Raw genomic sequence first — 144,179 nt, forward strand, 5'->3', positions numbered from 1 at the left:
TATTCCACTCAAAATTCTTTGTTTGAACTCAGTATAATGATTTTATCTTTGTGGCAGTTTTTTCACTTGGAGTTAATAAATCACTCCTGAATATTTTAGGGATATACATACTAACTTCAGCATATTTAATGAAGCAAAGGATTCACCCTATTATCCAAAGTCCAGACAGGCAGAAAACAGTGAAAACTAATGATCCTGAAGTAAGAAGGAGCCAACACACAGAGTTAAATTGTTTTTTAAATCGTAAAAATCATGTTAGCTGGATAGAAACTGGTATCCTATAGTGTGAATGTGGGCATAAAAGTTGTATATTTATTTGCTAAAAATAGCTAAGTTCTATATTTTGTGCCATAGATAACAAATTTTCAGAAGAGTGGTGATAGGTATGTTTCCTCCAGGTCTGTCAAAATATTGGTCAGCTGGATGGATGATGGTTCAGTGCAGGGTAAGATCTTGAAAAATATCTTTTGACAAAGCAAGATCCAATTGTGAAAGAATTCAAGTCTACTGTTGCTTTCTAACCAGCACTGATCTTGACTTAAAAGCAGATACTGAAATAATTACTTCAGTTAGAGAATTTTCTTGTAAGTAAATTTTAAGGAGTACATTAGAAATCAGAAGGTTTCCCTGCAAATAGGATTAGATCTGAAACAATACTTACGACTTACTAAATCTGCAGGGTTTTTTTAATCTGGTACACTCAAATACTCTGGTTTTTCTACCCATCCGGTAAAAGGAAGACTGTCTAGGCTCCAGTGGTCTAAGAAAATCAAAAGGAAAAGCAGAGAATACCAGGAATTAGTTTTTAAAAAAATCGAAAATATAAATAAATATACAAAAATATAAGGGTCTAGGAGCATCTTATCTGGCAATTTCTTGGACATAGAGACTGCAAGGAAAGATAATGTAACACTGACTTCAACCCCATTTATAACAATCATTATAATAAACTATTGAAATTATTAGATTTTCCCCATGTCTTTCTTTTTTGTAAGATTTTTTTTCAGAAAGAAAGAAAGAAAGAAAGAAAAGAGACTCAATTTAAGCAAGGGGACTAAAATATTCAATTATGAAGAAAAAAACCCCACTTTTTCAAAAATGAAAGCCTTCAACAAACTTTTACATAGAGATGTCTACCTGTATCTGCAAGAGGAAGGGAAAGGGAAGGGGAAGGGGAGGTGGAAGGGCAAGGGCAGAAAGGATGTCTCTCTGATAGGCTGTCTCTTAAAGGAGAAATGAGCCAATGCTGTAAGGTAAAACAAATTACAGTCTTAACCCAGGCCCCAAGGAAGATAAAAATCTCCAGAGGGAACAGACACTACAACTAAGGTCTTGCATAACACAACTGAGAAAAAGGGCAACAAGCCTGGAAGAAAATTAATCAACATAATGAAAAGGGATTATTAAACAAACAAAATGATCGCTACTAACAAATTAGTTTTAACACATCCTAGACAGATGTGTCAGTATCTCAAACTTTTAAATCCTGTGATGACTACAAAAAGGAAAAGAGGACTGTTGAAGTTTAACTGCAGCTGGCAACTGAGAGTCACACATACAAATGCTCATTAGTAAGACAGTGGTTCTGGGGGTACCCAGCCCTCTGAGCTGCAAGATAGAGATGGGGAGCAGAATTAAGTCCATATAATCCAAGTGGAAATGGTCAGTGACCTGCTACCAGTTAGACATACTCAAGTCTGTGGGACCTGATAGAACCAGGTAGTGAAAGAGACAGCAGAAGTGCTCTGTGAGGACCTTTTCATCATTTACTATCTGGAGCTACCCAGGGAAGCCCCAGTTGACTGAAGGCTGGCAAATGTGATGCTCATCTACAAGAGGGCTGGAAGGAGAATATGGGGAACTACAGGCCTGTCAGCCTGACCTCAGTGCTGGATAAGGTTACAGAGCTGATCATCCTGAGTGTCATCACAGGACAACCAGGGGATCAGGTCCAGCGAGCAGATTTTTAGAAAAGGCAGGTCCTGATTTATGACAAGGTGACCTGCCTATTGAAAAAGGCCAAGATTGTGGATGTTTCTACCTGGAGTTTAGATTCTTTTTTAGAGTTTAGATTTTGACACTTTCCCACAGCATTCTCCTGGACAGACTGGCTGCTCATGGCTGGGATAGCTGTACTCTTCCCTGATTAAAATACAGCCTCTGGATGGCTGATCCCAGAGAATAGTGGTGAATGCAGTGACATCCAGTTGTGGCATCACTAGTGATGCTCCCCATGACTCGGTGAGTGGACCAGACCTGTTTAATATCTTTATCAGGAACCTGGATGACAGGATTGCATGCACCCTCAGTAAAATAACGGATGCCATCAAGGGTGGGAGTCTTGATCTGCTGGAGGGCACAAAGGGTCTCCAGAGGGATCTGGATTGGTGGGCTGAGGTCAGTCATATGAGGCTCAATTAAGATGAAGTGCAGGACCTGCCTTTGGGTCACAAGCTAAATTTTGGATTTGTGACTGTTCTGGGTTGAGCTGCCTCCTATCCCATATATCCATCCCATATCTTGGATATGTTGTTATGTCTCGCAGCTGAACCCCGCCCTCTTGGGCGGGAGCCTGCAGTTCTCTCTCTCTTTTTTTCTTGCTTGGCTGTTTCAGCTCTTGCTTCAGCTAGCTCGGCTGCTTTTGCCTTCTTCGCTTCGCTTTGCTTCGCTCTGCTCTCCGGCTGCCCCTGCCGCCGTTTTTCTCCCCCCCTCCCCGCTTCTGTTTGGTTTTTTTTTTCCCTCCTTCCTTCCCCCCGCCCCAAGGTTTGAACCGGCTCCAGACCTGACCTGACCTGAGAAATTGGAGAAGTCCCGGGGCTTGCAACAGACGCGTCAGAACCCTCCTCATCACAGTAACCCGTCTTTTCCCACTATTCGGTGTTGGGGAGTGTATTTTTGTCAATAAACCGGTTTTTCCACTTTCCTCCGAGGTATTTTCCTTCCCGAACCCAGGGCTGGGGGGAGGAAGGGGTGGTGGAGGTTTGGTTTAGAGGACTCCTTCTGAAGGTTCTTCCCTAATTTACTCCAAACCAGGACAGTGACCAAACCAGTCTCACTAGCACAACACTGAGCTACAGCTGAACAGTGAGCATACAGGGTCAAGGCCTTTTCTGCTCTTACATCTGACTTTCAGAACTGCTTCTGTACCTTTTAGCCATAATGATTTATTTTTATGGCAACAACAAATGCTCAAGCTCAGAGACGACTGCAAAAAGGTAGTCCAGACATTCTGGAGTATTCTCAGACTGTATGATCTAACTTGGGCAGATGTCCAACAATTGCTTGAATTAATGCTTGCTCTGGATGAGTGTATATGAATCCAGGAGGATAATCAAAGTTGGTCTGCAGATGGGCTATGCTATTCGGGAGCATAGCCAAAGATGGCCATCCCAAAATAAGATCTTAGTACAGAAGCAGAGAGGAACACCTTGAGACAATGTAGAGAGGATGTTTTAAAATTTCTGGAGTGAGCAGAATGAAAAATAATGAGTTGGAGTACAGTTGGGGAATTCAGTAAGGGTTGACAAAGCACCTTTTTGATTTTGATTTCTAAGTTGTTTAGCTAAACAAGTGAGAATGTATGGAGCCTTGAAAATCAATTGCTACAACTGATTTAGAATAATTCACAGAGACCACAGACAGAAAGAGTAAGGAGCAAATTCCCATTGAGTCACAATGGATCCTCTTCCTCATGATGAATCCTCCTGCTTTTTAAACTCCTTATGAAGCCTTGGTACAGCTAGGTGCAATCAGTCTCAGACTTGGACAATGATTTATGCCTGATGAAATTATCCATACAACGTTTATTATAGTTTTGAGCAGCTAAATGGATTAGTAATTTTTCATAGCAATTAGCCAGCATGCTATCAGTCACTTATTGAGGATTTGTCACAAGTAAAGGCTCTATCTGCCTTGGATAAGGAACAGTCTCTTCATCCTAGATAAAGTGTTTCTAAACTCAAGAGGCCTCCCGACTCAAGGGAAGAGTGGAGTGGGCATTCAGTCCAGGTGCAGTCTGGGGACAACTGAAATTTGGCTTGTCCTGCTGGTGATATTTAGAATTAAGTATTTGGCTGCTAATCAGCAGTACAGACAAGAGAGATTTAATTTTACTACTGTTACCTTGTCCTGTACTTTGGTTATCTTGCACTTTCGGGTTTCAAAACCACTTTTCAAATTATTTTTCAAGGCATCTTTACTCCTGTGAATGTGAGATGGGGTTTTCCAGTTCACAGATACACCATGAGGATGTGAGATTTGTTGCTCTATTGATCCTGAGGTGAAGTATAACAAGAAATAAAGTGCAGCTATTCCCTCACTTTCTCCATCTCCTCTGCCAAGAGTGATATCATCAAGCACCAGCATGACCAGGTTCTATTCAGTACCTGATCAATGTTTCATCCACCACATAAACACCAGCATGAGCCAGGCTCCCATGTATGCACTGTGAGGAAATGTGCCACGTGTAATATTACAAGCAACTGCACAACTGAGGTCCCCGCACCTTCCCTATCAGCTACTGAGCCACACATGATGTTCTAAGCATATTGAAGACCAGAATCTATTCAATGTCCTGTCAGCATTCCCACCACCAGTGACATAACGATCAACATAAAGAACAAATGTGGTTCCCCTGCCTGCCCTATCAGGCACTCAACCACAACCCATAGCAGCTCTAGGCAATGCTCCAGTTCTGGAGAAACGTGTCAGGAAGACTACCCAGTGGAAAAGGGACTTGGGGGTGCTGGTCAACAGCCAGCAGAACATGAGTCAGCATGTGCCCAGGTGGCCAGAAAGGCATCCAGGCCTGTATTAGAGATAGGTGTGAACAGCAGAACTGGGAAGTGACTGTCCCCCTGTACAGAGCACTTGGTAAGGATTCAGCTCAAATCCTGGGTTGTTTTGGGCCCCTCACAAGAGGAAAAACATTGTCCTTGTAAGGATTATGCTCTCTACCACCTAAATCCCTGCTGTGAGCATTCCTTCCCAGTGCAGCTAAATACTCAAGGAAAGCTACCTGCATAGTATCATTCCTCCTCTCCATGAAGCTGCTCTATTCCTGCATGAGGGACCAGCAGCAGAGCCGAGGAAAGATCAGGATCCCAGTCTCGCTGGCCCCCTTAGTACCAGCCTTTACCTTGTCATGGAGAATACCACCCGCTGGTTCCAGTTATTGTAAAATTTGGCTTGGCAGATTTTGAATCTATTGAGACCCTGCCATCTAACTGGACTGCCCTCCAGGTGATCCCATGATCCAGCAACCTCTGGTTGACAACCACTTCAACCTCCCTGATGAAGGTAAGGCCTGAGTTGCAGCAAGGTGACTCAAGCACCTTCCTGAGCCTCGAGAATGCAGAAGCCAATGCTTCCAGCAACACTCACCCTGGGACCTGATGCCACTGAAGAGGCCATTTGCCAGAAGCTCGGAAGAGAGAGTCCCCCACTCTGCTAGGATGTGCAAGAGAATTGATTTAATTGTTGAAGCTGGGCACCAATTTAATGCGTGTCATAAATCAAAGAGCCCTCGCAAACTGGGCGGCACGGAGAAGCCGTGCAAACAGCGCGCCTGGAGCCGTCCTCATCCCAAGCCCGATGCCGGTATTGGAGGCCGCGCTGAGGATGCACAGCCACCCGGTGCCGCTGTGAGACAAGGAACGGCGGCTCAGCTTCGCTCAGCCCCTGCCCGGGCTCCACAGGGCCCACCATCCCAGTGAAAACCCAGAGTATAAGGAAATAACTGGAAATTTAAAGATGGAATTAGTGGCTTACCTGTTTTACATTTTTTCCTCCCACTTTTAGCAGTTGAAGATCATTTTGGATGCTTAAGAGAACAGTTTTTTAGGTAGAGCTAATTATTAGACTAAAAAATACCGAAAAGAAGAAAAATATATGGACATGCAATCTCTTCCTTCTCAGTTACTTATGGTAGTGATTCATTTTTTCCCTCTGAACATATCAGTCACCATAAATGGAGGTGTTTATGAAATGACTGGATGTGGCACTTAGTGCTATGGTTTAACTGACATCGTGGTGTTTGGTCAAGACTGAACTTTATGATCTTGGTAGTCTTTTCCAACTTGAATGATTTATGATTCTTTGATTCTAAATGACGAATTTCCAAACATCAGAAAAGAGTTTTCTCATGGAAGGGAGCATTTTTTCAGGAGGAATCATTGTGAGATAGCAAAATAAATTTGAAATCTTAGTATTTGCAATAGCTTTACAGTCTCCTGGGAGTACATCCCAGTGATGCTTGGCATGGGGAGGTACTGCAGGCATTGGCCAATCCTGGAGTGGCCTGTCAGGGAAGTGAAGGAGGATAACCATGAAGATAAGACTATAAAGAAAGAGCACATCATTTCTGCAATTCATAGTATGAAAAATTGTTTTAGGTTTTTTTCACATGCAAGCCAACATGGGATACATATAAAAACATGAAGGCCAAACAAATATGTTAAATAATCATTCAGGAAAAGCTCTTTGGGTTTCATCCCAAGCCCCCTGCACTGGCACATTTTTTTCATTTCCAAGAATTAGGAGTGGGTTTTGGCATGCAGACAGCTGTAGCGATGTATCAGGTGCAGCTCTGAACTGCAGAATTAGTGTCCAGTTAAGCTCACAAATAAACCTGGTTTTATATGTGAAATTATTTATTCAACTGTGCATTTTTCTTGGCCACTAAATTTCAGTATTTAGTGGGACTAGGGGCAACACTCCATCATATTATGTGGATCAGGTGCAGGTGAGGGCTACTGAAGCTGCAGCTATGGTGAAAACTGCACATCATATACTAAAGAAAGAAGGAGCTAACTTTAAAAAGAAAGTGCACCACAGAAGACTCAAAATAAAGCAAGGTTCTGTTCTTGCTCATAGATTATCTTGGTTAAATAACTGCATATTATAAATAATGGTTATGTCTAATCGGAATGAATTCTTCGTCATATTTTTTTCATTTTGTTAAATTCAGCGTCCTCAACCTAATTATGAGTGTTGATATGTAATGACCATGAAATGAGCAATAAGAGAGAAATGAGAGGTTTAACAGGTGTTCTGAGAGGACGGTAAGGGAGGACAGTGTCAGAGTGTCTGACAAGGTGTCAGAAGTTTATGGAGCATGACACAGCAGTACAGCCAGCATCTTCTTGCCAGAACACACCATGACTCTCCTTCAGGCAAATGAGAGCTTTCCCAGGGTTGTTTTATTATACTTTTAGAAGAATGACTCCTCTGTAGTCTGGCTTCTAGAACAATGCTACTTGTTAAAGTAGGATTTAAAAATAGTTGGAGTTCAAACTATTTTATTCCTTCTGCAAATAAAAAAATATTAAATGTAATAGACATGTCTATGATTTTTTAATTATAATTTGTGGATAAAACAACCCATGTAACACATAGCAAGGCGTAAGAATATATTCCAAAGGGGTTTTTTAATATCCAGCACTCTTTTTTTTCTTTTTTTTTTTTTTTCCTCCTAGTACTTGCACCATAAAATCACCTGAGGCAAAGTGATAAGATAAATTCCCTGGCACAGAGCATATCTTCCTTTGAACACGCCCATTTCTTCCAAATGAGTGTTGTACTGTGGCCAGCATTGCTTCAATTTATACCATTTGTCACAAAGAAATGTTATTTCCAATAGCCAATGGTTTTCTTCAGCTCTGGGACATTTTGACTCCCTAAATTTAAGAAACCACTTTTAACTCCTGTAATCAAAATTAAATCAAACGGCAGTGTTTAACGAAGGATTCAGTATTTTATGGTACACTGAATTTCCGGACGAAATAAGAATCACTGAACTAAGTATACAAGGGCTGTTTCCACTGAAGTAAGCCAGTGATTTCTCATGCAGAGAATTACTTGCAGGTGGCAGAGTTTGGTGTGACTGTCCTAATTGCTCATTTAGCTCTTGCTGCTCAACTCCTGTCTCAGATGTGCTGCCTCAGACATGTTTTCCCCTCTGGGCACTAAAGCTGGCTGGTAGTAAGAGATCTACCCAGATTTCTTCACTCTAACAAAGCCATAGCACCAAGGGTCAGATCATTTTATAGGCAATGAGATGTAGTCAGGGTAGAGCACAGAAACAGACCTGCCAGCAGAAAGCAACCACCCAGAACTGACTGGATATCTCACATACCAGTGCGTAGACAGAAATTCCATGTTTTCTACCTGAGATTTGCCTTATGTATCAGTTTCACCAAAGAGATGGAAAATTACTGTCATTCCTATTTCAGAACTGAACAGAACTAATATTTTTATCTAAATAATTGACCACTGACTGAATGAAACACTTGGACTTGAAGCCTTCCTGGATAAAAACAAAAACCAAACCTTCTGACTATTTTAGTTTCTGATCAATATTTTAATCTTGGTTTTAAAACCCATTTTAATTCTTCTCAAATTTTGTATTTTTACAGACAAATTCATTACAGATGATCCTTCTGTGTTCAGTGTGCTTGCAAGCAGCTTTGGTCAGAGTCAAGAAGAGGTGGAAGAACACTCCAGTGTTAATCTAGCCTGGCTCTCACTAATATCACCACAGGCATCAAAGTTAATGAGGCTGCTCAGTGCTTTGTTCAGTTTGAAATATTGTTGAGGATGAAGTCGCTATGGCACCCCTAATCTTACCTGGCTGTCTCTCATCCACTCTAATGTGGTGGAAACTGTAATGATATTTCCGTCTTTCAGATCCCCTGCTCATTCTCCTCCATCAAAAGCCTGCAAATTAGAGGTATGGATGAGGCATTAAAAATTCTGTTTTAAAATTAAAATGTGTGATAGGTAGTACAGTAATTGTAACTCCCCTCACAGCTGTACTTCCTTTGACTCCATTTCTTTGTTAACAAAAAAAAGCCCATTTTTCCACATTGATTTTTTTAAAAATCATGTTCTTGTCTCTTAGTAAGGAAGGAAGTTAATTGATGAATAGGTTTTGTATAAAGGTACCTGTTGTGTGTTGTTTAGTTTACAGTAAAATTAAATGAAACATGAAAAAATTGTTTGGGGTTTTCTGGCCAGAAAGTTAGAATTTTGTTAGAGTAATACTTTGTTTTGAAAATAGGACCTCATTAGGCATATAAACCTCAAAATTTTCACCTTTTCTGTATTTTTGGTATAAGTTGACTTATACTTATTGAAAAGGAAATAAAAGTTTCCAATATATGAAGAAGATACTGCATTAAATCTACATATGCAATTATATTCTGAAATACAAAATTATGTTTTAAAAATACTGCATTCTATTAGGTATGCAAACTTTTGTGATTATTAAGTTTGCAACAAGACAACAGTATATATGTTCCAGTGAATAGTAATTCCTACAGTGCCCATGTAAAAAGCAATCCCTAATATTTCTTACCTTCAATTATAGAAATAGTCAACCTAAGATACTTTTTCATTATGCCAAATCTTTCTGTTTTCTGGATTTGGAAGATCATTTACCTTCTAAATACAATATTTATGGGCAGTCACAACTCTCACTGATAAAGTATTTTGTTGGTAAGCACCAGAGCAGCTTGGTCACTCTGCCTAAAAGGATGGACAAGAGAGTCAGAAGGCCAAAAGTACAAAAACTTGTGGCATGAGGTAATTAATAATTGGGGGGAAAAAAAGCAAAAAGGGAGGAAAAAGACAAAAAGGAGGAAAAAAATCCGCAATGAAACCAAACGCAAGAAGTGATGCAAAAAAACCCCAATTGCACACCACTAACTGACTGATGCCCAGCTGCTCCTCAAGTTTTAGAGTTTTCACAAAATCTCCATCTGCAAATCAGTTTTTTAAAAATAGTTTTCCAGGCAGAACAAAAATAATTTACTTAGATTTCATTTATAATGGTAAATATTCTATTACAGAATATTTTGTTTTCTTATTCTTATCTTACAAACTATTTAAATAAAGATTAATGAAAAACTCATGTTCTTCTGCTAAATGACAAAATTACAGTGAAAAATTAAATTAAAATGAAAAATGGGCACTAATCTGTGAAGAGGTAACTACATACCAGAATTAGAGACGATCTGTAATATGATAAAAGCTGTATGAGTCATTAAACAGAAATAGGCTCTGCCAGCATCTTATTCTAAAATTATGTAGTTGGACAGGAGCACTCTTTGCTGGGCTAGGAACTGGCTGGATGGCCAGGCCCAGAGAGTGGTGGGGAATGGTGCTGCAGCCAGTCACCAGTGGTGTTCTGCATGGGCCCATACTTAATATCTTAATAGATGATCCAGATGAGGGGATTGAGTCCTTCATCAGTAAATTTACAGATGACACCAAGCTGGGAGCATGCATCAATCTGTTGCATGGTAAAAGGACTCTACAAAGTGATCTGGAGGGGCTGGATGGATGGGCTGAGTCCAATAGGATGAAGTTTAATGAGTCCAACTGCTGAGTCCTGCACTTTGGCCACAAAAACCCCCTGCAGCCTTGCAAGCTGGGAATGGTGTGGCTGGGAAATGCCCAGGCAGAAAGGGACCTGGGGGTTCTGGTGACAGCAGCTGAACAGGAGCCAGCAGCGTGCCCAGGTGGCCAAGAGGGCCAAAGGCATCCTGGCCTGGATCAGGAATGGTGTGGCCAGCAGGAGCAGGGAGGTCATTCTTCCCCTGTACTGGGCCCTGGTGAGGCCACACCTCGAGTGCTGTGTCCAGCTCTGGCCCCTCAATTTGGGAAGGACGTTGAGACACTTGAGCACATCCAGAGGAGGCAACGAGGCTGGTGAGGGGCTGGAACACAGACCCTGTGAAGAATGGCTGAGGGAGCTGGGGGTGTTTAGCCTGGAGAAAAGGAGACTCAGGGGTCACCTTATCATTCTCTACAACCACCTGGAAGGCAGGGATCAGTCTCTTGTCCCAGGCAGCAACTGACAGAATGAGAGGACACAGTCTTCAGCTGCACCAAGGGAAGTTTAAGTTAGACATTAGAAAAGAATTCTTCACTGAAAGAATTCTGCCCAGGGAGATGGTGAAGTGACCGTCTCTGGATGCATTAAAAGAAGACTGGACATGGCACTCAGTGCCATGGTTTAGTTGATGAAGAGGTGCTAGGTCGTAAGTAGGACTAGATGATCTTAAAGGCCTTTTCCAACCTAGGTTATTCTGTGATTCTGTCACTTGTCCCAGCCCCATTTGCTGCCATGAGAGCAGAACTGGTTGCTTATAAAGTGGGTGCTTAGAGTGCCCTGAGTCTTGGGGTTGGAGGGGTCCCTCAGTTGCATGCATGACAGGGAGCTGCCCCCCTTGTTATTATTCTTTGTCATGCAAAGCTGTGGTGGACAGAAGTGGGTAAACAGAGCAAACAGGTAGCATGCAAGTCTCTTCTATCTGGAGCCTCTGAGATTTTTGACTTCTGAATTTAAGAGGCACAAAGGCAGTCCCTTTTGGTGCCTTTGTGGATATCCATGTGAAGCAATGCTGCTGAATCTGTATGTGGCACAGCAGCAGAGGAAAAAGCTTCTCAGTTCCTCGGGTGCATTGATCCTCAGTATTGTCTGTTTATAAGGGAGAGAAAAACTAGTTTAAAAGTGATGGGAGGGGGAAAGATGCTTCTGAACTTTCTTCTTTCCCTCTGTCTATTACAGGTAGATATCTGTGGCTCGCAGATTTGCCCAGGGAAACTCTCAGATGTTGTCACAGGCCACAGATATTTCTTGGAGATACCATACCACAGCAAGAGCAGGTTTCTTGCTTGGTGTGTGCAGCAGGTTTCTTGCTTGGCCTTCCCCATTTTTTTTCATGAATCATGAATTTTGGAGGCATAAAGCTTGAGTGTCCCCATGACAAGTGTAGAGGCTAGGAAGACATTAATCTTATATGTGTTTGCATGACACTTGAATAGTGTTTGTATTGTCAACACCCTAGACACATCCTCTGCACGGGGAGGTGTCCTTGTCCTGTCTGTGTCCTGTGCATGGCAGGGGGGGTCCATGAAGCAGCCATGTGGATTCACCTATGGGTGTATCTGCCCATTCTCTGAACTTTGACCACCTTTCCTAGAGCCTCCCAAGTCAGACCTTCTCAGAAAAAGGTTCCCTCTCCAGCACTGGACTCCTGGTGCCTTTGGAAAAACAGGTTCCCTTTGGCTTGTGGGAATCTGCATCATCAGATCCCTCATCAGACACTGCTTTTAAATCTCTGTCCCATCCATGATGGATATGTTCTGGAAGGCAGCACGTTTTTAAATTATTTGCTGGACTCTAAACTCCAGCCCATAGAAGGTGAGTAAATTTCTGAGCTAACTAATTCTCATTGAGTCACAACTTCCATTTTTACAGTGGACATTTGCAAGGACCAAAAGAGGGAGGCACTGTTGGCAGAAAGTGCAGTTTTGTATGGAATTCTCTGGGTTTTAATTCTAGATGTCAAAGTGCTACTGAAAAGAACAAACTGAGGCCAGTGTCGCAGGTGAGTGGAGAAGGCAGCAGGTCAAGCATGTGAGTTCAGCCCCTGGACAGAGGTAGTCCTGTTTGTGTGTCTGGAAGCAGGGGAATTTTCAAGGTAGGTGAGTCTTTGAGACAGTGTGGGGCTACCAAACAGCACAAAAGATTTTTGTAACACAGTACAGCTCTCAATTTCTTCTCCCTACTAATTGTGTACATAAGATGTACTTGGGCTATGAATAGGTTTTCTTTCTATAGTAAAAGAATATAAGAGGCCTTTCAATGCATAAGTTCATCCATTTCTCTTCCGGCTTTTATGATAGCAGTGATAGTCTTCAATTTTGTACTCCCACTAAAACCATGCACTGCTTCCCCTTCCCCCTCCAAATGGAGGCATGAGCATCTGGATATTTCTGCACATTGTGGAAGGCAAATCCCTGAGGACTCAGAAACACCTGTGGGTCACTGCTGTTTGAATGCAGCTCCTCAGACAAGTCCCTGCATCCTGTGTCCTCTTCAGGAGCTGCTGGCTGTCCTGCACCAGCGAGGACCCACAAACAGAAGCCACCTTCCAGAGAGCCGATGGTTGCTACGTAGCAATCTGCAGGACAGTACAACCCCATCTGCTGTACACATCACATCAGCACCCTGAAAAGATGCGACACCCTAATGAAAACTAAATAAGGTTATCATTCTAGAAGCTTGTATTTCTAGAGTTCCATTTCTACGGATATTTAGGTAATCTATTGGTATTTGTAGAAGTATATGCTGCTTTTTCACCTCTTTCCTCTGCTGCCTCTGTCCGCTGTGGTCATGCTGGGGTGCGGGCGGCAGCCAGGCCGGGCTGAGCAGCACTTGGAGCCCCAGGTCCCGGACCTGACGGGAGCGGCGGGAAGTGCCGGCGGCACCAGGCACCGTCTCCCTCAAGGCACCGGGAAGCCGCTGAAGGGCTGGTAGGGCCGAGGCACCAAGGCTGCCACAGGGGACAGCGCCTGTGAAGGAATCCCGCTGTTGTGGGTGGTGATGGTGGCCCTGAGAAGATGGCGAGGCTGTGGGAGCTGAGAAGAAGCAGCGAAACTGAGGGGTCTGGGGGCGCTGAGGAGACAGAGAAAAGGCATGGGCTGAGAGGGGTGGTGGGGCTCAGGGCACTGGGGACACTGAGGGGGATGGCAACTCTGGGGGGGTGATGGGCTTGGAGGGTCTGAAGGGATTGCGGGAGCTGCAGGTGTGCTAAGACTTCGTCAAGGCTAAGGACATGGTGGAGGTGACAGGAGTATTTCCTTTGCTTCCTAAATCTCTGCTCTGTTTCCAGAAGGACTGCTCTGTGCAGGGGGACGCAGCTGTGGGGAATCAAGGGGAAATGTGGCAGCTGGGTTCCGTCTACATCTTGTTCTCTCCACATCTGTATTCAGTTATGTTTCTGTCTATACCTAGCTATGTTTCTATATGTCAAGAGTTGTCTGCCAAATTATAGTCTGTTATACTTATTTTAGTTACAGGTATACAGAGATTTAGATAGGTACTTTAGTATTTGCATATTTATGTGTAGGTTCACCATGTATATTATTGTATTTACACAATTTACACACATGTCAATTTATTTATATACCATAGATTGTTATCTTTATATATGGTTTATATATGTATGGAGTTCTATGTAAAGCTGTGTAGAGTTGTACAGTTATTGCTTTGTGGATATTTAGATAGTTCAATTGATGTTTATCTCTTTGCGTACATATATACACATACATACATACATACATACATACATATATACATATATATAGGCACTTTGTAACACACAATAAATTTGATTGCGTGAACTGCAAGTGATATTTGTATGTATGGTCAGTGTAGTTGTACCAATCTGTAGTAAGCTTTTAAATTAAACTGGTAATTGTATATAAGCAGCATGGTCACAAGCACTGTATAATCAATGACAATTTTAAACTGAAAGGAGTATTGAATTGTGGTATTTGAAGCAATTAGCAGATGATCCAGGAGGTTTTTGGCAACGGGTGATGACAGGGGCTGGGGGAAGATAGGCAGGCATGCCAAACACATCCCCCAGTTCCATAAAAGCAGGGAAAGAAACTGTAGGGTTTGGACAGGCAGTGGAGCCACACATTCAGGGATAACTCAGTGCAAAGGCCTGCTAAGGAAAGCTACAATTCCAAGTGTAACTTTGAGAGAGGGAAAGAAACTCCCAATCCAAGAGGATATCTTATTTCTTTCAGGACACTGTTATTTTCCCACACAACTAACAGACAAACATAAATCAACCCCACATACAGTGTATCCACTCTTCAGGTATACTTACACCTGTTATTACTTTGGAGTCCAAGAGATCCATTGTATAGTTTAGCATGTATTTGTAGATCTGTGTACTTTCAGAGAAATTAATTTCAAAATGCAGCCCTTAGCACTTTTCAGACAGTTTCAGACATGTAAGATAGAGAGTTGCCTCATCTTCTAAAACCCCTCACAAGCTATCCATTCCCCCTACTCCTAGGAAATTTTTACTGCATTATCTGGGTGTTTGAATGCTTTAAAAATCTTTAGTGATATTAGAGATGATGAGAAAAATTTCTTGCTAAAGGTAAAAGCACTCAGTTTTAGTTCTGATTTACATAAGCCAGTATGATATAGGATAACATAATCTGGTTCCATAAATCAATGGCTATGCTTGTAGAATGAATCAGCATTATAATTAAGGGAACATAATTACCTATATCACCCTGTCAGTTATCTTATTTTCTTTGTACTTTTTGCTCCAGTAAAAAAAGTCCATAGCAGTATGACAATATTAGATCCTAAGAGAAAAGAAATATGTTGTATGACTTCTACTGAAGAATCTTCTTATCTAAGCTATTTATAGAGTTAAGCAGTAAAAACAGAATCGCAAACATCTAAGGCTCTAGCACTTTGTATACTATGTAGATCAGCATGAGAAGATTCTGCCTCCGCTCAGATCTGGCCACAGTTCAGCCAGAACCCAAACAAAGCCTGTGTCCAGGGGTGTTGCTGTGGCATGGATGTTGTGAAGAAAAACCCCTTTGAGATGGAAGATGGACAGGAAGTGTCCAGCACTTCCATGCACTAATACAGCTACTTGACTTCTGGAATAGAGAGAGAACAGACAGGGTGAGCCCCTATGAGCCTCCAAAAGAAGCATGTACATGTACCCTTGCTGTGACAACATCCAAAGTCAAATACACCTTCAAAGAATGTAAGTAGCTGTCACTACATCATGAAAATTAAATTTGAGCAATATAAAATTAAAATGAGGTTGGTGTTGTCTCTTAATACTGGTGAACAACAGAAATATTTCTCTAAGAGAATTGAAGAAAAAGGAAACCATAGGTGACAGTTCTCAGAGTCTCAGCTAGATTAATGAATACTATGTGACCTACAGTAGAAGCCAAAGGTCTTCTTTCTAGGTTGTAGCAATTTACACTCAATGGCTGTTGAAGCTCAGATTTTTGCTCAGGTTTGGGGTTTTTGGTTGGTTGGTTGGGGTTTTTTTTCAGACATGGTTGATAAACAGTTTCTTTCTTGGATTTTTATTTTCCAGAAACTTTCTAATAAAGAGAAATCCAAAGGAATCAGTTTGTCTGTCTTGTATTTGTGGTTTTCTTATTTATGTACAGTATTTCATATATGGACCATGCTTTTCCTGAAGAACCATATCACAGAATCACCAAGGTTGGTTCCTCGGTGCAACTTAAGCACATTTCCAATTGTCCTTTCATCTGGGACATGCAGGAGACCATGACCCACCTGGCCACAACCTCCTCTCAGGGAGTTGTAAGGAGCAAGAAAGTCCCTACTCATCCTTTTTTCCAGCCTGAACACCCTCAGCTCCCTCAGCCGCTTCTCAGAGGACTTGTGCCTCAGACCCTTCCCCAGGATCTGCTTCTCTCCTCTGGACTCCCTCCAGCACCTCAAAGTCTTTCTGGATATGAGGAGCCCAAAACTAAACAAAGGATTTGAAGTGTGACCCCACCAGTTATGCGTACAGGGGGACGGTCCTGCTGGCCACACTCCAGCTGACCCAAGCCAGGATGCCACTGGCCCTGCTGGGTCCATGCTGGCTCATGTTCAGCTCTGCCAGCCAGACGCCCAGGCCCTTTTCCCCGGCAGCTTCCAGGCACTGTCCCGGCCAGCAGCACTGCAGGCATGGCTGTGACACAATGGCAGGACCCAGCACCTGGCCTTGCTGAACCACGACCCATCGGCCTCAGCCAGCCTAGTCCTAGCAAGATGAAATATGTCTGCTAGAAAGGAGGAATAGATTGGAAAAACAAGCAGCCTGAAAGCAGCATTTTTACTTACATCTGAGATGTGTTTTAAGTTCCTCCTGACAGCTTCTTAATGTCATATTCAAAGGAAAGATCACCTTTAGATGCTCAGAAAATACCCTGACATGATGGAAACTACCTTCTCCTGCAAGTTCTTTTCCTATTCTCGCCCCGGTGAGGTCCCCTGCTCTGTCCCGGTGTTTTGTCACCGGTGCTCTGTCCCACCGATGTCCCCTGCCCTGCTCCCGGCACTCCACCATTTGCCCTATCCGGCCGTGTCCCCTCTCTGCGCCGGAGGTCTGGCCCGTCCCATCGCTGAGATATCCCCTTGCCCTGTCCTGGCGGTGCCTCCTTTCTTGTCCCAGGGGTGTTCCTGACCTGTCCCGGCGGGGCCCCCTCTCCTCTCCCGGCGGCTTCGCCCACCCTATCCCGGGGTGTTTCCTTCGCTATCCCGGCGCTGCTCCCTGCTCTGCGCCGCCGACGCCCCCTGGCGGCCTGGCGGCCCCTCCGCCTCAGGGCGCGGCTCGCTCTGCGGTCGCGCTCCGCCCATAGTGCCGCGGCGGGGTCCGCGGGGGGCGGGTGGTTGCCGCCAGGGGGCGTCGGGGGCCGGGGCCGGCTGTGACGGACAGCTCAGATAGCCAATAGAAAGCCTCATGTCGGGAGGGGTGGGGCGGATGCAGCGCGGGCGCAGGCCCCGCTCCATCGGGGGTCAGTCCCTTTGTGCGTGTCGCGTCACATCCCGCTGCCGAGCCTGCCGGGCCGCTGGAGCAGGAGGAGGCGCGGGGAGCACCGAGGAGCGGGAGAAGGAAGCGGAGGAGGAAGTACCGTGGAGAACGTCGCCCGCCCGCGCCGCCGCCTCATGCCGCGGCGCCGTCCTGCTGCGAGCCCGGGGACCTGCATGGCCAGGCATGGGGAGCGCTGCGCCTTCCCGCGCCCCCAGGGCTGAGCCGCCGCCCGGCGCCCTCCGGCTGCTGCTCGCCGCGCTGGGGCTGCTGCTGCTGGGCGCAGGTACCGAGAGTGGGGCGGGGAGGGACGGGAGCGCAGCCGGGCCCCCGCGGACGCGAGGAGCTGGCGGGTCCTTTTCCTTCAGGTAGAGCCTGTCGTGAGGAGGGATTCGCCAGCTGGGCCTGTGTAGTCCAGAGAGGAGAAGGCTGGAAATCGTTAATCTCGTATAAATATCTCCATACGAGAGGATGATGCCAGACTCATTCCTTGGTGTCCAGCGACAGGAAGAGGAACAATGGCTATAAACTGAAACACAAAAAGTTTCGCCTCAACATGAGGAAGAACTTCGTATTAAGGGTGGAAGACCACTGAAATAGGCTGCCAGGGAGGTCATGGAGTTTCCCTCTCGAGACATTCAGACCCCATCTGGACAGCTTCCTGTGTCATGTGCTCCAAGTGGTCATGCCTTGACAGAGGGGTTGGACCAGATAATACCCATTCCATCTCTAAAAATTCTGTGATTTTGTAATTTATTCACATGTTTGATGGCTTGACGGACTTGCTCAGCTGGCCTGATCTATTTGTGATTAAAATAATATTGCGACTACAATTGAAGGGAAATAAAAAGTTTTGATGCTTTTAAAGTCTGGGTCTAAACCCGGCATTATTTTGCTTTGCATGGGTCTTTTTTGTGTATCTGAAAACACAGAAGTTGCTGTTAAGATTTTTTTTTCTGTATTTTGCAGGGGTACATATGGCTTGCACAAAGAAATTTGCTGCTTACTTACACGAGTCATGGTCATGCTTAACTGTAGGTTAATGTAGTTCCTCATTCTACTTTGTGTTATATTGGGATTTTGATAGGAGATTCATGTTAGCTACACGTCACTGGCAAAACATATTGTCTTTATAAATTCGTGGTTTGGATATTCAGAGTAAGTCATGTGAGTACTGACTCAGGAGGACCGGCTAAGGGACGGGCAAAGAAATTGCTGATATCATCTCATCACTGGGCACATTGCAGAAAACAACTCTTTAATAATATTATTATTCAGCTTATTTTCCACTTCTCAGCACTCAGGAGTTTCTCATAGATATAGTATGTTTTCCCTTTTATTTTTTAATTCTTCCATGTGTCTTTGTAGGCATTTTTGTGGCATGTAAAACCCACTTTATGACAATAAGAAATTACAGATAAATGTTCCCCCAGATGAATTTTTAGATAATTTTGCAGGCTTGGACAGCTGTTGCATGAAGTCGTGACATATTCTTTATGAAGGTCATTTTCTCTTTGGGTGGCAGGAAACGTGATCTCTCCTAGACTGTGGTCTTCCTGGTTTTAACCTGTGTGAAGAGTGTGGCTTTGTTTCCCTTAGTGTGTCTTGTTAATTTAATTTTTGTTCCCTGTAAGTTCTTTGGTAAAAGTTACCTTCAGAAAGCCAATGTTAACTGCCATGATAATCTGGAAGGATTTCGGGTCATACCTGTGAGAACTGTGGAGGAGACAACTGTAAAACTCCAGTTTACTTGCAAGGATGTTAACTATGCTTTTTTATGGAAATCAGGTCATCACATAAAGTGACAGGTTTACTCACGTAAACTGAACTGTGTAGCAGTAGTGGCTTTGGAGAGGGAGTGTTTCTCTCCCTCTTGTCTTGTTACTGAATTATGTTCTGAGAGGTACAGCTACTGCAATGTACTGCATGAGCTGAAAACTTACACTTCAGACAGCTGGGTTTTTTCACACAGTAGTCCCAAAATAATGAGAAGTAAAGCTTTAGTTATGGCAGTGCCAGGAAAATAAAGCAAACTGCTTGTGTGCTTGCCTACCATCCTCCCCCGCCCTGGTTTCTAGAAGAGAACGTGAGTTTTGCTTTATTCAGTCCAGTTTTTGTCTAAACGTTTTCGGACATTTAGGCATGTGTAACATCTAAACAATGTCTAAACAGCATTACTTTGTTGCCTTTACCACATTCTTCTGAGGGGCAGAATTCTATATAAAAATTCAGTAACTTGTGTAAAGCAGTGAAAGACTAAATGGAGACTTCCTTATTGACCAAGTGATTAATTTAAACACAAAATTACATCATCCGCTTGGTATCTAGAAAGAAATGTTTGGCTTATATTTGACAGGACCTTGTACTCATTTCATCTAGACAATATGAAGTAATGGATTAAGACATTGTGAGTCCTGTCAGTTGCTGAGGTAGTCTCCATTGCTGTCTTTCTGTCTTTCAGCCTCTTTTTTCCTAAAATGCAATGTTTCCCTAACGGATGAGCACTTTAAGTCCCTTTCAGGTTGTTTTTTACGGTACTTGTTGGAGTGGAAAGGGTTGCCACCTAAGAGGTTTGCTTTATGTCTTTCTCTGTCTATTTTGTGCTTAGGTGACTGTCAGCTGCACACATCTTGTGGAATCCAGAAATGCACCACTGATTTTGTGTCCCTCACTTCACATCTGAATGCGGCTCTTGAGGACTTTGATTTGGAGTTCTGCAAGGCCCTGCGGGCTTACTCTGTGTGTACCTATCGCAATTCCAAAGTATGCCGTGGAAACCTGGTCTACCATTCTGCAGTGCTTGGGATCGGTGATCTCATGACCCAGAGAAATTGTACCAAAGATGGACCCACATCCTCCGCCAGCCCTGAAATGGCTCATGATCCTTGCAATTACAGCGGCTACACAGAAGTGAGAGAACATCGTGGGGGAGGGAAGACTCCTCTTCCTACTTACCTGTTTTGTGGCTTGTTTGGGGATCCTCATCTGAGGACTTTTAAGGATCACTTCCAGACATGCAAAGTGGAAGGTGCTTGGCCCCTCATAGACAATAACTACTTATCAGTGCAAGTGACCAATGTGCCTGTGGTCCCAGGATCCAGCGCTACTGCTACAAAAAAGGTACAGATTTCTTTTGTGCGCTGTCAATGCATGGAGAAGTAAAAGGGCAGGACAGTTAAGTAAGTAATTTAGCCCTTAACAGTGAAGAAGCATAGCAGCTTGAGAATCTTCTGTGCAATAGTATGAAAAAGTCAAACTCCAGCATCTTCTTAAATGTGTATCAGACAAAACAGGATATATTCTTCCCTCTGCTCCTGACAAGAAAACCTGTGCTTATCACCACACAAGCCTTAAGGGTACTGATGTAATGCTTTAAAACAGTTACTGATTATTTTACATGTGTGACTGCCTCTGCACTAATTAGAAATTCAAAAAATCATATGATGCTTTGGGTTGGAAGGAAGCTTAAAGAGAGAATATGTCTCTGCTTCTTATTAATTTTCTAAACTTCACAGCTGCAACAGGAGCAAACAAATAATACTGAGAATGGCACAAAAAAAAACTAGTTACCAAAACACTGATGGTTCAGAGCAAAAGCAAGAGGATGAACTACAGACAGGTGAGAAGAGGTAGCGAGCTAAATGCTTATGGCAAGGACTTAGTGCCTTGGCTTTACTAAACCAGCAGTAGCCTTAAAGTTGTAGCAAGAATATTAAACCCTTGTTGAGACAGGCTGGACTTAAGATTGCACTCTGTCAGATACTTGAGAAGTCTAGGGTAGGAATACATCCACTAGTATTCGATAGCTGATGTCATTTCTTTAACTATAGAAAAGTCCTTTTCTCTGCTTGCTGAATGCGAGTGGCAAGTGTGTCCATCAATTACTTAAGCATTCATTTGAAGCTAATATTGTCACATACCTCTTTTGGTGTGAAAGGGCTTTTTTTAAAATTGTGGTAGTGTAGCTCTTGTATGGTCAAGCTACATCAGGCTATATGTACACAGCTTCAAGACATAGAATCTTGCAGAAGAATTTTCACTGTTGTTGAGCCTGGAAGTAGGTTTTTTTTGATTACTGGAGTCAGAAGGAGAAGTTGTCTGTCGCGGTGGGGTAGAGCCTACACATCTTCTGTAGAGTTGGCTGGGCAGTAGTATTAATATAGGAAAATCAATTTTACTATTAAGTTTGTGCTGGATTTGTAAGCACTGACTAATGGCAATGTTTGTGTGAGTGAAAAGAGATTGGACTGAAGCTCTGAATTACATTTTGTTAACTTGTGCCAGTTTCAAGAGCAGTCTTCACTGTGCATAAACTCTGAAGGTGTATAAAAATAAGGGAATGAGGCTAACATGAGTAAGCTTTGCAAAAGAGACTTAACATCCCCCTCAGTCTCCTCCAGTGGCCTTTCTAAAAACTCCTAAATAAATGGAAGAAGAAGTTGCATTTTGTGATCTGCAGTGAGCTTTTATCTTCAGTTTTGCTAAACTCTAGCAGAATTTTCTTTATTTCCTTGTCCCTGATAGTAGTAGAGGAAAAAATTGAGATTCTTTGTGTACAAATTGTGTGGATGGGCTAGGGTGTGGTTGTAGTAGATAGGTAATCTAAGTTTAGCCACATTCTGAAAATTATTGACTGTGGTAGCACATTATGCTAGTATATGTCTTTTCAAAGAGATAAAGAGGAGAACACCAATAATAAATGTATGTATATATTGAGGGAAAGTATGGTTTTAAAAGGTGTGCCTTCTGTCTTTGTTCTCAAGAGGGGTTTTTTTGTCTTTGATTTGGGTAAAATGTTTTTTTCTTCTCTTCTAGTAGTCCCTCTCATTGCCCAAGTACAGCTAAGTGTGCAGAAGCAATTAAATAAAATGCATGGTTATGATACTAGAAATATTTCTAAAGCTGATATATATTATGTGTTGCACAATCCTTGACTTTTTTTAGCAGATAACAGAATTGAGTATACCTGTTGTAGGCAAAGGAAGGTAGTTTAAAGGTACAAGTGACTTAGAAGATAAGTTTTAGTATCTCCAATGCATGCCTTTGACTCTGTTATTTCTAGTAGGAGCAGGTTGCTATGAATGAAATAGAAAAGGTGTGTTAAGCTACACTACCACAGCTAATTTAATTCCTGTACCATTTTCCTCTTTAAGTATTCCAGTTTGACTGTGGTTGACTATCTGCTGCTGGATGTACTTAACTGATTTTGGTCACAAGGTAGCTTAAAGGAATTTTAAAGAGCTGTATTTCAGTGACATTTATCTGTAAGCCCTAGCTGAGAGTGTGCCAATAGGTCTTCTACCTTCATCATAAAAAAGGTTTTCAGATTGTTTCTTTTTGTAAGTCTGGCTGTTTTTTCATTGCATGTACTTGAAATTGGTGTTTGATGGGAAATAAAAACAAAGGTGTATGCTGAACTTAAATTGTACAGGAGCCAGAGCAAATACTAACCTAATTAGTCCTCTCTAAAGTAGGCCTAGTGAAAGGAAGGACAATAAGAGTAGAAGATTTAGTTTCTTCTGAATGCATTTTCAGGGAAAGTGGTTCAAGAAGACATAGAAACAGAATGGTTAATCTTCAGCCCATTGTCCTTTTGAAACCTGAAAACCATCACTTGCCCTTGTGCGGAGTTAGCATTTTTCACTTTTATCCTTGCTTTGCCTGTCCTTGAGGGAGTTGGTAATGAAGGCAACCTTATGTGTGAAGTTCTCTTCTCTCTTAAAAACCTATGAGACTACAGGAACCCCAGCAGTCTGAGGAATATCCAGTAAGTTCTGAAGGACAGGAGACTGCCAGGAGGACACTTCAAGTAAGAATGTGAGGAATAAACACATGTTGTTTCTCCCCTCCTCCTTACTGTGGGGGAATGAAATGTCTGGCATGAAAAATATGAAAAGCAGGAAAAAATTCCCTTGAATTCTTTAATTGGAAGAGCATATCTTGTGAGAGTTGTGTACTTATTCACAAAAATGCCCTTGAATTTCTTTGTAGGTGTTTTGCACATTTGTATTACTGTTTTTCACTGTGAACAAAGCTGTTTTATTTTCTGAGGTCTACCTGAAACTTTGAAACTCCAGTTTTTTGAGCATGCCTGATGTGCTTGTGCCTCTTGGCAGAGGATCCTAGGGCCTTTCAGATGGAAAAGGAAGATTAGCAGCAAGTAACTGGGAAACAGTTTAAGCTCATCTCTTTTTTTCTTTTTGACAGACTTTCTTTTTCTCATATGGGTTTTGAGTAGGTCACTGGCATTATTTACGTTTGATTTCTGCAGCTCTAGATAAAGAGCTTCCTTGTCTTTGAAGTGGTTTTACAATTCCCTGAGAATAAGTGTCTGTTAGGGGGAGCAGGTAGGAAGGGTGTTGTATAGTGCATTAAGTAGAACCTTGGGTGTTTTTAGATTTTATTTATTGTTTTCTTTATTGGGAGGGATACCAAGTCTTTATAGCCTTTTGCTGCTGTGACAGGTGTTCTGGATATCACTAGAGTAACTGTTCCTCAATAGTAAATAAGGCAGAGATGCTTGGGCTTGGCCAATGGAAAGCTTTCCTTCTTGTTTGGAGGGGTCTTCTTGTTTGCATTAATTGGAAATGCAGGTTTTTCTGTCTGGGTGTAGATAGCTTGAGGGTGAGAGTGAATTTGAGAACACAGAGAAGGAAAAAAATACAGAGCATTTTACTGTAGTGATTTATTTAGTATAAACCTTGGAACCTGGGAATTCGTGCTCTCAGCAGGGTAAAGGAATCAGGGGGATAAATGTTCTTTTACTCAGAGTCAAAATATTTTAAATGTCTCTTTTGTAGCGTGGATTCAATTTTTGCTGGAAATCATTGCAGAGTGAGCACAGTGTAATGGAAAAATAACTAAAATGTAATTGGAAGATAAATGTTCTAAATGTTTTAAGAAGTAGAAGGATCAGGTAACTTGTCACGTATCATTATTCTTTTCATCTTTATGGATGTCTTGGATAAGGTAGAGATAAATTTGTTTTACTACACAGAAGTAGCAGTTTCATTGCAAGTTGCAATAGAATAATTTAGGTTGGAAAAGACCTTTAAAATCATGGAGTCGGGTGGCAAACTGTCAGTTCCACCACTAAACATGATCCATAAGTGCCATGTCTGCATGCCTTTTAAACATTTCTGGGGTGATGCCTCAAGAGGCTGGGAAACCTGCTCCAGTGCTTATCTCCGTCAGTGAAGAAATTTTCTGTTAATCTGAATCTTCACAGCCTAGCTTAATGCCATTTCTTCTCATCCTATCACTTGTTTGAGAGGAGAGACTGACTCCCGCCTGGCTCCTTTCAGAGTGTGGTGAGGTCTCCCTTGAGCTTCCTTTTCTGCAGGCTTCCTGCAGGCTGCTTTCTGCAGGCTCCCTCAGCCTTTCTTTGTCTGGCTTGTGCTTCAGACACTTCCCAGCTCTGTTTCTGCCCTCTGGACTCACTCCAGCCCCTGAGTGTCTTTCTGGTTGTGAGAGCCCAATACTGAACACAGGATTTGAGGTGTCATCTCAGCAGTGCCCTGTTCTATCTGCCTACATTTTGCCTGGCCCATGCCAGGATGTGCTTGGTGTTCTTCTTGGTCCCCTAGACAGCCAGCATCCCTAGGTCCTTTTCCACTGGGCACTTTTTCACTCACTTCTCCCCAAGCTTGACTGTATTGCAATAATGATTGAGGTTAATGAAGTTAGAAGTCGTCTTCTGCCCAAACAATTCTAGAATTCTGTGAAATGCATAGTAAAATAACATGTTATGATGAAGGTATGACTGATACTTTCGTCATTCTAATTGCATTGTGGCACTAGGGAAGACAAGTATGAGAACTCAAGAGTTAAAAGTGTTTAAGGCACACAGGACAGGCATCTTGTACAAATAAATTAGGGTCTTCCCTAGAAAAGGCAGTTTTACAACTCAGTAACACTATCTTTGAAAGGTTTTGCATGTGCAGTGGAATTTGAGAAAGCTTTGTGATTAGTGATAGGAGTGGGAGGATAAAATGCAAAATGAAATATGCAAATTGTATGTGTGAGGTTTGTTTTGGTTTAGAAATCATGCTACAGCAGATGTTTGTTTATTGTATCCTCAGATAAGCCTCTAGAAACGTTTATTTTTGTCTTTCAGGGCGCCTCACTATGGAAGAGCTCTGTATGGGCCCAAAGAGCAAGGTTGATACACTGATAGTTTCAAAAATCTTTCTTTATTGTGAAGATTTTGGCATTTAGATTTTTCCGTCCTAAGTTTAGACAGGGCAGCTAATCTCTGGTCTCTAAACAGTACTGCATAATCAGCTTTGTGAAGGTGTTCATGGCACCTAGACAGAGTGAGAAGTAATGTAGGTGTATAAACATCTACAACATGTGCTGAGTTTGTTAGAAATAATAAACTCATTTTCACTTTTTAATGCACTCTTGAACATTAAAAAATCATTATAAATTCTCTACTTCAAGAATTTAAAGGGAGAAAGCTATGCAATGAAATTTTGCTTCATCTCCCTTTGCAACAGATTCTGGAGTATCTGCCAGTACCAGGGCAGGATATTGGGACAGGAGTGTGTGATAAGGCAAAGCCCATGCTGCACTCTAGGTTTACTGATCTGGGCTGTGGATTAGATGGATGTTACGCAACAGACAACAGAGTATTCAAAATCAGTGTGTTGAGCTGCAGTGGTTAAATACCAGTATGCCCTTGGAAAATCTTAATGGTCTGTGTTGATTCTCTTCTTAGAGTGTTCTTGCAGCATACATGGAGGCCTTTATTCATCTAATAGTCTTTCAGCTCTCATTCCGCATCCAGTATTATTGCCGATCTTAAATTGGGGTGAAGGCTTCTTGTTCTTTCTCTGTGTTCTGGAGCTGTGTGCATTTCATTCTTGTAAATGAGGGAGTTCTGGAGAGAGCAATTTGGTAGCTGCTTCCTGATAAATTTTGCCAGGTGCCTTGCTTAAACGTTTTATTGAGCGTCCAGTTCAGCGCCTCATTAAAACAATGAGACTTCTTTTTGGCTCCAGGTTTGTTCAAGTGCTAAGGAGACTTAGAGCTTTAATTCTGTAGGTGTCGATGCCTTGCGAAGGCTGACGCCCTGGAACAGAGACTGGACAGAGCTAGGAGAATAAAGTAGGTATTTATTAAAAGGCCTTAAAAGGGTACACCTTGGAGAGTACAAGAGCACAGCCAGGGCTCCGCCCAAGATGGACCCAAAATGGTCACAAAATGGCTGACTGGTCACAAGGTTTCACACTTTTATTAGCTTTGGTCCATTTGCACCCTGGGTTTAATTGTCCAGTTACAGCTTCAGGTTATGAAGTTCCATCCTCCTTGTTTTCTGCCCTCAGCCCTCCATTGTTTATGCTTTTTTGGGCCTGAAACTTGTAACAGTTGTCCTTGATCACCATCTGGAAAAGGATTGTTTTGTTTACCTACTCTGTGAAGAGAGCTGACTGACACTTGATATGAGACTCAGAGCTATGCACCTAGGTAGCACAGAATCTGAAAAACATGAAGGCTAAAACTTAAGGCATCAGTGTGTAAATAGTTTTCTCCTCACAGGATGGCACAAATATGCTCAATGGTACAGCAGTGCTTCTTTGTCTGAGCAGGCTGAGATAGAAGATTGTTTCATCCAAATTGTGTTACAGAAAATAAAAGGCCTTTTGCTGCATTGTGGCCTGGGTTATATGCAGATATACTGATCACTTGACAGACCTCAAATTTCTCTTCTGTAGGCTGCTGAGCTTACTTTAGTAAACACAAAGCTGTGAGGTGATCTTTACAGCAGCAGGGGCACTTGTGCATTTTCTGGATTTTGGGCATAAGCATTCCAGCTCAGCTGTGGTTCACAGACATCACTTTACCAAATTACTTGACTACAAATGGTCTCAAGATGTATAGCTGATAGATCTCATGCTGTATAACTGATTAATGCAAGGAAAAACCATTGGAAAAATCTAGTGCAGCCTGCAGCACTAGTGAGAACATATGAAGTCAAAATAGTAAGTATTGTCTATGTTGTGAGACAAGCACTGACAAAGCATCAACCACCTAGGATGAACCAAATATTGAAAATAAATGTAATATTTTTTAGGGTATAACTGCATACTCTGAAGAAGAAATTTTTGCAGTGGGAGGAAAGAGATTGGGAGGACTTGAGGGAGGACTTGAGTCTTACCCAAGGGGTATAGACACGTGAGGGTAATGAAAGTAGAAGTTTTATTCAAATTGTTAATAATTGGCTCTTGGTTTATCCTCTTTAAAGGTCTTACTTTAAAGCAGAGAGGCAGAAAGCTGTTGTGCCAAAGTGAAAATGAAATGTGAAGTTGCTGTGGAACAGATTTTAAATTTAACCTTAGTTTAAAAATGCCTTCTGATACATTTTGAAGTCATGTGAGTCTCTTAGCAGACTGCTCAAATTGTAGACTGTACCTAATTTGATATAAACAATCACTAATGAAAATGGTTATTAAAATACCTATTCTTGATGAAAAATGTCTTCTTTTCAAGAAGCCATTCCCCTCTAGTCATTCTTCTTCTAAAGGAAGTAGCATATCTGTTTGTAATATTTAGATGTGAATTGGTCTGTCATATAGCCTAGTTACTCCCTTCAAGTAAAACCAAAGGGCCTGCTTTTTCTTTTGTTGTTACTTACTCCAGTAAGTAGAAAGGTTTAAAAGGCTAGTTCTAATCTTAAAAAAAAAATATTAATTGCTTCATGCTAATGATTTTGGTGTTGAAAGTCACTCATTCTTCAAAGGCACATCTTTGACTATCTTTCAGTCTTGCCTTTTTTCTCTGTGGGCACATTTTCTAGCACAGTAGACTCGGAAGTGTCAAATCTCCCAGTTCCTAGGACTAATGTATCCAGGATCCCAAAACTACTACATAACTAGTTGTTCTTCTTAGTCCTGATTACACCTTTCCCTGATTTTGCATGGTCTTAATTTGGTTTTGCCATAGTTACCAGCATTGTGAGAATTACTCAGTACTTATGCTTTGGTGTCATTGCAGGACGCATTCCAAAGTGTTAAGAAACTGCAGGCAGGAGGTAGTTGTGATGCCAATTAAAATACAAAGCGTTTTCCTTTCCTTACCTCGAGGCTGTTGCCACGTGCTAGTAGTCTTACTTCCAGACCAACATAAGAACAAATTTAATGTTTTGCTGTCTGGTAAAATATTGCTTTAAGCACGTGTATAGGCTGTTTTTCTTAGGCATGAGTTGTGGACAACTGTCAGGTTTTAAGGTAGTGGGCAGTAGTTCCAGATATACTCAATTACAAAATTGAAAAGGGGTTGAGATGATTATTTCTTTCCACTAGCTTTGCTTTTTTTTCCCCCCTCTCTCACAGATAACTATTATCTTCAAATCATACCAAGACTGTACAGATCAGAAAGTATATCAAGCAATGACTGATGACTTGCCTGCAGCTTTTGTTGATGGTACAACAAGTGGAGGAGATGGGAACACCAGGAGCTTGCACATTGTGGAGAAAGTCAGTGGCAAATACATTGAGATGCACGCCAGGTACATCGGGACCACAGTGTATATCCGGCAGCTTGGGCACTATCTGACCCTGGCCATCCGCATGCCCCAGGAGCTGGTCATGGCCTACGAGGAGAGCCAGGATCTGCAGCTCTGCGTGAACGGCTGCCCCTCCAGTGAGCGCATTGATCAGAGTGGCCACTTGCCCTTGCCTGTGATGGGAAAGCTGCTGCCTTGGGGAGCTGCAGCTCATCCCCTGTCAGGGTACACACTGGAAACAGCCACCACCAAATGCCATGAGAAGATGCTTGTGAAGGACATCTATTTTTACTCGTGTGTGTTTGATCTACTCACCACTGGTGATGCCAACTTCACAGCTGCTGCTCACAGTGCCATGCAGGATGTAGAGGCACTGCACCCCAGCAAGGAGCACTGGCATATCTTTCCCAGGAGTGGAGGTGGTGGTGTGGGCAGGGATGGAAGGTTCTTTGTCAGTCTTGGATTTCTGTGCTTGATCTTTGTTGCATATTTGTAGGATTTTTTTTTTTAGACTGTAACAAATTTTTGAAATATATATTGTTGTAATATATTGAGTAAAAATGGATATATATGTATATACCGTGTATATGAAGGAATGTTTTGTCTTGGGGCATCCACCAGATTGGGTGTTAACTGTTTTCATGTATGTTTGATTCAGTATTCTATGTACCTATTTGTTTTACAGTTGTTGGAAAGTTTTATAATGTCCCTGCATTGGGACCTGATAAAAAGCACTTTATTTTTTACATATCAAATATATGTGTGTATCTGAGTAACTGTGTATTACACATGAAATACTCAGTGCTCTCTCTAAGTACTACTTAGTTTAACACTTTTTTGTAAACTGAATTAACTTGTGGATTTTCCCAAGAGACCTATAGTTAATGTCAAACATGTATATCTTGAAGCTAGTGAATGGTCTCTGGAGAGAGCAGAAAGAGCTTAAACTTAGAGAGAACACCCCTTCTTTTTTTTTTTTCTTTTTTTCTTTTCTTTTTTCCTTTTCTTTTCTTTTTCCCCTCTCCACAGGCCCTCCGTTTTTCTGTGTTACAGAAGGCTACAGTTTTATATTTTTTTTCATATTTGGAAATCTCACAATGTATCAGTCTTTGCAAAATGTTTTAGATGTGGTTCATCAGTATGCCAGTAAGTATTCATGTGTATGTAAAAGAGTGGATGTGGGGTGTCTAAATATTTTAAATTATTATAATAGAAGAATAGTTGCCCCCCTTCCCTGCTGAGGAACTTCAGGAAGGTGGCATAAGTGACCCCTGGTGGGGTGCACAGAAACTGGGGATGCAGACAACATACTGGGCAGGTAATCTATAAATAAATACTCAGTTTGTCTCCTAGCTAAATAGGATGGATAGGATATTTGATAGGAATGTGCTGAATATAGTTGTTATACTTCTTGCAGATGCTAGTTTCCCTCTGCTAAATAAGATGTGTAAATTTATGACCAGCAGCTGCAAACCAGGCAAGTTTATTGAAAAGACAGCGTGTGGGAAACTAAGATGAGGAACCATTCCCTCAGGATCCCAGTTGTACAGTTCTTTTGTATTGTTTGCAGAGATACTTACAAGAACTTTAACACAGGTAACTGTATTACTGCTGCATCCCTCCTGAGAAATGTTACAAAAATCCTCTGTTCAAGTTATTGGAGAACTCTCAGACCAGAAGAACCCTGGAACAGAAAATTATTTTCTGTAAAACTAAAGAAGAGGTGGTGAAATTTGAATAAATGAGACAAAAGAGTCCACAGGATTACAGACCTTAGTGTAACAAGATGATCTACTAAGTATATGTGGAGTATTTCAGCTGCAAGGCTAATCAGACAGTGTGAAGGTAAATTGAAAGTGCCAAAACTTAAAAGAAGTTATGTCAGTGACATACAAAGAAATACAGACCTAATAAACATAATCACAACTTTGAATGTTGCTTCACTAAGCTTGTATTATTACTGCTAGAAGCTGAGGTGTGTAAGAAATAATCTTTTCTGGAAGATGTATCAGTGAAATGAGTTGTGGAAATTGCTGTAGAAGTAAAAGGAGCTTTAAATATGTAAATGTTTACTGTACACAGAAGGCAGCTGTCGTACCTGTAGGAGCTCACTCACAGGTGCTGATCTAACACCAGAGGCTCTGCAGAAGGCTGTGTAATGTGATCATCCCTATTTTTACACAGCCACCAGTCAGCCATTACTGATACTGTCTGGTTGCTGGCCTTTGTCTTAAGCTACCCTTGGATATTAGTGGCTTACTCAAAAGGTTGTTGTAAGTATCTTCTAGAACACTCCTGACCATATGGTAGCAGAGCTTCCAACAACAGATGATGATAGTTCTCTGTAATTGTGGAGTCTGACAACTTCCTTAGTAAGCATGTTGTAGGACTGACAGAGACTGTATGCCTAATCCTTTATTTTGTACATACAGAAGGCTCCTAAAGGATATTATAAAAAGAAATAGTAGGCTCATTTGCCTTTCAAATCAAAAATTCTAGTTTTCTTCCTGAAAAACTTACCTGGAAGAAAAATCTCCATATAGCATCTGTTAAGTGGGACACAATCAGAGAGTACAACCTTTTGTTCTTATGGTCAAGTTACAGGCCTTCAATATTGCATTTCCTTTCAAACTGCTGCTGTACTGCCAGTAACTAGATCACCAATTATTTATATTCTTCTACTTTAACATTATGACTACCATACATTTGTGTTATGAATTTTGAGGCTGTGCAAGTGTCTGTTTACTTATGTACACTCCAAAACGAAGCAAGCAATTCTGCAAGCTTTGTACTGCCTAATGAAAGTTTCATTAGTGGACATGGTTTGAAAAAAAAGCCTAAGAGCATTATGGCTTTCTTCTCAGAAGAGAAGAGACACACAGCACAGTTTAAAATCATTTTCTTCATGTAAGTACAGCTATGGTCTTTTACACTGAAATTTTTATGCTTTGGTTATTTATTGCCCATCTGTGTCTTGAATGATATAAATTCTTTCCTGTCTTTCCCCGTTCCAGCTATTGAAGACTGCTATCTTTACAGTGTCCAAACAGGACTAGTAATGGTTCCTTTTTTTTTAGCAGGTGTTCTGTGTTTTTTACACTATAAGCTTTCTCTGTATTGTGCTGCTACTTCTCTTCAAATGTATTCAAAACAAACAGGAATTGTGGGGATCAGTGTTGACCATTAGATTTTATAGTTCTCGTTAATTACCTTGTTATGGAAAATAACATAGTCAAGAACAAGTATACTGGTAAATTTGTGATGCTGATGTAAAACAATTGCATCTGATCTGATTGGGAACTCTTTGTTTGTAACTAAACTTTGTTGAAATTAAAAGCTGCTATTAGTAAATTAATTGTGAACAGTAAGATTGATTGCAGTCCTTGTGCAGGGGTATAGATCGGAATTCATTACCTAGATATAAAAAGTATGTCATATGGGATGTGTCAATAACTTATTTATAGGAATTATTTTACATTAGTTTTAAAGCTTCTCTCTACACTGTAACAATAGAAGAATACTCCTTTATATATGAAAATATGTACATGTCAATGATTTAGCACGTGCTGAGGGCTGGATCTACAAAAGTTTTGTATGTCTAGTTTATGTGTGAAGTATCTAAATCCAAAACTCAGACACACAGTAAAGCCTTTTCAGCTTGAACCCAGGTGTTTCTCTAGGATCTCTAATTCTCTTCTTAGTCCAGTAAGCCCCCTTAAAGTATCTGTATTTTGCTGTTGAGCAGAGAAAGTGAAAGCAGTCTTGAGGGTTGTACCTGCACCCCAGCCAGAGTCACATGTTGGTCATCTGCCTCATTTACTTGCAGGAACATTTGGGCAGGTACTTGACTTGCTCGCTCATGTTTGGCAGGTGATGGTAAAGTTACTTAGAGTATGGTGGTGGTGAGCATTTTGTTGGAGTTTTGGAGAGGCAAGTTGAAATTCCTCTTCTGTGTTGGTCTTTCACATCTTGTGACAGTAACAGCTGGGAGCTATGACCAAATAAACACCTTTTTGTGGTGTTACAGGGGGATAGCTTTATCCAGACTTAGGTCCAGAGGTCTTAAGTGCCTCGAAAGAGCCTGGAGGCATACTTCAGTGCTTGAGAGGTATTTCACCTAAATTCAGCAAACTAAACCTGTAAGCTGCGTGTGTAGTTGTTGGAGTGAATGGCAACAATTGGATTGAACTATCTTCTGGAAATGCCTATTGCTATGGAGAGGAGGAAACAACAGGTTTAAATAGCTGAAGTCAGGTGAAACTAGTCCAGCTCTGATGGGTACATTTTAAAGTCCAGGCTAGGTTCATGGCCAGGGACAACACATGTTCTCTAGAGACAAGCCATGACATGATCCAGCACTTCCTGCACTGCTCTATGTCTCCCAGTCCTGGCTGATGGAGACACCTGGCCTGGGAGAGTTTCACACCAGACCTAGGTAGGTAGTCTGAAATTAGTAGTCTGAAACCTTCAATGTTTGATTCTCTAGAAAGTAGAAAGAAGGCAACAAAGCCACCCAGTCCTTGCTGTACTGGCCTCTTCTCCCAGAGAACTGTGTGGGTCAGGGGAAGGGCAGAAAAGAGATCCTGAAGTCACAGGGTAAAGAGGAGAGAGATCAAGTGGGTACACTCTTAGTGGTAGTTGCTTCTAATCTTAATTTTGGTCTTTAAATGCCAGACTGTTTACATTTTCCAGTGAATGATGCAACGTATATAGTCTGCAGTGGAATGGACAGCATTTTCTAGTTAGAGTATTTTATCTTTCAGGCTCTTCTTGGGTGTTTCTTTGCTGCCATTACTATACAAGTGTTTTACAGAAAGCAGGACAGTTTCAACAGCTGAGGTTGGCAAAACTCTTTCATACCCTGCAGGCATATTATTATCGTATTTGTCTAGAAAGTAAGAGGTGTTTGAATCCCTACTCCAAGCTGTATGAAAGAGATGTGTAAACAAAGGTTTCTTGCCTACTTGGGTGACTGCAACAGTTATCCTACTGGGCTGACTATTTTTACCTGGCAGTGATAAAAGACCAAGTTGCTGCCCTTTGTCAGGAAAAGTGCTCTGCTTGGCAGTGTATGAGACCTGCCTGCAAAGAGTGTATTGGAATTGAAATTGCTCCCACTTTCTATAGGTGGGGTATGTCAGAGGAATAACTTTCTGTAACATTGTAGAGACATCTCACTGGTGACAAACCCTTGTGAGCAGGTCAAGTTACAAAGTCACGTACAGCAGCATCTGTGATGCTGTCTTAATCCCTTTCTTCTGACGTTTGTAGTGCCAGAGGTTTGGCATGACCTGCCTTCCGTTCATCTAGTTCTTGCTCCTTCAGGTGCTGCCAGTCATCAGTCCCTAGCTTTCTTAAAACACCACGAACTAATTCTCTGTAAAAAGTAAGTTGATACTCAGCCATGAGAGAGAATTTTTACCAGAACAGGCTTTTTTTTTTTTTTTTTTTTTTTTTTTTTGGGGGGGGGTGGGAATTACAATGCTTCAGTAATTATAAATCCTGTAAAAAAGTGCTGATCATGAAATTGTGCTTTGCACAGTAGTGTTTGGGATTCTTTGGAATGCTACCATTTCAGAATGATTTTTTTTTTAATGTGCATATTAAAAAGTCGAAGTCTCACCTTCTGGCAATTGAGATAAGCTTTATGTATGATAAAGAGATAATAAATAGTCCCATTCGGAAAGCACAGATATTCCTCTATAATAAGAATAATTGGTGAAAAATCCTTTCAGATGTGCCTGTGTCTATGGCAATCGCAGTCTCCTGTCCTTTCTCAGCAGCTGGTTAAGGTTTCTTGGCCAAAAAGTACGAAATCCTGCTGAGATTACCCTCTGTGTTTGAGTCCTTGAGAGCTTTCCACAAGCAGACCTGTCTGTTCATAGACCGAAGTGCTAGGAGTTTCTTCCTGTCTCAGCAGCCTATCAGCTAACTCTTTTAAGAGAATGGATTATTTTTTTACTTTCTCTGGATGCATTGTTTTGTACTGTTTTACTCTGATCATAAACTGTGACAATCCTGATGTTGCTCTTTCGTGGACAGAAAGAGAAGACCCTTAAAAGTGGAAACACTTTCTGCTTCAGGGTTTAGACTCACATAAAAATCCAAATTTCACAATCATTAAAACAAAGCCAAATAGAGCTGTTCTCAAAAATGTGTTGGCATGTTGCCCCTGCATTGTCTGCTGAGAACTAAGTGTGTAGGGAAATCTCTAGTTCTGCACATTTGAGAGGATTTTGCTCTGAGGTTTTCTACACTAGCTTGAACAGAGCAAACAGCTGTCAGTAGCTGGAGTGCATTACATGGTCTTCTGAACATTTTGTCTCATTTAATTCTACCAGAAGGATTCGTTTCATCCAGTCAGAGATGTGAACCAAAAGCAGGGTAAGAGGGAGGATGAAATAAGGAATTTCACTTCAAAAGTGAAAATCTTACCAGCTATTTCAATATTAAGAAAAGGTCACTTGTCTGGTAATTATATTGCAAACCTTTAAAATCAGTATTCTATATAGTATCTCTGTGGGTAAAAAATAACAACCAGAACCCTGCAATCTAAAAGCAGTTCACTGTCCAACGACAAAAACCCCCTCCCAGTTTCAACTTTGCTCAGAGGATATTTTTACTGGCTAGTTAAAATGCTAGTGGTTAAATGGCAATATATTGGCCTCTGGTGGAGGCCTTAAACCAAGGGCTGCTAACTGCAGTATAATTGTGGACAGCAGGATTAGATTGTATCATGTTCTGTTCTGTTTTATTGACAGTCATTATTGAAGCTTTCCAATGTAACAATGCAAGCAGTTTTTTTACCACTCATTTCTCCTCAGTGGGGTTCTTTATCACATATGTATATGGAGCACTGTGTACATACAGAGTCTCCTTGAGTTCTGATTTTCAGATGTAATTTTCTTATGTGCCAGAGTATTCAATGGTTTAGACACTAAGACTGTTAGGAATTTCTCCATGTTGCCTTTTCACCTCTGTTGCTTATGCATAGAGTCAGCATTCAGTATCCCACTCCTAAAGGGGGAACACGATTCTTCCATTCTGCATTTATTTCACTCTTACACATGATTTGAATATAGGGATTGTTGTGTATCACCTTTGGCAGAAACACTGCATTCTTGAATCTCAGGCAAGCTCTTTCTCCAAAGCTTTGTTTCAAACTCAGCATTCACCGTTAGCTGCCTTTTTCTACAAAGGGACAAAGCTATGCTTGTTACTTCCTTACACTGATTGTCTTCTGCTACTGAGGGTAGCAGAGGTGAAGTTACCATTTCATCTCTAGGTATCCAGCAGTGCCTTCCCAGTCTGCACCTACAAATGTAATTTTAGCAAGCAAATAGGCCTCCTGCAAGAAAATCTGTGCCAGTATTTGTATTTGAAAAGCTGTGGCAAATCAGGTGAAATCTGTAGTGACTACATGCTCCGTGTGTGTAGAGAGGCACCCAGTTAGGATGATCTTGTGTAGAAGGTGTGATACCTTCCACCATAATGCACAAAGTCCTCTTGGCACATCCTCCTTCTGTGGGCTGGGTCCTCTTCTGCCCTGTTTTACTGGCACAAGGTTTCTCCTGTCCACGTCAGCCTGAGGTCACAACTTCGTCTCTTGATGCTTGTGAGAAATAACTCCCTTGCTGATAAAGTTGAAAGAGGACAAAGTCATTGAAGCAACACTTATTTATTGACATAAACAAGTCACCTGAGTCAGGTGCATCTCACTGGGGAGGCACATCTCTCTTAAATGCACAAACCTTTATACCCTTCCTTAGCCATTGGCATCCCTGTCCCTTTTTCCCATTGGCTGGGTACTCAGGAACCCAGGTTCTTTCTGACTGCCCAGGGTGCTCGAACTGATACCTCCCTTCCCCTCCCCTTCTATCCTTCTAAGTAACAAGCCCTGGTTAACTCCCCTTTTCCTCCCCACCCTCACACTCAAGCAGCCTAGGCTGCTGCTAGCTACATCTTTGCCTAAATGGCATGAGTATGCACTCTTATGGCTGAAGCAAAACATTATTTTATTTCTCATGGTGGATCATCATCTCCCCACTTGCTGTTTCTGGTTCACAACTCTTACCACCACCTTGCCCAGACAAGACATGAGAAGCTGTTTTGTCATACTGAGTCATATTGAACCACTGAACCACCCATCCCTGGTCTTCGAAATGGCCCTTTGGTCCTAAACACTGAAGCTTTAATCAAGACCAGCTACAACCTGTACTATCTATCCACTCCTCAAGCTCCTCCTTTCACTGGCAAGTAGCACCGCTGCGCCCTGGCACTCCTGGTCCTCACTTCCAGAGCCACACACTCATTCATTCTTGCTCTGCTCCAGGTCTCCTCTGGTGCAGGGAATGGGTAAAATAAGGAAGGTTCCTCCATTGCCTCTTAGAAAATTCAGGTTTGAAAGCTGAGGTGTTGAACTGCCTCTAACAAAAACTTCAGAAACCGCTTTATTTTAGAAATTGAGGCATCCTATTTTAAGTCATTAAAAGAGCTTGTAGCTGATACATCAGCAGAGCAAGTAAACTTTGAAATCAAGTGAACTTCTGGACACTGATGAACCAGCCAATTTCAAGGGAACAAATTAAGTTGTGATGGATTTGGCCAACCTGCCCCCATGTCCAAGAACTCAACAAAATGCTGGAGTCTTTGCTGTCTTGCACTGTACCAGCTGCTCCTATAAAACTGTTTGTCCCTCCCTACCCCGCTGGTCTGGCTGCCTGGCTCTGCTCCCTTGCTGGATTGCTGGCCGGCTCTCAGAGGAGCTTCTCCAGGGAAAGACCAAGCATGCCTGACAGAGATCTTCCCCATGCACTCTATCAGCCAGTGCTGGACCCTTGGTAACCCTTTTCCTGTGGTTTCTGTAGTTACTTTTTCCTTTCTCTTCTTCTTTCTTCATGAAAAAACCAAGTGAGTTATCACTTTGGATCCAAACATCTAACCTTGTTTGTGTTTTAATCTCACTTTCAGATATGTCTAGAATCTAATTCCTTTGCTCAGTTGTGGATCACAGCAAAACTCGCCTCTCCTGACTTTAATGAACTTGAACATCTGACCGTATGGCTGGTTCTCAAATTGGCCAAGAACTAGAGAAGTCTTATCAGCCTGCCCAAAGTACCCCTGTGGAGCAGCACATCTCCTTTATCCTGACCCAGGCCAGGTAGGGTGGTAGGAGGGGACCTCTGCCCCTCCACAGGGAGTCCCACTGTCACTTGCCACCTCCCCCAGCTGCTCTTGGGGGGACTTAGACTGCCAGATGGGGGGACGTCCCAGCCCCTCATGTGCTGTTGGGGTACTAAATCTCTTTTGTAGGTACAGATCTGCAGGTGGGGTAGAATACCCTCCAGTCTTTGCCCCTTCATTTCCCACAGCTCTCTGCATGCAGATACTCTGCCTGTGCCCTCAAGTGCAGCAGTGGTTCAGGCTGACACAGACACGCTGGTGCATCCTTGCTGCTGTCAGGAGAAATGATTAGACAAGGTCAGGTACAGGTTAACAAGGCTCACAAGACCGCTCTGGCTTTAATTAAGATTGCTGGAAACTGCTGGAAATACTCTCCATTGCTTTGTCTGCTTTGCCCTTGTTCATTCCCCCTAAGAGTTCAGCAATATCATGGTGTTAGCCAAACACATGATGAAAGCTTCACTTTCTTTTATCTACTAGTTGCAACTTCGGTTCTAAGGGTCTTTTCTTAGATTGTGTGATGCTTTGTTCTTCTGTTCTTGTACCTCTTTCTGATAGTGTAAACTTTATCTGAAATATTAATTTCAGTCAATAAAAATGAGAAAATATGCCATGATTATACCTTTATATTTGTGCTTTATACATGAGCTTGTGCTTTATACATTAGAAATAAGTTTCTCATGTGCTTTATGATGAGAAATAGCCATGATTATACCTTTATATTTGTGCTGTAGTCATTATTTTAGAATCTGATTGTTCTTTTGGTGGGAAAACAAAACAGGGCTCACTTCAGAGTCTAGAAAGACCTGAAGCTAATTGTACCAGCCATCTAGTTCTCTAAGTTTAATTTTGGGATTCATTGCAGGAAGCAGTCTGGAGGTCAGAATTCAGCTAACATACATATTTTACATTTGAATTAACACAGACTGTAGGAAGCATAAAAATTTTACTATTCACAAAGCTGAAAATTAATATAAATTATGGTTAATTATTATATATTTAACAATAAATAACTGAACATTAACAGTGCTCTGGGAAGTCAACCATATAAAAATATTTCAGGGTGCTGTGTTCTTTGACATTAGAGACAACTGCTAGCAATCTTATAGAAATCAGGGGTTTCTTACATAATACTGGTCATGCAGACATTTGTAAGTACATTTCTTTTAACCATAGAGGCATTAAGCTTTCACAGTCATATGGGCTTAAAGATGAAAGTGTGGAAAAATTCACAGTGCCAGAGGTTTATATCCAAGAAGGAGACATAGGAGTCCTGTAACTTTATTCAAATAAAAGGAGAGACCATGGGACATTTCCCCTGGAGTCTCTAGAACAGTTGAGGAAAGCAGCCCCCTTATTATCCTCAGTTCCCAGCTATATCACCCTCTTCCTTTCCCCATTGGCTGTGGTACTTGGAAGGTACAGATGCCCCGAATCACCTACTCTATGCCCTTCCTCTAATATGCACCCCTGTTGTTTTTTTTTCTTTTATAACAAAACACTATTTATAATTCTATTACATCTCTGTTCTTTTTCTCTAAGTTCAGGGATTTAACACAGCCTTGGCTAAGCAGCAGTCCATCTCAATTAGTAACATTTTCTAGAACTGGTAGTTTTTTTTCTTCTGTTAATTCCCCATCTGCAAGTTCCTGGCCCTATCTAAAAAGCAAGTTCTGTTTGTAAGGACATATTCATCTTGTTCAATTCCTCCTCTTTTTATTTTCTCAATAATTGTCTTTGCAAACCCTAATGATCATTGATTGAATATTTTCTTCCTGAGTCTTCTTTCTTTTTGCAATTGTTCATGGTGACAAAATTTTCTGACCGTTAGCCATTTCTGGATCAGTATGCATGGCTACCCTTGATCACATGCTGGATGAGCTGCACTAAGGAGGGCATCATGCATGGTAAAAAGATTAGAGTTGCTGTAGCACATAAAGGGAAAAACAGCATTTGTTAAACCTAGTCCACCATGTAACCAGGAAAACATATCCCATTGCCATCCTTTCCATGTTTGGGCTGGTACATGAGCTAATTGTCTTATTTCCTTTACTATTTGTTTTACCACTTTTCTGTTGTCATCCATTTGCAACCAGCAGTTTGAGTAATTTATCTTTCCAGAAACTCCCCCTTCTTCTGCTAATAGATAATCTAACACCATCCTATGTTTAAATACTGCGTTCTTCATCTGAGTGGATTGGTCAGCAAGAAGGTCAAGAGCTGTAACTGGTTGGTTATTATTTCAAAGACAGCTTGTAACCTAATTATCTAATTCCAGTTACAAATGGGTTCTCTGGCACATGATATTAACTAGTTAGGATTCCAGGTGGCTGGTCCGTAGTGCTGTATGATCTGTTCTGGTGGTCATTCATCTTTTCCCTGCTTTTGAGCACTCTCTCCAGCCAGGGATGTGTCAATTGACTACTTTTCTCTAGTTAAATCATCATATGCTTTGATTCCCAGCTGATTGCACTGAACTTGTGGTAGCAAAAAAAAACCCCAACAGTCTAATATAGGATATATAACAAATTCCTGACCAGTCTGAGGGTAACTTGGGATAATCATGTTGGCTACAAATCCAATAATGGGTCTTTTCAAGGCCCACATTCCATTGGCGAAGAGGCCTTCCCACCTTTTGTCAGCTTGTTTCCTGGACCTAGCAGTTCTCCAACAATAGTTTCCCCACCATAAGAGCCACAATATTTGCATTTTCAAGCTCCTAAATGGGGTTTTCCCAAGCTGTTTTGTTGGATTTGGACCAGAACTCACTAAAAAGGGTTTGAGTTCTGTTCTGATGTTGCCACTTCCACTAAAAATCATGGACAACATGCATTTTACTTGTAAAATTTTCTTGGGGGCAGCTTAAAAATAGGTTGTCAGAAAACCTACTCCTCCCTACTGCTTTACAGCCTTCAAAATCTCTGCAGTAAGTGTGATAAATTCACTTTACACCCAGCTAGTGAGCTTAATATGCATTTGTGAGCATTACTGAGCTTAATATGCATTTGATTCCATCTGCTTTAATAAGTAGAACAACCATAAGGAAAGCAACTGGACGTCCAACAGTCATCCCAATGATATCCATTAATCCCAAAAATGAAGTCCATTTCTTACAATGTATTAATTTAATTAAAACAAAATGAGGAAGGCTGCACTTTAAAAGGTAACACATAAGATGGAAGCTGTATTTTAAAAACTTATCCAGAACATGCTGGAAGGTGATCTGTTGTGGGAGCTCACCTCTCTTCAGTCACTAGCAGAGGCATTTGGAAGAAAGAATACAGATTTAAAACACCAAAGTAGAGAGTGTTGTGTTTTGTGTGCTTTATCTTTTTCATTAAAGCTCATGGGTTGTATCTTCTGTGGATGTTTCCCTCCAGCATTATGGTTAATGAATAAGTCCAGATATGTTTAACTCTTCAGATACATTTATTTGGAATTTGACATGACTTATTGAACACTTAGAATCCTGGGAAGTAGTTCTCCAGCCCTGTTTACTTTCATGACGAGAAAGATCTGAGTTAGACCTTAGCCTTCCAAATTTTATTGATAGAGTTTGGTGAGGTAGAATTACAATTTTGTATTCTAGATATTTGAAAACTGACCTCCTGCTTATTGTATTCTGGATAGAGAATTCACCTGCAGATTTCATTACAGGAAGAATATCACCAATTCTCCCACGTGAAATTTAGTTTAAATTAGAAAGCTGTCTTTCATATTAACAACTTCTTTGTAAGCAATACCAAAAAGAGATGGAACAGTAAGTTCCAGACAAAAGGACTAAAGGGCATTTAAGACTGTGCACCTGTAACAGCTTTATTATGGATACTTGGTGCCATGGTAGTTTTATGTGTTGCCCAGTCACTGACTACATTTCAAGTTCCAAGACTGGAAAAGAATGATGATCTAATATGCTTACACAAATCAGAGCTTTGAAGTTTGCTATGCTCCTCTGTGATCAAAAAGAATGTCCAAGTGTCATTTGGTCTATAAATACAGGTGGCCAGTTATCAGTGCTAGAATTCAGGAAACCCAAATCCAGTAGCTAGTTTGTAAGTTTAAGTGACATTACTTTCCAAATGCTTCGGTTACTTCAGTAAATACTAGCTCTGTCGCAAATAAAGCACAGGAGGTTTAAGAGTACTGCAGTAATAAAAGTTTTCTGATTATTTTCTCTCATGTGATCAGTGTCACATGATTTTCTGCCATGATTTCTGGGTGTTCATTTTCAAAGAGACCAGCCTGATGAAAAATCAGTGCCAAATAAATAACACGTAATGTCCAAGTGCATTATTCAGGCTTCAGCCCTAGTGCTTGAACTCAATATAGATCTAAAGTTTATATGTCAAAAGGTCTCAGAAGTATTGCAGCAGCAATTTCCAAAGTCTTCCAGAAACAGAGGGTGAAGTTGTGGGGTGGGAATTTGGGGTGTAAAACCAGGTGCACTCAGTAACAGGCTGGGTTTGGACACCTCAGATTTGAAAAGCAGGTATCAGAGGGATGTGCAGCACCCTGGGGCACCATTTCCTTCACAGTCACCAGTCTGGCATCCAAGAAAGTCACTCGCCTATCTCACAGGCACCCTACACACAGCTGAGACTGTCAGCCTTCCAGCAATGCCCTTCTTTTTGCTAGTGCAAACATTGGATCAACCACAGCAATGCCTCAATCTCAAGAGTAGTTTTTGAATAGGCTTATCAAGATGCTACAAATAATTTTGAAAGCAGAATTATTTTGTTATGCAAGGTTCAGAAATATTTTCAGCAGGACAACAGCAGTTCTTAAATCTTCGTGCAAATTAACAATCATCACTAAATTTCATCTTTTATCCCAAAGCAATTTTTCACTTGTTAAAAGCTTCAAAAATACAGAAAATGAAATAATTGGTAGGGCCATGGGTCTGGAAAATACATGCTGGAAATAATGGTTTTGTGTTGGCCATATCCAAATACACCATGGAAGTTTAAGGACAGGCGGACCAGAAGGCTTAACATTACTCAGGTATTCATTCTCAACTTATATCTTAAGATAGGTAATTGGAATACCTATCCTATAGAGGAAAATAAAAAGCTTAAGAAACAAAAAAATAATTCCATGAACCTTCTCCTCATTCTGCTCTTATCAGCACACAACTGTATTCTTTAGCTACTGCTTCCAGACTGTTTCACAAATAAAAGATTCAGCACAAAATTTTAAGAACAAAACTGAAATTTCAGGTGCGGCCACAGTTTGTTTTCAGAATGAAGACATAAAATGACAGCACTATATACCTGTCCCAGCACAGTTCAGTAAAATAAACCTTGTTTGGTACAAAGGGGTAACTCATACCAGGTATTACTAATTTTAACCTTAGTTATTTCTCTCTAACAGAAACAAGAAATTGTCTATATTGATTTCTGTGCAATTCCTAAGTAATAGTAAGGTAATTCTCTACCAAAGAGAGCTGTTTCACTGAACACAACACTGGGCATAACACTGGAGATGGAAACAGCTCCTTAAAAATGCTTTCCTACCAGAGCACTTCGCTGGGATTGTAAATAGAGCCCTGCAACTACACACTTAGGGCTATGAAACTGACAAGATGCGTTTGTGGATGACAGACTATCACACAAGGACAAAACAAGCTAATCAAGCTTCAAAAGGGCATCAGAGGTATTTATCCTAGGGAGTCAGTGTCTCAAAGGGAGGTGAGGGCACACTCCTTTACGTAGGAGTGTCATGTTACCAACCGCAGGAACTGCCATTCTTCAGTGCTTGGTGCCCGAGTCGTTTACAAGTTCTGTTGATTGTGGTGAAAGACTTAGAAACCAGCAACGGTCTGAATGCTGCTCACACACCAGGACATCTGCATAGAGGATCAAAATGAGGGAAAACACAGAGCAATTGCCAACAGGTAAATGATGACTACATCATCACCCTTGACAACTAACAGCAACCAGAACACGCATTTCTCTGTCCTTAAAACTGTAAGAGCAGTAATACGTTTTTAACCTGCTTTTTCATACTTAACAACAGTCTACTCTTTTTGGGTAGTACTGGAAATGGTAGAGTAGAAATACATAACAGGATTAAGATGGAAGTCTTAGACTTCCATGCATGGCAGACAGAATGCTAAGCTTTTATCAACAGGCATGTGAGGACTTCTCTTGCAGTCCTCAGATTTCTTACTTCCAAAGATCTCTGACAGACAAGCAATGTTAGTATCTGATGTATGCTTCAGAACTGGACACACTCCTTGAAGACTTTTCATTTCAAATGAGCAAAAGAAGGATCAAATCTACATTTAGACTGAATGATAAATGGCTCACTTGTAGAGGATATGGGATTGAAAAGTAATGTACATTGTAACAGGCCTTACCACCAATGAAGGTAATTTCCATCATCAAACTTCAAATACTTACAAACATTAAGGAAACCAGAGGGGAAAAAACTAAACTAGGGCAAATGTGATTTGTGTATCTGTAAATACGACTGAGTAAAAGTTACAGTTAAAAAGCATAATTAGACTGATTCCCAAAGATCTACATCACCAAAGCCACCAAGTATTTTAGAGACCTGAGGTACCTTCGGTGAAAATGTACAGACCAATTTGTGAGGCCACAGCCACACTGATGGAGAACCAGGCCCCGTGGGAATGTCCTGCCTATGCTCTAGGGATCCATCTGTGTGCTTCCCAACCAGGAAGAATTTGTCTGTGCCTGGAGATGCTCTGACTTATGGGCTTCCACCCTTGGAAGTAGAATATAAAGGGTACACATGACCTTATCACACTCTGCTGCCTGTTGAACAATCAAGCTTGAAAGCAGAACCACTCAGACCCCTCAGTTCCTGTCGATGAAAAGAAATGAAGCAGCATCAATTAACCAAGTCCCAGTCTACACTAAATGAGCTTAATAGTTAATGTGCAGCAACTATGCCTATAAGAAGATCCTTACTTACTACAGGCACAGTTACTATAGGAACTGAGATACCCTGTAGACAGATTGTGGTACTACAGTAATGCTTTCATATAAACCTGCTTAGTTGGAAAAAATACTCCACATTGCAGGAGCAGAGAAAAACTGGAGCAGCAGATGCAGCTCCTGCCACATGATGCCAGGCTAGATACCTTCTCTAGTTATCAGCAGGAATAAAATTCAGTACTTTTAATATTTTTTTATGTAAACCTGGGGAAAAGTAACACTCTATAGAGAAACACAGCAGAAAACTACAAGACCCACATGTCCTTTTAGTTTAAATTTAATTTGTCAGATAGAAGTTATCTATGTACAATCAAGTGTGCATTGTAACAATTCTGTCAATAAAGTCATAACTCAAATATTCTAAAATATTAACTACCTGCATAGCACATTTGACATTATTGCCCATGTTGAAGAGGGAACATATGAATTTACAATTAATTTTGATTGATTTGGATACTGAAGTGTTCAGGCATTTGACACACTTCCTTTAAAACCAATGCACCTGAAAAGTTTTCCAGAGCATAGTTTAGCTAGATACTTGTTATCATTTCATTACAATCACAACACCAACAGTTTAATATAGAAAAAAGATCCCCTCCAATAAACTCCATCCAAAATATCACAAACAAACAACAAACAAAACCAAAACAAAACCCCCAAAAGAAACAACCCCCCCCAAACCCACCAAACAACCAAAAAAAACCCCAACCCACACACAAACCCCACCAACTCAACAACAAAAACCACAAACCAAAACATGTATCTAAAGTATCCAAAAAAGGGAGCACTAAATGGAATAAAGTTTCCTATCCCCATTTTTACATTCTGAGCAGTGACTCCATCAAAATCTTTTATTGAAACATTTAAGTACACTGACTTAGTTTCATAATTGTGACAAGAAGTCCTGAGTTGGTGGGGAAAGGAACAGTCAAAAAAAGCCTGAGGGGGAAAAAAGCTCATTTAATAAATTTACAACCATTTACAGCCATTGTTTGTGTTTCGCTTTTTTTATTATTATTTGTTTGTTTTGTAAAAAGGCATTGTAACTGATCACAAACAGGAGAAATCCTGGCTATTTTACAGTTATAAGTACAGAATTTAAATATTCAAGCTTGTGATGAAAAGCGGCAAGGTGGTCGCAGTGTACAATGTAAACAAGTAGCTTTGGAAAGTGAACAAAGTCCTTGAGAGTTCTTTACTAAGAAAAAAAATATTTTCCCCATTCCCTCCTGAAATATGAGCACAGGTCAGTGTTTAAAAGTTCGTTTACAAACATAACTTAAAACATTATCAGCCTCAAACCACTTTAACATGAAGAGTTTTATAGTAAGATCCAGTCTGAAATGGGCAGTGTTGAGGTCCCTGTAAAAGTAAACATCTTCCATTTCTTAAAAAAAGTGCCACAGCATTTGCAGCACAGTGCAGCATAAACTTTAAATACAAAAATATTTTTCTTCTGTTGGGATAATAGACCTTGCATCCTGGAAAGAAGTAACAATACTGCTACTGATAGAATATCCCGTCTGTATCTTTCAAGTCATGTAAGGCAATTACTGTGTTAATTTACTGTATATGGCTAAAAGAAGGTCCAGAAAATATCAGTCTTTGTTATGTTTTCCGGCTACTCCATGTATGTTCAGGTGTACTTTTGTGATCTGATGAATGTTCAAATGGAGATCGGTGACCTAGGGGAGATCTTGAACCATAAGGAGACCTCTGATCCAGTGGTGACCTTGGGCCACTACCTGAAGCTCTGTGGTCCATTTGCCAGTCTGAGTGGTACCTATAATCTCTGGGAGATTTATGATGGCTGTACTCAGAAGAGGAACGGTGATCTGAATGTATCCTGTGGTCTGAATGGGAACGGTGATCCGTATGAACCCGGCTGTCTTTTAGACTCCCTTCCAGGCTTGACCTGTGGTCTCTGCTCCTGTAGTCATCTAACTTCCTGTGTTTACTATCACTGTAGTATCTAAAAAATAAGAACTTATTTGTATTAGAGTTACTGGTAACACATCAAGAGCCACAATTGTGCAAAATTGACAGAACAGCATTAGAGAAAGATCACTATTGCAATTTTGTGTTACTCAGAAAAGATTGGTGCTTCCTACAACCTTAAGTACAAAATCACAAAGGGAATTCCGTCCAGATTTCAAAATTGCTCAAGAAACTCACCTGTTGTCTTGTTTGTAGTGATCCCAGTCTCTGTGATCTTTTCCATTGCTGAAGGCTGAATAGGGCCTTTTCCTGGAGTCACTTTTCTTGTAAGCATCTCCCTGATGCCTGTCCTTATGATGATCGTGGTATTGTGACAGATGTCTATCAGAGGAGTAGCTGTCCCTGCTACTGTCATCATGGTTTGTATTCTCCTTCAGTCTTTCCACATCTGTTTAATAAAGCAGAGGTTAAAAGGAAGTATCATAACGTCTTTACTTCACCTAATTAAAACAGCACTTCCACCCATCAGCTGTAAACCACTATGAAAGGGACATAATTTAAAGGAAACAAGATCTAAATAGCTGAAAATCAAAAGCACTAATTCCAGTGAACAGAAAACTCTAGAATTAAGAGGAAAGCAAGCCAGAATGTAGACTCAGTAGTCCTACTGGGCGTAGGACTCAGAAACTGAACTTCTCAACCTCTCCATTCAGTCTGTGAAGCTAAGTGTCCAAATGAGCAGTGAGTAGAGGGTACTGACAGTAGAGCAATTTTATACAGCATGGCAGCAACTTCTTCTCTAAGAAGAGATGGACTTAGTATGAGTAACAGTTTGAAGATACACCTTGTTACCAAAAGAATTTCAGTGCTATTCCTAAAATACATGATTTTAAGTTCATGACAATATACTTGAAGGTTCAGTAGCACATGATAATAAAAAAGTACTACATAAAAAAAGGCAGGTGTGGCAACATGGGGAAAATAATCAGTTACTGTCAAAAATAGAAGACAGCCCCCATACCTAACAACAGACTGTGACTGACCAATAAATTGCTTTCCTACACCATTGTGATACTGCAACAGCTGCAAACAGTCACAGAATTTTCAGGACGTTTACAGGTTTTAACTAGACCTCTTGCCCTCTACAAAATCTAACACAAAATTTGTTTCCTTAATTTTTTAAAGGACACTCAAACAACCTGATAAGTACCAGCTTCACTCTTGCACTCTGCTGGATCTCACCAGCAAGTTAGTGAAGCTTTTCAAGTTAGCCTCTCTCTGTGGTACTTAGCAGTGTGGAAAACAGACCCAGGCGACATGTGAAATGAAATACACATGAATACTTAAAGTATTTAACACAATAATACACTTTAAAAATTCTTACCTGGATTTCTAATTACATGTGTATTCACATTGCTGCTAATGTTCTGATCGTTGTGTTGCTAAAAAACACAAGAAACATCAGTAAACGTATTTATTGGTAAATCCTGAAATTCATTTGAATACACTGGAAAAATACCCTAACAAAAGAGACTACTATATTGCAAATACAAATACAAACTTGAAGTGTATTTTGGTGTTCTTTATAATCCACTATATCTAATAAAAGGTTTAATTAAAAATATATATTTTTGCGTTTTGAAAGGATGTGAAAATATTACCTGAGACTCTTGACGTTTTTTGATTGCATGTTTATACAGTTTATGCAGCTTTCTGGCATCAAATTCTGTAAACTTAGAGACAAAAATCCACAAATTTCTGGGGAAGAAGAAAAGAGAAGTTGTAATTCTTCTTTCAATTTCTTTCCCCTGTATTATGTAGCAGAACATGGATTTGACTGAAATTATTTGTACACTACTTCATTAAACCTGAAATGCTACATAATCTCTACAGTATTGCCTAATTGAGCAATAAATGTTATGTAGTTGTAAATAAAACATTTGAAAGACTGATTCCTGTAACAATTTTTCACTTTTTTGTATTTATTGTAAGTACTTCAGATTGTGAAGTGCATGGAGAATAGTACTAATAAGAATTCTGTTAAATTTAGGTTAAATGCTTATTAAAAACACAACTATCAGTTTATATACATCTTCTAAAAAATTGTTTGAATCCTGAGTATTTACCAGTCTGTAAATAAAAAACTTAAGTATGTAAAGGAAGTAAAAATCCTTTCAAATTTGAAATCTCTTACAGCGTAAGACACTTGACCAAGACACCTTATTATATTAAACCATCAGCAAAAGAAATTTTCCACAGATTTTGAAAGTCTAGTCAAAAGCTTTTGAAATCAAGTAAGAACTGTGAAAGAGGATGGAAGTCATAGGGTAATAAATCTGTGCCTAATCTGTGATGAAGGAATCAAAGAAGAACAAATTAAGTCTTTTGCTGTCAAGATGCCAAAATTCTGAAGAAAACTTTACCAGTGATCATGGAAGAAAATGTTTTTTTTAGCAGATACTGATATTTTTTAGTGAAATTTGCAGGTGAGATGCTTAGAAGAGTCTACAGAATATCAGAGTGTTCAAAATATTTCAAGTGTGGAGGTTCAGGAAGCAACAGTATGCTTCTTCACTGTGATTATTTAAACATGATCATTTCTGTCCAGAAGTTTGCATAAGTAGGCAACCAGCAAATGGTGTGTCTAATGAGACCATTCTAATTTAATAATATAAACTACACAATATAAACTACACTACTTCTTATCAAATATAGCTGAAATACATATTTCATTTATCTACACATAGCGTCACTGCATTATGATTAACAGCTCTATTACAAGTTTCTGTATAAAAAATTTACCAAAATATAAGACCTGGATCTTGTTTTCATATCTCAGATCACCTTACTATTTTCAAGTAAAGGAGATAAAATCAGCAGAAGTATATTACACTAATAGAATTCTTCAAGAAAATGCAATACTTAAGAATTTGATGTATGTAATCACAGGATGTGTTTCCACACATAAAGACTTTAAGTGAACATTCTGACAAAAGTAAGTCAAATTGCATTAAGAACTTATCAATGAAATACAAGATCAGTATTTTTTCTTAGTTGTTTTTATATGTTTTTTGTCACCATGTATGTCACCTGTCAACTCTTCCCTCACTTCTGACGTGCATCTGAGTACATTATGAGACATACTTTAACTAAGTCGTAGCTAATACATAATACGTAATTTAATTTTAGAGTACATTAAAAAAATTAAACAATTCTACAAGTTGGCATCGTACATTCAACACAATTTTAGAACGGTGTATTTTCAATAGGCATTACTAAAACACTGAAACAACCTGAAGTTGAAAAACCAGATCCTTACAGGTAAGAATGGTTTTGACTAAACACAGCGGTAGTGACAAGTCCCCCAGCATGTGCTGTCAGTGTTAAGCAGAGGGATGTCTCCACCCTCTGGACAAAATACAGGGCTCTGTACCAATGCTTAAAGCCAATCCATTACAGGTCATGACAATGTATAATCACATCTTAACAGACTCCTATTTAAAACAGCAGAAAGATCAAGAAAGAGTGAGCAATAAGCAGGAGAAATAACTAAAATTTATTCTTTTCAGTGGAACCAACTGTAGATTTCCCCTTTTCAAACAAAACCCAAGAAAGTAACTTACTTTCTCCACTGTTTAATTTGTTCAGGATTTGTGTACTCTTTTAGACATTCAGTAATATGATCCCCAATTTTGATAAGACACTGTCTAGTATGTTCCAGCTGTTCTCTTTCAGAAAGGCCCTTCTCTGGTCGATCCAGCTGTTTCAATGCTGCCTTGACAGGTCTCATTCTTTCTTTGCACTGTAAAATGGAAAAAAATGAATGTATCAATTCAAAAGAAATAATTTATTATAAAGCATGACCCACCTTTTACTGCTATATATAACCACAGATAAAGAATATTGTTACAAGTCAAATGAAATACAAGACTTCCTCGCAGATCCTAGAAACGTTTTATGTATTTCCTTTGGAAAAATATCAATCCAATTGGAAATTCACTTCTCTTTGAAAGCATTAGATTCAATAAAATACAGATATCAAGGCGTGGAAGGTGCTAGTGTGTATTTCTCAAACACCAGCAGCTGGATAGCTGTGAGGCCACTTTTTTTTCCGTTCAAAACCTACTGCTGTGGGCTTATAATGGCAGGTCCAGGGACTAACATGCTGACCCAATATCAAGTGTGTAATTTAGTAATAAAAGCTTTTGCAGACCCTCTCAATTTTATCGTTCCTTTCCCTCACAAGCATCCAAGAATCTAAGGTGATGCTTTCCCCTTAAGAGTGGGACACCACACTAGGATCTGAGAAAGCACTAATTTAATATACAGGATTTCTAAAAGGAAAGGACTAATTACAACTGTTTTATACAATTAAAACTGAGCACAGTCATGTAGGACAAGACTTACCCTTTTTAGCATCTATAAAGCTATACAAACTCAATGTCCAAATTAAATATGTAAGTGTTCAGTACATTTCAAACAAATGCTTTCTGCAACCATTACATTTGGCATTCAACAAATGATCAAAATTGCTTCTCTGAGCATTTTTCAAACCTCACTCCTATGCAGACACTAGCAGAAGTTATGCTACCTACAAAAAAGCTAGTTTGGGAATAACACCATAAGGGTTAGAAACAACCTCTAAGATCATCAAACCCAACCTCTGACTGAACACCACTATCCCCATTAAACATATCAAGTCCCATATCCAGTTGTTCTTTTGAACATTTCCAGGCATAGCGACTCTATCTCCTCCCTGAGCAGGCTGTTCACTGCTTAACCACTCTTTCACTGAAAAAAATCTTTCCTTACATCCAACACTATCCTCCCCTGAAACAACCTGCAGCTGCTTCTCCTTATCCAGTCACTGGTTCCCTGGGGAAAGACCTGACCCCCACCTGGCTAGAATCTGCTATGAGGTAAGTTGCAGAGAGTGGTAAAGTCTCCCCTGATCCTCCTTTGGGCTCAAAAACACCAGCTGCCTCAGCCTCTCCTCACTGTGCTCCAGACCTTTCCCCAGCTCCATTCCCTTCTCTCACTCTAGCACCAAAACCTCCTTTTTTAATTGAGGCGCCCAGAACTGAACACAGCACTCAAGATGTGGCCACAGTGATTGCCTAGACTAGCCACAAATAAAGGTCATACAGCCTTCAATTTTCCTATTTTGAATCCAGTGTTTTAATAGTAAATACAGATAAATCCAGTTGGCATGGATTAAATTGCAGACACTTGCTTAGTCACACATCATACTCCAACAGCACGACACACATATCCTCCCTGTCATCAAGGGCACAATCAGTTAAGCCTGAACAACACTTCCATTTCAAAGTGTAGCTGAGTATGTTTAATTAGACAGCACCTGACCGTGGTATAATGATAAACTCCAACTACCTCCTTCCCCCATTCTTCCCCGCTACACCACCAAACCAAGAAAAACCAAACAAATACCTGGAATGGAATGAAATGGAGTATCACCATTACCACACAAGCATCTAGGGACAACTCAGAAAAACTGGGGAAGCTGTTCCATTGCCATCTTATGCCACTAAGTAATTAAGCATCTGGTTTACATATTGCACTTGCCACAGATTAAAGTAGCTTTTAAAAAGATAGCTTATAGAGTGCAATTCTTATATGGAAGAAGTGATCAGAAATATATAATTGCACATGGAAATCAAATTATTTTCTGCTGTTAGCCACACAGGCATATCCACTTGAATCACTCAAGGCCCATGCTGAAGACCACACCTGAGTTACTTGGATTGTTTAGAATAAGCTCATGGACAGTAACTGTCATACTCAGGAGAATCCTAGTGGCATTGTCACAGCCAGCACCCACAAGAGACCCAACACACCTGTCTGGCAAAAACACAGTTGTTGAAATCTGAACGACAAAACAACCACAGCTGTTCAAAGTAACTCACTGATATTTTTTCCACAGGCCTCAGCTGACCTATGAAATTTCATATAAATTCTGCATATGCATTTTTCTCAAATGTTAATTCTATTCTTGTAAGCACTAATGGTTAAACAGAATTTTTTTTGTGTCAGAGACATTATCTCAGCAAGATAATTTTAAGTGATTTAGCACTGTTTCTTCCTGTGCTCACTAGGAAGTGAACATTGTTCATTGTGTTCACTAGGAAGTCTGCAATACTTCAGAAGTAAGTGCTGAAACCCAGTTTTTCTTGCTATCTTACAAAGAAGAATAGCATGTATGATATGGTGAAGCCAAAGACTCCATCAATTCCAATTACGTTCATTCACATCTGCTCCTTAAGAAGCACAAGTGATTAGTGATTCTTGATTCGTGAGGATAAATCTTTAATGTTTATATTCTCAACCAATTAATCCTACAAACTATTGGATAAGTTCTTCTGCAATCCTGCATAAATACAGCAAAAAGCCAAAATAAAACTGCTAGAACAGAATCAAAAATTACTTTGGTATACTGTCAATAACATTCATTGATCTGAGACTCAGCAAAAGATCACCTGTGTTACTGTGCCAAGTAACCGTATCAAGAATATCAGCAATTGTCCTCATTTAGACTATTAAGTATACACAATAATTTATCAAAAGGGGACTTACCACACTAAAAGTTTTCTGATCTAGCTCTTCAGATTCTTCTGATATAGGAACTGGTTCACTAGATGCAGTAATATGAACTGGAGTATCCAGCAATGGAATTTTTTTAGCTTTTTCCTTATTTTCTGATTTGATTTCATTTACCTAAGAACAAGATACAAAAATATTTAAATATATTTTATTTTAGTTCTGCAATTACAACATATGACAATCCCCATAACTACTGCCTTCTCCTTAATATATAAGAATAAAATCTATGCTGACATTCAACAACAGTACATTTTACTTTCTCTGTGAAAGGGAAAAGGAAAATGGAAAAAACGAATTTTTTGCACACATTCAGTCCAATTAAGAGATATATCACTGAAGATGTACCTCCCCATTTCAAATGCCTGTCCTTGTGGTTTCAGGTACTAAAAATAAAGCTGCAACCAACATAAAAGATTTTAATGGAATGACAACTGATCAAATCTAAAGCACTTTCTCATCTCAAAATCATTCACATAGACCTGGTGGCCTTCTCTAGCACTATGTAAGATAAGTAAACCTAGTTACCTTCTCTTCCTTTACTTCTTTTTCTTTCTGTGTGGATTCTTTTACTTTGTTTTCTCTCTTTTCTTTAATATCCTTTTCTTTCAATTCTTTCTTATCCTCTTTTTCTTTTTTCTCCCTTTTCAAATCCCTCTTACTTTCCTTTTCTTTTGTCTCTCTTTTTTCTTCAGCTTCCTTCTTTATACCAGTATCTGGCTCAGGCTTTTCTTCATTTTCTTTTTCTGCTTTAAATTTTTTATGTGGATGTTTCACTGAAACAATCTCATCCTGCAATATGCAAGCATATATGTCATGTCAAACTGGGTTCCTATCTATACAAGTTTTGAAACTATCAGATTCAAACACTTCTTATCTGAGCATGTTTTATTTCTGGATGTAGATTTATCAAATCACCTCTCAGGTAGCATTGAATGCAATTGGTAAAGAAATATGAGAGCTATGCACTCACTTCCTTGATGTGACACAGCAAGTACTGATTTGGCAGAGGCCGTGGGTACGAGAAATCCATTTTAACTCAAAATAAAGTTTGAATTTGGTCCCCTTAAAGGCTGTTAGTCTGAAGAACTAAAATCTAAAAGGAAGTATGGTCTTGCAAAACTGACCTAATTGGTCAGGTCAGTCAAGTGATAGGATATGTCAGAAGACCTCTGATCTAACTTAGCTTTGTCCCAATCCCCTATTAAACGCTCACAGGAGAAGGTAAGAGAATCCCAACTTTCTCTATTCCAGAACTGTTCATTTTACTACACTTCAAAAAAATCTTTAGTTACAGAATCTCTGTTAGGTGTCTATTCAACTCTTTGGAGATGAATGGAGTATTACTCATTGTCCTTTATAATATTCACTGAGAAGGTCTGAGATGGAAACTAGTATCTTTCAGACACAGAAAAATACTATAAATAAATTATTATTATAACACAGGTGGAAGAATCATTATCATGTTTGAATTTATTTGAACATACCACAAAGGCATATACAGAAACTGCTTATAAGTTGCATAAAAACAGATGGAAGACCAACTAGTAGTTGAATTGAACAAGTTACTTAGAAGAGGTATGAAGTCAACAGCCTAACCAGGGCTGTGTTTTAGTGTTTAGGTATCATGGAAACTTTCTAGGAAATCCAATGATTAATCATTTTAAATCCAATCATTTAAAAACTTTCCTGATAATTCTAGCAGTAATATAGATAAGTTTTAAATAATGAACACAGTATGGAAACTAAGTAGCTAGAGCCAGTTGTCTAGGAAGGTTGTAGTTTACAACCTTGTAGTATACAAGTTTCCAGAAATGCAATTGTTATTTGGTGTCCAAAAGTACTGAAGTGATGACTACCTGATGTTAAAAGAGAGGACAGCATTCTAGGCAGTTTCCCAAAACATAGTTAAGTCAATCACCTGATGGCAGTGTCTTCTCCTCCAAGTGGAGGATGAAGACTAACACTCATTTTTAAAGCAGCCTGAATTAATTTGCTTAGTCTGGGACTTCAGTTGTCCCCGTTAATTTACTGGGAACTGTGGCAACACTTAAAAGTCTTAGTCTTCTAGGTAATTATTCCAATTCCAGGTAATTATTGTAGCTATAAACACAAGGCAGTCTACATTGATTTTTTTATTGCTGGCTTCACATTATAGTCTTCATAGTACAATTTAAATACGTACACTGAAAGAGTGCTTAAAACCTGCTATTTTTTCATAGATCACAGTTTTTCTAATGCTAATTTTAACTACGTATTTCTGCAAGTATTTTTTTTAGAACAAGTTGACAATTACAATGGTTTGTAATGGTTTGATTTAAACCAAGTAGAGAGTGTTTTATTGATATATATAGAATTCAGTGACTTATTTCAACTGCTTTCAAATTAGCTGTGACATGGCTCTAAATTTCATCCAAATTTTTAAGTCTAGTGATTTTCTATATGATAAAAAAAAAATATTTAAAAGACAAAACAAAGGCATAATACTAAGATTAATAACCAGAAGTAAAAAACCCAACAAGGTTAAACAGTCTTTCTGAAAAATAAGAGCCATGATGTATACATGAGCTTTCATATGCAAGCCCTGAAATATAATTTTTATGCTGCCCATTCTAATTGAGCTTGATGACATTTTTCTCAGCCTCAATAAAAAGCCCTTTACCTTAAGAATCACTATTAGTAGTAGTAACACATGAGCAAAACCCAGTAGTCTTACAACTGTGATTTCCACTTCTAGCAAATATAATGCAGCAAATATAGCACTTATAGCAAATATAATGCCTTTAAAGAATGTTGAAACTGAGCAATATCACTAATAATTAGATGGTAATATTTTTATAGCAATTTGGAAAATTCCTAATTCCTCATTTATTTATCATTATATTGAAATAGATACAGTCAGAAGACTATATGTATTTGTATTAATGCATCATTTACAGTAGCCACAGGAAAAAAGATAACATTCAGGTGTTTTAATTTTATTAAGCCAAGCAGAAGATAAAATACAAATTGATACTAACACGAAGAAATTAATAGAAATCTTTATTATGTGAAAGAAACTCACCTTGTTATTCTCATCATCATCTTCATCAGATTTTTCTGAGGGTTGTGGTGAAGAATCACTTTTTATTTCTTCTTTTAATTTTGCAGCCTTTAGCACTTTATTCTTCTTAGTTCTTGTTTTCCTCCTCTTTGAATTGCCCTGAATGCAAATTGATCTGCTTAATCATGTCAACTGACAATCTTTCCACTATATTTGCAAAATAAGATTTGGTTTTACATCAAAGAGAGGGTTCCCTTTATTTTATTTACTGCCACTAACGACCACCACTTTACTCAGGACTGGAGACAGAGCTTAGTGCAGCAGTAGAGAATGTACACAAATAGTAAGAGAATAATAATACAACATGAAACTTGCAATCAATATCCTGAGTTCATCTTATGTACTATGATTAGCAACAGAGTAATACAACACAAATAAAAAGTGCAGCTGACACAAATGCCACATTTTACTTACTGCTCCAGCAAGCCTTTGTGCTTCCTTCCTCGCAAGGTCTTTATTCAGTAATTTAATGAGGTAGTCTGCACGGGTCTGCAACTGCTTTGCCTGGGGTTTCTTATCTGGATCATCAGGCAAAATCTGTGGAGAAAATGGTAGCATCACAGCTGTGAATACAGATTATCAACTTTTAGATGTTAGGCTAGAGCACACAGAACAGAAAAAGCTGCATAAAAGGACATGATAAAGAATCCACTCCACCTATACCTAGTAAATGTGTCAGAATGTTTAAAGCAAAGGAAAATTTCTTTAAAATTTTCATTTCTCTCCAATGAAACCAATGCAAGCAACCAATGCAGAATCTTGGAAATTGCCTCAGAATTTAACATCAACTCCAGAAACCAGCCTCAGATTTCTGTCTCCACTTTGATATTTAATCTAAGAAATTCCAGGCATCTGTACCAGTCAGTCACAGAACCCCTGGCTCTGACTCACTCATCTTCTAAATGCAGCTGCCAAGAATACAAATATGTGGCTTCAAATGCTGGACAAATTAATGAAAGGCAGGAGTAGGAATCGTTATTAAACAAATTTGGACACAAACCTGGCTCCTCAAATCCCAAAGCTACAGGTTGTTGGCACTGTCACAAAGTTTACATCACCCCAGGCTTTTCCTCAGTATCTGCTGCTCACTATTGCTAAGAAGCTATTGCACTATTCCTAGTACAGCTACTCTCAATGTTGGGAGTGGAAGACAGCTTCAACTGAAGAACCTGGGGATTAAGCGGGGATGGAGAAACTAAATTACATCTCTAGAAAAACCTCTCTTCTCAAAAGACTGAGAACACAAAATTAAAAAAACCCAGAACATCTGAAATGAAGAACAAAAAGACTGAAAAAAAATCAAATGACACAGGGTAAACCATGTGACAATATGGAAACACAACTGACTGCAAGGAAGCATGCTTCAAAATACTCAAGACTCCAAAATCTAGTAATATACCATGAGAAGGAAATGAAGTATGTATTAAGTCCAACTGACGTCTAATGTTTCTGCAATTTCATTTATCATAAAATAAGCTCTTTCAGTAACACTACTTAGCAGCATCTATACCTAAGCAAATAGTCCTTGATAAACCATTGTAGATGACATACCTTATGTGTCAAACTGAGATCTGGATCCATTTTTATCATTTCCCAGCTGCCGTAACCATATTCATAGATGCCTATTAACAAATTGGAATCATCTTCCTTACCCCAATCTATATCAAAATGGGCAGCCTTAGTGTGGCATGGGATGACGTATCTAGAAGAAATATATTAGAAAGACAAATAAATTATTTGTACATCTGAAACTTAGCCTAGGGGGAAGGGAACATACTAAAGGTAATGTAACTAGATTTATTTTCTCTGCTAAGATGTTGGTAAATTTAAGAAACTAATCCAAATATTTATCATAATATTTTCCTAGAATTTTTATAAAACAGTTATTGAAACCAGCACTGGAATGTGTTTTAAAGCTGATTAAGAATAAAATATGAGGAATCCGTCTGTAGCCATGAGGTGTGACAGAACTGGCTAGCCACAAAAAAAAAGCAAAAATCATCCTCCAAATGTTCTAAGTCGATAGTTTAAGAACTGCAATACACAAGGTGGAAGGAAAATTTAGAGGGTAGGAACAACTACTGCTGCACTTTGATACCTCTCTCAAGCACAGTTGACACATTAAGCTCCTCAGCAGGCCTGAATTCTATTCCCAATTATTTTTAGTAACTGAACATAGTTCATAGTGAATACCATTGACAAGTTAAAGCTGTTACTGGCCTCTGTGGCAAAGGAAGAAAAAACGAAGTAGAGCTGTGGAGCAGGTTACCGCTGCCAGTTCTTAAAGGAAAATGCTTTTAATAGAGTGTTTAAGCCAAAGCTGCAAAAAACAAAAGCTAATAAGACCTGATAAGTTTTAAGCATTACTGCTCCCTTAAAAATATGCACAAATCAGTACCTTTTTCTTTCTTCTGGATCTGAAGGAATGGATTTGTGCAATGGCGCCAATTCTTCCTCGTGAGAGATAACTAACTTTGCATTTACTTGCACTCCTGAGATTCGGAACGTTGGACCTTTAACCTTCCCAAGTCTACCTCCTTGAAATAAAAGACAAAGCTACTAAAATATTTACCATTACAAATAGCATCAGAAAAATTTAAAGAAAACAATTATATCATATTACCTTTTCTTGACAAATGCTTGAATTAAATGCTTGAGAATTTAATTCAGAAAATTTAATTCAGAAAAGCCCCTCCATAACAGGAGCATTTCTAAATTTCACAGCATATCAAAAACCTACTTCATTTTTCAGTGGTAAGTCACACACAGAAAGGCAAAAAATCAGCTTACTATAACCCTGGGATTTTTAAATCATCCAGTACACATCCCATTTTTTTCATATTTCCCAACAAAATTCTTTTCTTTTATGATCACAGTGCAAGAGTAACTCATTCTTCTTGACATTTTTCACTGTCCCCTCAAGACTCTTGAATACTGTACCTGCTCTTTCTTGTCCAGATGAATTGTCCTTTAAGGCTTTAATGCATCCATTATGTACAAGTTCTCCCAGACGTCTGAGATCTGTCTCTGACTTATCAACTAGCTCAGCATCTCTAGCTACAGCATCTAACCTGTAATAAAAAGAATACCTATTTTTTGTAACTCTGAAAATTTGGCTATTGTGAATGACCCCTTCAGACTTTAAAACTAAAGAAATGATCACGGAAGCTATCAGTGAAATCATTTCTATTTGGTGTTCAATTTTGATCCAAGAAAAAAAACAAAAACAACTAAATGATTTAGGTATGAGGACAACAAAACAAGAATTGTAAAGAACCCTAACCCTAGTGTTAAATTATTGCACATTTCTTTAGAAAAGAAAAAGAATCATTAAATCATGCATACATAAATGCATCATATGATGATATGCACTATAAATATTTCTAAGGATTAATATTTTTAAGGACCTTTTAAGGGAAGTTTTTTTTAAAAGAGGAATAATGAAAAACGTAAAAACAACTGACAATATGTAAAATGCATAACTAACTTTGACAGTCAGAGTGGATAAACTGACAGGCTTTCAACAGGCTTATTAAACACAGCAAGTGCATTATTATAACTGAAAAAGATAAAACAAGTCAGCAGATAATCTTAAAGGAAGCATTACTCCAAATTGCAAGGTCTGCTGTGTGGCTGTCTGCACACGTCATACATGAAGAAACTAAAGTCTCACTATATTCAAGATGATGTATTTCCCCTGCTGAGTCAAGTTTCACGGTACATTCTAATTTTTATAAAAGAGAGATTCCAAGTTGCCATGTAAGTAATAATCAAACACCTTTACCTCTCGAGAGGGCCACCAAATTTCTTGTAACTCTTGATAAACCTAATAACAGAAAATAATTTTGCCATTTAAGTATATGTTTAACAAACTACATTCGTTTTTTAAAGTTGTATTGTTTCAATTGTTAATCTTATAATAATGCTATGTGGACAATGGGGGAAAAAAAGTAGAGAGTTCAGATTAATAAAATAAGTTTTATGGGTTTGAGAACTGATATAAATAAAACAATAGAAGATGAATTTTATTTCTGAGATTACTTTATTAATTTCACAAGACTGAGGATTCTGCAGCTGTATGTATCTAAAAATGAAAACTGAACATGGATTTACAGTATATGAAGATTTCAGACATCATGCTACGTGTAATTATACAGTTCTTAGAAAGAGCAGTCTCCAACAGGTAATTGGAAGATTTTGGAAAATGACATGAAAGATACTATCTGTTGAAATGTCTAAGCAATGGAAAGAAACTGGAGATACTTGGAGGAGAAAGGAAATGAAATAAAAATAAAATTAAAATAAATTAATTAATAAAAAGAAGAAAGAAAACTTCCTCAACAACGAAACTGCTTGTGCAAGCAAAAGAACAGCCTTGAAAAAAGTACCAATTTACCTCACTGTTAGATGAGATAGATAGCTAAAAAGGATCTTTAAAGTACATCTCTAAAATAATACTCTGAAAACTTTACAGCATTTTAGAGAAAGATGCATACTTAAATTTCAGAAGCAAAGTACCATTTCACAAACCCAAAAATGCTTGCCAAAAGAATTTCTCCTCCTCCTACCAAAACAATACCTCAGCAAATATTTAGCATGTACAGAAGAGACCAATAATAGTACAGGTTTCAAATATGATTTTGTATTTTCTTAGTTTTAAAAAGGCAGGATATAACAATTCAATTATAGTACCAAGAAGTTTAAAAAGAAAACAGAATCCAATCGATTTTTTTCATTTGTGTCACCAAATGTATGCAACATATTGTTACAGCACTATGGGGTTTAGATAAATTGGTGGAAACCAGATTATTTTGCTGGTTTCTTTTTAAAGGAAAGTTCACACCTTGTAAAATCACTGTCAGTAATCATCCAGTGAAATAACTGTCTTCATAGGCTGCAGGAACTAATGAATTTAAACCAATCATGAATATTTTTCAAACCTGATTTTATACCTCACTAAATTGGGTTCAAATTCTGGCTGTAACAGTTCATTATGTCAGCACCACAATGTAAAAACATTAAATGCCTAGAATAAAAAGATTTCAAACAACTTCAGGAAAAGCAGATTATGACCTGTAGTTTTAAGACAAATAAAAGAATATCATTAATAAAAATAACTGTAATTTCTAGCCCCTTTAAATATGCACACCCTCCCATATCTTACCGCCTGATCTCTGCATCACTAAATCCTTTAATATTTTCTCGAGGAATAGTTCGTGGTCTTCCACGTTTTTTTGGCCTTTTCCTTTCTGAGATGGAGTCACTATCAGATCCAGAGTATCTTCTACTCCTACTGCGCCTCCCTTCGCTGCCGTTGAAACTAATCTGGAATTCCAGAGCAAGCAAGCTATGTAAGTAACTAATACAAGCAAGTTTTACCTGCTCTGTCAAAAAAAGGTGTTCAGAAAAGGAAAAAAAAAAACGAAACCCAAACCCAAACCCCAAAAGCAACAAATAACACCAAAAGCAACACAGAACTACACTTCAGTCAGAACCAAGAGACACCTGTTTTGCACAGTTTCTCATCCTTGGAAGCATGTATATTTCTTCAAGTTCTTTTTGTCTTTCCTCCTCTTCTATTCTTCGCCTCTGGACCTCTGGAATGATTTCTTCCCAATTTCTTGAATTTCTTTCTGGTTCCAACTCAATATCATCTTCGTCCATATTGGAGAAGTTGGCCACCTTGTACATCAAAATGTATGTATTTTCATCAAGTCAATACATGACGCAATTTGAAAAAGACTACTCAATTACTGTTTTAGGAAAATGAAGTCCCAGATCCCATATTTTGTGCATTTATACATGTATTACTTACATATTTTATCTCTCTCAATATATGCTATTGTTTTGTAAGATATATATAAAACTTACAAATTACAAATTCATGGAATCATCTCTAGAGAAAGTACTTTTATTCGTTCAGTAAAGACAAGACTCCTTTCAGCATGGGCTGAGATACAAGGAGAATCACGCCCCTCACACCTGTACAATTGTTGTTTAACTTCCTATAAAGTAGGACTAACAACATTTAAATGCCTGATTTAATGCGAAACTATAATAATATAAAAGTAACAAAACAACACTACGCAGATATCAAAATATGTTGCAAATGAGTGATTAGCAGGAGAGCCATTTAATAATCTCCTAAACTAAACAAACATATCATGCTCTGCATTATTTTTCCCTACACATAATATGTTTAACTGATAACACTTAAAAATACCTGGCATTCCAAGTTCACTTTGGGGCTAAAAGCAACTTGGAGAAATGATCAGCTAAGAAACACAAAGAATATATTGCATTTAATGATACACATAGCTGCTTAATAACAAAGGCAGCAAATAAAACACAAAATTAAAATCCTAATCATTAACACATTCATAAATACATCTTATTTTATTATCAAAATACATCATGTATTTTTAGTTGTTTATACTGATGGTGAAGTACCATGTATAGGCAAACAACCATTTCACTGGGAAGTGATACAGAGCTGACTTACTGAGGCATCTATTCCAGACGAATGGAGAGATAGGTACATAGAAGAGAAATAGCACTGTTTAAAAAGGGAAATACAACTATGGCAGGAAGGAGGGAGCAGAGTCATACCTTGAACTGTGAAAGCAACTCATCTCCTACAGTTAATGGACCTGGCTCATTTTCCCGAGTTTCAGCTCTCTTCAGTATTTCATCTATATCCATTTCCTGAGGATAAAAAAGAAGTTTCTCTTTACAATTAAATAATGTATATATATTTTCAGATGTTTTTTCTACCTAGTCCAGAAGTGATACTTACCTGAGGCTCCTGTTCTTCCCCTTCAGGTTCTTTAAAAAGTTCCTCAGCACCAAACTTCAAAATTGCTGACAACTCTTCCTTATTAAAAGGTGTTGAGCTAAAATAAATGATGTTTCAGGAAAAACATTTTAACTTATTAATTAGAAAAGTTCTCTATAATCATGAGTCAATGAATCTTTCTTTTCACTGTTAAATATAACACTTCATATATTTGAGATACATATTTAATATCCAAATAAAAATCTACAAATACTTTAAATCATAAAGACTTGCATCATATTTTGCCTCTCATTTACAAGTGAAATATTCTTAAGGATAAGTTGGTATAGAAACAAACACAAAGGTACCTTGAAGGAGTAGAGCCTGTATGTAACACAGTTTTCCCTGTAGTGTCCATTCTCTGAATTACTAAATGATCTAACACCATCTTTTTCTTGGCCCGTTCAAGAATATCTTCTTCTACTGATCCTTTTGTGACTAGTCGATAAATATTAACCTATGTGTATTTAAAAAATAAAAATATTTTAAAGCGGAAATCTCAGTATTTGTTACATAACCTCAGATTTTTTATTCCATGTTTCAAATACAAAATACTAGTTTAATCATATTACCACAGTCTTCACAGAAATGATTTAAAAAACCTGAATAAATAGACCTTAGACCTTTCTTTACAAACTTCAGTGACTTGGCACAAGTATTGCCAAAGGCAGTAATATCATATTGGCAATTGTTACTGTATGTCTTCTGTAAGAAGGAAACAATCCGGTTGAGAACTAGAATATTTAAGCATTGGGGTTGTGACTGATGTAGCAATTATTTTGTAGAATGACATCATACCAATGAATGTAAGACAGACAAGTCCATAACTCTTCTCCCTCTCCCACCCAATTACCACAGCTGTCATATTATGTCTTCATGTATGGAGAGTTAGGAAAAAAGAAACGATCATTACTAACATTTCTGGACATATGCAGAAAGTATTAGTTATTCTCAAAAATACATGAGAACTGACTGGTGCAGACAGAGAGTGGACAGCTGATGTACAGAACTGTCCTTCAAGTCTGGAACTTAAACTGAGTGTGTTTACCTGTTTCTTCTGTCCAATTCTATGTGCTCTAGCCTGTGCTTGCAGATCATTCTGTGGATTCCAGTCAGAATCAAATATAACCACAGTATCAGCAGATGCCAAGTTGATACCTAATCCTCCAGCTCTGGTAGACAGTAAAAAGCAGAAGTCCTGGAATTATAAAGTAGGAAATAGTTTTATATACAATACTTGAATATTTCTAAAGGAATCAACTTTATGCAGTATGTAGTGCAGACTACTAAATCATATACTACCAAATCTGCAATTGATCCATGCTTAAAGCTTTTTTAAATATAAAGCAAATGCTGATTAGCAATTTATTTCATAAAGTTACTGACTTCTCAACAGTTTAAAGGAAGCAGTATCCTAGATAAGGATCACTGAGCAAGACATCCCAAAAAAACAAGACTGGCCAAAAAAATACCGAATCTTACTGTCAAAGCCTTTAATGTTACAAAAGCACTCTCCCATCCTTCCTGCCCCAAGCCCTGCAAGACTAAACAGTCATGTCAGAGCAGGGAAAGCACTTGAGCCTATGCATAACTCTTTAAGAGACAGAAGCAAAAATCTTCCAAGTTCAATGCTGTCCAGCATATTGATGAAAAATATGAAAATGGGTAAACAGCAAGGAGAAAAAACCCTGTAGGCATCATAAAATTATTGAATCAGTCTTTCATAACTATGAAAGACTGCAGAAGGATACTGAGACATGCAAAAAACCAAAATATTAAATCCAACCTAAAGTAAAGCAGGCTAAAAAACCCCAAGCAAACCAAATTTTCAGTACAGTCACATGAAACAGCAACCGTTACAATAAGGAAAATAGTCCTGATAATTGTGATAAAGATTTCCAGATAGCCCTTAGCTCAGTAATATAAAAACTCTGCAAAATCTCCTCCAAAATATTAGGAAATAAAAAATATAACTGAGAGCATTCTTTTTCCTGCTGTATAAATGCAGAGTCTGCCTCAATTTTAGAAACGCGTGGCTTAAATTCTTCTTTATCTCAGAAAATGTATCGTGTAACTGCTAAGATTTCAGAAATGTCTAACATTTCTGATGTCTGATTTCACAATGTCTATTGAAGAAATCTGAAAGAGTTAGCTTTTGTACCTTCTCCCTCCACAAAGTAGACAAGCTCAGCAGCAACTAACAAATGCTATCTTCAAACAAACAAACAAAACAAACCCAAACAAACAAAACAAAACAAAAAAACCCAAACCAAACAAACTAAACCCCAAAATCAATGACCAACCAACCTCCCCTACCCCAAATCTGAGAGTGTAGGACGAACTATTTAAACCGATTCAAAGACACAGAATGACTTGCATAATAAGAGTGCTAAATAAGAAACAAATATTCCAGTTCAGAATCTAAGGAATAGTAACAGATGGCTACATACTCGCAGGTTGCTCACAAAGAATTATTAGAAGTCAATACTTTACTATTTCTTCCATGACATGTAACAGGTGGCAACAAATGAAGATAACAAGAATTGTACTTGAAACAAGTAAAAATATGGTTGTTCGTGCAAGGATATATGAATTTAGTTCTGCCCATTGCCAAAGGATTTTTGAATGCTAACTGCTTAAGTTCAGCACTCTTGTAAACATTATTAAATTCTAGAGGAACAAAGCCAGGGTTAAAATTCTGCAGCATTTATAGAGCAATCAGCTACCATTTTCCTAACTTGTGTTTTCTACTTAACCTCTTCTTAAAAAAAAAGATTATACAAAACTTCTACTTTAGACAGTAGCAATGAATTTCCAAACTTATTGATATACTCCTCACTTTTTTAAGTCCTCCTTTTTTGTGCAATGTCTTTTCCTACTTCTTGGGAAAAATAAAACTCTATTCTCAGAAAAAAAACCCCATACCTCTGATCCTTCTGCATTAAAATGATCCAGTGCTTGTTTCCTCAATTCCCCTTTTATTGATCCATCAAGTCTCTAAAAAGATTGAGAACTACAGTTAAAAAGTATTTTATACTATACTGAGTATCAGAGCAACTTCAACTGTCAGCTGCCAAAACTATTATGTGAAGGGAAAAAACCAAAATAAACAGCTCACATTAATTATTAATTCATCTATTTCACTTCAAAATAACATTCGTCATAGAGCCAGTCACTTTCTAGAAATAGAAGAAGACATTTTCTTCCACATTCTTTTAATCAAAGGGGTAAAGGTCACATAATCACATATCTGAAAGGGACTGCTGAGGGTCATCTTGTCTAAATCCTTCACTCAGACAGGGACAGCTAAAGCATGCTGCCCAAGGTCATGTCCAAGTAGCTTTCGGACCTCAGCAAGAGACAGAAATTTCATAACCTCTACATAACGTGTTCCAGTGCTCTGACACCCTCATAGTAAAGAAAAAAAAAATCATATTCAAGATCAAAGCTTCTTAGCTGCTATTACCACCAAGTTTTTTTACCTGAAATGGGAATTGACGGTATTTCAGATACTCTGCCAGGATGTCCAGCATCCTTACCATCTGTGAGAATATCAGGACTCTGTTGCCACGTTCTCGCAGACGAATCAGTAGCTTGTCAAGAAGGATTAGTTTCCCGCTGCTACGTATTAAATGCTACAAAACCCAAGAAACATACATTGCAAAATAAATTAATCTCAACACTACCACACACTGGGGTATGTTGGACATCCACCTGAGGTTAGCTTTTCTTTCTATTACTGTGGGCAGAAGAATAAAAGGCCAACTCTGCCTTAAAAGTCCTGAAGAATTTTAGAGTTTAAAACATCCATACAATAATATGTAATTAAAACTGTGCATATTTATTTACTCAGTTCTGTGTCAATTATTCAGTTCCAATTATGAATCAAAAAATACTTCACCATAAAAACACAAGATGTACACTTTGTGGAAAACCTTTATTCCCTTAATACACTTCAATAAGAAATAATAAATTGCCAAGGCACTACAAAATTCTGTGAAAACTACAGACCTAAAACCTCTTTTCTTTTTTTTTAATTAAAAAGTGACATTACCTGTAAGGCCTCCTGTTTATTATAGAATTCATTATCATCTGGTGGTTTAATGAGGTAGCAATGGTTGCAACACTTCTTGAGTTCCATCATGATGTTCAAAAAGCCTGAGGTACTGCCTTTTGAACCTTTGCTAAGGGCTTTATAATTCCTGGTTAAAATCCACCTATGAAATAAGATGTACAATATTAGTAACTTCTAATCATATGTGGGAGTAACACAGATGTAAGCCGTCAAAATAGGAACAAGCTAAAGAAAAAAAGCATTTCCCAGAAGATGCTTCTCTCAAGCTAAAGAAAAAGCATCTCTCAATAACCCAAACAAAAGAAACAACATGACTAGACATTAGAGATATGGAATTCCTGAGCCCTTGCTTCACAGAATTTTACTGCTGTGAAACCTTATACTGTAGGGTACATGAAGAAGCCTCAACTTCCATACAGTACACAAATCACTGTAATTCAGTAAAATGTGCATAGATACATCACTGAAACAGCAGAATATAGAAAGAGTTGGTACATACTTGTAGTATTGCTTCTGCAATGCACTCATTTCCATCCTCAGAATTTGCTCAACTTTAGCAGGTAAAGACTTTTCTACATCTTTTTTCACTCTTCTCAGCAGAAATGGTTCAAGTTCTTTGTGAAGACTCGCATAACCATACTCTCTCCCTTTGCCATGCTCCTCTTCAAAATCTTCCCATGAGGAAAACCTTCAACATAAAAAAGTGTAAGCCCAAAAGAATGACAAGCTGTGAACGACCTGATGAAGCAAAATTCAGGAAGAAAGGCAACACAGACACAGAACACAGATACATATACCACAAAGACACATATATATTCAGATTTCTTCCCCACTCCCTTCTCTTCTGTCCAATTTCTGAAATTTCACCTCCCAAGAAATTCCAGATATTGTGCTTGTTTGTAAATAGAAGAATGGAATTTTCCAGAAACGTCTACAGAATTAAAACTTCTGACTCCACGATGGAAATGCAACGTTTTTCTTTTTCTGCAAGGACACTTGTCTAAATGGTTGAAGAAAACTCCATTACTATATTTTATCAAGACATCATAAAAGCCAGCTTCATGTCTAGAAGGTGTGCAAGAGAACGAGAATATACTTAAAATGTGTCTAGCAGCTGGTATGGTTTAGGTGATGTGTAGCTTGTCTGACTTGGAGACTGGAGAATAGACGTGGAGAATGGAGTTTATGATTAAACAAATGCGCAGTGGCTACCCAACCTCAGTGGATTTGCTTGTAATGTTCTGAGAAAGTCAGTATAATCAATCCATAGCTCAAATTAAAAAGAGCTATGGTGCTTGGCATTTACAAGATGTCTGACAGCAACATGTTTTCACATGAGCTCTAGTTCACCTTATATTTACACAAGTTACTACAAAATCAGGTTAATGCAATAAGCTTACCATATGCAAAACATATGGGAAAACCAGTTATCTGATTGAACTACTGGGTATTTGGCATCTTCGATGCAAATTTGTTTTTATTAGTAGTACTAACACAAGAAAGATTCCATTGTTTTTTCCCCAAAGCAAAACTATATGATTTTTCTCTTAGGCTAAGATGAAACCTTTTTGGTTCAGGGTCAGGTTCTGACCCATACATCAATCCATCACTGCTAAAATGGGAAAAGGGGACATCTGCTACCAACATTACTTACCTAAAGCCAAATGAAAAAATACATGCATGTCCTTTATGTAGGATATTTAAGCTACCTTTCGGTACAATTCCCTACTTCTTCTGATTCTCACTTTACTACACTACTTTTCCATAATAAACCTAATAAAAAACTCTTTCTTACTTTTCTGGCATGATGAAGTGCAGCAAAGACCAAAGCTCTTTGAGAGAGTTTTGCAGAGGCGTTCCAGTAATAAGAAGACGATGGTTAGACTTAAAGTCTATTAAAGTTTTGTACAGAAGAGAGTCATCATTTTTCAAACGATGAGCTTCATCAACTCCAATGAATGCCCAATTCAGACCACCAAGGAATGACTTGGAAAAAAAGAGGAGAAGGGGGGAAACATTACTCAAATTAACACATTACATGATTTCTCACATTATATAATCAATCTATAAACGAAATCACTTCTTGGTTTATTTTAATAAAATAACAGCAGTATGTTTTTAGTACTGATTATGGCTTTTACATTTGCCAGGTTCAATGAAAAGCTGTGTAGTCATCCTAAGAAAGCATAAATTAAATTTATTATTTTTTAAAATTCCCAGAAGTCTGACCCACATTTTTCAACATGGCAGGAAAAAAATATAATTATTGACTTCTTCCCATACAAACAAATGAAGTACAGCCAAGTGCTTCTTCAATTTCCACATACTGATAAGATGACACACAGTAACTCTGTGTGTTATCACTACAGAGCCAGAACACATACTACTGTATGCACAATATAACAGAAAAACTATATGTGATTTCCTAGTTTCCATATTTCTAATATTATTTTGTATCATATTTGGGACTAAGGATTGGGTCCTCCTTCAGTTCCTTGATGGTGGTCTGCAAAGAAGTAGAGCATGAAGCTGGGAGGAGATCATCACAGTAATGAAAATCTCAAGTAAACTGAAGGAAATTAAATGTTATCCATGTTATCCACCTCACTAAATGGGAAAAGGCTGAAAGCCTCACCGTACATATGTAAAATCCAGAAGCGCTTAAAATAAGAAAAGGCCCCCTCAGAAACACAAACCAAAACCCCATACTACACACTGTCATACTTTTAAAAACAAAAACTATCAGACTATCCATAAATTTAATGGGCCACAAATCAAATACACGCAAGTCTAAAGAGAATTATATATTGGGGAAATTATTTTTATCTCCCCATAGAAAGGCAAATTACCTTATCCTTCAGCAAAATTTCATATGTTGTTAAGAGTATGTTAAATTTCAATCGTTTGGTCTGTGGATGCATCCATTCATGAGTTCTTATCTACAAAAAGAAAAAAGTTAACTATAAGCTGAAGAAAAAAGGTCTTGCTGACTGGAATAAATTTAAATACTGCAACAATGTAGATAATTAACAGCATAAACCAATACGATAACAAAACAGAAGGACAACACACACACATAAATATATATATATAAACATATATTAGCATTCTATATTTTTATATCTATATAAACATTTTTTACATAAATATATACACATACATATCCATACAAGAACTTTTTACTTAAATGGGTAAGATTATTAACATTAACAAACCAACAACCTTTCAGGAAATAAGATAATGACTGGTTTTCTTACATAGTAATTTTCACTACAGCCACCTAAATAATCCCACGGCAGAAGATAGCTTGTTTTCAAATGCAAGACAGAATTTTTAATTCTGTTGACTATTAAGCAGAAAGGGTATCTCTCACACACAATGACATGAGATCAAAATCCAAGCTTTTGAATCACATTTTAAAGACACAGGGCTAAAGGAAATATTTGCCCAGTCCCAATCAAAATATTTGAGATACAGAGATTATAAGAATATGAAGTAGGTCTTGTTTATGTACAAGACTTGCCAATGACAAGGAGAAATACTCACCATATTTCTACTAGTTATGTCTCCTAAGTAAACTACAGCATTCATCTGAGGAGCCCAGGTTTGAATCTCTCTTTGCCAAGACGTCAAGGTAGAAAGTGGCACAACCAACAAGAAAGGCCCATACAATTGGTGCTCGTGAAACAGATAGTTCAGAAAAGAAATTGTTTGTATTGTTTTACCCAGACCCATTTCATCTGCGAGAATACAGCTATTCCCCCTAAAAAAAAAAAAAAAAAAAAAAAAGAAACAAAGCTATTTAGGGGAGGTGTGGAGATAAGGAAGGCTTGGATAAATAGAAATTACTATCTTTTGAGCATAAAACTCACTCATAGAAGTTTTCAAGTTTTTTGCTGCTATACATTTTGAAGAAATTAATTTACATTGTTTTTCCATAAAAAGATTTTCAACTCCTCTTACTTCCTTAAATTAACAAAAATGTTGCAAGTAGTCCTCCTGAGACTAATTTTAAAAGTTTAATACTAATGTTGATATTCCAGAAATGTTTGTTTGAGTTTTCTCATTTTAATGTTTTAGGTTTGCTGGTGGTTTTAAAACTATGACTTATTCCATTGAAACAAAAAGCAATGTAATAATGTATCTTAGCTGTTGTTTGTTGAGAATGGACATAGAATAGTAATTTTGGTACTACTTAGAGCAAAACCAGTCCCTTCAGACCTCTACTTAGAGCTTACACTTATGAAAATGTCCAACTTAAATAAAAACCTACCTAACAGAAAAAAATTCAAAACTTTACAAATGCCTGCAATTTACAAACAAACAAATTTCAGACTACTTACTTGCACCATGAGTGAGCAAGCCAATTCAACCCATTTAACTGATAATCTCTTAACTCTAAACTTTCGTGTCCTCCAATATAAGATGGTTGCTTCTTTAGTGCAACAAACCGCGGCCTTTGCTTTAGAACCTGTGAAATGTAAATTGATCACCTGTCAATGATTAAACTGTAACTGACTGAAATTACCAAAAACCTTCCTATAAAAAAGTAACAGCAGATATTTATCATGTCATCACCTCTACTTTTTATCCATCAATGTAAGAAAGGGCATATAAGAACACCAAGTAATTTGCAAGTTGAAACTGGTTTGATTGCTAATCTAATTGTCACAACATGATTGACATTAACTCACTCTAAGTTTTCTTTTAAAACAAACCCATTTCTGAATGCTAGCAAAAATGCAGGAGACTGGTATCTACAAAACCTACTCTCAGTAGCACTACTGTCCATCCATCCTACTATACATCTTTACTGGTATTCTGAAAAAGGTTCCAAAAATTTTCATAATATGTATTTGATATGCAGATTAAAAACAAAAACAGAAACTAAAAAAACCACCACATTTCTACCATTGCAATTGATGTGGGAGCTTGAACTTGGGCAGAAGCCAAGCTGCCACCCAACTGCTTACTCACTTCCCACCCCAGAGAGATGAGAGAGAAATGAAAAGGCAAAAGTGAGAAAAAAATTGTGGGTCAAAATAAAGAGTCTACTGGGTGAAGGGAAAGCACCCACCCAATCAAAACAAAAAACTCCCATAGAATAAAAACCACACAAATGACAGAATATGAAGCCACACATCAATTCACCAGCAGACTGATGACCAACAAATCTCCAGGCAACAGGCAGGCCCTGCTCAGCCTACTCAATTTATTATTGAGTAAGACATTAAATTGCACCAAGCACCTCTTTGGTTATCTGGGGTTCAGCTGTTACTGGTGTGCTCCCTCCCAGTCTACTCATGGTGGGGATGAAACAACAGGACACAGAGAAGGCACTGTACATGTGCTGTTCAGCAACAGGCAATATCTGTTACCAAAACCATTTAGGTCACAAATATAAACCACAGACTGCAGAGGCTGCTATGAAGAAAATTAACCCTATCCCAGTTCAGACCCAACACAACTGATTATCAATCCACTGCAAACTACCTACTCACCTTGCAGTCTTTAAAGGGAGTGGTCTTGGATTGATTTCTGCTGAAGTACTCATCAATGCGCGCCTGAAACTTTTTGGCAATGAGAGCTCCATCTTCCCAGCTACATTCAGAGTAAGGCAGACCCTGCCACTTACAATAGTAGTCTGGATAACCAGCAGCTGATTTCTGATTTGAATGAGCTGCAAAATTGCACCAGAGAACCGATCAGCATTTTACTTCTGTACTGTAGGAAAACATTCATATAGGTAATAATACAACAGGAGCTAGACCCATACAGACAGCCTGACAGCTCCTCTCTTTACCTGAATTTTTGATTTGGATTAAGAAGTTTGGATATCAATATTTCACATTTCTTAACTACCAATACAAGAGCATTGAGAACATACACAATCCCTGACATCGGTTTCTGTCCACAAGTTTGACACATACCAATTATTCTTTCCACTATCTGGTACTGTTTATGTAGATCATCTGTAAGCTCCTGCTGGCAGTTGTAATATTCCACATCTTCTGGAGAAGCATTTTTCAGCCTGGAGTGGGAGTTAATTTACAACACTTATTACACCATATACTTCTAAAACTAAGAAAATTCTACAGCTCTGAATGTAATCACCCCATGAATCTTGCCTGGAAAGCTTTTTTAAAGGAACAGCTTTAAAATCCCTACTTCAAAATGGCTGTGTCTGGCCTAAGTGCCTTACCATTAATGACTTTAACTATTTAGTGCTGAAAATAAGTATTTTCCATTAGTTGCTTGACTAGTACAACTGGTAGCTGTAGCAGCTGGGTCTCTGGATAAGCAGTACACTTCACAGGTTATTTTCATGGAATAGTAGCCAGGGTGGCTCACTCTGTAAGAGTCCATGATTAGTTGCTAAAAATCCCACCAGCATTCACTGATTATATTAAACACACTAATAAAACTGGACACCAAAGAAGTCACTATAAAATGTGTCTGTTTCTTCATGTTTTTATTAAGCTTCAACCTCAGGTTTCAGCAAAGAAAACTGAATTCTTCAAAGTAACCTGAAATGGGTACTACACCAGGAAAACACCAATCCCTGCAGCTACTCCTGAAGACTTAAATCAAAGTATAATGGAAAAAATTGCTAAAAGCTACAATTTATTATTCATTTTTAAACACTACCCACCTTGTTAAAACTCCTGTTATACCACACAAACACAGACACAAACGCATACACACACACACACACCAGATTCAGAAAATTATGTTACTGGAACATGTTAAAAGGGCTTTGGCTTTCAAAGTTTCTATCCTCCCATTGCACAGACACTCAAACTTAACCAGGTAACAGGTCTCAGAAACACAACAGAACACCTACAGTGTTCCAAAATAAGTATCATAAAAATAAAAAGATTCACCATCGTTTTGTTTCCTGATCCTTTTTCTTGTAATTATCAAGTTTCTTCATTCCTTTAACATTTTGTTGCTTCAGTGTTTCCTCAGTTTCCCAAGTGTTATGGATGTGTGACCAACCTTTCCATTTAATGAGATACTGTACTTCTGCCGGCTCCTTTGATTTTTCAAACCCAGCATTTGGGTCACCATCTGCCTCAACTGCATATATTGTGGTTGCAGCACCTGTGGCTGAGAAAGAAACCACATAATATGCCTTGAGTAAGTGTGCATTGTCATAAGTTAACCAGTCAGAAATGTAGTAAAGTAATTGGTGGTAATTTTAGACGAGCATATACTTCACTAATGTCTACTACACTCATGTCATTACTGTCTGAAAGACTATGATGCAGATATATTAACACATGCACAAGTAGTCAAGAGAATCAAAAAAGCAATCAAAACTTCTACACCTAACCTGCAGTATCTTATCCGTCCTCATAAGAATTTCATTTGTATTCCTGGTTTTTAAAGCAGTCAGCTCCACACTAACACTGCTTGTCATCTTTCTGCTACATTATTCCTATCTCTGAGCATAAAGAAGACATCTGATGTTATGTCTCATCAGCCTCAAGGTAAGAAAAACCTATTAACAGGGACACTATAAATCTTCTGCTTCCTAAACAAGTTAGTTGCTTGTCCTGCCTCTGTTATCTTACAAGGTAAAATTTATAAAGTACAAATTAAGTACAGACTGTACTGCAGCTGCAGCACACCAGCAATGAGGAAACAGGCTAATTTTGGTGAGGAGAGATTACAGAATCAAAGAATACTCTGAGCTGGGAGGGACCCACAAGGACCATGGAGTCTAACTATTAAGCCTGTATGGGGATCAAACCCATAACCATGACAATATCAGACCCAGCTCTAACAAGTGAGCTAATCTCAGTGGTATTGATAAGGAAATGAGACCAGCAAGCCGCTTGAGCAGGTGAAGTCACAGAGAGGCAACTCCAAAAAGCAGCAACATTATCCAGGCAGGAAGAATGAAAGAAGTTTAGTTCCTAAGGCTTTGACCATAGCAGTAACACTGTATACTGGAGCAGGATATGGGATAGCACAGGAGAGGGAATTTGAGAGAAAACAGAGTACAAGTTCTGAGAGGGGTCAATAACTTTAGACCATAGGTGTAATTAATGGAGGAAGGTAGTCCTGAAGTGCAAGGGGCTCCGCATTTCAGTAGGGTAATTTCATGTGTTTGTTTTTATAATTAAGAATCGCAGTATGGGAGAACTGGTTACTTGGGACAAGGAGCAGGCTGAGGTAATCAATAACTGTTTTGCCTCAGTCTTCACCAGCAAGTGAAGAGCACACCAGAGAGAAAAAGACAGGGAGGGAATGGGAGAAGGAAGAATCATCCACTCCAGGAAAAGATCACATTTGAGACAAATTAAGGAAACAGAAAGTGCACAAGTCCATGGAACTTGTTAAGATACAGGTCTCCTGAGGGAACTGGTGGAGGAAAAGAGCCACTACCATAATTTCTGAGGTCATGGTGGTCAGGGGAAGTTCACACTGACTGGAAAAAGAGAAATATGAACCCAATTTTTGAAAAATGGAAAAAAATGAAGACCCCAGGCTCTGGGGCCCCCACCATAAGAAGGATGTGGACTTGCTGGAGTACATCCAGAGCAGGCCACCAAAATGTTAAGAGAGCTGGAACACACCTATGGTATGAAAACAGGCTGAGAGTCAGGGGCATTATGCCAGGAGAATAAAAGGCTCTGGGGAGGCATTACACCTCCTTCTAGTACCTAAAGGAGGCTGCAAGAAGGCTGGAGAGGGACTTTAGACAAGGGCACGCAGTAACAGACAAGGGGTAAGGACTTTAAACTGAAGGAGAGTTGGTTTAGATTAGGTATTAGAAAGAATTCTTTGCTATGACCGGGGCGACCAGGGTGAGACATCGTAACTGGTTGCCCAGTTACAGAAACTGTTAATTTGCCATGCCTGGAAGTTAAGTGTTCAAGGTCAGGTTGGATGCATACCTGCCAATGGCAAAGGAGTTGGAATTGGCTGATCTTTGAGGTCCCTCCCAACCAAAACCATTCTATGAGTTTATGATTTTAACCTGCAGACTCAAATAGAAAGCAGAATTCTAGATATCACTGCAATTTTAGATGCACTTTTGTAGCCATTCCATACATTGTTATGTATGTGTACTGCAGTAACTGAAATCACGATGTCAGTGGTTCAGCCTTGCCAACACTGTCATTCAATGTTCATACTAGTCAGCTCTCCCATCCAGTCTACTTTCTCCACTGCACTGCACATAATTTGTACTGATCAAGTAACACTGAACTGTAAGGTGTCATAAAAATACGGCGTGCATTTATGAAATACAGAGCTATTTTCCACCTGATTTTTATTTTCTACTTAGGTATGCAATTTTTCTATATTTTATTCCACAACACTTAGATGGGAATAGAAGCATTCTTATGAATATGAAAGGTGAAACAGTATGACTTCTTTGTAACTTTAAAACTACTGCTCTTTAACCGAAAGCTGAGAATATGCATTGAAGTTGAACCAGGATCTTAAAAAGAATCCTAAAAACACTTTATAAAAGTACCTCCTTTGCGGCCAACTCGACTATCCATAAATTTCTCTATAGTTTCAAATTCATCTTCTTCAGGTTGTGGAACATCTTCTCCACAAACTTCTAGCAAATCATCAGAATCTGTCTTGGTTTCTTCAGCTTCTTTGTAACTAATGTTGACTGTTGCCTGGCGACGAGATCCCCTCTTATCATAATCATCATCCTCCTCCTCATCATCATCCTCCGATGAATCAAGCTGCCTCTTTTTTGGTCCTGCACTCTTTTTCCCACTTTTTGGCTTAATTCTTGAAGACAACAATGTATGATACAACAATGATGTTTTAACAGGGACAACAATAAATCTTCTCCATTATTTTCTGAATACATGTATTTAATGACTGTTCAATTACTCTGCTTTCATTTAAACCAGACAGGAAAAGGTATTCACTAGAACACATTATCATATTATCATACTATGTATATTAAAAAAAAAGATTGTTTCTTTTTCTTAGTAAGTGTTAGTGTTTTCAGTTGCATGTACAGTAGTAGTACATACCCAACTGCTTTTCAGAAATAGTTCCAGAGCATTCAAATGCCCAGCTTCTTACCTGGTTGGAGGCTTCCGGCTTTTAACCTTGTTTTTTGGCTCATAGTCAGATTCACTTTCTTCACAGCTGCTTTTCTCCCTGTCTTCCTCCGATTCAGAATCTGAACCAGTTCCCGATACTGACCCTGATCCTGACATTTGCCAGTCTTCACTGTACATGATGAAAGACAAAACAGTAATTTCATGCTGTTGCATTTTCTAGAACACTTATCCATCCATGAGAGATGTGCTGTAATTTCAAGACTCTTCACAGAAATAAAAATCTTGTAACAGTTATTTTAGTTGATGAGACAGAAAATTGCCCTCAGTGAGTATTAGGTAAGTAAAACAATGCCCAGTGGCATCAAAAGAATTTAGACTATGTTTTCTGTTCTCAAGAGGTAGATTTAAAATCTAAAATAACAACAAAAATCTGGATTCCTATATACATTTCAGCATGAAGAAATGAATTAACATGACATTGAGAAAACAAAGCACTTATTAACAAGTCTACCTGGAAAGATACATACTCATCTTAAGTTAGACATGTTCAAATCTTAAAGTCCTATCATACTGTATCCTGGAGAGTGCCACGTTGTCTACCGCCTGTGGTCTCTGTGGCCCATGTAAAGAATCAGTGACTTTGGCATGAGAATTGAAAAGTAACAGAGACAGATTTGAGAAACATAGAAAAACCTGACCTGCAGCAACTGGTGAGTGGCACTGACTCCCAAAAGCTCCCACTAAACTCTCACGTCAGTGCTTCGCAGCCAGGCAAGCTACCCTGAGTAAGACATTTGTGACTGAGTAGCAGGATTCCCTGGTTTCTCCCTAACTGAGATTTTGTACTTTGTGGCAGGAAAGATGAGGTACAGTATCCTTATTCAAACTCTGACTTTATACAGGAAAATTCAATCTTAATAGCTTAATTAACAATTTAATAAAGTTAATTAATATCAAAACTATAACTTTAAAGCATGTCCAAGGAAAGGAAAAAAGGAAACAAAAGCAACCCCAGAAAAATCCAAAAGAAAAGCCATCTAACATTAACTAAGGGATTCTACTTTGAATTTCCTTTAAGACAGCCTATTTAAGTAGTTTCCCACTTCCACAAGAACTGAAAAGTAAACTGCAACTAAGTATTTTAGAAATGAAAGCACTGATGAATGTTTTCAAATAATATTGCAGAGTCTTTTGCTGAGAAACTGGTGTGATAGAGATGACCATTAGAGAGTTTATTTTAAAATTAAAAAATTGAAAATGAAAGATCAAGACAAATTAAAAAGAGAACTTAAGCATTTCAGAGTGAGGAAATGGAGCATAAGCTACAAGCATCTGTCTCTATGATAAAAAATGTGTGCTATTACGTAGGAAAATATCTTACTCTTTATGTTTTTTCTTCTTGGTTTCACTGGATGAGTCATCTGCTGAATCTTCACTACTCGAGGAGTCCTGCAGGGGGAGGAAATAAATCAAAGCAAATTCATTATTACAAGAAGAATAAAGTACTTCTAACAAGTAGATTTTGAAAAGATAAATCACTTTCAAATTGAAGGCATATTATTCATGTTTTAACCTCTTCATGCCTTGTAGTTTAGGTGTTAAAATACTGCTGTTGTTTCTGTATTTATCCATCTATGAATACACTGTGCCAATAGCCCTCTGGAGAACACCACATAAAATCCCCAGCTTAAAAAATCAACACTGCGCCTGCATAAACACATAAACACCATGCAGAGTCATGGTGTAAGCTGCTCTACATTAACTAAGATGACATCTCTGTAAAAATCCTAATGAAACCTCCTACCCTCAAGAGCTTTTTCACCTGCCATATTTGCACACATTTAAAACACCAGTTTAAGAAATTTTGTGAACAGCATGTCCCTTCTTTCTTTAAAATAGAAAAAAACCAGGAATACACTTAAAGTTAAATTTTCTTAAGGCCAACCTCATTGTCTTAAATTTAGTATAGAGTAACTTTTAGCCTGAAAAGTATCCTTCTGGAAGAAAGTGCTTAACATTTATAAATATTCTAATGATACGTGATTAATTTTCCTGTTTAAAAGATGAGTGGCTAAATCAACCAAACGAGTATGACTACATGGCAAAGTCTTTGTAATATAGGACAAAATACTGCCTTACAAATAAATTACATTTCATAGCTCTGATTAGTATTATTAAAAGATGCTCATACTGCAAAAAGTCAACATTTCTTGAGCCTACGATTTAGGTTTTGAAATACAAGAATTCTTTTGTAGCAACTATCACAAGACTTGCAAAAATTAGTTTTCTACTTTATATGGAATTTCTGAAAACTACAACAGGCAGCTTTTACAAAAAATGCATTGAAAAAATATTTTAGTGTTTTTATTTGTCTTTACAAAGCTCAAGAAGCCGGAAACACAATTTAAGTCAATACTGTGTGGTTTGAAAGTTTTGTCCAGGCAACAAAGAATAGTTACCTAAAACAAGCACAGAATCAAGATTGCTATAATTTTGGGACAACTCACTTGAAAACATGTAATCAGAGATATCTTTGCTTTTCTGTATAAAAATGTCAGTTATTTGAATGTTAATTTTATAGACCCCAGGCTTTATATAGTATATATTTTATATAACCCCAGGCTTCTATGCACACTCAGAGAATATAAATTTGCTCAATGTAATTTTATTGCAATGTGTAAGACAATGAGATAGGCATGTGTACATTTTAAAAATTACATTAATCACCTCTTCTGAAACACTATCCGATGAGGCTGCCTTTTGTTGTTGTTGCTGTTTCTTGAGCACTGCTGATCTTTGCACAGCAAGTATACTTGGACTAGACTTCCAAAACTAAACAGGAATAGAAGTGCAAGAGTCAGTTAGATATACTGTAAGTCTCCTTTATTTTCCTAAGCATCTAAATTCTATCAATTAAAAAATTTCACTACAAAACACTGCTCTAACTAACAATATCAGACTACTTTTTAAAGTCATAAGATTTCTACAGAACAGAATGTTATATGCTAATCACCAAGGTAATTACTGCAACATGTCTAACCATTGTTGTGTAGGTAATTGTTAAAGCAAGCTTTTTAAAGTACATTTTTACATTCACACAGAAAAATTCTTTAAGATTGCTCAACTGTTATGATTTTGTTTTAAACAGTAATACTTAAGTACACAGGAAAAAAATTTAACAGAGAATCCTTAACAGTCTTCAGTTCTTGGTGTAACTGATCTAGAATATTCTTCATAAATATAATATACCACTCCATAAACATGGGAGAGTGCAAGTAATTCTGGCCCACTGGATTGAAGAGATTTCTCAAGAATTTCAGCACTTTTTCCTGCATTTAGCTGACTCAGAGATTAAGAAAGTTAAGCATACGCAAATTTGAAATTTTTATACCATTATTTATTGATACAATGAAACCAAGCATTAGAGAAACAATGTAAAAACAGAATTCAGGAATAATGTGTATCTTTCTCTTCCATAAATTCCATTAAATTAATGCACGCCTCTGTATGCTAAAATTTAGGTAGGCTTTTAACTTAAATTACTTACAAATGTGAGAATTTCCAAAGCACAAATTTAAGTAGTTACATGAGAAACCTGCCCAATGTTTAAGGCAGCAAAGTACATGCTTTCACTAACCCAATCAAGTTAAAATCTAATTAAGAACACTTCATTACCTTTTTTATTTTTTAAATTAAGACTTCTCTTCAAAATAATTTAAGAAGACTTTTTTAGTATTTCCTTGCCACCCCCTACCAAAGGATTAATTTATGTAACTTGCTTACCTCAGATCCATCAAGTTTTGGTGGTTTAGATTGAATTTGTTTCTTCTCTCTGGATGTGTCAGACTCTGATTCTGACTGAGTGCCTGACTCTGAACCAGAGTCAGAGTCACTACTGCCTGACTGGCTGCTGCTTCCATCACTACTGCTTCCAGAGCTTGAACCAGATCCAGAAGCTGATGCTGACCCAGAATCATCATCTGATCGGCTGCAATGACAAATTAGTAGGATATTACACAACTGCCAAAGTAACAGGATTAAAAGAAAAAAAATAGTCACCTTAGCTTTACCTATAACTCAACTGTTAAGTTAGATGAGACAAATGGGTAGCACACAAATGGAGGCAATCAACTAAGTAAGCTGAGATGAATAAAGCTAAAAATAAACAGGGAATAAGAATTCAAAGTGCAATTAGATACTCCATGTGAAGCCAAAATAAAGACCAAGCAAAACCATTCAAATTAAATACAGCACTGTCATACAGGGGAATTAAAAGTGGTAGAACTGCTCTGTAGCCACACAAACTGTTGAGCTTCATCCCCTTCAAAATCCGTGCTTAGTGCCATCAAATGCCATATAAGCTAACATTTTACTCTACTTCACAAAGGCCTATCTAATATTGTTTTCAATCTTCATAAATCAATGGTAATCCTTAAAACAAAACAAAAAGCTACAGAGATTATGCTTCTCAGTTAAAAGAGCAGCACAAAATTTGTCAGAGGTGATATGACTTGTGCCAAAGCACTCTCCTTGGCATACACTTGACCTGTCTGCATTTTTTTCATCCGCATATTCATTTTACACCAGATTCAACATAATTAGAACACAAATCAATTACAGATATATATTTTACAACCACTTAAAAACTTTACAGCATTTATTTTTCCAGAACAACTTCACAGAGTAGATAAATTTGAAACTTTAGTAAAATTCCTCACTAGATTACTACTGTATTTCAAAGGTATCACGAGAAAGAAATACCACATGACAAAACTATTTCAGATTACGTACACACTGACACAAACACTTAAAATCCAGAGCAAACATGAAGCCAGAACTGAAAATGCTAAAGCTAAAACTGTATCAAAGCCCAGCTGATCTCTGCCAGCACAATTCATCTGGCTGACAGTCAGTGGAGGCGAGATGGGGCACAGGGAAGATTGATCATCTGCCCCGGAATATACTTAACTGACTATTTTTAAAACTGCAAAACAAAGCAACAAAGCAAAAATCACTCCACTGCTTTTGCTGCCACCAACAAAACTGTGACAGCAAAGAAGAAATGAAGCTATTCATTAACAGATCCCTGCAAAGCGCACCTCCATCAGCCATCTGCAACCAGCAACCACGAAATAAAGGCGGCCAAAGCGAACACGGTGAAGCTTCCTTACTCTGAAGGGCAAGATGTGGAGAAACATACTGCTCCAGGGTTCCTTGCACTTGCTGAGAGGAAAGCTGGGAAACAAGAAGGCTGCTCCAAAATTTCCAATTTCTTTCATCAAAGTCTCACTTTAGGCATGGTGCCAAAAAACTAACCTCACTTGTCCAAAAAGCAGGTTACAGAATATGATGATACAATTTATGATCAGAGGTTAAATGACACCAGGAATTAATGGCACTCCATTATTATCTTCTTAAGAGATTTTCATTGTAATAGAGTTCTTGCACACAAATACTGCCTTACCTTAAATACTGTGTGAATCACAACTTTATAAAACAACCATATTTCTCAGCAAAGAAAAGTGCCATAAGTACATGTCAGAGGGACTACAGAAGGCAGCACTAACTGTAAATGAAGATATATAGAAGAAAACTCAGGATGGAGAGGTACAAGTAAATACCAGCCAAAGCTGCAGTCATAGAAAGTTACCAAAAATATGTAAATCCTACAGAACCTTGAAGGAGAGGAAAGGAATCAAGTACTTTCACACATGACAAAGCTTGCCCAAAGAGGACAATAATAATGTCGATCACCAAATCAAAAATCTATGCAAAACACTAAGGTGTATGGATGGTCATTAAGTTAGCTTTCTATAAAGGAGTAAAATAGTTCACACTGTGAACAGTGCTAACCATAGGTTCAATTATAGAGACGGGGCAACCAAAAGAAAATGCCTGTTTTCTAAGGTAGCATGGGGAAACTGACACTGGAATAAGACATTTTGGTCAACTTGCTAACATTATAAGAAGTATCTTAACCAGATATAGAAGAAAATGGTGGAAAGAGAACAGAAAAGATGGGAAAAAGTTAGTTTACTTAGGTAAGTAAGGAAGAAATACACTGATTAGATAGAATCACAGAATCATCAAGATTGGAAAAAACCTTCAAGATCACCCAGCGAAGTCAGGACTATCACTGTAACTCCTAAACCACATCACCCAGCACCAGACCAAATGCCTCTTGGACACCTCTAGGGATAAACAATTGATGGGAAATTTTAAGTTTTCTGATGTCTTTCACAGGAATTAGGTGTAAGCTCAAAACCAAAGTTTTGAGTACAGAAACTATAAGTCTAGTGAATATACTATGTTCCAAAGAGTTGGATGCAAAAAAAACCCCAGCTAATGCCAGATCTTATTATTCACTAAGAGATCAGCTATCATCTAAGGCCTCTGTTAAGCAATACCAACACGTCAACATGTGGATATAGATGTAGATCACATAGCATTCAAAGAAAAAACACAGCTTCCTTATCCTGCCAGCTAGCTCTCATCAAAGCTCTGAGTCTGGTAACGAATTCCCATTGGGCTTATGAAAAGGACCAGCAAAGTAGAAGTTATTCCATAATCCCTGTTTCTCAAAATAAATTGGCCTGACTGGGAGAAGAGGAGCCTCAACTGCATCACAACAACTCAACTGCATCATAATTCACAGTAACCTCTGATAAAGAGTAAAAATCGTAATTCAACCACAATACTAATAAATGCAAGACTACAAAACAAACCTACACACAGAAATAAAAGGAATGGGGAGAGAAATCAGTGAAATTACATGAAGAAAAATAATAAAGTTCACCACAATGGATTTAGAGCTGCCCCAATGATGCCACACATTGAAGGACAATGTAGGGTCCCTACCACAGATACAACATACAAAACAGAATAAAACAGTCATAGGAAATTCAAACACTATAGCATCAATAATATCTTACTAAGCTTTCTCATCCTATGGTGACAAATCAGAACAAGGAAAGAGGAAAAGACAAACTGAGTAATCCGAAGTAATTTTACAACTAGGGTAACAGCAATGACCTGCTGAAACATTTATCAAAGCTTAGTAATCTATCTCAGTTTACACACACATATAATATGTTTGAAATTAACTCATAAAAAGCACTACAGCAGTTCAAACACGCAAGGTTGCTGGGAAGAGCTTACTTCAACTATAATCATCCAAATTAACGCAGTTGTGTGAATTACAAGTTCTGCTTGTACACCACATACTCCCAGATATCTTCACGGAACTACAGTGCATATTTCAAAATATTAGTTAAGAATAACAAATAGGTCTTCATTTCTACTGAATAGCTAAAATCTTCCCGTTTACTTGCCACAGGACAACTAACTGACAGGCTCTGAGGGCTATCAAAGCTATGTTTCTTTTATCATATACTTTCGTACACTGTTTCAACCTAAAACCTGGAGGCACAAACTCTACAAAGACAACACTCTAAGTCTGAAACCTAAAGGTCTTGTTTGCAAAGGAGGTAGAAAATTGAATAATAAATACGCTCTGCATGAACACAAATTGCAGATCTTTAAAATAGTTTAGATAAGCAGCACTGCATGACATGTAACACCTACAAATCCCCAACAGCTGCAACAGTCTATACATCAAAGGACTTAGTTTCCTCCAGAAAAATTCGAAGGATTTGAACCAACAGTAACAGCAATGGGGCACACAAGGCAAAAAACACACCTAATAGTAAGAACTACTGGTTTACGGGTCAGTTTTCAGTGTGTAAAGTATTTTCAATATTAGAGAAAAAATTAGTATTTTTCTTTCTATCTTGTAAGTCAAAGATCCAAAAAAAAAAACATGTTTATGCCAAGACCAAAATATTATATGCTACCAGATGCATACTGTCCCTTTGCTTTTCCTGTGCTTTAAAAATTGTCTAGCACTTCCAATGATAATATTCTGTATAACACAGCAGTTTAAAGAAAACATTTTCGTATCAACACAACAACAAATAACCCTCGATTGTCTAACAGGGCTAGCTATCTATTCAAACAGATATTGAATAGAACTTTTCAGCCTAAGAATTAGTTCTTAATTACCGCTAAAGCTCTGTATCTACAAGAAAAATAGTGGATTATCAACTGCTCTCTTTCTTTCTTCATATCTCACAGAAAGCAGATTTAGACCAGTATCAGACCCAACTAATGATCCACTATGGACATGAAGGAGCACCTCATTTGTTTTTTACAAAACATCTGCAAGAAAGCAGCAGCAATGGAGTAAAATTGTAGACCTATGTAACTTTTTCTAAAACTGAAGAAATCCACCAAAATATGCAAAGACTTATGTAAATAGGAGAATAAAGAATTATGTTTCCCCTCACAACAAAGGGAAAGGGGAAATGCATCCGTGGCATTCTCTAGCCATGTCTCTTAAGCACTGTCCATAATGAAAAAATAAGGCAGTGAAAATGAAGTCTTACTGAAAACCCAGTGGAGTAACAGTTCTCCATTTCAACCTTTATTCAGCACAGACACTAGCAGTTTACTATATCATATCAATTTAACAAAGAGACAAACGATTCCTATCACTTTGCCTCTGCAGCTATAACAATCACTGGGACATTTTGTTTTTGTTTCACATGTAGTGCTGACCTAAACACAACTTTAACAATGAGACGTTGCTTCGCATTATCACAGGAGCCAGAGTGACCCTGGACTTAACAGAGAAACTACCTCTTAAAGGCAGCCTTCCTAGTCATAAAGAATCCATACTACAAACTGATGTGAGGAATGCCAGGATTTACCTAATGGTTTTATCATGCCCTGAAAAGATGGCCTTTTAGCTGCAGCACCTGCCCTAAGGTGTTCTTTGAAAGAGAAGCAGCTTCCCACTCTCTCAGCCTCACACTTCTCTGAGGAGACAAAACTGCCACATGAAGACGATGATTTTTAAAGAGCAGTGCACACAAGGTGTGCAAGACAACTCATGGGGGTATGTAAAGGATATATTGGATCTGATATTTTGATTTATTTTTATCTAAAACAAACAAACAAAACCAAAAATCCCACCCAAATGCAGCAATGTATCTGAGTAACTTAGGCCATTCCCTGTACCAGCCAAACCGTAAATAAGAAGACACCTGCAGTCTTATTTTTCAGAATTCTCAAGGATTCATCAAGGCCACAGGAACAACAACAAGTCTAAAAATAATGAGCAAGAGCCTGGGAAAGTGTCTACACGAAATGCAAAACTCAGACAGAAGACACACAGTGTGGTGACGGACACTTGACCAATTAGGTGCCCTGAAGGATGTGTGCCTGTCTGATGGACAAATGAGTCAGCCAATCAAGAGACTCCTGCAGGCATGAACTGTAGTGCTAGAAACTATAACTGTGGCTTTATATAAACAGTAAATGGCTTCTGTTGGAATCATTTTGATTTGTTTATTTCAGTAGCCCATTTTCCCCCCTGCACCCAACCCAAAACAAAATAACAATCCATGAAATAAAAAAAAAACAAAAAAAAAAAAAAAAAACAAAAAAAAAAAAACAAAAAAACAGAAAAAAAAAGGAAAAAAACAAAAAAGAAAACCCCAAACCACAAATTCAACTCTTATAAACGTTCAAGTATTTAATATATGGTTTGAGACTTGTGAGCTTACTTAGGCCATATGTCTGATGGCTGGTGTCACATAAAGCAGCTGAGCGGCCCTGGGAGAATTATTTATGGGCTCCACAACCCAGACGGGTGATAGTAGTGAGATCATTCCATTCCTTCTGTATGCAGTGAGACAAATTGCAGTTTGTCTCTGCTTGATTAGGTGGATTCATGGATAGCATTATTTAGTTTTAACCAAACTAACCCTTACAGAATGGAGATGTAATTTAAAGAGAGTTCTGTAAGAAGACAATGGACTGAAAGTACAGTGAGTATATGTGAAAACGAAATGGCAGCACCAATACATAAGCCACACTCTAAGGTAACAGACAATGATGACATCTGACAAGAAGTCGGATTAAAGAAAATTTCAGCTACCAAGACTCTTCAAAATATTACTTACCAATATTAACAATTACTCTTACCCTAAATGTGTGTTGTATCTTGAGATATTAGCCAATGGTAGCATGAGACCATCACAATTAGCAAGACATCTCGAAACTAACCATCCAGAACACAAAGATAAACCTTCATTTTTTAAAGCAATGTTTCAAGTAATGCAACAGTCAATTCTGTACTTTAAAAAATGTTCCTTAATTTAGTGATAAATGTTTAGCAGTCTGGTCTCAAGTTATCTTACCTACGACCAAGGGGGGAAAAAACTACATGCCATTAGAGAATGGAGTTTTTATTGTTGAAAAATAACTAAAATAATGCATGGAAAACTACAACGACAAACTGAAGCACATTTCTCTGTCAGCAAACACTTAGAAAACATTGCTGAGGATTTGAAGAAACAAGTATCAGAACAAGTCATCCATTTCAGGAGGTTTGCTCTATGGTTGGATGAAAGTACAGATGCTTCTAACATCTCAAATTTAAGACTTTTAATAGTCAGGTATGCAAAACATTACTTTTCCTAACAGAAAAGCATTCGAGAAGTTATTTTATCAAAAGTAAACCTTAACTTTCTTCTTTAACTAAAGAAGAAAAAAAATGTTTTAAAAAAACCCTATGCAAATGTAACTAGGAATGTGTGGTTGCTTTGACTGGAATAAAAAACAGAGTCTAGTAGGGGCTGTAAGAGATTGCACTACAAAATAAATTTATCCACTCCATCAACAATAGGCAAGCTATTGCAGCAAAGAATCTGGAGCCAGAACAATGCAGGATATCACTGAGGTTCTTAATTTTATGAAAACTAAGTCCATTAAATAGTAAAATATTTACAATACTTTGTAACAAGAAAGGAAATGAACATAAAAAATATTTATACCATAAGGGGTTTAACTGCTAAGAAGCATTGTCGACCAGGAATATTAGTTTTGGGTGTGTTCTGAGGGTGTTGTTTGTTTTAAGAAGAAAGAAGAGTGTTTGAAATATACTTTCCAATTATGTGGAAACAATTCATTACCAGTAGTATGCTACCTGGCAGATATTTTTGAAAAAGATAAACAGACTTTATGTATCCCTTCCAAGTGAAGGTGACATTTTAACAGCTGCTTTTCAAAAGAAACTCATGCCATACAGACCGTATTTTGAAAGCAGATATTTGGGAAGGTTTCCCTCATTATGTGATCTTACTACTAAAACCAATGCATGTCACCTAAAAAATGGCTATTGTATCCATACACACTAAATGCTGGGACATAAAAATTTCCAGCCTTTTAAAATAATCTTTCAAGAAGTTTCAGTGAGTTTTGAACCCATTTGTTAAAAACATGGAAAGTGCAATCCCTTCAGATTTATATGCATGAAATGATTGACAGGGTAGTTGGAAATTTACTAGACAAAATTTAAGAAAAACCTTTGCACAATTAGCCGATGGGATAGAAAAAAACAGTACTATGACTTAGTAAGGGTAGTAAACATTGCACTTCTTCCATCTGAAGCCATGTATCTTTGCTAGGTATTTTCTTCAGATGTGCTAGTCATTAAAATAAGTCACCAAAATAAACCTGACAAAGTACCATAGCTTCAAAGCACTATGTCACAAAATGTAAAACAAGGATATTACTGAACAAGAATATTCTTAATATTTTTAGTAAGTGCTAGAAGGGTTCTTTTACCAATAAAACCCTAATATATTAAAATATTAAATCTTTATCTCATACTTTTAAATTTTCTATTTCTTGTATATGTTTTATAAGGTAGATTCTACTACAAGTATTATTACAAGTATATGCTTCATGAATAAACTATATATACACCTTGAGATGCATGCTGAAATATTGACAGGAGTGCACAAACACTGATTTTGGAGACCACTGCACTAAGGGATTAAAAAAAGGTAAAGGAGAGATGTCCTCCTTTCTCCTTAACCCAGACATATTAAGCAAGCTTTGGTTATTAAGAACAAATATCAATCTGTTTCCCTCTTGCAGAGTTAACTACGACTCTCTTCCACATGAGCAGTAATTCAGATTAAATCCTAGTATGCTAGATGCTAAACTTAAGCATAAAAATGGAATTATTTAAGAAAACATATATATATTTACACACAGGCATTCAAGGAGGGTATTTACATCTCCTTGTCATGTCCTCATAGTAAAAGGGGAACACAGAAACAAGAAACGCAGAACTGTAAACTTTCCCTTTAACTTCTCCTACCTTTGGTCTGAGTTGCAGAAATATCAACTCAATTCATACTGGGAACGGTATGTACTGCCACACTTTGAAAACACACTCAGTCCTCACCAATACATTCAGCTATAGGTGAGGGTATTTAAAAAAAACTTTTTCTGACACTGATATTGCTGCCCTCTCCTATGTCCCCTAAAGTATCATCCACAGAGAGAACAGACAGGGTTTTTCAAAATAGTCCCTGTTCTCATAAATATTCTTAAACATCTGTGAAGACATGGAAAAACAAGCAGGAATGATCATGCAGTATTTCTTGAGTCTGTTGTCCTGAAACTGAAGCCTAAGCCAGTGGAAATCAACACAGAATCTAGGGAAAAATCCTAAACCGATTTCAAATGAAAAGGATGTCTTTGGTATTGTTCAATTTTAGCACATCTACAACATGGTGCAATACCCTCTTCTCCTTTTCCCTGGCACATGGTAGGGATGTGATTAATAAAATGGGCAACAGCATAGAGAATTCGTGGAACACTGCAGTCTACCAGCACCACTGCAAATTTAGAGCCCACGTACCAGTTCTTGAAATGCAACTGTTTGAGTTTTCGAAGGTCATAGGAAAATACATACAGAAGTTTTAGACAGATTTTTAGTAGCTCATATGGCAATTTCTTCATCTGCTGACATGGTACACCCCAATAGCCAGGTATAACAATGCAAAAATAATTATAATCAGCTGGAGAGAGGTCTAAAACCTTTTCAGAGCATGAAGACAAGTCATCTCTTATATTAACAAGTAATTTCTGATTTTAACAACTTGTATTAGCAGAATTCCAGAAATGTGGAAAAGGAAAGGACATGTGAAATAAAAAAAAAAACCATGTATTTTCTGAAAAGACTCAATGGAAGCTACCACTGCAAACCAAGCGATAAGTGAGAATATTTCATACTGTGATAAAATTTGACCTTTAAAATCACTGCTACAATAACACAAAAAGCTGTCTGATAGGCTGTTTACTTGCATTAAATAGAACCCAAGTTCTGCAATAAAAGTATTAAAAACACAGGGAGATAATAGCAGTGAGGTAGTCATAACATCTGGTTGCTTTCTTTTCCATGTTTGCTTATGGGATTCTTTAATTCCTCCTGCATTTTTCTGAGGCACAGTCTATAAGTAATTTATTTTCTAGTCAAAGAACTGTAAGTGTCAGCTGATATGGTTTAATTAGGGTCCCTAATTTGACCAACTTTCCTTGCAACAAGTAATGCCTACTAGTGCAAAGTAGCACCACTGACTTTCAGAAAGTTAATCATCTGAAATGACATTACAGATTACTGCGATTCTGGTATTGTATCTCTAGGGGGAGGATGGAGGGAACGTTGAGTATTTCTTTAAACACCGATTGGAATACTGTCACAATTAGCTCTCTGCCACTGTCTAATGCTATCACACAAATACTGTCTCAGAAACAGGGCTTCTGGTTCCCTCCCTTAAGAGTTCCTTTCACAGAAAAAGAGATGCCAAGTGTGCTATCTCTTGACAATTTTCCTTCCTATACGAGCCAAGGTCTTTGCTTAAGTTGCTCTTTGGGAAACAGTTCAGCAAAGCACGAAAGTGGGTACCTTACCCACACTCCTGTAGATATCCTGTAGATACCTAAGGTGGAATAGGACAGATGGCCTAGATACAGCCTTTTTTTCTGCCTATGCATCTGTATCTACCTTTTTTCTTTCTTCCAAAAAAACCCTGATAAAAACTGATAATTAAAAGAAAACTCCAGTATTGTTAGGCAGCACAAATTAGAACCTACCTCTGTCTCTCCCTCAGCCTTTTCAAACTTAATCAAGATGGTCTCTCTACAGGACAGTGATGAGCTGGAACCTATTTTTTTCATTCAAGTCTCCTGGCAGAACTGTCACTTTATCTAACACAATCAGATACTTTACCTCATCACATTATGTCTACCCCTTCCTTGCTCTGGTCCGCAACTGTTGACCCCTTCTAACCAATTTTACCTTACTGTCCAACTTGCCTTTTTTTCTTACCCTCTTCCAGACAACTGGGATTCCAAGAAGCCAAATGGCTGCAGAAATTATAAACACTGCCAAGACCAGAACAGGAAGTGCAGATGCAAACAGGACAAAGCAAGGTAAGCCATATAACAGAGGTGTTAATATAACAGATACAGGAATACAATGTTTGCTAAGATTAATCACTGAAGACTATTTATGCTTTTAGGTGCTTAACTTCATTAATCAAAATGAAATTTAAGTCCATTTTCTGTGTCATCTAAGCCTTCTTCCCTCCTCCACCTCCAAGTAAATTACATATATTACTTATTTTTTAAAAGGTAATATGAAAATGTCATTATGTGTTTACAAGTGCTCCTGAATAAGAAACCTTATATTGCATTCATTTTGCTCAACTGAAACAGGAAAAACAGACACTCACAAACCCAACCTCCCCTCTCCAAACTAAACTAAGGCAGTGTAAAAGACTGTGCAGAAGAGTGGAACCTCATAAGGATATGGAAAATAAAAACAAACATGATGGATAAAGTACTAATGATGATCTCCTTGGTACTGCTTGAAGTGAGACTTCTACACTGTGCAAACAAACTCCAATAACAATGAAAAATGTAGCAGTCAGCAGTAACTTTCCATAGCAGACCAACAGCTTATACTGAAAGAAGTTCCACATGAAAAATTTGTTTCATGTATGTTGAAAAACAGAGGTGTAAAGAAAGAGCACTTTCCAAGATATGCACTTAAGAAACCTCTTACCTCTAGCCCTTGATAGTTCCATCTGTACAGCAGCACATGTCAAATCTGATTTAGTATGGAATTTAGACATGCTGAAGGAATTTGTCTGTTTTTTTTAAATGAACACTGTCTCCGGGGACTCCCTACATGTTCACAAATCTATGACTGAATACCGTGTTCATTTGCAAACTCTTCGAAAGAAAAGCAACATAAGTAAGAGCAGGTACAAAGCAGGTAAAAAGTTAAAGCAAATGTGATTTTTTTCCCAACTCCCCCAAATAAATACCTATGCAATGAAACTGGGGAATGCTTTGGGGAAATGACAGGCTTAAAGCAAGTATCCTGCCACAAAGCCATTAGTTTAGCTGCCATAGTCTTTAAGTTCAGCTTCACTAGCTTATCCTTTAAAAAAAGGTGCTCCTGAGAGGATCATACAATGAGAAACTAGGCACTAGGAATATAAATCCTAAAATGGAAAGCTAAACAAGTCACATTGTGAATTATCTGACAGAAAATTTAGACTCCTGTCTATCACCCTGATTTTTCAGCCTTTTGATGTTTTTACATTTCTGTACTGGAGTTCTTACCCTTGTAACATAAACAAAGACTGATGTTTTGTAAATAATACATTCCTTTCCAGAGGAAAGACAAATTAATGAACTTCTAAGTTGACCAGTGCAGTTAGAAGTGTTAACCTTGTTCCCCAACCGCTGGTCAAAGTCCAAACCCTATTTAAACCCTAAACCCAAATAAACTGCATTCTGCTTCTCTCTCCTTTGACAATCTGACGATCAGTGTAGTTTTTGCGTGTCCGTCTGGTGACACCTATCTAGGATAATAAATGATCCATAAACAACTAATTTAACATCACTGATTTCAAATGCATTCACTAGATGTTACCTTACTGATCTTCTGTTTCAAGGTCAGCAAGACAGAGAGTTTAAGCAATTTAAGCAAACTGAAGTTCAACACAGTAAAAGGGAACCTTTCCAGTAAAAGGGAACTTTTCCCTTTCCTGCAGATTACTATCTGCAGTCTTTGAAACTTATGTAAGACGACAATGGACTGTCTCCTTTGCTGCTGGGTTGTTGGGGTTTTTTAAACAAGCTGAAGGAAGAAAAGCATTGGAATATGAAGAGCCCATTCAAAATGTGTAGAAGTAACAGATACTAAATGCCGACCTGTTGAAATAGCAAGCAAGATTCTATAGGCAGATGCTGTGCAAGTAATAAGCTTCTCTAGTATTATTTCTTCAATAAATCTTAACTATTTAACTAAATTATTAACTAAATTATAATGCATAAGGCAGATTTATCTTACTCATCACTGCCAGTAAAGAACAGAGGGCACAAAGAGTATAATGTTCAATCTGCCAAATGTTATTTCCTGTTCTTAGCTATTACAGAGTATGAACTCAGTTGAGATTTTGTGGTATGGGCTAACACATTTTCTTTCCTGTCCTGCAGACTAATTATTTGCTGCTACTACTGCAAACAAAGCAATGTTATCAAAATTAAACTGATTACCTACCAACTTTCATGACCCTATGAACTACATTGTAAGTCTTTATTTGAAAGACAAGAAAGTTCCAAAAACCCTTCACAGGCAGCCAAGGGTCTACTACTTTGTTGTGTAATGTGAGCAACCTTCAACACACAGCTGGATCCAGCAGCAATACAATGCCTTTACCAGAAGCTCCTTAGAGACCACTAGCAAAAAAGTATTAAATGGAATTTAGTTTAAAAAGAAAAGGAAAAAAACAAAAACAAAACCAAACCAAAACAAAAGCAACAACAACACACAAAGAAACAAACAAACAAACAAAAACACCACCACCCAAAAAACCTCCCAGCTGAAGCCAGCTGCAGGGCCATATCTGGACAGTCCTGATGCCAGTATCACAAAACTTCACTTTGTCTCGAGGAACACGAAAAGCTTGCATCAGTTAAAATCTTGAAACTCTCAGAATAATGGAATTTAATTTAAAATATGTGTGATACAGGTATGTGGCATCCAGTTCGTTAGAAAAAAAACCCCAGAGATAAACTCAGCAGGAGTCCCAAAACCAAACTTAAGATCACATTCATATCAAGAGCCAGACCATGAATTTGTATTTTTTTCTTTGAGTTGGAAAGGTTTCTAGGAAAAAAAAAACCTTGGGTTTGGATACACGCTTTATCTGAACTCTTCCAAAAAGAAGTGAAAGATGCTTTCAGCTTGGATTTGGACACCTTATCATGCTTTAGTATGCTTAATTCTGCAAGAGGACTTATTATAATTTGTAAATTAAAGAGAAAAATACTGCAAAGAGCTTGTTTTATCCACTAATTGTTTACAGTACCTACTACCAACCGTTTTCTTTACCACTTAGCTACTTTTGTTGATCTGATAATTCCTGTGCATTAAATATGTATCTAAATATACATAGTTCTATGTATATTCTCTCTCTTGCTGTATACACACACTTTTACTAATACTATCAATTAAATTCCTGCTAAAAAAAAAGCCAGTGCCTGTGAGTAATTCTACAAATATGCTTGGTCAATTTCTGTTGTAACTCCCACTTAGATTTCAGGAAAGCAAGAACTTAAAAGTTCAACAAATCTTTTTTACTTTCTACGGAAAGTATGCATTTATACAGTAAATTTAAGCCTGCTGACCAAGACTTTACTCTTTACTTCATTATGTGGTCCATAGATTATCCATTATGTGGATAGCAATCCACAAAACAAATTAAACCCACTGAAATTGCCATCTTCTCTTAACATCAACTTTCAAGTGTGTAAAGACATGTAGAAGTCTTTGGTATAAGCAGCTGCTTCCTACTTATTGCAAAAATGTCCAGCTACCTTCCACTCAAGCTACACTAAGCACATGCCTTTTTACCTAGAAAACGAAGGGTATGCTCATGACTTCTATACCTTGCTCTGCAGGAACACATGAGAGCAAAGAGATGGGAAATCAGATTGTTATTCAAATAGTGACACCATATCATCACTGCAGTCCCTGTTTTACCTGGCACTTGTCTCGCAGTTCAGGTACAACTGCCCTTCCTTGCTGATTAAGCTTTCTTATTACTATGTAACTTGAATGTATGTATTCATTTTGAAGTTCGTACACTGAATTGCTCTGAATGCTGTCAAGAACGCTATACAAAGGTGCTCTGCTTGAGCAGCCTTCTCAGCCTGCTGCTAGTAAGTCTTAATGCCTACACTCATTTGCTATCCAGACAAACAGTATTAGTGATATTTTACCCTGAGCTACTCAAAAACATTACAGAATAGTTATTTCAAGTAAACAAGAAGCTGGAAAGTAGACTCCACTGTGACTACTGGACAAAAACTGGAACACCACAATTTTCATCATGCTCAGTTCTAGTACTGATTTAGAGCTTCAGTGGTGGCTAAAATAGGCAAGCAAAGTCCAAATGCTGCAGCCATACACTTTTCCACCTGTAGCAAAACAGAACCTCAGGACCAACACCTGCAACCAGGGAAAGTTTTCTAGTGATCTAGCCGACAGATGAATAGATGCAAAGCTGGAAAGGTATGAAGCAGCGCGGCAAACTGTTCCTTCTTCTCACTTCAGGGGGGAAAAAAAAAACCAAAACACCTTCACAGCTAGATACAGTGAATAAAAGACAGCTACAATCCTGACCACAGTGTATCAAGTCAAAGGTCTACAGTCAATCTCTTCTCGAGGCGCTCCTACTGCTGAGAATACTACAAGCTCTCCACAACTTTTATGGAAACTCCATGACTTGAAAAGCACCATGTGCTGGTGTATTTCTGTAAATCCAGCCATGATCCACTGCTTAACTTTCTGAAGTAATGATGGTGGCTCCCCTACATCAGGTTACATTTATTATCACTCTAGAAATTGACACCATACACCAAAGGCAAATAAATGGCTTTACTGCACTTGCATCAAATTTGCAAACTGACACAAATTTTCAAAGACTTCTCGTAGTTCACACCAGTGCTGCTGCTTAGTTTATCACTGTATTAATTTTCATCTCTTCTTTTTTCCTACTAATTCTTCAATGTGATCTTTTCTGCAATTTACTCCCAGCAGCAGTTCTCAATTGCTTTCTTCACTTACTTAATTTCCACCCTTAGCATTATTAACAGAACGGGATCACTATAAACTTAGTAAACAATTGTTGCAAATTTCTGCCTCCATTCTCTAAAATTTACATTTCCAGATTTGCAAGGTAATTACAGCAACTCTTCACAAGTTACAGTTAACTGTCTACAGCTGCAGCTTGCTAAGGTACCTCATCTCAGAGTGAAAATCATCTAGAATACTGGAAACCTACAAATTAAAGTAAAAAACCACTTAGCTATAACCCAAGGATAAGTCATATAAAAAACATTCTCTATTATTTTAATAATGGAATTAGGTTAGTTCATCATCTAAAACGGCAAGTTTCCTCACTTCACTACATGAACAGCTTTCTGATAAAGAACATGAAAACAAAACTTTTCAAGGCCTGTCTGTGAAGTAGACTATGTAAATTAGACTATCAGGTGACATAAGCTGAGGAAAAACATGTTTTGGATTTTAAAATTTTTTTCAAGTTTTAAGATGTGATCAGCAGAACATTTAGGATGAAGAATAAAGTCTCACTTTCCAGGCAAATATGAAGCTTTGAGTACTGTGCATCCTCCTGACACTTATTTTTCATTAAATTCATGGGAACTGTATGACATTTAATTGTTTTAGTCTTATGGACTGTTCAGCTTTTAAATAACTTTGATATAGAGATATTTATGGGCAATCACAGTTCAGTACAATATAGTTTCTCCATACACCTTTAGGAAGGTGGCTTCTTTCTAACTTGTCCCAGGAAGGTTCAAGTTTGTTGGAAGGCTATGTTTTGCCTTTATTTTTTTTAAGTAATAAGCAATATTTTGCTCCAGAACAGATTTCAAACTTGTTTGTTAACTGTAACAGTAACAACTTTATAGGAAGCAGGAATCTTCAAAAATTACTATATGTTAGAGCTTACAAATCATTCACAAATTTGAAAATCTACTGTCTTTCTAAAACACTTCCATGTATAACAGGAAGCTTGACAAAAACATGAAGAATTATAGAAGTCTCTTTAGTTTCACTGTTCATAAACTTCCTTGTGATTTTCACCCAGGGTCACCTAAACAATTCTTTCTTCCCTGTTCTCCCAGTCCACCATGCACTGTAGAAGTTTAATGGCCAACACAGGCTGACTGATTAGCTGGCAGTTACATGTTCTTCTTGCATTTCTCCTGAGGCAGTAATTTGGATCTCTCTCGATCCAACTAGAAGTTTCATAGTCTGCAGAATGTAGTCTTCTTTATGGCCCTCTGACTGACAGAATTAACTAACCAGTTCAACAGGCTGTAATCTGACAGTAAGATGGGCAGAAAAACAGTCAAAAAGCACCTCTTAGAGGAGAAGTTCAATGCTCACCTTCTATTAATAAGATGACTTTTGAACCTCTAGGTTTATCATATTTCCAGTTTTAGAAATCTAAACTTTGTAGCACAGGAGGGGCTTTTTGAACTCGGAACTGCTCTAGTAAGTGAATTTAATTCCACCCCTACAAAGTGGCTGTCACTCTGCATGGACACAAGGACATTCTAATCAGGCTCTTCCAAACGTGAACATTCTGCACTTGACAGAAGACTGTAAATTGACATTAGAGGACTGATTTTAGGTTTTTTTTAAAGAACATGGCTGGAAAACAGTCCTTTCACTTTCAAAAACAAAGTTAACACTTTCACCTATACTAGTCTGACAGCTCTGAAGAATGACAGAATCATCAAGTATTTCATCCTGAAAACTCAAGGGAACAACTGTCCCTTTAAAGGCATTCTAATTAGGGTTTTATACTACATATATTATGCATGTGTGCCTTGCACTTTATAGAGGATAGCTTTAACATCTTAATTTGATGTTTTTGATACTCCAGGCACTTTTTTCCTCAAAAGGGATACTATTCTTCTGGATGCTGACTGGCTTTAATACTACTTCGGCTTTATTATGTAAGACATATACATGATCACTCCCATTCTTAGCTGAAATTATGTGAATGTAACAAGCAGATTAAGCACCTGTAAGAAAGCAAAGCCAGTCTTCCTAACTATGACCTGCCTGCTAACCACCACATTTCAGCATTCAGTTCAAATATAAATTAGTTTTAGTAAACAAAATATAAGAAAATACATATTCAAGAATAAATGAAATAAACAAGTGCTTACCTTGACTCTCCACTACTGTTTCTTACACTTTCTTCATCACTGTGCCCATTCATTGTAAATATTAAGAAGTTTAAAGAAATAAATAAAAGTCCACTCAAGTTACAAGGTGGATTTCAGGAATCCACTTCTTGCTGCTCTGTATGTTTTCCAGATGTGTTTGCTCTATTATTCTCAGCGGGTACTCAAGATTTCTCCTGAAATACCTAAAATAGGAAAGGAAAACATTAACACAATTTTAAAGTATGTTTGCAATTAAAAACATACGAAAAATAAAAGGTTTTTTTCCATTAACAGTGAAAGGTGGCATATTTGACATCACATCTGTAACTCAATAATAGCATTTTTTTTGTGTGCAACCTGTTCATGGCTGATCATTTCACTACCATTCCCTTTTCTGAGAAAAAAAAAAAAAGTATTTTTCCTGCCGTGTGTGAAAACAAAAAAATAACATCCAGAGAAGAGCAGGTCTTCATATTAGTCATTAAAAAAATGGAAGACACACAAAATAAAATACACAAAATGCAGGGAAAACCTGTCTTGCTTTTTGTTTGACTGCAGCAGGGTTCCAACATACACTTCTTTTTGCCACTACACTTCTTTATGCAACTTTTCATGGATGGTGCTATAAAGATGGTAATTTATGCTGAACTACTCACTGCAGGAGAGGAAAAATTACAGAAATCAGGTTTTCTTTAGTACTACAGGGTGAGAACAGTTTACTGCCTATCTGCACTACACATCACATCTTAACTTTGGGCATAGCATTGAATTCAGGACAAAACTGATCCAAACAGTAAAGAAAAAAAAAAGCCTGCTTGAAGAGATATGTAAAAATAATGTTCTGCTAAGATCTGCTTAGTAAAATATATTTCATGAACAAAACATAGTAGAACATGCACAAAACATTTCCAGGAACAAACATAATGCTACCCACTTGCAGCTGTGGGCAGGAGCAGGACGATAAAAGATTGTACTGTTTAACACGAGCTCCCGCTAAATCAAACCAGCAAGATCCCAGAGATGGAATGATCATTATTCCATGTACATCAGTCTCCTAGAGCAGATCACTACGCAGTCAGTATTTGATGCAGCCAGAGAAAGTTTAGGCTCACGCTAAATGGGCCGCAAGTAGAAGCTCAGCGATAATCAGATCAACTTGCGCCGTCACAGACTTAGCGGTGCGAAGGCGACTAGGGTCTTGCCTGCCCCGGGGTGCTCCCCAAGAACAAGCCACAGCCCAACCCGGAGCCCATCAAGGCGGCGGTGAGGAAAGTCTCGCTCTGGGGCGGGCACTGCCCTGCGCTTACACCGCCGGGCCGCTCCGGCCTGCGAACAATGGCGATGAGGGACGGGAGCGCGGTGGGAAGGAGCCCCGCAGCCACACCGGGCCCGCGAAGCGCGGCCGGGGACCCCGCGGGGGAGTAGGGGGCGCGCCGGGCGACACCGCGCCCTGGGCTCACGGGAAAAATCGCGGGCGGCGGCAAAACTTTCTCCCCGCCGCCCGCTCTCTGCTCCGCGCCGACCCGATCCCGACTCTCACCCTCTGCCGCCCGCGCCGCTGCCTCGCTGCCCGCCCAAAGGGAGCGCGGGCAGGGCCGCCCGCCCGCTCCGCTATCGGCGCGGCCTGCACGGGCGCCGCTCTCTGGCAGCGCTTCCAAGGCCACCGCCGCCGCCCTGCACGATCGCTTCCCCCGGCGCCCCCCACGGCCCGGAGCGGAGCCGCGGCCGCTCCTGGGCCGCCCCGGCGGCTCCGCACGGGCTCCCCCCGCAGGACCGCGAGGGAGCAGCCCAACCGCACTGCCCACCTCGGCCCCGGAGAATCCCTCCCTCCCTCGGCGGAGAACAGGGAGCGGGCCCGAGGAGCCAGCCCGGCGCCGGGAATCCACCCCCCTCGCGACTGGCAGCGGGGCCGCATTTCCTCCGCACCGCCCGTCCCCCTTCTGGCTTTCATCTCCGGCAGCTGAAACAGCTCCCGGCCGGCGAAGGGAGCCATGGCGGCCTCTGCCTACCTGCGGTTCGCGGGGCCCGGCCGGCCCAGCCCTCCCCGGGCCCCCCCACGGCCCGAAGTCTCGCTGCGCCCCGCGGGGCGTGCTGCTGCTCGTACCGCAGCTCCGGGTCGCGGGCAGCTCCCGCGGCGGCGGCGGGGCCTGGGCGGCCGCCGCTACTTTGCCGGCTCCGCGCTGCCCGCGCCGCGGGCTTGCTCGCTCTGCCGCTCGAACAATGGGGTCCGGACCACGCTGGGAGGGGCGCAGGGAGAACCGGGGTGGGCGCCGCTCCGCTCCGCCGCCGACTCCTAAGTCCTGCCGACCGCCGCCATCACGCCGCCGCTCCGCTCAGCCTCCCCCTCCCGCGGTCGGATGGAAACCCCGGGCGTGATGTCAGCCCTGCGCCCTGGGACCGACCGGCAGCGGGAGGAGGAGCCTCGGGCGGGGGCGACGAGCAGCAGCGCCGCCGCCGGCCCGCGCGGCGGAAGCGATGCGGTCTCGCTGGCCGCCGCCGCGCTCGGCCGCAGCTCCCGCCCGCCATCCGCCCCTGCCTGCCTCCTGCCTAGCGCGGGGAAGGCTCCCGTCCCGGTGTGGGGGCGCAGGGCGCTGCCCGAGGGGCGCCATGAGCTGAGCGCCGCGGCCGCAGTCCGGAGCGGGCCGCCTGGTACTGGCGCTGCTCGGCGCAGGGGTTTTGTTTGCGTTTTTCGATGTAAAATCACGGCCCGACGACAAACGCAACCGCGTTTCTCGCTTCACGCGGTCACAAGCGGTGGTGGGGGGTACTTACGAAGGTTTGGACTGTCCCCTGGCCGGGAGCTGCCTGCCTTCTTGAATGCAAACATCTATGCCCGGTCCTATGCCCGCTTCTTGCCAGTGGTCAGCATGGTTTAACGAGACGCATGGTCCTCACTGAAAAACCCAATAGCCCAACCCCGAAAAAAACCCAACACACAAGCAAAAAAGTAATTTAAGTAGCGTGTCCAAACGTACCCAGAGTGGCAAAGGAAAGTAGCAGCTGAGAGAGTGTGCTGTAAGCAACACAACACGGAGCTGGAAAGTGGAAGCAGCTTACCTGCCTTCTTCCCGGTGAAAGCACACCTGCGCTGTAAGGCTCTGTTACTCTGCAAGAGGATTGTGGGGACATTACTGACTGACGTCTGGCACCAGACCTTTGAACACCTTGCAAGCGTGAAAGAGGTCACGTCAGTAGGAAAACATAGTTTCCTCATCAGTGAAGGAGATCTTGAAGAAAGCTACTCACCGTGTGGGGTATACGAGAGGAAGATGGTCACAGCTGTCAAATGAATTCAAGCTTGAAGAGTTATGTTGGCCAGGACCCAGATGTGAGCCACAGTCAGTCAGCTGGAGACCTCTTGGTGCCATTATCTTTACTCATGGTTGCTCTTCCGGGGTGAGCAATGCTGGCTGTCCTGGTGCTCGGTGATGTGTGGACAGCTGATGTACGCACCATGCTGCAGCTGAGTTGGTTAGGTTTCCTGGAGCCTGCCAAGGAGCCTTCACTGCACCAAGCATGATGTGGCATTGGGTGTCACACTCAACGATTCCCTGTCTGAGGAGCTGCAGAGGCCAGATGAGGCATACACACTGGCTCAGCTCTCAAGCACTGTGTAGGAGATCACCTCAAGACCTCAGTGATGGATGGCAGAGAAAAAAAATCCCTCTAGAGTTAAGAAAAATGCATTTAGGAATTGCTTGGACAAGCAATTGAAAACAGCTTGAAAGTTTACAGCAAGGGGGTAATTATGCTATGCTCCTTACTGAAGCAATGAAGTTTGCCCAAGCCATCCTAAAGGAAAATATTTTGTGATAGATAAGAGTGCTGCGAAGAAACAGTGCACTGAAGTTTAAATTGAAGAGTGTCAAAATGAAAATAAATTTTAAATTGAGGTAAATTAAAAATAAAATACCTACCCCTTCCACAGGCAGGTGGTTGTTCAGCCATCCCTAGGGGAGCAGCGCTCTATCACATATCCCACCATCCTTCTTTTCACCTCAGATTTATATACCGAGCATGATGGCATATGATCTGAAATATCTTTGTGGTCATTTGGCCGTATTGCCTTCCTGTATTTTGCATTGTGGCTGTATTCTGGCTGTATTCTGGCTGTATCCCTGTCCACCACCTTGTGCGCCTCCAGCCTCCTCACTGGTGCGGTGGGATGAGGAGCAGGAAAAGCATTGACTCTATGTAAGCCCTGATCAACAGTAATCAAAACATGCTTGTTTCTTCAACACTGTTTCCAGCACAAATCCAAAACATAGCCCCATTCCAGCTATTGTGAAGAAAACTAATTTTATCCCAGCCAAAACTAGCACATCTAGATGTTTAATTGTATTTTACTTAATAATCTTCTCTGCTTTTTCAGTTTTCTTTACCTAGATTTGTTTAGTAGAGTTTCTCAGCTCTCAGCCTTGGAAATCCCCTTCAAAGGTATGTTTTCACAATGTTTCCAGTTAAATAACTGGAGATAGAACTGCTGTGATACCAGCCTCATCTGCTATGACAGCCAAAACTTAGCCACTTAATTGTGTGAACTAGGTTACCACTCAGCCACACATGCAGTGATCTCTGTGCAGTGTGGTAGTAGCAACAGTTGTTACTTACAGCGCTTAAAAATTGCCAAAACAGTGTCTGGAGATCTTTCTCCCCATCTATGTGAGAGAAGGACTTTCCTTTCACTCCAGAACTTCTTTGTATTGCATCTTTCACCAATTCCTTCTTTTCTAGATGTCACAGTAAAGTATGGATGACATTCCTATCTTAGCAGCATTTTATACGGTAAGTAAAATTGACTTCTGGCATGCATAGCTTTCAGTCTGCATCAAGAGTGAAATACACATAATGCGTCACATTTTAAGGACAGGTGGACAAAGCTTATTGTCATTACAGAAGGCTATCACCTGTGGGAAAAAATATACTTAAACATAAAATAAAGACTTTTTTTTTTTTTTCTTTTTTTTAGCTATATTTCAAGTTTCTGGCACCTCACGAGTACGTGGGTGGGTATATTTATTGTGGCTAAGGTGTCACTGATTTTACCCCACCCCTGCTTCTACAACAGTTTGTGAGTTGGACTTTTGCATATAGACAAGTTAGACTTAATATGCTGTACAAGATAGCTGCACTGTTAGGCAGTGAGCACAATCCTTTTCAATGTCTGTGTTTTCAGGTTACTCATCTTTCTAATGCTGGTAGGGGTTCATGTTTATCACAGTAAATTATGTTTAAGAAAAGACTTATTACTGTTCTATTCTTAACATTTGGAAGTTCTGGACAAAGAAGCTTTTCCTTTTTACGTGTTGAAGCCTTCAATACTGCATGTAGCAGTCTTTAGTGAGTCAAGATAGACATAAGAAATATCCTGAGACCTAACCATGCACTGTTGTACTCTGGTTATTTCACTTTTTGTTCTCTTCTTTCTAAACAGCTCCACCACACTTAGTACTTTAATTTTTCAGCTTCTGCCCTTCTAAATTCTAAATACCGTAATTCTAAAACATGTCCTGAAGAGCTCAAAGACCACAGCTTCAGATGTAATATCATATCATTTTCTTTCTCTTGAATAGCTGTTAAATACAGCAGATATAGTCTACTTTGCTTATTTTCATGCATTTTCTATCTCTACTATTATTCCATTTAATTTTACATTCTCCCTTCTACTAAGAAGCTATCAATAGCAATTTGTTCAAGTAACACAGTCATTATCCTGTGACTTGAATACTGCATTTTTCTTGTCTTCTTTGCCTCTCACACTGCTTTTGTTTTTACCACACCCTGAATCTTCACTTCAATAAAAACCTATTCTTTTATAGAATTAGTTGAAAGAAAACTTAATTGATTCAGTGCATTCAGGCCTAGGAGGAAAAAGTCTGAATTTTTTTCAGTTTAGTTTATTGGCCACTTTCAGAGTATTCTTGCTAGAAAATCAGTTTAGTTTAGATCTGTGACTTGCTTAGATCTTCACAAACAGTTGATCAGAAGTGGTTGTTCCAAAATAATTTTTCGTAAGATGCAAAGTCTTGTTAGATTTAAGTGTCAATTATCTGCCAATACTTAAAGGGCAGGTAGATTTGCCAACTGCAGTACACAGAAACTGGAACTGTGGAAGAGAAGATAAGTAGTGAGTAGTTTAGATACATTGGTTAAGTTTGACCAGCTAAGCGTAGGGGGTCTTTTCATTATTTAATTATAAATTTCTTACTTTCTTTAATCAATTCCTTAAAAGATGTCAGTACATCATTTAAATTATTTTCAAGTTAAAAATAACACCTCCAGCTGCTACAAATGTATGCATAAAATTTCTTAATTATATGTATTTAATTAAATTGAGCAACAAACTGGTTGCCAGACTTCACAAAGTGAAGCCTTGACTAAGGCTTCACATAAAGCTACACATCACAACCGACTAAAGCTTTAACAGATTGCTATCTTATCTGAACAAAGTATCTGTACACAATCCAACCTCTACAGAAACATTATATCTCTGCATTTGCTGAATATCTTGCTGGAAAGGTCAAAGAAGTAACATCAACAGGGGCGTTTGTGCGGTTATAATGAGCCTTTAAAGTTAACATGCATCGGGACAGCTGAGAAAATTCATATTTTTCTTTAAAATACTGTTTTGTTTAGTCTAAGTCACTACAGAATAAAATTCTGATGTGAGTTTTAACATTTTCTTTTTTGTTTCTGCTACAGTCTGTAGTTTTTAAGTGAGCAAGTTATTTTTGCCCTTATAGCTTGTCTGTCAATGAAACTGAGTCCTTTTTATCTAGCTTTTCTGTTTTTTCTTTGTGACAAAGTTGGAAACATTAATCCTCTCCAAAAGCATCTCCTGGGTATAAACCTTAGGTGCCAAATAAGCATTATGTCTATTAGTGTTTTCTTCTTGGTGTTTAGCTAATGAAAGTGTAAATTGAATTTTTCTTTTCTTAGATAAGAACCTGAACAATCAAAATCATGTTCTACATGTAGGTTTAATATGCCATAACTCTCCTTTAGAGATCTGTTATAATATTTCTAGGGCAGACTGCCTTTTTTCGGGGTTTGCAACAGTTACATCATCCAAGTCTTGTTCATCTGGCACCTTTCTTGCTTTCCTTGTTTGCGGTAGTGTATCACAAACTTCTACAGGTTTCATTTATGATCTGTCTTCCCAAATCCTGGGGGCTGGCCAGCTGGCCTGGTTTGTAGAGCATTGGCGAGGTACACTTGGTGTGTAGATAGAATGTCACAGCAAAAGGTATTGTATTGGGCAGGTCTGGTGGAATATGCACCCTTGCTTAATGAACTCCCACCATAAGGCACTTCTTGTGTTGTGGGCCCTCCTCTGTGACCGTATGTTAGTGGGAACCTGCTTTTCACTTTTTAATAAGCATGGTTATGTGGCTTTATGCATAAAATGCCAATTCTTTGTAACATGCCACTGTAGCCTTAGTTTTTTCTAATTTACTGTAAGTTAAGAAGCATTAAGTGGCATAACTATATGCTACTATATATAACACTGTATTTACACTTGTAAATTTTATTTGCAGGCCTATTTCAGTTACAAGCTTTCCCTGCTCATATCTGACATATCTGACAGAGCTTACACTCCAACTGTTTACAAATGCAGATGTTTGGGACATCCTCTCTGCTACAGGAAGGCCATTCTTGGGCACCAGTTCTAGCAAACCAATATATTTTATGCTCGTATATTGATTACACTTGGCCAAAACCTTGAAAATTAGGCCCTATGTACTGGAGTAATGCAATTCTCTAACTAGACCAACTGAAATCACATATTACATTAGACTTGGTGCAAGTTGTGTAAGACTGTTTTGGTTGTTTTTTTTCCCTCTGAGTTGCGGCAGTATGGGTAGGTCATGCTAGAAATTATACTAATGAGTAGAAATTTTACTAATGAGAAGTCTTCTGGTACTTCAGTACTTTTACGTATAAATAAGTTTATAAAGAGTATCAGTTTACAGTGTCTGAGTCTCTCTCTGAGAAGAACTATTAGAGTGTGCAGAATTCAGGTCAAAGCTAAGGTTACTTAACCCTACTGCGGTTAGGAAAAAATAGACTAAAAAATTTGAAGGAATCATATGTGAACGGTTTATTCCAGTTACTAAATGAAGGATGAGAAGGGGTGCTGTCTGAAAGAGGAATCATGCTTCTGTACTTAAACATGTAACATACTTCATAAAGGAGTATTTGGAAAAGACCTGCACTATATTGCTGTGTACAACAAAACAAATTGATTCCTTGATGTAGAGAGTGATAGAAAGCAGTGATTTTGAAGCTGAGACAGTCACAAAAATGTGACAGCAGAATATATTCTTTCCTTCAAGTGTTTGTAGTGTCATTCAGAATTTAATCCTCAAAATATTACTGCAAGACACAGTAAATAAGAATTAAAAGGATACAATAGCAACAGAAGAAAGAAGGCTACGAAGTGTTAACTGCATGTACTTTACAGCAAGACACTAAAGACATAACAGTGTCTCTGTATCTGTTTTCTCAGGGTTAATTTTAAAAATAATTATATAATTTATTTACTGCTAATATAAATTTTAAAAGAGCGATGGGACCTCAGATTTTTGGTAGTCTTGTCTGAGACAGTTCATTAATGTATTAAAATATACATCTCTGTCTCCAGGTCTTACCAACAAGATCGGATAAAAGTTCTTCCTGGAATTATTGATACCACGTTTTAATTCTTCCAAAAGATTATAGAAGTTAATGATTCCCCTTAGAAGTGGAGCTGAGAACTCACTTTAGTAGGAAGAAACACCTTAGAGACAGGCATTTGTTACTTGAGGCAGAAGACAGATAATTCAACCCTAACATTTAAAGAAATGTAAGAGAAATACCTTTGCTGTCAGACTACCATTTAAGACTCCATTGTCCAGTCATATAAGACAAGACAATATAAGAGAAGGCTTACATCATGTGCTAGAAAATGTGAAGCTGTATGTGAGGGCAGGAGCAAAAAAGATCTGTGAGTGTTTGGCAGTTGCAAACTGTAAAGTTATAAAGTGTCATATACTTTCTTAGAAGGCCTCATGAGTAACAAGAATTTCTAATGTGAGTTTTAACATTTTCTTTTTTGTTTCTGCTACAGTCTATAGCTTTAAGTGAATAAGTTATTTTTGCCCTTATAGCTTGTCTGTCAATGAAACCAAATCATTTTATCTAACTTTTCTGTTTTTCCTTTGTGATAGATTCCACTACACATGCTGGGTTGACCATGGCTGCCTGGTAGACACAGAGCTGCTTTCTCATTCCTCAACATCAGCCGGATGAGGAGAAATTTAGATGAAATTCAAGGGTCAAGATAAAGACAGAGAGAAAACCTACTAAGTAACATCACAGGAGGAACAGACTCGACATGAGAAAAATAATTTAATTTACTGCCAATTAAAATAGAGTTGGATGGTGAGAAACAAATACAAAATATCTATACTGCCTTCTCTTCATCCTTCTTCCTTCTCAGTGGTTCAATTTCAGTTCTTCCATCCTAACTCCTTTTCCCAAGTGGTGCCAGGGTATGGGAAATGGCTGTCTGGGATCAATCCATAACAGCTTCTCTCTGCCACTTTTTCCTTATCACGCTCTTCCAGTACTCCTGGGTGGGTCCTTTCCATGGCATACAGTCCTTCAGAAACTGGCTCAACATGGGTTGTACATAGGCCACAGTTCCGTCAAGATAAATCTGCCTCAGCATGGGCTGTAGGGGAATCACTTGTCCAGTTCCTGGAGCACCTTATCCCCTCGTTCACTGATTTTGGTTTCACATATTTCTCACTCCTCTCTCTCAACTGTTGTGCAAAATTTTTTACCATTTCTTTTTGATAATTTTCCAAGAGGTACCACCACTTAGACTCTAGGGCTCAGCTGTCCCCTGTGTCCACTGGAGCTGGCTCCAATGAGCTACGTGGGACACACACGGGGCTGCCCCTCAGAAATGTCCTTGCAGTCCACCACAATGATTGTAATGTTGCCTTGTGGATCCAATGCAATAAGATACCAAGTCACTTTCACCATAACAAGATCTCCAGTCTCCAAATGGTTTCATATTTTACCTCCACTTGAGCTGCTCAGTTTCCTTGAGAACTGGTACTCCATAATTCTGAGAGTAAGAAGTTTTTTCCGGTGGCTGACATTAGCTGGGTACGCATTCCTGAGCCTCATAGGAAGTGTGCAGTATTTGTGCTGGAACTGGATAGTCCCTTGAAGCACAGGCTGTGAGACAGAACTCAGGACTAGTATTTGTCCCATGGAGGTCCATGAATTGTGCTTTCACAAAGACATGAGTTATGCAGAAGGGATTTAGCAATTTTTCTTTTGATTGCTCTGACAAAATAATTTGCTGAGATGCTTCTCTGTTTCCTGAGGAAGTCCTTGCAAACTGCTAGCTGTGTGGCAAGACTGAGGGATATGATGACTGGAAGTAAGAACACTATTGCATTGCAGGAAGTTATGTTCTTAGATCCTTGTATTTGTATGTGTAAAATGAAAAAGGTCTTGTAGAGCAGAAAACAGGAGTTATGGACCTGACTGTGAATACAAGCTGTGCCTCTACTCTTCCATCACAAGAAGCTGGGAACAGCTGCCCCCTCCATAGATAATAAAACTTTTCTGTCCTTCTGAAGAACATGAGAGGCATACAATATCTGAAGGGAACTGGCAAAAGTGTTCAACCTGTTTCAAAACTGAAAAACACTCGGCATTTGAAATTTTAATCAGTTTCCCTAAAGGGATGACACAGTAAGGAGCTGTGAACTAGGTATTGCTTTATATATTATATATATGTATACATGTAAGACTGGACATATGCTTGCTTTTAACACGATATTCAAGATAACAGTGTAAGTAAACTTCTGCGTTTGGACACCGGCATATTAGATCCTGGGCTTTTCAAATTAGGCACGTGAATTAACAGTACCTCTTGTTGAACTTTCAATGGTATGACCCCTTAGGTGGAGATTGCAAGTAAAAGCACTGCTGTAACTCAGAGAGATTTCATTGACTTAGTAAATTATTATGAAACAAGAAGATGCAATAATATTGTTTGTTAAAGAAAAGCATCACAGGAAATTAATACTTGGCAGGACTGTATTTGGCCATTCTGTGCATCTAAATTGAGAACATTCAGTGATATGGATACCAAACATTCCTCTGCATACTGGGTAAAGCAGCTGTATCATATAATTTCAACCTGGGATTCTCTTTAAGAAGCTTTTAGTCATTTAAAGAAACTGAAAACTTAAAATTCAGAAAGTGTCCAATGGAGTATATCTGGAGAGTCTTGATCTAATATTCTAGTTTTAAATACATCTACAGATACATAAATTAGAAATCCTACTGCAAAAATGCATCAATGTTTTTTGGAATATCCATTAAAAAATAAACAAAACTCCTAATCCCTAGAACTTTACTACTGATGTAACTGTTGAGGGCTGTTTTTCATAAAAGGCATTAGATCATATGACCAAATTAATGAACCATATCAGGTGTCTTCATTTCAAATAAATCTCTAGCGGTCAGTTAGTTCTCCTGGTCAGTCCATGGAATCATGATGATTCTCACTACTATTGCAAATGTAATAAAAGTGTTCACATTAAATTACCCTCCTCAATTTAATTGGTCACACAAAATGCTGCTTTATTTTTTGTTGTTCTTGATTGAAGATATTTTCATATGCCGGAAGTCTTACCACATCTTTCTATTAACACAGACTTAAAATACAGTGACTCTGCTCCCCCCTCCCTCCTTCTTTTCAATGTCAAAACGAAATTCAGTTATTGAATTTGGAATAGACAAAGGATAAAATGTCAATTTCTGTTTTGAAAGTCCTGGAAAAGTAAGTCCAATAGTGCTTTTAACTTTAACTTTTCTAAGAATACTAGACAGGAAAATATTTTTGCAACTTAAAATATGATGGGAGTGTAGAATAGGAATGAAAGCTAGCTTTAGTTTATTTTGATTTTGTATTTTTTACCAAACAGTTTAAATCATTTAAAATCTATGCTAACATTAAGGAAGCAGTAGTCAAAGAGAGAAAGCTACTATCATATGCTGTATATTACTAAATTTTACTCCTGAGTTCCAAAAATAAGAGAAGTGTAAAGACAAGTGAGAAAGAGTCCTCCAAGATATAAAATGTATTCATATGCTTTGGTGCAGAATGCTTTGGTTCATGTTATTGCTATTAAAAACTTCCAGAGCACATTTATGAAAGTGTGATGATAAACAGTGATTGTGAATTGCTTGAGATCACACAGCTGTGTGAGACAGTTCTGACAATTAATCAGAATTTTCCTAGATACAGAAATGGATTACGTTTGATAAGTGGACAATAGAGATATACCTTCCAAATCATGTGATTGAGGATTTCTCAAACTGATTTTTAACATAATGTCTATTTTAATTTTTTTTCTTTACTGGCACAATCATGAGGTAAGTCAAACCTGAAAAAAATTTCCTATAACTCACAATTCCAAGATATGATTTCTCCTGTTGGAAAATTAAGATATGGTTCAGTAACAAGCAAACCAAAGAATTGAATCAGCTTGTCCCTAACTATATTTTAAAGTCATTCTTCTATTAGCTAAGAAATATTTGCCATTGCTTTGCTATGGTTTTGGGGGTTTTGTTTGCTTGTATTTTAAATAGTTTTGAAATTCAGCCCTTCAAAAAAAGCCTTAGGGGCCACTTTTTGAAGCTCTTGGTAAATTAAAAATAGTACTGCTTCACTTACAGATTCTGGGTTATCATGTAGCTGTTGTGCAAAAGCCTCTATTCTAGTACTTTTGTCTGCCTGAAATCTGAGATGTAGCTGGTGAGAATTCCTAGCATAAATAAAAATCAGTGATTTTGGGAATGAAAGCTGCCTTAATACAGTAAATTTTCTCTTATTAGTAGATGTCTTTTTTACTTCTTGAAGTAACCTATTCATTGGAAATTCTTGAAGTAGCCTGTTAATTGGAAATTCTACTTGGAAACTAATTTCATGTAAGTAGTTTATGTTTTAAAACATTTTTCCTAGTATGTAACTACAGCCTTTCACAGTCAGTTTGCAATTGGTACTAATAGTTTTAGTAGTATTAGTAGTTTTAATTTATCTGAAATACTAGTTTTTCATAACATATACTAAAATCCAGGGGGAAATCCTCCACATTATTAACAATTTTGTTATGAAACAAGCTCTAGAAAACCATAAATGGAACAATCAGCATTTGTAAAAACTGGAATTGTGGATGTTCTCCAAAGACAGTGTAACTTTTATTGACTATGAAATTGATTTAATTCTGTAATGTTGGAAGAGTTTACACTAGTAAAGTATCTGCCCTATTTTGGTTTATAATTCTTAATAATAATGGGAAACGTTTTTGTAATAATTTTTATTTCTGTGTTTTAACATTGACAAGTTACAATCTGAAATACTACTGGCACTTGAACTTTGAGACTAAATGTAAAAAAGCATGATCTAACATGTTCTTATGTTTCTATTCTAAAACTTGGTGAAATTTGGTACAATTTGTGAGTGTGCATTAGAAGAAGCATCAGTGAGAATTCCAGCTAGACCCAACAGAATTATTTAACTGAATCTTCAGTATAGTTTCAAAGTGTCAGTTAGTTTTACATATATTTATACTACTTTAATCAGAATTGATACTCCTGAAGGAGTCATAGTTGAGGTGTAATAGCACACATTAAGGTATTCTACAGAAGGTACTTATTAAACTAATATGTAGGTCTACTAATTCTAAACCACTGCTGTTGAGTTGCCTTTAGATTTTACTGTGTTTGCGGTTTTTTGGTTGGGTTTTTTTTTCCTAGATTGTTAAGGGTAACTTACATTAACTCAAAAACTGGAAGATCTTATTCCCTTCTAAAAGGATGAAGTCTGCAGATAACTGAGAAATATTACTAAACTGAGAAATTACTAAACTAAAATTAAGACCTTTATCTTTCATCTCTCATTGTTATTTTTGATACTTAATATGATAACATGGATATTAGAAAGGGACAAAGAAATGGCTAGTCTGATCACTAACTGGAAAAATGATTTGTTTTTTAAAAAATGCAAATACCCTGTCAGTAAGCACATAAGGGTGGGTCAATTTTTGAATAAGTATTTTTGTAACTCTGTCCTTCAGAGTGGTGTTGTGCACTTTCTAGATTGAATGAAGATCTCTGAACAATTACTGCTTAATCAGGGTGAATTGATTGTAGTAAGGAATGTTAAAATGCATTAAGATTGTAAATTAATCAAACATTATTTATCTGTAGATAATCTCAGTATGCTTAATGTCCTTTACAAGTTCTGAAGTAGACAAGGGAATTTCATTATAATGTTTTAAAATATAACTTGTTACATAAACCTATGTGAAAAAAAAAGGATTTTGTTGGAAGCAGATATCAATCATTCTAATAGAACATAAGACATGTCACAGGTGTTTTTTGCATTATAAATTTTTAATCAGTGATAGTGAAAGGTGATACTTACGGAGAAACATATGATCCAATAGTGGTAACCCCGGTGGGAAAATCTTATAGAAAAGGTATTCTTGACAAATTAGAAGATTAGGCAATCCCCAACACTATGAAGTTTAACAAGGATGGATGCTGGATTCTGCTCCTGGGACAGGGCAGCCATGGCTGGTTATGAAGTACTAGAGAGCAGTGCCATGAAAGGGACCTGGAGGTCTTGGTTGATTGCAAGTTAAACATGAGTCAGCAATGCCCTGGCCCAGATGGCCAAACATAGCTTGCCCCAGCATTGCCAGCTGGACAAGGGAAGGGATTGTCCCTCTCTGCTCTGAGCTGGGGCAGCCTCACCTTGAGTGCTGGGGCAGTTTTGGGCACTGCAATACGAGAAAGACATTCAGCATTTAGAGAGCATCCAAAGTAGGGTCATGAGGATGATGAAGGGTCCTATGAGAAGCAGTTAAGGTCACTTTATCTAACTGAGGAGAGACCTCATCACAGTCTACAACTTCGTTGTGAGGAGAAGAGGAGGAGCAGACACAGATCTCTTCTCTCTGGACAGGACTTGGGTAAATGGTGTGAAGCTGGGGAGGTTTTGGCTGGCTATCTGGAAAATGTTTTTGACCCACGGGATGCTTAGGCACTGGAGCAGGATCCCAAGGAAAGTAGTCACAACAATACCAAGCCTGAAAGAGTTCAACAAGTGTTTGGACAATGCTCTCAGGCCCATGGTGTGATTATTGGGGTGTCCTGTACAGGCCCAGGTGTTGGACTAGATGATCGTGATGGGTCCCTTCCAAGTTAGCATATTATGTGCTTCTATGATTCTGTTCCCTAAAATCTCTAAAATTAGGAGTCAAAAGTTCAATTTAAATTTCATTGCATTCTTGTACTGAAGTATAAAGGCCCTAAAAATTGCTACTGGGCTTATTGAAACTGAATTTTTTAGTCAACAATTTTAATTTCTTTTTTAATAGAATAAAAGATGGGAAAATTTATTTTCTATATAATTAGTTTATTACTTCCAACAAAATGTGAAGAGTAACTTGACCTAAATACATGTAAATACATTTTCCACATCAACTCCCACATTCCTCTTCCCCTTCTACAAAGGGGATCCATGGACTGAATAGGCACGCTGATTAAAGACATATTTCTTGCTTTTTGTTTTAAGAAAAACTTTTAGGTTGTGCTTAACAACAGTTAAGTAATGAACAAGAGAGGCAAAAAGAGCACTGTCATGGCAGTGGCTTGCCATCTCCAAATAGCGTGTCAGTGCTCAGCTTGTGTCTGAGGATTGGCTTTTCTGGAAAAACTATACCCCCAGTTCTGACTGCTAGGCATGTCATTGTATGGCATATGGCGTTTGCATTTGTTCAGATGGGGTCAGCTGTCCTGGCTGCTTCTCCTCCCAAGCTCTTGCTCACCCCTGGCCTGCTTGCTGTAGGGACAGAGTGACAAACAGAGAGGGCCTGGACTGTGCAAGCTCAACTCAATAACCAAAACACCGGTGGGTCACTGTTCTGGTCGCAAATGCCGAGTGCAGCACCATACAGGCTGCTATGAGGAAACATAATTCTATCGCAGCTAGGAACAATACAGGTATACAGACTCTAACGCGTAACTCTATTACTATAGTGCAAATTATTATTGGGCAGTCTTTTTTTTGCTTAGCTGCTACTTCCTCTTTCTGTGCTTAGAGAGCTTTATTAGATCTCTGATGGCCTTTCAAGCACAGTTCTGTTATGCAAAGTAAGGTACTGTTTCTATAGGGTTCACTGACAGAGCTTCCTTGAAAGTTATCCCCAGGTGCATTGTGTTTGCATCAAGACTTGAACAGTGCGGAGGTGGATGGTGATGGAGACAAGGCTGTTGTGCTTTGGAGAGATATTATGGACAAGGAAAATGTGTCATCAACAGAAACAGCTGTGAGTGCTCTTAATTTCACTAATGCAGTGGAAGGGCTGGAGTGACAGTCATGAGTAATTAGTGCAGGGAGATGAAGCTTCAGCAGTAGTTAATATATAGACACTAGATATCTCTTCACAATCAGACACTGTCCAGATCTGAAAATTGAAGGGATTTTAGATTTTGAAGGCAATATTATGTTCAGTTTGGTTTTGATTAGACTTGAATGATGTTTTAAAATAATCAAATGTTACTTCCCCTTAATTCCTATCATGTGTAGAAATTTCCACTCTTATTTCCAAATTCTTTACATAATTTCTGGAAACAAGCCTAAAATCTTACCAAATTTCGCAAGTATATGGCTGTCATTATATATATTATATTATTCTATAGTATTCAGAAATTATTAAGAAAGGAGGAAAAAAAGTAAGGAGAAAAAAAAGAAAACCTGAAAGAAAACTCCAAACTCTTAAGTCCCCAAATACAATTCTTTCATTCTTTGTATGAAGCTTTTTGCCAAATAGAAATCCAGTATTGCAATGTCACTGGAATCATCAAAGATATGTAAGAAAAAAAATTGGCCTTTCTCACATTATCAAAATGATAGAGAAGATCAGTTTTTCACCCTAAAATCCATTTGAGCGTTCTCTTTGTTACACTCAAAATTAGCACTGTGTTCTCCAGATGTGATCTTATGAACATGATTAAGCCACGTTTGGTTGTGTAGCTCCCCCAAGTGCTTGCTTGTCGAATGCCACCTTTGAGTTACTGCAAAAGGCACATATCATGAAGCCAAGCGGCAGTAATGTCGCTGATCTTGTTCTACAACTCCTCATCAGCTCTGAGGTCCCATTCTAATAAACATCTAACAAAATCTTCTTGTTAGAAGGGCTGCCAAAACTGAGTGAGGAAAGGTTTTCTCTAGCTCTTTGTTGCCCCTCGTACTTCTTGTTCTGCCATGTAATCAATACCCCTGTTTTGCCTTGACAAAAGTGAGCCTCAGAGATGCCTGTCCCATAACAAATATTAGCAATGCACTCTAAAGTTAGCATGTCTTCTGGAGTATCCTTCACCGGTGAAAAGAGGTGCTGAGACAGCCCTGTTTTCCGCATGAATTAGTGTGAGATGATTAGATGTAAAGTGACTTCGTTACTAGTATTAGGATGCAAAGTCAAAACTTGTTGCTATACCCAACATTTTTAAGTTCAGCTGCCAAAATTCTGTACACTTGTACCAGCAGGACCAAGACAGTATATTTTGAATTTGCTCCTTTTTCTGCTGCAATGACATATTAATATTATTGATAATAAAAATAATATTCCAGGAGTGGCACATTTGTCTTTTCCACAGTAACTGCTAATACAGGACTGGACTAAAAACTTGGAAATATGATACTTACAGCTATATACAGAGGGATTTTGGCTCCCTCTAGTGAAAAAAGGCATAAACATTACAGTGGCAGATTGGCTTGCCTGTTAAGATATGGAAGAGAATATCATTCCAGGATGTTTGACTAATGCACTGCATCACCTCAATCTGCTGCACAAGGCAATCAATGGGGATAATCTTTGCTACCCATGACTGGATGTCTCATTCTGCAAACTCTTTAGGCGGATTTTAAAATTTATTCCTGTACAAAAATACAGAAGGAAAAGCTGCTGTCAGATAGACAGCTGTTGGTGTGAGAGTTCTGGGGTTTCGTTTGTGTTTCTGGGTTTGTTTTGTTTTGTGGTTTTTGTTTTTTTTTTTTTTTTTCAACAGCTATTCCTTTTGCATTAAAGTACATGTGAATATTCAAATTAATAAAAAGGATCAAAAGAGAAAGACAGGTGGAGTGTGAAAAAGAGGGCAGAATTAAAAAAAAAATCAGATCCACTTATGCAGAGAAGTGGACTCTGAGTACCCCTATTCTATTCCTAGCTGCCTTAGATCAACTTTATTTTGCTTTTCTTCCTCTTTTTTTTATAGGAATAGAAAAGCTAAGTGAGAGAAGAAAATGAAGGGATAGAGCAAAAGAACATGTCTAAAAGAGAACAGTAATATTGTCAAAGTAACAAAATAATGATTATTGTTGCCAATGTTCAACTGAAGAACAGGTTGTCAGATTGATCTCAAGCTCTGTTGGTGTGGTTTAAGCTATTTATTTTTCCTAGATGACACAGCCCTGCTTAAAGTGATTATAACAAATGGAAGAGGCACAAGAAGGTGCCAGTAACATTGTTTGAGAAGAAGTCTATAATTTTTCATAATTTGTCAAGATTTAAAAAAAATCTGTTTTCCTTTATTTTCTTTTTTCCAAGACAAGGCACGAAAAGCAAAACTTCACTTCCAGTTTTCTACAAAGATCAAGAAAAAACAAGCTGTTGCGTTTTCTGTTCCAGCCTATTCAGAATTTAATAAATGAAGACCTAGGCAGGCTTCATTTTTCACAAGAAAGCTTTATTTTCAAACAATGATTTGCCATCTCTAATATGTTTTTTGTTGCAATTCTCAGAAACATAGAGTTTAAAGCAAACAGAAGGAGGCTGAGAAAGACTTAAATAATTGCTGGTTTGAATGTTCTTTTTAATTTCCTTCAGATGCATTTACTGCATTTTCAGATGCAGTAAATCCATTTCCTCAATGAACTATTAATTGTCCCAAAGGGATATATGAATTCCAAAGGATGATTATTTGAATGGTAGGTAGGATATGATCATTTTCTTGGTAGGTGCTCTGTGTTTTCTTTAATGGCTGAGGTTATGGGAATTTTTGTGTATTATCCAGGTAAATTGCTGTTTAATTTGGACTGCTTTATAGTGTACATATCTTAGATTGCAATAAAGTACCTTGAATTCAAACACGCAAATGTTTAGAGAAGAGAAAAATTTGGAGGAAGTAAATGCTGGCAGAGAAGTCCACAAAAACATGTATCAGAGAGAAGAACTGAAATCTTCCTAATGTGATATCTTACCTACAGGCTTTTGCAGAAGACTGGGACTGTTTACAGGAAAGGGGTTTTTTTCACCTGCACAAAACAAAAATAAGAGTGCACAAATAAATATTTCTAAGCAGGAATTTTCTTTGGGTGAGAGAAAAAAAATTAGGCCTGGCTTTATAGAAAAAAAAAAAAAAAAAGCCTGGGTTATCAGAGAATTGGTTACCTTGTCTTGAGAAACTGCCTGTCCACAAGAGAAGGTGTCAGAAGAAAGAGTTTGTCCTGCTGTTTAACTGCAATTTACATTTTTTTTTAAAGGAGAGGATTTATTCTGCTATTAGGAACCTGAGAAGTTCTTATAAGAATGTTGTAACTTGTGGTATAGTCTCAGATGATGAACTGTTCATGACAAGCTGGCCCATTTAAGTAAAGATGTGAGAGCATATTTGGGAACTTGACCATGTTTTCTTCAGAGACAGAATGGCAGGGCTGGGTTTTCCTGCTATGTCTACAAAATAGTTCAATACAAGTAAATGAATTTTATAGGAAATAAAATTGAAAACATTGCCTGAGAAGAGTATTAATTCACACTTGCTGCTTAGCATTGTGCAAATTGTAATATACAAAAGAAAAGGATTGAAAACTAAAATCAAGCTGGAGTTTCATTTCATTATAGACAGTGATCATAAACTTGCAAAAAAAGACGCCTATTCTGACTGGTGAGATTTTTCACAATAAATAGTAATCAAAGATGATGAAATCATTGTGTAACATATTGAAACTATTTTGTAAATAATCTAGTAAAAACTACAGTCAATTTTAAAACTACTTGAGCCTGATGTGGTGTTGTAATAATTTGTAATAATATTTAAGTTTTTAATAAAGCCATTTGCCCAAAATGCCTAATTGTCTGCTAAATAGTACAGAAAAGAAAAGTATTTTTTCTCTGTGGTTTCTAAGCTTTAGTAATGCAGTTGGATCACACTTTGTCCACAATTAAGGGACTAAAACCTTCTTATGGAAGCAAAAAGTAGACTTTGTAAGAGAAAACTCAAAGGCAGTGTAGCTCAGAATAACAAAAAATATGAATATTGTCAATGGAGAGCAACTAAAAATACAGTATTTATGCACGGTGTAATAATTCCAGGTCTTTCTGGAATATTGTTAGTCACTCACCATACATACATACATACATGCATACATACATACATACATACAAACATACATACATACATTCAGAAAACGAGCTATAGATTCTATTAACATCTGCTACTTAAGAAATAGGGAACAACACTGCAAATAATGCTGTGCATGTAATGGCCAAGTAATTAACTGGGCAAAGATAACAACTCTGAATAGTTGACTTGAGCCACATGAGTAGTATCTTCCCTGTAACTAAGTACAGTAAAAGAAAACACAGATACTCCAATTATAAATTTAAATCAAGTAGGTTTTCTGAAATAATCTCCTCTGCCTGTCCTAAACAGAAACTTCTCTTCTTGAGCAATGTGAAACCATGAATTTTTAAAACTGTGGAATGATTTTTACCTGATTTCTGTCTTTCTTTACAGTGTATGATGCTATTGTCCTATCATTTAGAGAGTGGAACAATTGCCCTGAAAGGTAAGATTGAAAGAGCTGGTGGAGTAGCTGTTGGAGAAGAGAGATGAGGAGCAATGTAATCAAGTCTTACAAAGTCATAGCACTATTTTTGGGAAGTCTTAAAATCAGAGGTACTCCTTAAACTAGTAGGAAATAGCTAGTAAGAAGAGCACTTTAAAAAATAAAGCACCCATCCATTTTTTTCCCACAAAACTCGCAGTCAACTTTTGCTTCAGTAGACTATAGAGACACACAGAATCAGGAGGTTCAGAAGGGATTTTTAAAAAATCACAGAAAATGATCTGTAAATGGGGATATACCCTAAATAACTGTTTTCTACTGCTGGCAGTGAGAGCTGGTCAAGATGGACCCCTAGCGACATTCTTATAACCCTTTTTTCAGGAATCCTGTGTTCTTGCATGTGACTTCCAATGCTCTTGTTTTCCATTGGATTCCTCTCTATCTTCAGGCTGTCACTTTGCCAGTCATGCTGTTAGGTGATACTGTTCTTTTGTCATACTTGTTGCACATACATATTGTACTCTTTGGCCAGGTTCATCTACTCAGAAGCAACATGAGTGACTAAGAAACCTGTAGCAGATGCCTAACCTGTCTGTTACATTCTTCTGCTCTAGCATTCAACAGATTGGAAGTAGATAGACCTGGGATATGCGCTAGGCAAAGTGTGTGAAAATGTAGATCTGCTTTCTACTAATCCCTGTTCATTGTTTTCATTTAGACCTGCAGTTTATTTCTTCTGTTTGTAAGCAGGACATTCCCTCCTGCACCTTTTTTTCCCCCACTCCTATAACATGAAGGTAGTTAGAGTTTTCTTGGTGCTCTTAGACATTGTAGAATGACTGACAAAGAGATTTCAAGAAAAGCACAGTTAGAGCAGGGAATATGCTTGGGTCGAGTAGAATATACTTATTTAAAAACCTTCTTTGAGTAACTGTTACATCATTAAACTTTTATCAGCACACAGTCAAAGGAAACAGGTCTAGGCGACACATGAACTTCTATTTCTTCCTATAAAATGTTGCATGTGAGCTCAATGCTATTTGAAATAAAAAGTATTCAGGCAGTGTTAACATTTTGTAAGCTACCTTATTAGACCTGGTTTCATGAATTTTTTTTTACTTAAATGAATTTTCAACCTGAAATAGGCTATAGTTTGTATTAGAAATAGGACATGGACATGCAATATTTGGATATCTGTATAATGTAAATCATAGACTTTCAGGAGAGATTGAACTGATTGCATATCACTACTAGTTTATTTTCTTCCAGCTATACAGAAAAAAAAATATCTTTGACTTTACTGTCTTAGCTTAGATTGTTCCATGGAGTTTCCATGTAGATGTTCCATGTAGATTTTAAAATATATCTGCACGGTGGGAGCATTTCTGAAAGAATGTTAACCTGAGACTTTCAAAGTACATGTAGTAGTATTCCTTTTATGTTATTTTGTATCTCTTGGATTAATATTTTAAAGACCTTAGGTTGCATTTTGCCCATGAAACCCCACTTATATATTAAAATGAGACTAGGAGTTGACATAATTTTGTTCTATAGCTTCTCAGCTTGTGAGCATAGAATTCCCTTAAGAGGAAAATGTCTTTCTTAGATACTTCTTATTTCAAAAAGGAAGATGGCTCATGATTTTATGAGGAGTTGCACTAATGGGTTGCATAACAGAACAGTCAACAGTAGCTCTGTTAGAGTGAAGCAGCTAGTTGCTCTTTCAAAGAAACTGTCTTTTCTGTTGCTCTGAGCTGAAGTCGTAGTGTTGTACCTACAGTGCGCACAACAATCATTCAGGCACTGCCCAGTGATCTTGGGACTGAAATTTTGAAAAGGTCCACTGCCCATGCAATTGATGTTACTGAAGGGGAGATTTTGGTTTTCTTCCTCTGACACCAGCCTTGACTCTTTACCAGGCTGACCTAACTCACTGAATGGCAGGATATTACCACCACTGCTTTACTGAATTAATTTTCTAGCACATTTTGTCAGTTAGAAATTAAGTCATGGTACCATGCAGCTGAGATAACAGAAGACAGGGAAATGAGGAAGAACTGTAATGTCTTCCCAACGGCTTCTTGTAATATTAGTCCTGTTAGCTGAAGAGAAGGATTTGGAAGTTTGGAAGTTCATGTACTTCCAAAGAGAGTAATACCTCACATCCAAATAGATATAGGCTGGGACCAGGTGTAGATAGGTATTAGTCTAAGTTGTTGATTATAGACAAGATGACTAAGAGAATATTGTTGCTTCATTTGAGTAATCCTCAGTCTTTCTGTAGTTCACTTTTCTGTCCTTAAATGTCATAATTTTCCTGTGTTTACAATAATATTGTGAAGATAAAATGAAATCAACTATCTGAAACGGCTGGGGAGGACTCTGATGGTATATAGTCATCCAGAGTTTTTGAGATACAAGTTATCAGGCTGCAGATAAATTATTATTAATTGCCCAGAGCTTACAAAAATATATACACATCATATGAATTGTGTTTTATTGTAAATAAAAAGCGAAATGCTTTTACAGTCTTGACAGTATTTTGCAACTGCAGTCTAGAGAACTAGCAGTTAAAATAAAGCCTAATAATTTAATATTGAAGCAGTGTGCTACATAAAGCCTCTGGAAATGCTGGCATTATGCTACTGTTGTATGTTCCATTGAATTGATTTCTGCATGAAATATTTAGAATATGCATGATATCTCTAATGTGATAAGATTTTGTTGTCTTTCAAAAATTTGTTAAAAGTCCATTTTCATGTCAAGTATTTAAAACGCCTTGAAAGACAGGTACTATCTCAAATAAAACCAGGCTTCCAAGTGATTTCTGCAAAGGTAAAGGAGGAGTTATTTTGTTTGACACCCACCTGTTTCTGGTGCTTTGATTTCATGTAGTTAATCAGGACTCTAGGGCTCTTGCTACTGTGGATAGGAACAGCTGTTTTCTCCTCATCTTTCAGACAAGTTTATGTATTTATGGTTTAGTTAAAGGCAGTCCTACAGGGAGAAAGGAGTTGGGTCCCATGATCATTATGGGTCTCTTCCAACCTGAGATATTCTATGACTCTGTGATTCCATGTGTGTAGCCAGGATGTTACTTTTCTATCAATCATTTGTAATGAAAAGCAAGAAAACTACAATCCATAATAGCAATCAACCAACTAACCACAGTAAAGGAATACCACAGCTACTTTAAAACTCCTCACACAGTAGCACTGGTGCTAAAATGTGCTAAAATGTGCATTGTAGATCACAAAAACATGAAAAGGGGGAACTAATCTTTTGCAATGGGCTAAAATTAGTTAATTAATTCAAGTTGGCATAACTTAAAACTTCCAAGTCATAGGAAAAGTGAAGCTTTTTCTTCATGTATGATGAAATCAATTTTTCTCTCCTGACAAATAAATTTGATTCCATCATCTTTAGCTGGACTATGAGATAATTTGCTTTTAATGGGTGTGGGGGATTTATTTTGGGTTTTTTGTTTGTTTATTTTGGTGGGGTTTTTGCTGATTTATTTGCTTGTTTGGTTGGTTTTGGTTTTGGTTCCTTTTTTGTGGAAGGCTAGATTAAGGTTCAGAAATAAAAAGGGAGCTACATGCCAAATGCATGTTAAAACTAGGTGAGAATTTTTAATTGAACTCTTGAGGGTCCTTCACAATTCTGAGTGTCACAAGTCATGAACACATTTCTGTCCATAGGAACGACAGACTCCTTGACTACGGGCAGCAGATTGTCAGGACTGCGCTCCCAGTGCCTCCCAGTGTGTGTCAGCATGTGTATAGAGGGCAGCATCATCAGATTTTAGTGGCACTACTGCACCATGAATTGGGATGGTGGCAGTGCAGGCAGGAATTTGTGCCTTGTGTGTGGCAGAAAGCCAGCATAAAAAGCATGAAATATGTTTTAAATGCTGCAGCAATATTCCTACCTTTAAAATGCTAACAGAACCTGTAAAAAGACATTTATGAAAACTGGTCTGTAGAAGTGACCTAAGGTGCATCTGTCATCTGAGTGGAAAAACTTGTGAGAACATCTTTACAGTGCTGTCAGTAGTAGACTTTCCACAGGTGTTTACCTTCATGGCACTTAAAAATGAGAGGTCAGTACAATTAGTTATTTTATCTTCAAAATTATTGTTACAACAGTGAATTATGTTTCTTGCTTTCCTTCACACTCATCCCCTGCTCTTTCTGAGAATGGCTACATATAATATGGAGTTTGGTTGATGCTGGCAAGTGGGATCTTGTACTTTTCACTTTAAGAGTTATTGTCTGAAGAATTGATAAATTTTCTTCTGAGATCTGTGTGTGGTACAATAGGACTGTTATGTCCTATACAAAAAGAGATCTTCCTGTCAGTTTGGTCAGTAGGTGGCATTAGAGTTCACTAGCGCACCTCAAAGCTTCAGGCAACTAATTTCAAATAGTTAAATTCCAACTGCACCCCGTGAATCTACTAATATAGCTTTTAGAAGTGTGGTACTGTTGGTCTGACTTTATTACGTAAGTTTAATAGGGTCATAAGAAATATCAATTTACAATCTTCAAGAGTAGGTCATATTTCTGAAGAGTAATTATTGCTCTGGAAGCAGGTATTATAATCTACACAAATCAATCTTGTAATTTTAATTTTGGCTTTCTTAAAAATTGAAAATATAAAATGCAAAATTTTTATACATTTGCATTTTGTTTATAGATTAATATACGTTTGAATAATTAGCAATCTTTATATAGTCTCATAAAACTGATATTTAAAGTGAATTGCATATTGACTTGAATAGCCTGTAATAGTAGGCTGGCATTTGCTCTTAAGCTCTAAAAATCAATAAACTTATGAATGAGGTGTCTCAGGATCCTTCTAGGTCGTTTGGAAATTGCATATTAAATCCCTGAAATGGCAATTCTAGATTAATCCTGCTCTGCACCCCAAAGAAATGCATTAACATAGCTGTCTGGTCCCTGTTGGGTTATAGATTGGTTAGTGGTATGCTAGATGTCATTTTAATAAGCTAATAAATAAATCCCTCTACAGCCTTCCACAGCCTTCTGCTTGATTTATGTCAATCTTCCTACACATCCGCTTATTTTAAATTTGAAATGGCAGGTGAGTCTATTCATCTTTGCAGGTGGCATCTGCACAAACAAACTAGGTGGTATTTTTGCTAAATAGCTGGAATGAAACATAGTCCTGTCCCTTTCTGTACTCACCCCTTTCTTTTTTTGTCTGATCTAAAAGTGCTATACTAAAATTGTTTGACCTGCTTGTAAAACACTAGATGTTAAATGATATTAGTGTGTATCAAAGAAAAAAAATACATTAAAATGTAGATAAATTGTTGCTCAAAAGGAAGAATCAGTGATGGCATGAACTTTAGAACTCCTCATTTTCCAAGTATCACTCTTTTTTTGTTTTGAACAATACTTACATCTTTCCTGCAATAGGATTAAGGGTTAACCACTTATTCATTACTACATCTCTCCTTCGCTCTTCTGTCTAGATGTGTCTCTACACATGGAGCTATCTAATTGCAAGGACGACTGCCATGTCTTATGTAAATAAAAAGCCATTTGGGTTTATAACTTACATAATCTCTGCATTGATGAGATTCACTTCTTATTTGACTGCCTGAGCTGTGCTCTTAAGCATCTTGTGCAGATGCTTAGAATCCTTCTCTGTTCAGCTGGGATTTTTTTCACTGAGTTTTGTGTTGCTGATTTGCTGTGATTTCAACTGTGTGTTAACACTTTGCTATGATTTTAACACTTTCTGGTCTTCTGGTGTAGATTAGAATGTTCCTGAGTTTTGGTAGTTCTGGACCACAACTGGGAATTTATTTTGTCTCAAACTGAAATACATGAGACAAAACTATTGCTTTCAATGGCAAACTTTTAAAGTTGTGCTGCTCTGCTGATAACAGAATGTTGTATCTGATTCTAGGGATGTTCTTGGACTGATAGAACATTCAAGCTGCCTTCTCTTTGCTGGTCACTGAGCCATTCTTGCTGCCAGTCCTGTGCCTATGCCCACTCAAGACCTTGCATATCTTTGGCTTACATGAGCTTTATTATCATTGCTTTGTTTGTATTACCTACTCAAAGTAACCTATAGCACAGGTTTTAGTTGGACTGTTATTTTTGAAAAGAGCAAACTTAGCATCTCCTGTGTTTTCTTCATCTAAAGCTGCTATTTTTCTTCCCACTGTTCATCACCATACAAACTGTGCTTAATTAGAGTACTTTTTTGAAGTTAAGATGACAAGTTGTATCAATTTTGATGTAGAATTAAAAAAAAACAAACTCAAAATCAACCACCTTCAATTTGATGCTGAAGAATTTGAGATTTTGGTAGAATTTGTGGCTTGCTCCTGCATAGTTCCTGCAACACACCATTATTACACAGCAGGTCGAAAATCTGTGGGTAAGTATCAGAGACTGATGTTACAAAGGGAACCTCGTGGCTGGTATCTACCATAGGCTGCCTGATGAAGGTGAGCCTATTGGGAAAGCCTTCCTGCTCCAGGTTTTGTCTTGGATGCATTGTGCTCTCAGCCTCTTGTCCTGCTGGGGGACTTCAGATACTCTGACATCTACTGGGAATGTAGTACAGCCAGCTGCAGAGAATCCAGGAGACTCCTGGAGTGCATGGAGGGGAACTTTTTGTCCCAGACAACCCTATGAGAGGGGCACAGTGGATTTGTTGGTCACCAACATGATGAAACTATTTGGAGACATCAGCATTGGGCTGCAGTGACATGCACTGGTGTAGTTTGCAGTCCTGAGAGCTGTAGGACAGTTAAGGAGTAAAGTTAGACCCCTCAACTTTAGGAAAGCAAACTTCAAACTCTTCAGAGATAGTCAATAGGATGCCCTGGGAAACTTCCCTCAGGGACAAGAGGGTGGAACAGAACTGGCAGATCTTTAAGGAAGTCTTCAATAGAGTGCAAGAAATAACAATTCCTAAGAGCAAGACATTGGGCAAGGGAGACAAGAGCCTAGCATGGCTGAGTCGGGACCTGATCGTAAAATTAAAAGGGAAGAAGAAATGCTCAGGACATTGAAGCAAGAGCAGGTGACCTGGGAAGAGTGTAGACATGTATAGGGTATAGAAATGTTTAAGTATGGGAAGAGGAAAGGCAAGTAAAACTGGAACTGAAGCTGGCAAAGAACACAGTAAAAGGAAGGGCTATCTACAGGTGTGTTAACTGGAAAAGGAATGTCAAAGAAGGTGTATCTTGAAAAATTATGCTGGAAAACTGGTAAAATCTGATGAGGAGAAGGCTGAGGTACTTAATAGCCCTTTTGCCTCAGTCTTCAGTGATGATCTCTCTTCCCAAACCTCTCAAGTCAATGAAGAGCAGGATGGGAACTGGGGGTGCAAAGTCTCTCCCGCTGTAAGGGAAAATCAGGTTTGTCGCCCCTTGAGGAAACTGAATGTACATAAGTCTGTGGGACTTGAATATAAGATGCATCTGAGAGACCTGAAGGAATTTGTTTATGTAGTGCTATGCCCTTCTCCATGGTACTAGAAAAGCCATGGCAGTCAGGTGAAGTTCCATGTGAGTGGAAAAGAGTAATGTTTTACACACCTTTAAACGGGTGAAAGGAGCACCAGAATTACCAATCTGTCGACCTCACCTGGGAAGATCATAAAGAAGCTGTGTTTAGGCACATGGAGAACAGAAAGGTGATTTAAGAAAGCCAGAACAGCTTCACCAAGGGCAAATCCTGCTGGGTCAACCTAGTGGTCTTCTGTGATGGAGTGATTACATCAGAGGACAAGGGAAGAGTTACGAATGTCATCTATCTGAACTTTGGCACAGTACCTCACAACTTTCTGCTCTCTAAATTGAAGAGAGATGGATTTAATGGGTGGACTGTTTGATGGATGAAAAATTGGTTCCATCCAGAGGATAGCAGTCAATGGCTCATCCAGTAGAGTCTGGCTGGACATTAATGAAAAATGCTGTCCCTCAGAAGCCCATATTGGAACCAGTATTTTAATCTCCATATTACTGACAGAGATGAAGGGTTCAAATGCACCTCAGCAATTTTTGCAAATGACAGCCAAGCTGAGTGGTACAGTTGACACACTTGAAGGACAGGATGCCATCCAGAGAGACTTAGACAAGCTTGAGAAGTGGCCTATTGGAATCTGATGAGGGTTAACAAGGCTTAGTGCTGGTGCTGCAACTCCTGGGTCAGAGTAAGCCCAGTACCAACACAGGCTGAGGGTGAACATATCAAGAGCAGCCCAGAAGGACTTGGGAGTGTGTGAAAGACTGGGGAAGGTAATCTGTTTTGAGATATACTGGGGGCTTGGAATGTGTGGTAGGGAGTGGGGCTGGTAGGGACCTTGCTCTGGTGAGGTGGTGCCCTGCCCTGCATATTCCCCAGCCTCACAGTGTCCATCAGTCATGGCACAATGGAGGCAGTGCCCAGTTGTTGCCTAACCCAGCCCGAGTAGGAAAGCAATCAAAAATCCCACCTGGGAGGCAGGGTCTTTAAGAAGGCTGACCACAAGGAAAGCATGTTTTTCTTTAACCCTACCTTCACCTTGGAGCTTTACATGCCTGGAACCCAGGACTCAATAGTTATATCTGTTTTTCTACATCTTTCCTATTTTTCTGTTTTTCTTCCTTTCTTCTTCTTCTAACTCTTCTCACAGGACATAACATAAAATGGGTTTAAAGGTTTCCTATGTTCAGTGGGATAAGTCTATGCTGTGATAAGTGATGTATTGTATTTACTCTTTTGCATTAATGTTCCTTAGTTTTCTACGATTTCTTAGTAATCTGTTGTGTGGGTTTTACCTCTTGAGAATATCTGATTGGGATTTTCCCCCTTCTATCTATCCAGAGCAAAAAAACTTTAGTTTGACCCTGGATTTGAGGCCCAGGATGTAACAGGATGCAGGTGAATGAGAGCTGGATATGAGCCATCCATGGGCACTCCAGCCCATGTCCCACTCCAGAAGGCCTAGTGTGTCCTGGGCTGTATCCAGAGCCCCGTGGGCAGCAGGGGAGGGAGGGGATTCTGCCCCTCTGCCCCGCTCTGCTGAGAGCCCAGCTGCAGAGCTACCTCCAGCCCTGGGGTCCCAGCACTGGAAGGACATGGAGGACTGAGGAGAGACACCAAGGTGATCAGAGGGATGGAGCACCTCTGCTGTGGAGAAAGGCTGAGAGAATTGGGGTTGTTCAGAAACGAGAAGGTTGACCTAATTACAGCATTCCAGTACCTGAAGCCAGCCTACAAGAAAAATGGAGAGAGGCTTTTTACAAGGGTATGTAGTGATACGACAAGGGGGAATGGTTTAAAAGTGAGAGAAAGTAGGTTTAGATGAGATATTTTTAAAAATCGGTTTTGTGAGGGTGGTGAGGCACTGGTCTCCCAGAGAAGTTGTGAATGTCTCATCCATAGCAGTGTTCAAGACCAGGTTGGATGGGGCTTGGAGCAGCCTGGTCTGATGCAAGATGGGCCTGGCCATGCCAGAGAGGTTGGAACCCAATGGTCTTTATGGTTCCTTCCAACGCAAACCATTTATGATTCTATGAATTCCAAACCATCAAAGCATGTACATTTCTGTGAGATGCTTTACTAATGTAAATTCTGTGAGATGTGGAATGGATGGAACACAGCAAGATGAGAATTTTTCTTCTTTTTTCTTCTTTTATATGTTTTATAGTTCTGAAGTAAATGTTGTCTGTCATAGGCCAGGCACAAAGGAAAGGAAAAATCACTTAGATGAACATTGAAGCTAGAGAAGATATGCATGTTCAGTTGGTTATACTTATCATATAATAAAGATATGCTACTGTTATCAAGGTAGGTGCAGCCCCTGTGCAACTTAAAATAATGTGCAGTTCCTTCTGAAGAGAGAGCATCAACCAGAAAAAAGGTTTAGCTCCTTCTAAGAGCAAGCCCCTTTCCCATTTCTCAACATAAATTTGTTATTTCACCGTTTATTAGGTTAGATAAAGATACATTTTTTCTTTTATATGTTGGATCCTGAAAAATAATTGCAAATGGCATCCTAATTCTGTTCTTGTTGCATTTGGTTAATACTGCAGACCTTGAAAAAAAGAATTCAAATGTAGTAATTTAAAATACAAATAATTTAAAAGTAAATATAAAAGTAAATTATTGTAGTTGGGAGACTGTGGAGAAAAACTGAGAACGATGGATTCAAGTTTTGACAAATTCATACCAAATCAGGTCTTGCTCAAGACTCCAGAATTTATGAGTGTCTTGAATCTGAACATTATTAGTAGCTGATATACATAACACAGTGATGGTGGTTGAATGAATTTGTGGCTAGCTAAGATGAAGAAGTGAAAATATCACCAGAATTTTGGTCACAATATTTTGCAATAGGACACAAAATAAAGATGCTTGACTCCAGTCAGAAGGCAGTAGAAATCAGAAGGCTTTATTTACAATCCATTCAGCCCTTTTATAACACACTGTGCTAAGAAGGCACGTTATTGGTCCGTAGGACTGATACTTCTCCCATTAGCTAAGTAACAGAAATAATGATGTTCTCTTCATTATTTGAAGAGAACATCAAATGTATTAATGAGTAGTTAGGGTTATTTAATAGATTACGGAATGCACACTAGATGCACTTAAGGTTTAAGGTTTAAGACAAACTGAGCAAAGAAAAACTGTTTCTCTCCTCTCAAAGAAGGGGAAGAATTAAAGCAACAGAGGTTTGTGTGCCACATGCATGTCAGCTGCCCAAGGCTACTTTGTGTGTTTGCTTAGATACATTTTCTTTTTTTTGTCCAGAGCTGTTTTTTCTCTGTGATACATTGCACAATGACTTGTGGAGGTGCTTAGGGAAGGATGTGCTTTGTGCAATCCTTCAAGATTACCCTTGGTCCAATATAAATTAAGTTTAATGAGCTTTCCAGAATATTGCATTGGCTGCTATTTTTTTCATAATGTTGACATGCACTGAAATAGTTCATGCCTATATCAAAAACTCTTTAAAGAAGCTACAAACAAAGAAGCCTCCTTGAAGATACCTGTCTGGGACTTTAGACTGAAAGCCAGAGTTCTGAGATTAGATAGGGAAAACCCATTCTTCAATCACCTGAAACAAAAAAATAAACAAGGAAAAGAATGTGAGCCAAACCCATCAGCCCTGCTAAGAATCACCTCTGGCTTCCTTTGGGATGGAGGAGGCTGTGGCCTACAGACCCTTTTGCTGGGAGCAGTCTTGCACAGATTTTCTCCCCAGCTGAGGCAGAGGAGGAAGTTTGGGTGTGTTGTAACCTCTGCTCAGGGGCAGTGAACCCATCCTTCCTTACACAAACTGGCTCTGGAACCCCCAGCCCTGGGAATGCCACATCCATGGGACATTCCCATGAGGGGCAGCTGAGGAGATGCCTTAATCCATCAAAGACCCCCAAAGTGCCCCCCAGAGCCATTCCCGAAGCCTGGCACCACAGGACTGCGTGTGGTGCAACAGATGTGGAGTCTGCTATAAGAGACAATGCCAAACTCCCCCCGACCCCACAGAGGTGCCTGGATTTTCCTGCCTGGCCTGAGCAGATATCAACCCATCAGAGTCTGTGCTTTTTGGGGGAACCTTCACCACCAAGGAGATCAGCTGGGGAGGATCAATAGAACATCTTTGGGATCCACAGAGTGGTGATATTTTCCTGAATCTGTCTCTGTCAACCCTTTTCTGTTCCCCTCACCTATTTTATACTTCCTTTTTCTTTCTCTCTCTCTCTCCCCCATATTTACTACGAAATAAAATCTGCATTATTGTCACTGGCATATGGTTTTGTTTGCACCTTAATTTGAGCAGAGTCATTTCTAAGATCCTTAGTAGTCAGAACTTGACAAACATTTATGAGGTAGAGTGAAGATGTGTCTTTGATAGTTGCAAGGTAAAGATTTTGCGATTGTTACTTCATTGCCTTTTGACTGAACTTAACTGCTGCCTTCATTAAGGCTTCCACTCAAAGATACGGACCTTTATTACAGTACCCTCATACATTCAGTCCTGCTGAATGTATGAGGGTACTGGTAAGAGGTTTTTACTGGTGCTCCTGGCTCTGTTATGCTCCAACTGATAATACAGTTGCCATTATAGACATGTCATTACAGACCTTGATCAAATATTTGGGGGGTTTGGCTGGCAAATCCCAGGAAAGATGTAATCCTGTTCTAGGGACAAATGTTGCTGTTTATCACTGAACTACAGTTCAATGCAGAGGGAACATTTTTAATATTAGTCTCATGATTTGATATTAGCCAATGTGGCATCATGAGAAGTGCTTTTAGTAAAGAATCTGGCTGTACTTATATGTAAGACCAACTGAATTCAGTATACTGTAAAGTCCAAGAAAAATTACGTCTTTTCTTATATTTATGTAAGTGGACTCGTATCCAGAAGTATTTGAATAGAAAGGCACACACCAATCAAAGGCACAGATACTAAATTGAAAGAAAATACATTCTGTAATTTCAGTGTGTTGGATTCTTTTGAAATCAGTGAAGCTGTTGATTTTTGAGTTGGTGTTCCCCTGCCATGTAAAAGTATAAATTAATGGGGTTTTGGTTTTGTTATTGATTCTGTTTTGATTTTTTTTCCAGAGAAGCTTTCAATATTTTTATTCTAGGTAAGTATCTTGATTTAAAGCAGACTGCATAGACACCATGGTAATTTCTGTACATATAAGTGAGTCAGTGAGTCTAAACATAATACTTGGTGTTTTTTAGGCAATTTAGTTTTCATCAAGGAACTGGCTTCCTTTTGAAAATGGAATTAGTATTCTGTTGCCATGCCACCAGATTTCTGTACTTATTTCCCAAAACTTCCACTTTCTTTGATGCTACAGTCCTAGGGCTTATTGTCCACTGAGTTTTTTCCATTGATATTTCTCTTAGGAAAAAATTAGCTTTCTGCTTGGTGTATATCAAGATTTTAAATCTTTACTTCTAACATATAACTACACAGTTTATATAAAATAAACATGTTTAATAAGAGTAAACTGTTATACTATAGATGTTTTATAGCCATACTTGAAGTCTGATGTTACATAATATTCAGGAAATGAAAAGAGTTTGTGAGTTTTCAAAATCAAGAAAATTTTAATTTCTATCCCTAATGGGTGGCAAAGGGTAACCAAATCAGCAGGTGAGATACAAGGGGAAGTTATTATACATAACAGCAAAAGGAATAAAAGGAGAAGCAAGAATAGGCCAATATCTCAAATTGTAGAATACTTGCAACTTGGAGGCATTTCTTAGCCTACAAGAAACCCAGACAGGTAGAAACCCTATACTGCTCCCACAAATACTTTAAGAGCCAGCTCTGCAGTGAATCCCTAATGTGACAGTCCAAAGCTCTGAAACTGTGCAAATGTCTTATACAATGAGTCTGCAGCACATTTACAAAACTCTACATGATTCAGCCTGCTAAGAGCTGTTTTAAGGAGTAAGTTGTTACCTAAGTGAATAAATAAATTATTAAGAGATTGCAGGCCTATGCTACAGACCCCATCACTTGAGGATGGATCTAGTACTAGTTTAGGAGAGGTGCCTCACAAACAAATTATCAGGTTATAATTGAGTTAAAAAGAACTATATATTTATCCATATAATAAATTTTCTAGTTTCTTTCTGATTAGTCTTTTATTTGACTGTATTTATTTTACTATAATCTGAAATGAATGCTACCTATCAAAACACCATATTCTGATATTTAGGAAAATATATTACTCACGTAACATCCAGCAAACAAAATCACACATTGTGGGTTATCTCTTACAGGATTATTTTGTTTCAGAGAGATATTTCTCCTTTTAATCTCTCTCAATCCTTCTGCAACACATCTTCTATTAGACTTCTACAGATCCAAAACTATTTTGCAGTTTATCCAGTGTTTGTTTATCTAGGGTTTCCAAATCTACACACTGAATGCTTCCATATTGTGCTGAGATTTTTCTGAATTACACATGCAAGACATGAATAAAAAACCCTCACAATTTTAATCATAGTTGTGTAATGGTTTAACTTTCACATCAGCTTTACTGAGTGTGTGGACACACTGTGTCTGGAGAGTTCACTCAGTTGCTTGAGAATGAACTGAGGGAGAAAAAGAAAACTTTGTTCTCTTGAGGATCAGCACACTGATCTGACTCGATGTGTGGCTGCACAGCCTCTATTTAGTGATGCTAAATGCTGGTAGGGAGAAGAAAATATCCAGCTCAGCTAAACAGATGTAGCATTTTTAGAGATTCAAGTTAGTGAGCTGTCTTTAGGGCATGGGTATGAGCTAATTTTAAGACTACCACAATATTTAAAATTACTGTATACCTAAATACTTCCATCTGAGTAGCCAATGTAACCTACATTTTAACACATGCTGACCATCTGAATACTTTTTGAGGGAAATCTTTGTGTAAGATTTTCAGAACCGTCCAGTTTATCTTTGGCATATCAGTTAACCTTAAGAACAGTGATCACAGTTTTATGCCAATGTGCAATGGGTCATGAGAGTTTTTCATAAGTGCACAAAACACGTAGAACTTTTCTAAGTGGGCCACCAAAATTGGACAGCAAAAAGGGAATGGGGGTTTTTAGACAAAATTTCTCAAGGCAAGACTTTGGATGACAATCTATCCCACTCTGGGAAATTATACAAATGTACTGATTCAGACAGACATCACTTCCTCAAAATCCTTTTCCAGGACAATTGATTGAAAAACACTCATAAGTGGATAAGTGAAAACAAGCATATGTGATGCTTTGTCTGAGTAGTCTTTGCTTCTGACCATTTCCAGCTCTATGTGCAGTATCCTTAATAACCCAGGGAAGAAATTGAGTGTCCCTTTGAACCCATAAAACTTCTTTTCATCCACAGTGCTCTTTACATTTTTCTCCACTCTATATGCTGCTCTATTAATTTTCTTTGAATCTGAACCTTAATTATTTTGCTTGAAGTTCCCTGGAACTCAAATTGGAGGGGACTAATTTTTTTTGTCTCATAATATGTCAGATTATACCGTTTTCTGACCCAGAGATGGGGCAACTGAGAGGCGTTGTAAAAGCTTTTATTCCATTTTCAGTCTCATGTGAAGGGTGAGACAATACAGATGTTACAATTCATGCCATTGCAACCAGAAGCCAACTATTTTCTAATTACAATACATTATAAGTGTTTTTTGGCCTACCAATTTTGCCACACAATGCTGTTAATGCCTTAAAGCCAGTCATCTAAAATCACCCCTCCTGGGTCCTACTATAATGCATCTTTCATAGTTCTATTTCTCCAAAGTATCTAGTCTTATTTGCGAGGCTATCCTTTGAAACCTATTTCCGTCTCAACCATGTCCATCCTATTCCATGGCATTTCTAAGTCCGTATTTATTTTCTCAAGGTTTGCATACAGATGCACATTTTATCAGGCTTTGAGAATTCTCTAAAAATCCATTTCCCACAATAAAACTCTTGCTTGTTTATACAGTTTCATCATTTTGACCCCAAGTGGGCAGAATTTAGGGTTTGAGGTGGGATTTGGCCTTTCCTCCCAAGGTCTGAGGGGAGTGACTAGACCAGTTGGCTCCAGGCCTTATCCAGCCTGGCCTTGAACATTGCCAAATCTGGAGCAACCACAGCCTTTCTGGGCAATTTATTACAGTGCCTCATCGCCCTCTAAACATTTTTTTTTTTTCTAATGTCCATCCTAAATTTCCCCTCTTTCAGTTTGTGTCCATTATTCCTTCTTCTGTTACTACAGTTCCTGATACAGAGTCCCTCTCCAGCTTCCCAGTAGCCATCTTCAGATACTGGAATGGTCCTATGAGGCCTCCATGCAGCCTTCTCTTCTCCACCCTGTACAGCCTCAACTTTCTCAGACTGAACCAAATGACTCTGTAGGGCTAAAGTAGAAAAATTCACACTTTAATCTGTAATTGCTAGTCCCTCAGAAAATGTCAGATTTTCTATTTTCCACTCAACAGTGATTTTCCAAGTTACTTTTTTACCTTTAGTTTTTACTGCAAATGGATAAGATACTAGACAAAAATGTGCAACTGACTGTGCCTTTAGGTGGATTGTTTTGTCTCAAAGATTTCCACCAAAATTCTCTGTGTCTCCCTGTTAACTGGATAGGCAAAGACTGAAAGACTGCATGAAAGATGGCAACAGCCGAAAGACTGTGGTCAAACAGGTTAAAGCTATAGAGCAAAATCTAATTCTATCAAATAATTTTGATGCTGAAGAATGCTATGGCCCAGCAGACTACTATGTAGAAAACTACTATGTAGAAAAGGCTCGAAACATTCTACTGGTGACAAGCTTGTTTTTCTGGAACAACACAGTACAGGTCACAGTGTTTTAAAGGTCAGCATTTTATTTTTGGGAAGGTTGTCCTGGAAATGAAAAGTCTCCACCATTTAAACTTGGAAAACTTACCAACTATGCATTCTAATAGCACACTAGTCAAATCTGAGTTTGCTCTGTGATACATTTAGTCCTCAGGAAATTTCACAATTCTACATTATTGTGTTTTACCCAATATTATTTGGATGGTTTGAAAAGATGCTTCCCTTCAATGTTAGTATATTCAGGAAAGGAATCTGATTTGAATAATGGAAAAGACAATACTCTACATTGAATTAAATTAATTTTGTTTCAGGAATTTGAAATTATGTAGTGTAAACGGCTGCACAGAGACAGATTTATTTCACAATGGAGACAAGCTCTGAGGTGTTGGTTCATTTCATTGTACCGAGTTTTTAGGTGGCACAGAGAACAAAATGCTTCCACCTGTCTCTCAAAATAGTAATTGTGCTCCTCATTTGCTGGGGCATCCATGATTTCTTTTGGGTAAATGTTGAGTATTCAGCTGCTGTGGAGGTCAGTGGGAGATATGGTCTGATACTTGCAATGTACATGTACATGTTCATGACTCTAACACAAAAGCTTTTTAAGCATCTTAAATCTAGGAGCTTCAAATTAAACATTTTGAAGATAATTTTTTTTGCTTTGGTTTATCTTCATAATATGGAGATTTTAACTATGAGTTAGGTACTGAAGTTTCATTTCTATTATGCTTGGATGTAGGAGCAACAGAAGCAACAGTTCTGTGGTTTTCCTTGAGGGTCTTTCTCTAAACTTCTGTAAAACTAGCCCATAGCTGGAGAAGTAACTGATAAAAGATAAACACATAAATGGAAATTGTTAAGCGAAATATTAGGCTGGAAATTATAACCCAAGAGAGATGAGGCTGCTTCAACTCTCTGCCCACTAGTCCAAGCAGTTGCATGACTGAAAATCTATTACCGGTATGCACATACATATAAAAAGCATGCATGTTTTGGGTTTATTCATTAAGGTTTTGGTAGAAAAGGGCCAATTAGTGTTGTTGGTGTGAGAAGAAGCCAAAAGCTTCTCCCTTGCCTGGCCGAGTCAGTACCAGCTGGTTCCAATATGGACCTGCTGCTGAGCCCATCAATAATGGGGGCAGCACTTCTGGGGTGACAAGACTTAAGAAGAAGTATAAACTGCTGCAAAACAGCAGCTGCAAGAGGAGGGAGAATATGAGTGAGAAGAAGTTCTGCATACACCAAGGCCAGTGGAGAAGGAGGGGAAGAAGGTACTGAATATGCTGGATTCCCCTGCAGGCGATGGTGCAGACTATGATAAGGCAGCTGTGCTCCTGCAGCCCAGGGAGGTCCATGGTGAAGCAGAGATCCATCTGCAGCCTGACCCAATGCTGGAGCAAGTGCATATTTGAGGGAGGCAATGGCCTTGTGGAAAACAGCACTTGAGGAAGCTTCTGACAGAACCTGTGGCCCCATGGAGTGAGTGGTCCATGCTGGAAACAGGTTTACTGTCAGGAGCTGTTGTCCTACAGAAGGATCGGTTTGGATCAGTCTGCACTCCATGATTCTAGACTGCACTCCATGAATGGACTCATGCTGAAGCAGTTTGTGGAGAGCTGCAGCCTGTGAGATGAACCCACATGGGAGAAGTTTGTGAGGGTGTGTCTCCCACTGGGGCAGGAGAAAGAAGTGAGGAGAAAGGAGTGGCAGAGGCAATGTGTGATGAACTGACCACAACCCCCACTCTCCTTCCTCCTGCATCGTTCAGAGGGAGGAGGTAGAGAAATCAGGAAGTCTGATAAGGAAGTCTGGTAAGAAGGGAGGGGTGGAAGCAAAGTGTTTTAAGATTTATTTCTCATTATCCTACTCTGACTTTTGATTGGCAAGAAACTAATTAATTAAGCCAAGTTTGTTTTGCCCGTGATGGGAATTGGTGAGGGATCTCTCCCTGTCCTTTTCTCAAACCATGAACCTTTGGTTATATTTTTTCTCTGCTTTAGAAGACAAGTGACTATGTGGCTGGGTAAACAAACACCTGTAATGCAGCCAAGGTCAACCCACAAAACCAGTACATATACACAAACACAAACTGTGAGCACACAAACCAAGACCACATCAGTGGACTTTTTCTGTTCTCCTCTCTACTTGAACAGGATAGAGACCCACCAGTGAGATGTGTGTCATCTATGTCTATCTCTATACACATATGTATAGATGATGTGTACCACCCCAGCAGCTAGGCCATGACTATCTTTCCTGATAGTGCCCAAGTATCAACAGCAGCCTTTAGGGCATGCATGTCCATTGACACATGCAGTCACACACACAGAACACTGGCTGAGTGTTCTCTGATTCTGTCATTGCCAATTCACCCATGGTCTCTCCCTTAAGGACACACTAGGTTTCACCTTGGGGACCTTTAGATGCGGCAGTCTCTCCACCAGCTGCCTGGGAATTCCTGGTATCCCCAGTAATCAGCTTTTCCTATGGTCTCAGCCTTGAAGACAGGAACACCACCCAGCTCCTGGGCCTCTCCACCTGCCGGCTGGCCCAGCTAGACACTGGCTGCACACCCATATTCTGTACATGTCATGGACACAGTCTGACCCCTGACCCCACTCAGTGAGCAGTGCTTGGTTTCATTTGCTCCAGTCTCACCCTAGTTGATGATGCTGAAGTTCAGTAACTAGTCTGTTAGTCTCTAACACCACAGTTCAAAGATCAGCTGCCTGATCCAGGGAGTGCCCTGAGCCACTGGTAGTTGCATGCTACACACACACACACACACACACATACACTCTCTCCTTCTCTCTCTCTCTCTCTGTCTCTCTCTCTCTCTCTCTCTCTCCCCCTGCAAAAGCTGCTTGGAAGTGGAGACTAATGAGCAGACAGGACAGACTGTGATGATCACAGCAAGGCCTGGCAGGCTGTTAACAAACAAATGGCACCGTTTGTCCCTGCTTTTCCACTGCTCATCTCTGACTTGCCTATGTTATAAATGATTAGAAGCCAATTCAAAATAAAAAGAATTTATTAAGCAATTTTCCAAAATCCAATTAAAAAGCCACAATAAAATCAGACAACATTGATCAAATTCTGGGTGGGCAGAGTGACAATAACAAAGGTACCATCCAACCTCTGACCACACACACTGGGTCTTGGCATATGGTTTTTATACAGTTTATTTATCCAGAGGCTAAGTCCATTGGAAGTCCAAATATTCATGTATCTCTTTATTTCGAAGTGAGGTTTTGAAAGGGGTTCCCATAAGTATGAAAAGATGATTTGATAGTCTTCCCAGATTTCTCCTTTGGAGTGTTGATTTGATCATCCTCCGGATCCCCCACTAAGATTGATATCAGATGTTGAGCGGCCGTGGAGGCCCATCCTTGATGAATGGGCCATCTCCAGTCCAGCCCTGTTGTTTCTGTTGCAAATTTTGTGGTGTCACAGCTTACACAATAAGCCTTGGAATCTCGGAGACGTCCCTGAGTAGCTTTTAATAGACCAAACCTTTGATACAATATTATATACACAAATTTATCCACTACATTTATTACACCTAGATCCATCCCTTTTCCTGCCTTTTGTTCATCCTCTAAATATCCCATTAAAAGTCTTGTGCAGCCACAGAACACTCTTCCCTTGCATTACATAATATCTCTGATATACCTAGGCAGTGATTCAACACCAGTCAGAAAGCTGCTACAGAGACTTTCTCCACCTATGATGTATTTCCCACCTGGATACTGGAGCTGAGCGTCACCTGAGGAAACCCTAGGGTGAGCCTCAACACAGTGTGCCTTCTCCTGAGTCCGAAATTTGATTCCTGTCTGCCTGGCTGTGTTCCTTTGGATTGGGGTGGACCTGTGGTTGTGTAGGTTTCTCTTGATGGGCCTAGGACCATCTGTGACAGGGTGTTTAGGGTCCCTCACCTATAGTCAGCACTCTGTGCTCCTTCAGGGAAATAATCACACATCATAGGTAATTTACTAATAATTTTACTTACTATCTGTATGAACTTGGTTTGCTGAAAATTTTCAGTGACATTGGAGACTTTTGACAGTTGTACTAAATAATAAAAGCCTATTCCTCATACAATGTTTAAGCATTTAAGATAAAATACGTATTGTTCCCATCATTAGAATGCAGTAGCTTGGAAAAAAACAGAGACCATTGCTTCTTCCAGTGAGATCCGTCTTTATTACACACACTCCAGTATTTATCTGTTTCTAATACGAGAAAGTTTGAAGAAAGCCTTGGGAACGAGCAGGAGGAAAAACAAAACAGCCACACCACCAGGCACTCATTAGAGCAGACGCTTCTGCCTTTATCAGCCATCCACTCAAACATGTGGTCTCCCAGCATCCCGGGAGACAAAAGAGAGACATTCACACCTGGTGTTTATGGCTGTAGTCATTCCTCTGGCATGCACCTTTCCCAAGAGAACAAAGAGTGTTTATCAAAGATAAGTGTAACAAGTTACTCTTCTACACAGGACTCTCATTAAAGGATGGCTGCCACAGGCCACTGCTGCATAGAAGGGTCCTCTAATGTGTTAACCTGACCAAGCTCATTGAATGTCTTACATCTTCCAGCCATTCAATTATCTTACCTTTTTTAAAAAATCTTGCTGTAATGCATCAGCTTCCTTCTTAAAAATTAAATTTCCACATTAATATTTTAAAACACGCGTTCTATTCTATTTTTGTTTTATTTTTATATAAGCACTGTTCACTTTAATTTCTTTGAACACTGTTACACTAAGAGATATTTATCTGATTAACTTCTTCGACCTCCACCTTCGACTTTACACATTTATTGCTTCTCATTTTAGTCTGTGCTCTCCCTGTAAAAAGATTCTTCATAATTCATAATAGAAAGAAATCTGGATTATTCTGGGTTAGTATTTTGTGTTATTTGTTTCATATTAAGTACCTTTCAATCAACTGAAAGTATGGCCAACTTTATTGGTTCCAGCTCACTGATAGAAATTTTATTGAACTCAGGTTCAAGAACAAGATCACATGGCACTTTCCTAGGACCTCTTATTGATTTCTTCATTACAGCTACACCTACAGGCTTGGCAAAAAATTTTTCAGCAACTTAGTGGGAACCACACTAGATTTGCCTCCTTTCCCCTTCTTATACAGACTGGCATGAGAGTGCCTTCAGATGGAAGTGTCAGTGTACCAAGGGGCTCTCACAGTATTGTACTCATCAAACAAATTCTTATATATGTGCTTACAGTGTTCATAGAATTAATCTGCTTTCTACAGATATTGATTGAAAAATATTCTCAGGTTCATGATGATTAAAGTTTTCCTTTATCACATGGCCTTACTTTTTAATAATCAAAACCTCCAAAACTGCTGTGATCATATTGTTTTGTATCAGGTAGAAAAAGATTAATTACCTGAACTATTCCATTTATCACTTTTGAATATTAGCACACTACTTTCAATCTTCTGAAATACCCAGTCTGGTATATTTCTTGAAGATAAATACTAGTATTGCAGAGTGCCTCTCACCCAGGTATTTCAATACTGTTGAGTGCATGTGGACTTACTAGTGCAAAAAACCCTAGTTCTAATAAAGGCTGCTAAATATTTTCAAGAGCTGGTATTGAATGAAACTGTTTCATCACCATCCTGGGAAATAACTGTATCACTTGGATTTCTGAATCTTCCAGGCTTATTAGCTATGCATAGCTGACAGAGCAACATTTAGTGTTTGTCTTTGAGAGAAGGGAAAAGGACTTACTTTATATTCATGGAAATAGTATTTTTCTACTCAACAGTATAAGCATTGCTCACTTAGGGTCTGACCCTACCACTCATATTGAACTTCTTGTTGAAATTGAGTTCCCTGATGCTACTCACAAAATAATGACTAAAAAGAACAATCTTGGCTTTGAGAAAATAAAAGTTTAAGAATTGTACCATGGCACACAGTGATTTCTACAGGTTTTTTTACAGTTACTGTGTTACTAAACAGCTGATGAAATTTCCCTTGTCTTGCTGTCTTCCATGTTTTCTGCTTTAGTGGCATGTTGGATATTTAAAGAAATATTCCATTCCCATGGATATTTCAGTTTTCACTATTAGTTGCTTCCTGGCTACTATCTGTGAATTTCACTCTAGAGAGTGTTTTAAGTGTAACTATTACTGCACTCATTTTAGCATCTGTATTTTGTATCTAGGCTACAGTAGATATAATAGCATTTCAAGTCTAATTCTTGGTAAAATAATTGAGAGCTATAATAGTAGGATTCTGTAGGATTTTCAGTGTGAAGTCAGCTGAAGAATTTGTAATTAAAACTTTGAATATTACTTACACTTGATGGTGTAGTAGTTCTATGTACTTCAAAAGGAAATTATACTCATGCATCCTAGTACTCCTTGAAAGAGAACTGTGTAATAGTTGAAAATACTTTTTTTTAGACTACCAAATTGTTTCTGAGGAAAATTTCCAACCACATGCCTCAGATGTTTTACATGCTTTTGGCCTATAACTTTTACTTTCAATACCAACAGTCTTTAACTACGTGTCCAAACAGTTAAATCCTGATATTTAATTAATTTCAGATTGTCACTGTTGGAGGTTAGACTTTTTCTTTTTTTTCCTTTCTCTCTCAGGTTTTTTCTCCCATTTGTTGCCTGAAAGATTGGAATGATGGTACTTAAGAAACAAAAGATGTGGCCAGGATATTGTTCAAGATGAAAGCACAATTTCTACAGACACATATGTTGGATCTTCTTACCATTGGGTACTTTAATCCATAAACCCCATCTTTTCTATTTCTTCCCATAATGCTACTTCCATCCCCTGTGATGGATAATACCACTAGATTTCATTTATATTCTTGCCTTGGGCCACAACTTTGGACAAATAACACAGATGCAATATTTCAAATCAATGCCAGTCAGTTTCTAGCATTGCAAAGATGTGACTAACTATCCATATTCCTGCCTTGGGATGAAGAAGGAGGGGGCAAATCAGGAACCTCCTTCATGCTGGACAGTTCTTTCTGTCAAACTAGAACTTCTTTTCTTTGTGCAATCAGAATGTCAAACTAGAACTTCTTTTCTTTGTGCAATCAGAAACAAAGGAACAGGACTAAGAAAGAAGTAAATTTATGTAACAGAAATCTATGGTAGAAAGAATAATAAATAAACACCAGATGTTAGGATATTTCTTCTAAAGGAGCACATTTAAGTGTTTTTGATGAATAAAGGAAAAAATATATCTGTTTAGCTGTACTTGACAAATGTGTAGTTTTTGATGAGTGATGCATGTGTCTAGCTTTAAAATTGAATTATTTTTCATATTTAATGAGAGTTGATACTGCATTTTTCTTACTGTAGAATCACTGTCAAATGGAGCATTTAAACTTCAATTTAGTAACATACTTAAAAGATGGAACTGACCGTCTAAATAAATGTTTTATAAGCAATATTAAGCTTTAAAATAAATATCTATCTAGAATTGATGATTATATTAAAATACCTAAGTATGAATCTTTGAAATAACACAATACTAGTAACTGTCACAGCGACCCCACCCTCCAGAGTCTTTTTTCTGCCAATGCCATAAAAGCTTAAATGACATAAACTCATCATTGCCAATTGAGAAAACCAAGCTGTATTCTGGATCCAAAGGCAGATTGTCTTCTGAGACATCTGTAACTTGTAAGTTGCTATTGTGCTATAGGTATTACAAAACCAAGGTCTCATATCTCAGCATGAGCTACTCAAGATGACTGAGGCTGACACGACTTCAGAAGACAGCATAACAATCAGGAATTTCTTGAATATTCCTCTTCTGCACAACTGTCTCAGTTATCTAACAAACGTTGCTACCACATGGAAAGCCCTCAGGTGAAGTCTAATTGGAGACATTCTTTGTACAAATCAGGTCACTTTTTTTACCAGTTGCAGTGAAGTGTATCACCTGCTTCTTAGGCAGTATTGTAATTTACAGGCTATGGTAAAAAAAAGAAGAATGTGCTTTATAAAAAAGAAGATATCTCCAGCTACACT

The 144,179-nt window shown here is 38.6% G+C and overlaps 2 protein-coding genes across 4 annotated transcripts; one reads left to right on the top strand and one right to left on the bottom strand.

Moving 5' to 3' along the window:
* The first annotated feature begins 17,389 nt into the window (after positions 1-17,389).
* On the top strand, positions 17,390-32,250 carry RGMB (repulsive guidance molecule BMP co-receptor b). The gene is made up of 3 exons (XM_066340076.1): positions 17,390-17,679; positions 20,002-20,513; positions 28,727-32,250. Exons 1-3 carry the CDS (start codon positions 17,580-17,582, stop codon positions 29,393-29,395), a joined length of 1,281 nt encoding a protein of 426 aa, XP_066196173.1. The 5' UTR covers positions 17,390-17,579; the 3' UTR covers positions 29,396-32,250.
* A 13,782-nt stretch (positions 32,251-46,032) lies between these two features.
* On the bottom strand, positions 46,033-101,214 carry CHD1 (chromodomain helicase DNA binding protein 1). Of its 3 annotated transcripts, none has more exons than XM_066339026.1 (37): positions 100,873-101,212; positions 98,864-99,066; positions 81,440-81,644; positions 80,384-80,488; positions 79,038-79,105; positions 77,676-77,825; positions 77,101-77,372; positions 74,495-74,720; positions 73,541-73,641; positions 73,112-73,290; positions 71,954-72,081; positions 71,157-71,373; positions 70,460-70,549; positions 69,406-69,596; positions 68,110-68,298; positions 67,590-67,752; positions 67,075-67,170; positions 66,461-66,532; positions 64,584-64,733; positions 63,844-63,992; positions 63,497-63,593; positions 63,310-63,405; positions 62,206-62,382; positions 61,865-62,025; positions 60,485-60,526; positions 59,641-59,771; positions 59,099-59,237; positions 58,252-58,402; positions 57,115-57,237; positions 56,662-56,799; positions 54,126-54,389; positions 53,574-53,714; positions 50,606-50,784; positions 48,644-48,740; positions 48,367-48,424; positions 47,220-47,430; positions 46,033-47,016 (listed from the first exon to the last, which is right to left on the bottom strand). In XM_066339026.1, exons 2-37 carry the CDS (start codon positions 98,914-98,916, stop codon positions 46,653-46,655), a joined length of 5,373 nt encoding a protein of 1,790 aa, XP_066195123.1. In that variant the 5' UTR covers positions 98,917-99,066; positions 100,873-101,212; the 3' UTR covers positions 46,033-46,652. The 3 variants fall into 3 exon arrangements, with proteins under 3 accessions (XP_066195123.1, XP_066195122.1, XP_066195124.1); XM_066339025.1 differs by having other exon boundaries at positions 67,018-67,170; XM_066339027.1 differs by lacking the exon at positions 54,126-54,389 and having other exon boundaries at positions 67,018-67,170; positions 100,873-101,214.
* Positions 101,215-144,179: the final 42,965 nt, after the last annotated feature.

Source organism: Sylvia atricapilla, chromosome Z, assembly GCF_009819655.1.
Source record: "Sylvia atricapilla isolate bSylAtr1 chromosome Z, bSylAtr1.pri, whole genome shotgun sequence".
In the NCBI taxonomy this organism is placed as follows: Eukaryota; Metazoa; Chordata; class Aves; order Passeriformes; family Sylviidae; genus Sylvia; species Sylvia atricapilla.

What these genes read in the sequence shown, in the direction of transcription:
- CHD1 (XM_066339025.1), bottom strand. Translation starts at nt 98,916, where the DNA reads ATGAATGGGCACAGTGATGAAGAAAGTGTAAGAAACAGTAGTGGAGAG. An exon ending in AGTGATGCAGAGATCAGGCG is followed by an intron (nt 60,527 to 61,864) that starts GTAAGATATGGG and finishes TTCTGTTATTAG; the next exon opens with GTTTATCAAGAGTTACAAGA. An exon ending in ATGATGATGAGAATAACAAG is followed by an intron (nt 54,390 to 56,661) that starts GTGAGTTTCTTT and finishes TGCATATTGCAG; the next exon opens with GATGAGATTGTTTCAGTGAA.
- RGMB (XM_066340076.1), top strand. Translation starts at nt 17,580, where the DNA reads ATGGGGAGCGCTGCGCCTTCCCGCGCCCCCAGGGCTGAGCCGCCGCCC. An exon ending in GCTGCTGCTGCTGGGCGCAG is followed by an intron (nt 17,680 to 20,001) that starts GTACCGAGAGTG and finishes TTTTGTGCTTAG; the next exon opens with GTGACTGTCAGCTGCACACA. An exon ending in GCGCTACTGCTACAAAAAAG is followed by an intron (nt 20,514 to 28,726) that starts GTACAGATTTCT and finishes CCTCTCTCACAG; the next exon opens with ATAACTATTATCTTCAAATC.